This window comes from Neofelis nebulosa, chromosome 14 (assembly GCF_028018385.1).
Source record: "Neofelis nebulosa isolate mNeoNeb1 chromosome 14, mNeoNeb1.pri, whole genome shotgun sequence".
In the NCBI taxonomy this organism is placed as follows: domain Eukaryota; kingdom Metazoa; phylum Chordata; class Mammalia; order Carnivora; family Felidae; genus Neofelis; species Neofelis nebulosa.
The window spans coordinates 66,608,142-66,752,320 of NC_080795.1; the positions used below are offsets into that span (position 1 = coordinate 66,608,142).

The 144,179-nt window shown below is 39.7% G+C and overlaps 2 protein-coding genes and 1 pseudogene across 5 annotated transcripts; 1 reads left to right on the forward strand and 2 right to left on the reverse strand.

Annotated features, from left to right (window-relative positions):
- Nucleotides 1-681: 681 nt before the first annotated feature.
- On the reverse strand, nt 682-69,865 carry ATAD2 (ATPase family AAA domain containing 2). Of its 3 annotated transcripts, XM_058698993.1 has the most exons (29): nt 69,348-69,865; nt 58,613-58,761; nt 53,808-53,857; nt 52,248-52,413; nt 51,807-51,909; nt 51,386-51,473; nt 49,561-49,731; nt 48,826-48,943; nt 42,960-43,067; nt 39,713-39,821; nt 39,374-39,489; nt 30,959-31,133; nt 30,029-30,117; nt 23,899-24,058; nt 23,063-23,153; nt 22,060-22,374; nt 21,546-21,678; nt 21,014-21,200; nt 19,619-19,804; nt 12,621-12,756; nt 11,173-11,369; nt 10,467-10,626; nt 7,689-7,811; nt 7,420-7,563; nt 4,765-5,160; nt 3,038-3,171; nt 2,063-2,191; nt 1,275-1,326; nt 682-832 (listed from the first exon to the last, which is right to left on the reverse strand). In XM_058698993.1, the coding sequence occupies exons 1-28, from the start codon at nt 69,513-69,515 to the stop codon at nt 1,282-1,284; spliced, it is 4,146 nt and encodes a 1,381-aa protein (XP_058554976.1). In that variant the 5' UTR covers nt 69,516-69,865; the 3' UTR covers nt 682-832; nt 1,275-1,281. The 3 variants fall into 3 exon arrangements, with proteins under 3 accessions (XP_058554976.1, XP_058554975.1, XP_058554977.1); XM_058698992.1 differs by having other exon boundaries at nt 682-1,326; XM_058698994.1 differs by lacking the exon at nt 69,348-69,865 and adding an exon at nt 66,066-66,177 and having other exon boundaries at nt 682-1,326.
- LOC131494573 (phosphatidylinositol N-acetylglucosaminyltransferase subunit P-like) lies at nt 31,397-37,799 on the reverse strand (annotated as a pseudogene).
- A 10,553-nt stretch (nt 69,866-80,418) lies between the features above and the next one.
- NTAQ1 (N-terminal glutamine amidase 1) lies at nt 80,419-99,395 on the forward strand. Of its 2 annotated transcripts, XM_058698997.1 has the most exons (8): nt 80,489-80,627; nt 82,138-82,209; nt 83,383-83,456; nt 85,765-85,864; nt 86,938-86,988; nt 92,922-93,070; nt 93,714-93,838; nt 98,441-99,395. In XM_058698997.1, the coding sequence occupies exons 3-8, from the start codon at nt 83,383-83,385 to the stop codon at nt 98,548-98,550; spliced, it is 609 nt and encodes a 202-aa protein (XP_058554980.1). In that variant the 5' UTR covers nt 80,489-80,627; nt 82,138-82,209; the 3' UTR covers nt 98,551-99,395. The 2 variants fall into 2 exon arrangements, with proteins under 2 accessions (XP_058554979.1, XP_058554980.1); XM_058698996.1 differs by lacking the exons at nt 82,138-82,209; nt 83,383-83,456 and having other exon boundaries at nt 80,419-80,627.
- Nucleotides 99,396-144,179: the final 44,784 nt, after the last annotated feature.

Sequence of the window (144,179 nt, forward strand, 5' to 3'; positions counted from 1 at the left end):
TGACCTGAGCCAAAGTCGGACGCTTAACTGACTGAGCCACCCAGGCACCACCGACCCCCCTTTTAAAAAATGTTTATTTTGAGAGAAAGAGAGCAAGAATATGTGTGTGCGTGTGTGGGCACGCGTGCAAGCTGAGGGAGGGAGAGAGAAAGAGAGAGAGAAAGAGGGAGGGAGGAGGGTCTGCAATATCCCAAGCACGGTCTGCACTGAAAGGGCAGAACCTGACGTGAGGCTTGATCTCACAAACCATGAGATCATAACCTGAGCCAAAATCAAGAGTCGAACGCTGAACCAACTGAACCACCCAGGTGCCCCTGAAACTGTTTTAGAATTCAGAATCTCTCATAGGAGATCATTATCTCCTATTCCCCTCTAAAGAAGTTTCCAACTATTTTTACAAACTAGAATGTCTCTTTAAAAGAACAAAACAAAAGAATATGCACGGTAGTGAATAGTTTTATTGCTTTAAGGAAGAAATTTATTTTTGGTATCATTAATACAAAATTTATAATATTTATCTTTATATAATTGTATATAAAAGCTATCTATAGAACACAACCTAAACACAAACTTAGAAGGATATAAAGAGTTTTCAAATATAAAACTTTTGTTCTATTAAAAAGATATTCAACAAAGTAATTATTAATACATTTGTGTGTATAATCATAAAAATAAACCAAAAATATTTAAAATCTTTATTAACCCAAATTAGAATTATAAAAATGTTTATCTAAAAAGCATCAATTTTGACATTCATGTACAGAAGTTGTTCAAGGACCTTCCCACAAATCATGACTTGAATCCTGGCTTTTAAGTAACTGGGCAAAGAAAGCTAAAGGAAAACGAGAGATGGGAATTAAAAAAAAAAAAAGAATGGCAAAGACACAATGATTAAGTTTCTAGTCTGATACAAGAAACTATTTTTAGGAAGGAAAAAACTTAAAAGTGCTCAAAAGAAAAAATATCAATGTCACTAATTACTCTTAAGTGCCATAAAACATTAGTTATCAAAATTACTTTTATTAAGAGTTGGCCACACTTCATATGCTACAGAATTACTATTACTACAGTGCCTTTTTCAATCAAACTTTCAATATTTATCAGTTATCTCTGTAATTTATCTTACACATGTACATAAATACCAATAAAGCTTAAATATTTTTATTTACTATTTTAATCTTTTCCTTAAAGATGCAGGATTTCATCTCGCACCAGTTATACGGACACAACAAAGGTGAATTAAATAGGAACTGAATATAAAGAATATTTGATACCAAGACATCATGATCTGGAACAACTGAAGTTTTCTACCTCTTGCTCCATTTTCTAGATAAAGAGTAAGAAGGAAAAATAGTAACTTTCAACATGAAAAAAGCTAAAGAAACATTACATCTATTTTGTCAACAACCTCAAGAATATTATTAACCCATATATGATAGTGAAAATAGAAATTTAGTTCAGTATTTAGGACTATCACACAAACTGATATCACCAATGGGACTTCATTTAAATCCCTTTGAAATGAGTCTGAGATGCATTCGTCTTATGTTAAGTTCAAATAGTTATAATCAAGGCACTAGTGTATTTCTAGGTATTAATATTTCATATTTTGTAGGTACTAACGTTACATACATATTATGCTATTTAGGTACCATGTTATACTTAGTAGATATACTAATTACTAAGTATATTATATACTAGTAGCTATACTAGTAGGTACCAGTAGTGTGTATAGTATACTATATTATCATCCAATATCTATTTTTAAAAATTAGTACCAATGCTCACTATAAAGAGTAGGTAAAGACACAGATTGATCCATCTTAAGTCTTATCTTTAAAAGAGCTTTATATCTTCATCAATACACACACAAAATAGAGATTTTTCATAGTCTTCTAATACAATAATTGCAATGATTTTTGAAGAAACACAAACTAGTGAAGTGCTAGATTTCAAAAAGCACAGAACTTGGCTGTGTCTAGAAACAGTCCATAATCCACATATTAAAAAATGGTCTTTAAAATTCTTATCATCTTATAATTCCTTATATAGATTGGTTTACCTGAATAAGTGCCGTTTTGTCATAGTCCATGCGATGCTGATAAATACATTGGCTGATTACTGCATATAGATTCTCCAACTGAAAAATATTGTATTCTCGACTTTTTTTAACAACAGTCTTCAAAAGATTCTAAAAGAAAACACGAGTGTTTATATATATGAGAGACAAATTCCATGAGACAAGATACTGTATTTTTGAAGATGTGGGGAATTTTTAGCATGTAAGCCAGAGTGAGGGCAGACCTAACTATCTGGTGAGACGTGGTGACACTGCTAGTGGCTCTGACCGTTAGCAACAGTTAACTCAGCATCATCGTTCTGCAATCCTGGCCTCTGCCCTGGGGAACTCCCATCCTAAAAACTGTAGCTGAGGAGGTGTCCAATTGCAACTTTAGCTAGAAATCTCTACGGACAAACTAAAATATGTCAAAGAAGTCTCAAAGGTTAATAAGCAAAAAAGCAACATTTTTGCAGGGTATTTTATGGCACTGTAGGTACCTTATAAAGTGAAACAAAAAGAGCACATAAACGGTGAACTACCTCACTACTTCAGTTTTTTTTCTTATAAAAAGGCTTTTTCATATTTGCTCAATGTTTTTTCTTATGACTGGAATAGACTCACTGGGTATCTGTGATGCTTCAAGTCTGGCCCTACAAGAATATGCCATGACCCCTCAGTTAACCAAAAAAATGCCAGTAGAGTTAAGTAAAAACCGACTAAAATGCTCACTGGTGATGGCCATAAAAACAATGTATAGGATCAATAATGTAGACAAGTATGTTAAGAACTACAATTATCAATACACTAGCCATCTCTAACTACTGCTTTTATGAAAGTTATTCCATACCAAGTTCATCCTTTCATAAAAGGTCATTACTTATTGCCAAATTGATAAAATATACTATTACAAGTCATTTTTGGTGGGTTATGTTACTAATCTGCACAATGAAAGCATTACGATTTCAATTTGCATACTTTTAATCGCTCCTGGTCCACAACAAGTGAGGGTGTAGGCTGGGAAAGAATTGCCAAAGCCTTTTCAACACTGATGAGTTGCTGTTGCTCTACTTGGGAACGTCTAGCTCGAGTCATTCGCAGAATGCACATTTCTAGGATGAAAAATGAACTATTATTTGGTTCACAGACATTATAATGCTTAACATAAATATTAGGCAGATTACCTAGCAGGACATATTTACTAAATACAGACACTGATTCTGGTTGATTCGCTTTACTGTAAAATTAAGATGCTGCCACTTACACACTCAAAAAAAAAAAAAAAAAAAAAGGAGAGAGAAGTACTTCTCAAATTGAGTTTTTCAAAGCATCCTCAACAGGTTGAACTATTCTATACTTAGATACAAGATTCATAGACTTTAAGAGCTGGAAGGGACCCCAGCAATCTAAGAATTGCAAACTACCACCCATAGGCCTAATCTGCCCTACGGCTATAAATAAAATCTTATTAGAACTTATTAGAACACAACCATGCCCATTTTACATATGTATGTCAATGTTACTCTTCTAACAGAGTGGACTAGTTGTGACAGAGGCTGTATGGCTATTTAGTATCTATCTGTCTCTTTATAGAAAAAGTTTGCCTATCTCCAACCTAGAATAACCTACTCACTGATAGATAGGAAAAATGAGGTCAAGAGAGGTGAAGAGACTTTTCTAAGGTCAACATACCTAATTGTCGTTAAGAGCTAGGACAAGAACCCAAATCTGCTGATATGTAAACAAGTACCTGTACCCCATTAAATAGTATCCTTTTTAAAAAGATGATAAAAGAAAAACAAAACTCTGAATCCACATAAAACATACTGCCTCATATAGCCAGAGGACTAACACCTAAAATATCCACACTGGAAAGGCTATATCCTAGTCCATTATGCTATGGTTACTCAAACACACTAGAACTCATTTCAAGGAATTGCTTGATAAAAGGTTTCCCTACAGCCTATAAGCCACTGGGGGAAAAAAGTCTCATTAACATTCTCAATACTTGTTTTTGACCAAAATAAATTTTGACTCTGTTACCCCTCTTTTTGCTTTTTAAGACTAAATAACGTTTGGCTTTTCCAAAACCCAAACAAATCTACTGCTAAAGATCCAAGAAGATTCAGACAGAAGACAATTCTAAATGAATAACTTTGGGAGCAGGATCATTACAATAAATAGAAATAATCTTGGACTTAACCTTTAAGAGAAGCAGAGGAATGATGGGGGTGAGTGATGTTCTACACCACTCAGCTAGGATCACAGAAAACTGCTTCTCTTGCTTAAAAAGAAGAGGGTATCCTGCCAGTTTTTAAAAACTGTGTAGCCAAGTACTTTGCTACATGCTTTAGATGAATTCTTTTATTCAAGTCTCAAAGTATTTCATTACCTGACTACCATCCACCCCAATTTTGCCGATGAGAAAACTGAGACTGATAGGTCAAGACCTTGCCCAAGGTCACAAGCTACTAAGTAGTGGACTAGGGGATCAATTCCAGGTCTATATGATGCCACACTATAGTTTTAGCAGTAATTTACAAGCTAAATAGCAAGTAAAGTTAATGCTAATTTGTTTCTAATTAACACCTGCATTCTGAAAGAAAAGGAAAAGGAATAAACTGAAATGGTAATCAGTCATTTAAGAACTTTGAGTGAAACATCTTTTAAAATTATAATTAGTAAGTTGCTTGAGAAAGCCTTACCTTTAGCTTCATTTTCATCAGAAATATCTATTATCTGAGAGCCAGAAGCATCTCCGTTGCAAACAATTTTATCTTTCCTCAGTTCTGTGCATGCTGTAGTTTTCCCAGATTCTTCAAGTTCATGCTCAATATCACAAATACTTGAGTTATTATTCCCCAATTCTATTTTGCTTTCAGAGGCATTTTGCTGTTTCTCATTTTCTTCCACTGAGGACTCTCCTGTGTTTCCAGTCTCATTGTGGTCTACACTTGTGTCTTGATTTTCCTCTGTATCACTCTCAATTTTGTCATCTGTGACATTTTGGCTCTCATCTTTCACCTGTGAAATCCTCCTTCGTTTTGTTATGGTGCCTAAGTACCACTTTGACTTTTTGCGGATTTTCCTCTTCAACTGAGCTTCAAAGAATTTAAAGAAAAGAATAGAAGAACATTCAGCAATTTTCTAAAGTCCAAGTAAGTGGGGAAAAAATACCTCCTGATATATAAGAGGGTAGAGAGCTTGAGAAGCCACTACAGTCTTGTATGATTGGAACACAGAAACAAAGGTAGAGAGCACTGTAAGAAGAAGGCCAAAAGAGGGCAATCACCTGTCACTCTAAGGAGCTTGGATTTTACCCTGAATAATTTTTTAAAAATCTTGAATAATTTTAAGAAGGGCAATTATATGAATTGTCCAATGACTGTATTACAAAAATCATTGTGGGAGGAGTATGAAGAGTGAAGTGGAGGAAGGGAGGGCAAGACTAAAAACAGCCTATACTTATAGTGCCTACCATATAGTGGGAACTCTTCCAAGCTTTTTTTTTTTTTTTTTTTTAATTTAAATCCAAGTTAGTTAACACATAGTATAGTAATGGTTTCAGGAGCAGAATTTAAGGATTCATCACTTATCTAGAACACCCAGTGCTCATCCCAACAAGGGCCCTCCTTAATGCCCATTGCCCATTTAACCCATCCCCCTACCAACACCCCTCCAGCAACCCTCAGTTTGTTCTCTGTATTTAAGAGTCTTTTATGGTTTGCCTCCCTCCCTGTTTTTATCTTATTTTTCCTTCTCTTCCCCTGTGTTCATCTGTTTGGTTTCTTAAATTCCACATATGAGTGAAATCATAAGATTATTTGTCTTTCTCGAACTTATTTCGCTTAGCATAATACCCTCCAGTTCCATCCATGTTGTTGCAAATGGCAAGATTTCATTCTTTTTGATTGCTGAGTAATACCTTCCAAGCTCTTTATGTGTGTACTGACTCACCGAAATTCCACTTTAACCTGATCAGGTTTGCGACCATTATCAACATCACTTTACAGCTGAAGAAACTAAAGATATACAGAGATTAAACATTCTGTTTGGGCTAGAGGCAGGATACCTACACTGAAATATTATTATGCTTGGGAGATGCAGCCATACTGTGGCACACACTTCCAAGTTTAGTCATTCTCACTGTTGTACAATAATTCATATTTCCCATTCTATTGTGGCTTTTTTAGTATTTATTTTTTATATATATTTTAAATGTTTATTTATTTTGAAAGAGAGTGCAAGCGGGGAAGGGGCAGAGAGAGAGGAGAGAGAGAGAGCCCAAGCAGGCTCCACATTGTCAGCACAGAGCCCAATGTGGGGCTCCAACCCACAAACCAAAAGATCATGACCTGAGCTGAAATCAAGAGTCAGCCAGGCCGCTCAAAGGACTGAGCCACCCAGGCACACCCCCATTCTATTGTTGATGGACATCTGGATTGCTCCCAGTGTTGGACTATTATGAATACTAGTTCCATGAACATTCTTATACATGTCTTTTGGTGAACATAATGTATGCATTCCTGATGGGTATATAGCTAGGAATGGGTTGTTTTAAAGAAGACATTTTCCACGTCCTCAATTTCCACACACACACACACACACACTCAAAACTCATTTGACCAAGAGCATTCTGGTAGGTCACCTTTCTTGCTGGTTTGCCTTTCTCATCCTCTTTTTCCCAGCTGCCTCCTCACATTTTTACAAAAGAAGGGGTTACTCTATCTCAAATCACTTACCCCAGGATAGGCTAACCGGCAATACAGTAAGGGAACATCCCAACCCCTGCAAAACACACACACACACACACACACACACACACACACACACACACACACACACACACACAGAGTTTTAAAAATTTTGTTTAAAAGCATCTGAGATCTAACAAGGCACTGAGGAATTATGGCACCGGAATCTGGGAGAACAAACGAATAACTGAGAATCTAAGATCTGAGGAGAGTCAGACATTCATGGGGCTCAAAGAACAAAAATTAGAATTAATAAGAGCCTTCCAAGGAAGGGAGGCCCTGGGAAAACCCATAGGCTTTGGATTAGTGCCTGGTGGAGTTATACCCTAAGAATAAGGAGGAAAGGGACACAAACTGGAATTTACAGAAATGAAACTCAATTTCAAATCAGTCAATCCTGCAATTAGATGAAGGTGAACTGGGACTACAAGCGGTATATCACTATAAACCTGGATGTATTTCAACAATGCAAAGTTGCCTTAATACTAACAAAATCAAGGTAATTCACCACATTAATATAAATAGAGAAAACTAAAGAGAAAGTAAATGGCATCAGTAGAGAATAAAGGCTAGTTTCATAAGTAAAAATTATCCAAGTGCACTTACCAGGAGTACTGCAAGCCACAGGAGTACTGGGTGTCTTTAGTTTATCATTCTGCTCTGATTCTGATCTTTTATCACCAACAGAAGTGGAATTTTGCTTTGGCATCACATGATAGTAAGATGGGGCATATTTGGAGGAGCTACAACCTTGTAAGTAGACATGGAATATCAAGTCAAATGTCCAGATCTCAAAATTACACGAAGGATTAATTAAAAGAACTCAATACACTAAATGAGAAGCATCTTTTTCTGATGCCAAATCATTTTCCTACCTCTCTTCTTTCTAGATTCCTGAATTTCTTCACAAAGCTGCTCAAAGTCTTCATCAAGTTCTTCTTTAATTATTGCATAGGCAGTATCTCTTAAAGCACAGGCTCTATGCCTAATTAGACGATCTGAGAAATGAACAAAGAATATAATTTTAAAATTTCTTTTTAATAATTTTCCAAAAATAAACTCAACATGTTGGGCTAAAATTGTGGGGGGGGGGGGAAGAAAAAGAAAAGAAAATCAAAATTCCTTTTTTACTTTTACCAGGAAGACTAAAAGTTACTGGAATTGTATTGTTCTGTTTTTGCTGTTAATCTAATGTTCTGGATGTCAGATTTAATTCAGCAGACTAACCCCAAACAATTTTATTGCTCTGTCCTATCTAGCTCCCTGTGAAATATCAGAAAAAAATAGAAGAATCAATCAACAGGAAGACTATATAACAACAGGACAACAACAAAAACAGCAAGGAAGGCTGTATCATTAGTGAGCCAGGGATGTAAAAGAACTTTAGAAGCTATAGAGACGATGTTACTGCATTGACAGTGAAACTAAACAGAAAGACAATTAAATAGCAACCCTATACAGGAAACGCTGGAAAAGCCCCCTAAACTCAGAGTCCAAGCACTAAAAACTGGAATATGCTTTGAGGCAGACGGCAGGTAATAACTGAATGTAAAATTGCTTGAACACCTGGATCAATTCCCTCATAAGGCAATAGGCAATATTCACACCCAGGTTAAGAGTTGACAGCAATAGCTATAATATCAGAAAGATTCCTCAGGGGATTTCTAATTCGGGCAGAGGCAAAAGTCTAAGCACTGATTCCCCAACTATGGTAGCATGAGCATCACTTGGAACCTTGTCAGAAATGTAAATTCTCAGGCCCTACCCTACATCTACAGAATCAGAAACCATGGAGATGGGGCCCTACAAGCTGCATCTTAACAAGTCCTCTAGGAGACACTGATTGCCTGCTAAAGTTTCAACCACTGGTCTCAAGTAATTTTAGATTGTCAAGATGGACAGAAGCAGCAGCAGCAGTATGACTGCAATGAAACAGAAAAAGTCTTCAGCCTTCATTGTAAATGCTTCCTTCTTTCGACAATTAAGAGGTCTTCTCAGGTTGGTAACCTGTTTCCCAGGGTTTACCTATAGAATTCTGAATTACAGGGAAATGCCTAGGGAAGATGAGGGTAAGGACTGGGAGGGGAAGAACAGAGAGCTTTTCAATTGTTGAACAAACTCTCAGTAGGTCCCTGTGCTAATCAGGCCAATTTATAAACACTTCCAATTAGAAAACAGAAAGCCAATGTACTGGGGAGAGAGTTAACAGGACTATTAAAAGAAAAACCAAAACTATCCACTGAGGGTAAAGGACACTAGCCACAAAAGAAAAATAGGAAGCTAAGAAAAAGAAGCACCTAAGAATATTTTTGGATATGAGTAAGTTTATATCAGATATATAGATAGATATATTACATAGATGAACAAGTGTCATTAAAAATTCCCTTATTTTATAAATTTTATTTATTTTTTAAAGACTTTGTTTTTAAGTAATCTCTGCACCCAATGTGAGACTCAAACCCACAATCCCCAGATCAAGAGTCACATGCTCTACCGACTAAGCCAGCCAGGTGCCCTTACAAATTTTATTTTTTAATTGCCTGTGTAGGTGAGGACAGAATGGGTATATGTATAGAAAAGATCTAAAAAAGTTATCCCCAAACTTAATAGTGTCCACCTTTGGAGAGAGAAAATGGGCGACTTATTTTTTATTGAAGTGTAGTTAACTTAGAATATTATATTAGTTTCAAGTGTACAACACAGTAACTCAATATTTATATACATTATGAAGTGATCACCATAATAAATCTAGGAGGCTTGGTTTTAAAAATATAGAGGCACCTGGGTGGCTCAGTTGGTTAAGCATCCGACTTCGGCTCAGGTCATGATCTCGTGGTTCGTGAGTTCAAGCCTCACATTGGGCTCTGTGCTGACAGCTCGGAGCCTGGAGCCTGTTTCAGATTCTGTGTCTCCCTCTCTCTCTCTGACCCTCCCCGATTCATGCTGTTTCTGTCTCAAAAATAAATAAACGTTAGGGGCGCCTGGGTGGTTTGGTCGGTTAGGCGTCCGACTTCGGCTCAGGTCATGATCTCACGGTCCGTGAGTTCGAGCCCCGCATCAGGCTCTGTGCTGACTGCTCACAGCCTGGAGCCTGTTTCAGATCCTGTGTCTCCCTCTCTCTCTGCCCTTCCCCTGTTCATGCTCTGTCTCTGTCTCAAAAATAAATAAACGTAAAAATAAATAAACATAAAAAAATTTAAAAAAATTATTAGCAAGTATTATATATTACCTTTGTAATAAAAACTGCAATGGTCTAAACTAAGAAAATTCTTTTGAACCTTTTTTATTACAGGGTGTTTATTTTCTACTTCGAGACAGAACACTGATAAACAAATGAAAGAAGTGAGGTTGTTAGTGATTCTGTGTCTCATTAGAGGATACATCACGCAACAGTTAATAAATACAGGCATTTTGGCATCAAAGAAACATGCATTCAAATTTTGCCTCTGTCACTTCCTGGCAGTATGACCTGAATAAGTTTTCTAACCTAACTTCATTTTCCTCAACTGTAAAATGAGAATAATGCTGTATTCAATGGCATTGTGAATGTAAAATGTTTATAGTATATTACCTGGCATACAGTCAACCCTCACTAAATGTTAGCAGCCCCTGTTCCTGCCCCCTCCCTGGGGAAAAAACCCACTAATGCTTACCTCCAGGATCCCTATCCGGATTGTATTCTAAAGCATTACTACAGATCAGATCAATATCACTCAAATAGTCTTTCACAGTCAGATACTTGTGGAGATCAATTTTACTGATTACAGATGAAAGGTCCATTGGTTGCTTTATCACAGTGACATAATCAGGAACCTAAAATTCAAGCAAATCACTAAATGAACTCTGAACATAAAAACACTGGAGTCTAGTTGCTCTGCCAGGCAATACAGGGGTGAGAGAATAAATCTATAAGAAGTAACGATAATATATTAATATTAAACGTTTGACTCTCTTTAAAGCTGGTTTTATTTTGTATTTACTCTTGTTCTTGGGCACCCATATCTCCAGTAATATCTTATACCTCTTTCCTTGTCCAAACGCCACCCATCCTTCAATGTCAACTTAAGATTTCACTTATTCAGCTTATTATTATTTCAGCTCATTCTAAACCGTGTAGGTTACAATAATATCATGTAGCATTAAGTCATTCTTAAATCACAAAGTTCATTGGCTACTCTCTGGAGGAAAGAAAAATGTGTTACATAGTTCTTAAGTCTCCATGTGCTTAGGACACTACTCCATATATTCCACATAAGGAAAGAAGTTCAGAGTGTAGACAGGGAACCACATAAACTATTCAAATATTCTCTAATAATATTATAGTTTAGAACACATTTGATCCAAAGATTAAATCAATACCTCATCAGGGTCAACAGGTTTAGTAAATACTCTGAATCGCTTGTCAATAGCAAGCCTATGTGTAACATTTCTCAAGAAAATCCTCAGTTCTCTAAATGTATCTTCTTCTTGTTCTTCTAGTCGTTTCACTTCTTCTGCTGTCAGAGGTCTTGGCTCAGGTGGTGGTGCCACAGGGAGAACCTCCAAGGCCTGCAAAACTTCACATGAATGGAAGATTTTAGTTACTACTCTCTCATCATATCAAGGGCGACAAATAATTTGGTGCACACAGTAGCCAGGCTTTCAGGGGTTATCCTCCTTATACACCCCAGGAATAGAGGATTTGAAACACTAAAGTGCTACCATAATCTCTATCCCTACATCCCTTCCTACAATAATTGGTAACTTGTAATTTGGAATGCGAATTCCTAAGTCATTACCTCTTTTTCCATTTTAAGATCACTTATGAGGCTATTAAAACTTTGAAAATGCATTATTTTCAGAACAAGAATATTCTACTAAAAAAAACTTTTTACTAGTTAATTTAAAAAAAAATTTTTTTTTTCAACGTTTTTTATTTATTTTTGGGGCAGAGAGAGACAGAGCATGAACGGGGGAGGGGCAGAGAGAGAGAGGGAGACACAGAATCGGAAATAGGCTCCAGGCTCCGAGCCATCGGCGCAGAGCCCGACCCGGGGCTCGAACTCACGGACCGCGAGATCGTGACCTGGCTGAAGTCGGACGCTTAACCGACTGCGCCACCCAGGCACCCCTAGTTAATTTTTAAAGTAATAAAAAATTGTGTTATGTTTCAAATGTAACAAGTTTAATTTTGTTTAAACAGATATGTACAAGTACTCAGGATTAAAAAAGGAGTATGAGAGTGCTGCCCTAATAAACTGGCAATCTACTAAAGGAGTAACAGATAATTATCACATCTCTGTAATGTGATATTAGTAGTATGAAAAAAGTACAGTGGGTCATAATGATAGAAAATTAATTTTGCCTAGATATGTTAAGGAGTGAAAAATGAGTTACAGTAGTAGGACAAATGGGTCCTCAGGCAGAGATAGGCAAATGGGGATAGAAGCATTACTGAAAGGGAGCGAAAGAATGAATGGAATTAGAAAAGGCAGGAATATGTTGCATGTGGTGTAAAGTTAGAGTGCTTTGCAAAGAAGGAGGTGGGAGAAGGAGGGGAGAACGAAAGTGCCGAAAATGGGCTGGGGCTTTACTATGAATTCCAGCTGCAATTCTACATGGAATGGGAGTATACTAGGAAAGAAAGGCCTTGTATGCTTTAAGATCTTCAGTCTACTTTAATGGGAAGCACAGGGATTTATAAGCAGTAGAGGTATCAACCTAATGACTGAGGTTTTGAGTTTGTGTTAGAAGATGACGATGCTATTAATATTTTATTCCCACTGTCTCGGAATTATTATATATTAAACTTTGACAGAGAAACTAACCTGCTTTCTTTTTTGATACAGGAGGCTTAGCAGCTTGCTTTAGAATTAAATCTTCAAAAAATTTTGTCCGTTCTTCTTTACCAGGTAACTGGACATTAAAAATTTCTCCATAATCACGGATAAATAATTCTTGCACCTTAAAAGAGAAAATACATGCACTATATATGTGAATACACAATACTGTGTATGTATTAATCAATGCAACAGTAGGTTATTATACACATATTTTTAATAACCTGAACTATGCAATAAAGAGATGTTTTTAAAACACAGATCTTTTACGTATGCTGGAGTTACATATAAATCGTGTATGCACAGATTAGCAACTAAAAAATATGGGATCTTCTTTAAAACTCAAGACTCCGAAGTTCACATGGTAACTGACATGGCAATGTTTTATTTCCAGGGTTTTGTTGAGATCAATTAATTCACTTTCACAACCCAAAGTGAGATAGGAGAAGGAGTGGTTGTTCAGTAAAAATAAAGGCTATAACTTTGCATAGGGTATCTGGGTGGCTCAGTCAGTTCAGTGTCATGTGGACTCTTGATTTTGGCTCAGGTCACGATCTCAGTTTGTGAATTTGAGTCCCATGTCGGGTTCTGTGCTAACAGCACGGAACCTGTTTGGTATTCTCTCTCTCCCCCTCTTCCTCTGTGCATGTGTGCTCTTTCTCTCTCTCAAAAGAAATGAATTTTTTAAAAAATTGAAAAAAAAAAAGGCTAGTGGCACCTGGCTGGCTCAGTCAGTGGAGTATGCAACTCTTGACCTTGGGGTTGTGAGTTCGAGCCCCACGTTGGGTGTAGAGAGTACTTACAAATAATAATAAAAAATAATAATAAAGGCTAGAAATTAACAAGTGCTAGTAAGGATGTGGAGAAATTAGAACCTCTGTGCTGGTATGAATGTTAAAATAGTGCAGCCATTGTGGAAAACACGGAGTTACCACGTAATCCAGTACAGAAGAACTGGGGGTAAAAAAACCACCACGCAACCTGATACTTGTATACCAATAATCACAGCAGGATTATTCATAGTAGGCAAAAAGTAGAGACAATCCAAATGTTCATCATCAGATGAATGGATAAAAATGTGATACATAAATACAATGGCATATTACTCAGCCTTAAAAAGGAGTGAAATTTAAAAAATCTCTTTTAACGTTTATTTATTTTTGAGAGACAGAGTATGAGCAGGAGAGGGGCAGAGAGAGAGGAAGACACAGAATCTGAAGCAGGCTCCAGGCTCTAAGCTGTCAGGAGAGAGCCCGATGCAAGGCTTGAACCCACGAACCAAGAGATCATGACTCGGGCCAAAGTAGGACACAACTGGCTGAGCCACCCAGGTGCCCCAAAAGGGAGTGAAATTTTAACGCATGCTACAACATGGACAAAATCTGAAAACATGCTAAGTGAAATAAGCCAGTCACAAAAGGACAAATACCATATTATTCCACTTACACAGATATGTAGAATAGGTAAATTCATAGAGACAGAAAGTTATTATAACAGAAGTTACTGGGGGGGGGGTTGGGAAAGGAGGATATGGGGAGTAACTGCTTACTGGGTATAGAGCTTCTGTTTGGGATGATGAAAACGTTCTGGAAATGGATATTGGTGATGGCTGTACAACACTGTGAATGTACTTAATGCAATGTACTTTGTCACTGAACTGTACATTTCAAAGGCATTAGTGTACAGTTCAGTGACAAAATACACTGCATATTTTACTGCCAAAAAAAGGGCAAAAGAGATCCCCAAAGGATGTTTCTAGCCAACCTCTCAACCCTTTCCAGTATTATTAGAGAATAATATTTATTCCTTGTGCGATGATTATGCACCTTGTTTTGTGTATCTTTGACATCTAGAAGTTTACATTCATAGCTTTTGCATAACCTGATTTGCAGGGTCTTCCACGCTCCCATATTTATGAAAATGTTCCTAGTATGTTATATGAAACTTTCCTCCTGTTGTCCCAATGTCATTTATGAAATGTCTTTATTTTTGTTAATTCATTTACTAAATTACTATGTAAACAAGAGTCTACCAGTGGACTATGTTACATTAATTTGTCCATGCTGGCCTGAATTCCACAGTTCTAATTCTTAATTTTGTGGTATGCTTTAATATTTGATGGTCTTAGAACCTCCTCATTGGTTTTTCAACATTTTCTTGGAAATTCAAGCACTTATTCCTTCTCTATTGAATTTTAGAATCCACCTATTTTGTTGGAATTTGTACCCTCCCTTTCCCCCTCTCTCATGGCTTGTAAGTTATATGCTGTATTTCAATTTTTTATTGTTAGAACTGTTAACAGAAATACCTAAGTTTCTTTTTTCTAGCAAACTGTAAGGTTAATCAATATCTAGATATCAGACAAAAATCTGTGCTTTTATTTCCTTATTCTCCATTGCTATATCCTTCTTGCCATTATCAAGTTCAGACTAAGACCAACTTAGATTTAGTTCACATTCCTTAAAAAATTTTTTCTATCACAATTTTGTGACAATAAGTTTTACTGTTTTCTTTGTTCACTGCTTCTTATATGCCACTTCTACAAAATAAAAATCCAAGAGAAATAATCCTTTAATAATTCTTTCAATCAAGGGTTTGAGTCATTGGTTATAGTTTCTTAGGCACTGCATATTCAAAAATATCTTTGTTTTGCTCTCTCATTCAAATGCTAACTTTGTTGGGAAGGAAATTAAGGTTTACAATTATTTTCTTTCAAAACTTTGAAACTATAGCTCAGTTGTCTCCTTAGTAGCTAGTGTTACCAATGAGAAGGTAGAAACAATTTGATTTTTAGTCCTTTCTAGTAGTATTTTTTCTCTCAGAAGATTTAAAAATTTTCCTCTGTACTTACATTTTCTCTTCTACATTTACTTTCCCTTCCCTATCATAAAGCCCATTAAACAGGTGTTAGACCTGAATTGATCTCCTGTATTCTAACTTTTTTTCCTGATTTTTCAAATCTTTGTCCTTTTTTTTTTTTTTTTTTTTAAATTTTTTTTTTTCAACGTTTTTTATTTATTTTTGGGACAGAGAGAGACAGAGCATGAACGGGGGAGGGGCAGAGAGAGAGGGAGACACAGAATCGGAAACAGGCTCCAGGCTCCGAGCCATCAGCCCAGAGCCTGACGCGGGGCTCGAACTCACGGACCGCGAGATCGTGACCTGGCTGAAGTGGGCGCTTAACCGACTGCGCCACCCAGGCGCCCCAAATCTTTGTCCTTTTGTATCAGATAGGGTAAGAATTCCCGGTGTCACGATCTCCCATCTTGCTAATTCACTCTTTATCTGTGTCTGCTCTTTTTCAAAAGCCTCACAGAGTTTTTTACTTGGGGGTGTGGGGAGTTACTTCATTTATAACATCTCCATTTGGTTCTTTTCTACAACAGTCTGTTGGTGATACATGGATATGATTATTCATTGAGCTGTCCTTCTCAAATGCTTATTTATAAGCTCCTCTTTGCCTGCCTTTGAATTCTTGACTGTCCATAGCTGTCAAGCTATTCTAGCTTCTACTCCCAGTGATTATATGAAGAAGCTAGCCTATACTAGAAATAAAATTTACCTGTAATTTGCTTTCTGAGCACAGGGTTTTCCCATTCCTCCTGATCTTGACAGCCACAGATAGTCACTGTTCTGACACAGTAGTCTTTGGGGCCAACCTCACTGCTCTAGCTGAGAATGAACAGCTTTGCTGACTTCTGCCTGGTATGGCCAGAAGTGAAGAAAACTAATTAACTAAAAGTTGTCCAAGGGCTCTTTCAATTCCTTTCCAGCATTGCCTCAGCGCTAGAAACCATTCCCATCTTGGAAAGCAGTCCTCTCATGCACATGCTTTGAACTGTGGTAACCCTCATCAATCTAATCCCCACTGCTCTTTCATGGGTTCATGAAAGTTGCTAATCTATTCAGAACATTCTTTCTCATTTTTCCCATGTTGCTAAATTGTTAAGGGTTCACTAGTGCTCATGGATATAGGTACTCTGACTACAATTCTGAGATGGACAAGCTCCAATGTAGCTAAAAATGGTACACACAGTGTTCTCATTTATTATATAGCCCAATACTATACAGACAGTATCAATGAACCACTAAAAACTATATAAGGCTCAAAGTGGACTTGCTTATAAATTACATTATTCATTTTTTAAAATAAGCAATCCATGGTCCTATGCCCACTCCACCCTACCATGCAGTGTGATACTGGGATGCTTTACTCAGTTTACAATTATGTGCTTAAGAAACATTACCCCCCAAAAACAGAGAAACTATTCTTCAAAGAAAGATCTTTAAATGCAGAATTCCCACATTCTTGACAAAGTTATCTCAGATTAAACGGACTGCAGATTTTCAACCTCCCTACATCCATATTAAGAATGCTCAGCTATTTTGTCTTGTTATCAAGAGTATAAAATTATCTTTCAAATTTCAAAATGATTAACAATGTTTTAACTGACAGTGAGTACAATAAGCCAATGGTATAATGTGGCTACTAAATAGTAATTCTTCTTTACTTTGTTAAGCAGAACACTGCTAGAGTACTTAATTCATTCTGGGTACAGCTTTTCAAAGGGAATATAAAGACATTCAGGAGAGTGACAGAATTCTGAAGAAACTAAAAATATGTGATGTGTGGCAGAGCCTATTATCAGGCCCATGTCCTCTTCTTCTTAGGCACACTGCTCTGTCATACTTCCTAGTCTCCCTTGCTGTTAGGTACAGCCATGTGAGGTTCAGCCAATGGAATGGGAGAGAAAATGATACATATCTTTCGGATTAGGCACATAAATGGGCCACTCCTTTCAGTGGGGTGGAGTAAAAGCAGGCTGCAAAGTCACGTGATGAAACTGAGAAAGTTCTCTCAGCCTGAATGTCTGGAATGACTACATGGGAGGAGGCTAAGACCTGAACGTAGTCACCTGCATAGTATAGTTAAGTGAGTGAGAAATAAACTTCTACTATATTAACAACCCTAAGGAATATACTGTTATCACAGAAGAAATGTTTAGTGTGAAGAAGTTTGAGTCAGAGTGGGGAGATGCAAATAAACATAATAGAGCATTCGAATATACAAAGAGTTGTCATGATGCAAACAGACTTGACAGGTTCTAGATAGCACTCAGAAAACAGATGAAGAAATGGAAGCCTCTCAAAATAAGTTGATTTTTTAGGAATCAGAGCTAATGAACTGAATAGTGAAGAAAGTGTTTCACCAAAAGTGGAATATCCACATAAAAGATCAAGTATAAAGGAAGAGTCCAGAACTAAATTAACTAAACTAGAAGCCATTAAGAGTCTATAACATACACTTAATATCTGTTTCCCAGCTTGCTCAAATTCCAGCTGAATACCTCACAATTAACTATTAAAACAGGGCCACCAGGGACATCATTCTTGTCCTCGGATAACTCAATCTCATTTCCTTCTACTCTGCTCTCTACTCACTTGGCTCTAGCCACCCTGGTCTTCTTAAGCTATTTTTCTAACACATCAAACACACTTTTGCCTCAGGGTCTTTGCACTTGCTTTTCTTCTGCCAAGAACCTTTGTCCCTCAGATACCCCAAATGGGTTACTATTTTACCTTTTTCAGGTCTTTGCTCAAAAGTCATCTTCTTAGGCCTTACTTAAGACTATTTATTTAACACTGTGACCCTACCACACTCTCTTGGCATTGCTTAGCTAAATTTTTCTCCATAGCAATAGGTTAATATTATACATTTTATCTATTTATTTTTACTTTCTCAACTAAGGTGTGTGTGAGCCCTAGGAAGATAGAGAAATTTTTGTATTTTTCAACGCTATACTCCATTACCCAGAACTATGCCTGACACAGAGTAAGCACTCAATAATATCTCTTTAATAAAATATTTGAATTTATCTTCCTACTCACGTTCTAAAATATGCAAACCAATTTTGTCAAAGATATGGAAAACTCATTAAATTCAGTCATTAAAAACAAAACAAGCCACAGAGAAGCCTACAATATACTTATTATGTACTCTGAGAATTGAAAGGTGGAGAAAAAAGTCTCTTCATGTATTTTACATTTCACTAGGAGACAGAGAGGCAAACATAAATATTTAATGGCAAGCAGTGATAAAATACAGTAAGGGAAAAGAGAGTGATGGGCAGAGGAGCTAATCACTATAATTGAGAAACTGATCAGGGAAGGCCACCCTGAGGTGACACCTGGGCAGAGACCTGACAAAAATAAAGGATCACAACAGGCAAATATCTAGAAGAGTATTTCAGGCAGAAAAAGCATGAACTTTTGTCCATGGTAGCTGTCTAAACAGGCACTAACTTGAAAATACAGTAATTTGGTACAAACAAAAATTCTAAATGTGCATACTCTTCAACTAAGCTACAGTTATTCCACTTTTAGGAATGGATGCTAGAAAAATCCACATAGTAATGCTCATACAAAATGAGCTCAGGGGCACCTGGGTGGCTTAGTCATTTAAGTGTCTGACTCTTGACTTTGGCTCAGGTCATGATCTCATGGTTCATGAGATCAAGACTTGTCCCTGCTTGGGATTCTCTCTCTCCGTCTCTCTCTGATCCTCCCCTGCTTATACTCTCTCTCAAAATAAACATTTAAAAAAAAAAAAAAAAAAAAAAAAAAAAGCCCAAGGATGCTCACTCTAACAGTTCAATAGAAACAAAAACTAAAAAACAACCAAAATACCTATGAACAAGAATCTAGATAAATTTGGGTACATCAAGACAATGGAAAAAGCCATGCTGCTTTTAAAAGGAATGAGACTGTGTATTAAAAAAAAAAAAAAGTGTGTGTGTATACACACACACACACACACACACATATATATGGCAAGTTGCAGAATAGCATGCATTATATAACCCCGTTTTTGGAAGAGAAAAAGATTTATAATGCAGCCTTACTATACACACATATAAATACACCCACCATCCTTCCCAACAAGCCCATATATCATATGTACGGTGACTTTCCCCTCTACAAATTACCTCTTCTGGCAGAGCAGAATGGGGTTTGTCAGAAGTTGCAAGTAGTAAAACTGGAGCAAATGAAGGAATATTCTGTAACAATGTAATAAACGTGGCTTTCATTGTTGGTCCAACTATTTCCCACCACAAGTGGATATGAGGAACATATACTATACTTGGTGCTGTTCTCTTAGCTTCACGAATCATCTAGTAGAGAGGGAAAAAAATTATATTCAGTTAAAGAGTTAGTATGTTAGTAATGCTTGCTTTTTATTGGTCTGGAACAATGTTTAACTTCCCAGAATTATTATATAAAACCCTCAAGATTTTAAAATGCTTTCCCGTTTCGGTCTTATTTTTAAATGTTTTGTAAAAGTCTTGTAAAGTTCTAGTAAGAGGCAAAAGATTTATGCGATATGAAGAGAAATCAGAGTATTAAAAGTCTTATTTTTAGGAAAACATAATTGCTTTAAGCAATTAGGAAGAAAACAGCTTAATACATCTAGAAGACTTCTGTTAAATGCAAAAATAGAAAACTTACATTTGAAAAATTTTAATATAAAGATAGCAAAAACAGAAGCAGCAGAATATCTGAGTGCTTACCATGCAGCAGTCACTGTTTTATTTTTTATTTTTTTTAAATGTTTATTTCTGAGACAGAGAGAGACAGAGTGTGAGTCAGGGAGGGGCAGAGAGAGAGGGAGACACATAATCCAAAGCAGGCTCCAGGCTCCAAGCTGTCAGCACAGAGCCAGACGCGGGGCTCGAACTCACAAACTGTGAGATCATGGCCTAAGCTGAAGTCGGTCGCTCAACCAACTGAGCCACCCAGGCGTCCCAACAGTCACTGTTTTATTTTTTTTATTATTATTATTTTTTTCAACGTTTTTAATTTATTTTTGGGACAGAGAGAGACAGAGCATGAACGGGGGAGGGGCAGAGAGAGAGAGGGAGACACAGAATCGGAAACAGGCTCCAGGCTCCGAGCCATCGGCCCAGAGCCTGACGCGGGGCTCGAACTCACGGACCGCGAGATCGTGACCTGGCTGAAGTCGGACGCTTAACCGACTGCGCCACCCAGGCGCCCCAACAGTCACTGTTTTAAATACTCTACCCACTTAATCCTCACAGCAGCCATACAAGGTAAATACTATTATTATCTCCATTTTCCAAATGGGGGAAACAAGGCAGAGATCTAATAACTTTCCTAGGTCACACAGATATTAAATGGTGGAAATGTGATTTAAACCCATACTCTTTAATGACTAAGCAATTACATATAGTTCTATTTCATAAACCTGGAGGTAGAAATCAGAAAGATAAAAAAAAAAGTTCAAAACAGATAAGCAGTTCTAGACTGTGTCTCTGGAAGACTGCTTCTCTTACAGCTTACTTGTCTGGGCAATAATGAATTACCTGGGCACACGTTTCTTCAGGAGATGTAGCGCTGACTCCAAAAAGAACAGGAATGTCTAAGGTATATACTGCAAATTTTTCCAAAGCGTGGATGACAGCTGGTGCCAAATGAGAACCTTGCCCAAATCCTGGCTCTCCCACTATCAATATTCTTGGTCGAAAAGACATAGGTTGATAACATGCATTTCTGAAAGAAATTAGCTGTATTTTAGAAAAAGCAAAAGTTAAAATTTTCCTCCTAAATTACTAATTTTTAACTTTCTTAAGGCAAAATTTTTGACTATATGGCTGGTCAATCCATAACAGTATGGTTCAAGTGGTCTTTGGAAAATATCAACCTCCACAGATTTTAGGACTACTTTATATAGTGTAATTTCTATTATGGTGACAACTGTAATACCAAAAAATTTTTGATATTTTAACTTAAAAAAAGAAGATCAGTTAGCATTCTTATATTTTCAACCACCATCTTTTAGTTTTTAGGAATTTACACACAAGAAATTATATATATTCATTTGCAAGGGAAATATACCTATTCAAATGAAGAAAATTAAAATTTTCTTTTGCCTTATTAAAGGCTTTTTGAGAAAGCCCATTTTCATATACGGATGGAACATCATCATCACTGTATGCCAAGTCACTTTCTAGCAGAGGACAAGAAATATCTACAAAACAAAAAAATTGTACATTAGTAACTTTTCTGGATTGCAAAAAGCAAACGTTTATGTAATGCATTAGTTAGCAAATCAATGTCCATGAAATGTACAACAAAATTTAAGAATCAAAAACATTTGTGTAGATATGAATAACAAATATAAATGCACTTCAAATTCAAACAGATCTAATTAAGGGCAATCTTTGAAGTAAGTTTCCTTCAAACATCCAGGCAAGGCAGGACTAAATTCCTTTCAAGAGGCTGTTTTCTAAAAACAAAACAAAACAAAACAAAACAAAACCCCACACAAAAAAACCAACCACAAAACATTTCTGGGATGTATAAAACATTTAGTTTTCCTGATTATTAAATGGCCGATCAAGTATCATACCTGAGTCTAAAGCTTTATTTGTTCTGATTTCTGCATGTGGAAATACTCTCTGCAGGGCTTCTAAGATCTGGTGAACAGTACTTTGTAGGAGTGGTTTCACGACAGTGGACAATGCCTGCCCAGGTGATGTCACAGCTCTTTGGGCAGCTGGTGTCATCTTTTGCATGGCTACCTCAAAATCCTTAGCTGAGATGGTAACTGAAGAGAGATCCAACTGTAGTTTCTCACTAGTGGTATAAATTTGTGGGTAGCGTCGACGCAGAGCACATAAAGCGGCCTCAGAGCATATTGACTTAATATCTGCACCACAGTATCCTATCCAAGGCAACCAAAAAAAATGTTTTAAAGTAAATCATCATCCTATGAGCATGACTATGGTTAAAAGAAAATTAAAACTCAACATAGAAATATAGTAAAATATTCAGAGTAAGGATAAAATCTCTCATCCACTCAGTAAACTTGTAACGGTTAATAACCATCAACAAATCAATCAACTTTTGCAAGTGAAATGTACAAACACTAAATGTAGCACAGCGGTCAAGAACAAGAGTTTTAAAAGGACAGACTAAGTTCAAACTCCAGTTTTTCATTTACTGCACATATGATCTTTGGAGAATCATTTATGCTCTTTGTTAAGAGCATCTATGTTAAATTCCTACATTAACATTTCTACATCTGTAAATTGGGGATAATGCTACCTTCAGGACTGATGTGAGAATTTCTCGAAATAACATATATAAAATACTTAACAGAATGACTAGAAAATGTAAACAGCAAAAGACAGCTGTTATTATTATTGTCTAACATTGCTCTCAAATTCCCCAATAGCCAATTCATCAAATATCTCTATTTAATATCCAGGATTTTTAAAGAAAATATGCCACAGATAAGAGACCAGAAACAAACAAAATCTGTATTTCTTTAAACATAACCTTGCCCAAGACTACAACTTAATTTCTGAAATGCATGCATTTTATCTTTTAATGCCTAAAGCAATGTTTACCAACACAGTTTTCTGCTAGTTCTTCTAGAAATATGTCCAGTGGTTTAGGATTCCAATCTCTCGTATGAATCTTAAGAATTTCTTTTCGAGCCTGTAAATAAGAACAATTTTAATTTTTTTATAATAAGGCGCTATTCAGATTTGAATAATTTCAATTTAAAATAGTTTTACCTAAAAATCATAAAGAAATCAATACCTACTATAACAAAAAACAGTAAAAGTAAAAAGAAAAAGATGCACTTGTAAGCATTTAAGGAATTTATGTTAAAGAAGATTCGTATTTCTAGTGCTTAAGTTCTAGGCATCATAAATGTGAATGAGAAAAATTAATAATGATGGAACTATTGTTCATTCTGGTCTATATTAAGAATTGTTTAAGAGTACTGACAGCACTACTCATGTTTTCCTCCTTGGTTCTCAAGAGATTAAGTGGCTTTAAAACAACTAGGTAGGATTGTATGGTAGTGTCCATGCAAAAGTCAAGGCTAATAAATTGACTAAGGATTAACTGTTCATTATTAGGCTACATGCTCTGAAGCAAAATAAAGTCATATGGTAACATTCAAAGGCTATGCTCAAATTGACAAAAATGTAAAAGTACATTTAGGGGGGCATTATTTTAATTAGGAAAAAAAAGAATTAAAAAAATCCATATTCTTTTCTTTAAATAAAATAAAACCTCCCTAAGAATACATACATTACCTCTTTGGATGTTAATCACATTTGACTTTGCTTTAGAACATACAAAACTCAAACTTCAAATTTTCACTGTGCCAAGATTTCCTATGATAAGAGCAACATAGTCTGTCAAATTCTGAATAATGTTAAATTCCTACATCTTTGTCAGGTAGGCTGAAAAGGAATTCTCTGTCAAAGCGACCAGGCCTTCGCAAAGCAGGATCGATAGAATCCAGTCTGTTGGTAGCACCAATGACCACAATTTCTCCTCTGCTGTCCAATCCATCCATAAGAGCTAGCAAGGTGGAAACAATGGAACTAAATGTAAAAATAAACGACAAGAGATTAAACATATGATGCTGAATATATTATTCCTTCTTGTGCTAAGACTTAATATATTAAACATGTGAACACATACTCTCAGAGCATGCCATTACTTCCCACAGATTTAAAAACCTTGTAAAATAACATACTAAATGGCATGTAGAGGTTAAAATCAATGAAAAACATAAATGGTTTTTAGAATGCCACTAATGGAAGACATTTCATAAAGCGTAACTTCACATAGAACTTAAGAGTTCCTCAAAAAGGATACTTCAAAAAAAAAAAATACTAGATAAACTGTATCTAAAAAGTGGTCCATTGTATACACATTATCAACAAAGAATGCCCAAATAAAATAGAATATACATAAAGCATTGAAAGAAAAATAACTTTAATTACATTTTAATTATGGAGAGAGAATAGTAAAACAATCTCCACATCTTCATCACCCCTTTTTAATAATTATTAATGTCCTTTCAGGGCGCCTGGGTGGCTCAGTTGGTTAAACGTCCAAGTTCGGCTCAGGTCATGATCTTACGGCTTGTGGGTTTGAGCCCGGCATCAGGCTCTGTACTGACAGCTCAGAGCCTGGGGCCTGCCTCGGATTCTGCGTCTCCCTCTCTCTCTGCCCCTCCCCTGCTCACAATTTTTCTCTTTCAAAAATAAATAAGAATTTAAAAAAAGTTATCAGTGTCGCTTTTTTATGACTTCACCCAATTGTGTTTTTCTCCATCCAACAGATTTTAAAGAAAACCCCCAAAACTTTCCACAGATCATTTAATCCATAAATATTTCACATTAAATACTTCATGTATTTATTTCTAAGATAAGGACTTTTAAAAACTCCCACAGTACCAGGACACCAATGGAAATGACAATAATTCCTTAACATCACCTAATATTTAATTTTCCTAATTGTTTCAAAATATCTTTTCTACATTTGATGTTTTTAAGCCAAGATCCACACACCTTGGGGTCAAATGTCCCTCAATTCCTTAACAGTCCCCATTGAACCTTCTTTTTTTGCCTTCATGCCTTTTATTTGTTGGAAGAAACTGGGTCTTTGCCTTGTAAAATTTCCTTCCCACATTCTGGATTAGGCTAACTTGTTTCCTGATAGGGTCATTAACTTGTCCTATATCGTTCATATTTCCTACAAACTGGCAGTTAGATCTAGAAGCTTAATAGATGCAGGTTAAACTACTTAGGATAGCATATATGATAGGAGTATTCCATGTACTTCCTATTGTATACTCAGCAGGTACATAATATCAGTTTCTCATTTAACATCAGGGGATTGGGTTTACAAGAGGGGTTATCAGCTTACTACATTCATCCTAAACTTCGCCATCAACCTTTTTACTTTACTGTTTTTGTAGCCACTTACAATTATTGCTTAGATCAAGGTTTCTCAATCTTGGCACAAATGGCATTTGGGTCAGGTAATTATCTGTTGTACAGAGCTGTCCTCGGCACTGTAGAATGTTTAACAACATCTGTAGTTTTCACCCACTAGATGCCAGTGATACATCACTCGCCTCCAATTTGTCACAATCAAAAATGTCTCCAGACATTTGTCCCATGGGGGGCAAAATCTACTCTCAGTTGAAAACCACATGGCTAGATCTACTATGTCATAAGGGGTTGCAAAATGGTGATTTTTCTATTTCATAATTTCCTCTGTATTTATTACCTATGATTTCCCTATAAAGAACAACGTTACTTCATCAATTACTCTCAATCATGGCATGAATCAGTTACAGGACAGGAAAAAGAAATGCCTGATTCATTTTGTTTATCAATTTTCAGAGTAATGAGTCACTGTTTTAGCACCCTTTGGAGTGACCAATTAAGTTTTTATTTTTTAAAAAACGATCATTAAAAACTGACAGTTTTATGTATTTGATGCTTTTCACTCTATTATAATCATTATTATTTTTTAAAAAAATTTCTTTTGATGTTTTTATTTATTTTTAAGACAGAGCATGAGCAGGGGAGGGGCAGAGAGAGAGGGAGACACAGAATCCAAAGCAGGCTCCAGGCTCTGAGCGGTCAGTACAGAGCCTGACGTGGGGCTTGAACTCACAGACTGTGAGATCATGACCTGAGCCGAAGTCAGACACTTAACCGACTGAGCCACCCAGGCGCCCCTATAGTCATTATTATTTTTGATCCTCTAATTATCCCATCTTGGCCAACTGAAACTTTCAAAACTATGGGGCGCCTGGGTGGCGCAGTCGGTTAAGCGTCCGACTTCAGCCAGGTCACGATCTCGCGGCCCGTGAGTTCGAGCCCCGCGTCGGGCTCTGGGCCGATGGCTCGGAGCCTGGAGCCTGTTTCCGATTCTGTGTCTCCCTCTCTCTCTGCCCCTCCCCCGTTCATGCTCTGTCTCTCTCTGTCCCAAAAATAAATTAAAAAAACGTTGAAAAAAAAAAAAAAAAAAAAAATTCAAAACTGACTATGTCATTCTGTTATGACCCTAGTAGTTTTCAATTGCTTCTTTGCTTCCAGGCATCACAAGATATTCCAGGCTAATCTGTTTATTTCCAAACTCATTTCTATTATCCACCATCTCTCCTCTAAGTGCTAGTACCACATTTTGGGTGCCAGGGGTGTGAACTGCTACTGGGTTGTAGTAACTCCTAGGCATTTTTAAGTGTCCAGAGCTACAAACTATTTTTTCTTAAAAAAATTCATCCTGAGAGGCACCTGGGCGGCTCAGTCAGTTAAGCGTCTGACTTTGGCTCAGAACATGATCTCGTGGTTCATGAGTTCAAGCTGACAGTGCAGAGCCTGCTTGGGATTCTCTCTCTTTCCCCCTCTCTCTGCCCCCTCCTACTCTTACTCACTCTCAAAATAAATAAAGTTAAAAGTAAAAAAAAAAAAAAAAAAAAAAAATCAATCATCATGAATTCATATTGATACTCCCAATTCAAAGTAAAGATTTTGGGGTTTTAATTTATTTTATATTTATATCCTTTCTTAAGCTAAAAATCGTATTTTCTACGGCATTCACATACTTGTATTCTCTTTCAATATTATTACTAACATAAAAATTACAGTTTAATAATGTTCAATGTGCTAACTTTTAAAAATGCTTAATTTAACACAAATGTTTATGCTCAGATATTTTAAATCTTTGGTTAAAAAATTGCACATTAAGTTTCTCATATCAATATATAAGCCACCCAGTTTCCCAACACCATTTACTGAAGAAATTGTCTATATTCTTGTGTACAATATCCCCACTGCATATTCCTGCTTTTATCAGAGATTAATTGATCATATATAAGTGTCGGTTTATTTATGGGCTCTCTATCCTATTCTCTTGATCTATTTTTGTGCCAGTGCTATACTGTTCTAATTACCATAGTTTTGTAGCATATCTTGAAATCCAGGATTGTGATACCTCCACCTTTGCTCTTCCTTAGGATTGCTTTGGCAATCTTTGAAACTGGACCAGTTTCTCACACAATTCACAAAAACAAACTCAAAATGGATTAAAGACCTACATGTGAGACCAAAAACCATAAAACTTCTTAAAGAAAACATAGGGAATAATCTCTTGGACATTGGCCTTATTAGCAACAGTTTTCTAGATGTGTCTTCTTAAACAAAGGAAACAAAAGCAAAGTTAAACTATTGGGACTGTATCAAAATAAAAACCTTTTGCAAAGCAAAGGAAGGTATCAACAAAACAAAAAGGCAACCTACTGAAAGGGAGAAGACCTCTACAAATGATGTATCCAATAAGGCATTAATATCCAAAATATATAAGAACTTACACAACTCAAAACCAAAAAAAAAAAAAAAAATTACCAAATAATCTATTTAAAAAATGGGCAGAGCACATTCTTTGAAAGAGCAAACACTTTTCTAAAGAAGACATACAGATAACCGAAAGACATGTGAAAAGATATTCAACTAGCCATCAGGGAAATGAAAATCAAAACCACAATAAGGTATCATCTTATATCTGTCAGAATGGTAACATCAAAAGACAAGAAATAACAAGTGTTGGTAAAGATGTGGAGAAAAGAAGACCCTCATGCACTGTTGCTGGGAATGTAAATTGTTACAGCCACTATAGAAAATAGGATGGTGGTTCTTCAATAAGTTAAAAATAAAAATACCATATAATCCACTACTGTTTATTACCCCCCCCCCAAAACAAAAACGCTACCTGGAAAAGATACATGTACTTCTATGTTATTGCAGCATTATTTACAATAGCCAAGGTATGAAAGCAACCTAACTGTCCATCAATAGATGATAGATGGGTAAAGACGATGTGCTATATATGTATACAATGGAATATCAGCCATAAAAAAGAATGGGATCTTGCCATCTGAGGCAACCTAGAGGATATTACACTAAATGAAATAAGTCATTCAAAGACAAATAACAAATTATTTCAGTTATATGTGGAATCTAAAAACAAAACAAATAAACACCACAGAAACAGAACCATAAATATAGAACAAACTGGTAACTGCCAGAGGAAGGGAGATTGGGGGTGTGGGCAGAATGGGTGAAGATTAAGAGGTACAAACTTACAGTTATAAAGTAAGTCATGAGAATGAAAAGCGTAGCATTGGGAATATAGTGAATATTGTAATAATGCTGTATGGTGACAGATGACAACCACACTTATCTTGTATGAGCATAGCTTAATATATAGAATTGCTGAATCATTATGTTTTACACCTTAAACTAGTAACACTGTAGGTCAACTATCCTTCAATTAAATACATGTATGTACTTGAGAAGGCATGTGCTTCCCAAATTATAATTTTTGTTGCTAAAATTTCTAATTCCTTTTAGAACTATTCCAAAACATAGTACTCAATTATTTGGTTGCAAAGTAATGGTAGTATTGTTAAATATGTTTGATCCTACCAATACAATGAATACAATATGGCTGCTGATGAAATCTGTCATATATAAAAAGTCTGTATGATTACTGTAAGTTATTGCAGACACAACTATTTTTACCATAGCACTTAACATTTTGATTTACTAAGAGCAACAAATGAAATAGTATATAGTATCAAGTCAAAGACCACCAGACTACAGTAAATATTGTTAGCTGTTAAGAAAATAAAAACCTACTTCTCACATTATTATGTCTTATTCCTCTTCATATTATTTATAATAAAAAACAATACTGGCATATATGAAGACATGTAAACATTTGCTTTAAAGTATCCAAAATTAATTAAGCAATTACAGATAATACTTGAGACAATTTGAAAAGAGGGTTCTGAAAAACTGAAGATGAACTAGGATTAAAATTTAGATTCAAGTGGAGGCAGTGTCACTAAGGACAAGTGCCCCCACCTTGGCAGTCAGTTTATCATAGAGGAGATGCAATTCTCTCATTCTGAAAATTAAAAAGTTGGGCTAATAACTGAATCTCAAACTAGTAGTCATGCACTAAGACATATTTTGTTTGGCCAAAGCAGTATCTTAAAAAGATCTGAATTAGTTGGCAACATTTAAAAGATATTTAACACAAAAATTTGAATGTAACATTTAAGAAAGTGCAAATTTATTTTTCAAGTCTGAGTCAACTTCTGCACTTCAATAATAGGTTTGGGCTAAAAACAACTGGCTATGCTCTTATGATTAGATGCTCAGCCACACTCCAAACCATAGTCCCACTCTTACTACTGGCTTGCCTCACTCATTTCATTTGCCTTACACCTCACTAGCCAGTGGACATTTAAGTTTGTATCATGAATTAAACCTGTAACCAAGATTTTAATACTGTGCTTGTGAATACCTTGCCATGCAGAACAGGTTCATTTTTCTTTTTGTACTATATATTGGGGTTCTACCAAGAAGAGGAAACTGCTGGTTTGTGAAGTATCTTTCACTATTTTAATATTCTATCCCTTATGCAGTATCAGTACAGCTCAGAAAGCAGGAAGAAAGACAGAAGTGCTATTAAACAAATTTTACCTGTGAATCTGATCTTGCCTGCTTGATCGTACAGGAGCCAGACCATCAATTTCATCAAAAAAAATAATGGATGGGCGCATCTGATAAGCCTAGAAAGCAGGTCCAGTGGTTGCATGTTAATATGAAAAACTTCAAATATATACACTTAATATGAACCATTTTAATCTGTTTTCATTCTAACTTGCTTAGGAGAATTAATTTCTAATTTGTAAATCTAAACATAAATCTAAGAACTATATTTTAAGAACTTACATATCCAAAAATATAATGCAAAAATTTAATTTTTTTGCATTCTCCATTGGAATTATTCAAAATACATACTCCACTGGTCATATACCTTGGATTTCATATAGCTATAGTTATTGGGACACACAAAATATATATTTAAAATCAACTGCTAAAACAAGACAAAGAACAGAAGACAATGACATAGCCTTCCTCCATGTCAGGATGGGAAAACACTTAGCAAGATGCCATATTTTTTTTTTTTTTTAAAGTCTATTTCAGTTAAGTTAAAGAAACTCAGTGTGTTCTATAAAGAGATTTAAAAGCATCTGCAGCAATATGCCTTAGTAGATCAGAATGTATTATCTTACAATGTGCTGTCAATACAATCTGGGATATGAAATTGAAAGCTACTCTAGGGCAGAACTAATCTTCAACTCACATACTGAGACATAACTCACTACTGTTAAGTATGAGACTACCAGCCTCTCTCTGGATATGAGACATAAGACTCCAAAGAACTTAGATCTTATTATTCCTTTCTCTTCTTCCTATAAAACTGTCTATCATAAGTCAGTATTATCTTAATAAAGAATATTTGGTCTAATTTTTCTGAAAAGTGATTAAATGCCACACCTATCTAATCCTTACATACTTACACCCACATTGATTACAGATCTATATAGCGAAATTTTAATATCATACCTGATCAAATAGCAATCGTAGCTGTCTTTCAGACTCTCCTACCCATTTACTCAGACAATCAGCACCTTTCCTCATGAAGAATGCTACTCTTTTATCCCCTTGACTGCACTCATTGGCAAGTGCTCTAGCAACCATAGTTTTTCCGGTTCCAGGTGGGCCATAAAACAAACAACCTCTATAGAAGAATAAGTGTTATTTTAGTACTACATTAAAAAGTAGACTATTTAAACTAAATTAGAAACCAATTTCATGAATACAAATTAGTGAATAAAGTAAGACAACTATTGTTTCAATCCACAAAGCACAACTTAAAACCTGAAAATTAATACTGATACTACAAAATTAATATTGAAACTAAATAAAACCCTTTATTTTAAACATTTTCTTTTTTAAAAATTTATTTATTTATTTATTTTAAGAGAGCACGTGCACGTGTGTGAGCAGGGGAGGAGCAAAGGGACAGAATCCCAAACCAGCTCCATGCTCAGCACAGAGCCCCACATGGGGCTCAATTATGACCAAAGCTAATATCAAGAGTCAGTACTTAACTGAGCCATCCAGGTGCCCCAAAATAAATTTTCTTTTAGTCATTCATCATGCCCATCATATTACTTTACCTTGCATAGAAGTCAAGCTTAAAAAGACTTGATAGTTTACTTTTGTGACATACCAAGGGAAAGAATACATTTCATCTACAACCTTTGGTCTCAGTGTCAGTAACACAACACCAAAAGTTGTGCAAGAAAACATGTTGGGAATGAACAGAAGAGAAAGTAAAGTAAAAAAGAGAGAGCTTTAAGAAATAATTGTGGTGTTTAGGTGGTAGAGATTAGGACAATGTAAATAATTTGACATCATTCTTGGTGACATCACTGTCATGGGGTAATCTATAATTTTTCATTTATTTCTAAAGTTATTCATTGCTCTTAGAATAGAATTCTTTAAAAAAATGGGCTATATCCATAACTCTTTTTTCAAGACTTATTTTTAGTATTTATTTTTGAGAGAAAGAGACAGAGCGTAGTGGGGGAGGGGCAGAAAGAGAGGGAGACAAAGAATCTGAAGCAGGCTCCAGGCTCTGAGCTGTCAGCACAGAGCCTGATATGGGGCCCAAACTTGTGAACTGCGGGATCATGATCTGAGCTGAAGTTGGATGCTTAAATGACTGAGCCACCCAGGCACCCCTATACTCATAATTCTTGCTAGAAATGTAAAAAGTATATAGAAATAGAACATGTCATGGATTAAGTGCTACCAAAGTAACATGAAATAATCAATTTCAGATCACCATATAACTGCTCTTGAAAAGAAACACTAAGGATAAAAGCCATATATGAACGACCCAATGCTAATATCATCCTCAATGGGGAAAAACTGACAGCTTTCCCCCTAAGGTCAGGAACAAGACTGGGATGTCCGCTCTTGCCACTGTTATTCAACATAGTATTGGAAGTCTTAGCCTCTGCACTCAGACAACCCAGAGAAATAAAAGGCATCCAAATCAGCCAGGAGGAGGTCAAACTTTCACTCTTTGCAGATGACATGATACTCTATATGGAAAACCCAAAATATTCCACAAAAAAACTGCTAGAATTGATTCATGAATTCAGCAAAGTTGCAGGATATAAAATCAACGCACAGAAATCGGTTGCATTCCTAATACACCAACAATGAAGCGACAGAAAGAGAAATCAAGGAATCGATCCCATTTGTAATTATACCAAAACCCATAAAATACCTAGAAATAAATCTAACCAAAGAGGTGAAAAATCTATACACTGAAAACTACAGAAAGCTTATGAAAGAAATTGAAGACACAAAAAAATGAAAAAAGATTTCCATACTCCTGGATAGGAAGAACAAATATTGTTAAAATGTCGATACTACCCAAAGCAATCTACGTATTCAATGCAATCCCTATCAAAATAACACCAGCGTTCTTCACAGAGCTAGAACAAATAATCCTAAAATTTGTATGGAATCAGAAAAGACCCCGAATAGCCAAAGGAATCTTAAAAAAGAAAACCAAAGCAGGAGGCATCACAATTCCAGACTTCAAGCTATACTACAAAGCTGTAATCATCAAGACAGTATGGTACTGGCACAAGAACAGACACTCAGATCAATGGAACAGAAAGAGAACCCAGAAACGGACCCACAAACATAAGGCCAACTAATCTTTGATAAAGCAGGAAAGAATATCCAATGGAATAAAGACAGTCTCTTTAGCAAATGGTGCTGGGAAAACTGGACAGCGACATGCAGAAGAATGAACCTGGACCACTTTCTTATACCACACACAAAAATAAACTCAAAATGGATGAAAGACCTCAATGTAAGACAAGAAGCCATCAAAATCCTCGCGGAGAAAAGCAGGCAAAAATCTCTTCGATCTTGACCGCAGCAACTTCTTATTGAACGTCTCCAGAGGCAAGGGAAACAAAAGCAAAAATGAACTACTGGGACCTCATCAAAATAAAAAGCTTCTGCACAGCAAAGGAAACAATCAGCAAAACTAAAAGGCAACCGACAAAATGGGAGAAGATATTTGCAAATGACATATCAAATAAAGGGTTAGTATCCAAAATCTATAGAGAACTTCTCAAACTCAACACCCAAAAAACAAAGATTCCAGTGAAGAAATGGGCAAAAGACATGAATAGACACTTCTCCAAAGAAGACATCCAGATGGCCAACCGACACATGAAAAAATGCTCACCATCACTCATCATCAGGGAAATACAAATCAAAACCACAATGAGATACCACCTTACACCTGTCAGAATGGCTAACATTAACAACTCAGACAACATATGTTGGCGAGGATGCGGAGAAAGAGAATCTCTTTTGCATTGTTGGTGGCAATGCAAGCTGGTGCAGCCACTCTGGAAAACAAGATGGAGGTTCCTCAAAAAATTAAAAATAGAACTACCCTACAACCCAGCAATTGCACTAGTAGGTATTTATCCAAGGGATATAGGTGTGCTGTTTCGAAGGACATATGCACCCCCATGATTATAGCAGCACTATCAACAATAACCAAAGTATGGAAAGAGCCCAAATGCCCATCGATGGATGAATGGATAAAGAAGATGTAGTATATATATATATATAATGGGAGTATTACTCGGCAATCAAAAAGAACGAAATCTTGCCATTTGCAACTACGTGGATGGAATTGGAGGGTATTGTGCTAAGAGAAATTAGTCAGAGAAAGACAAAAATCATAGGACTTCACTCACATGAGGACCTTAAGAAACAAAACAGATGAACACAAGGGAAGGGAAAAATAATATAAAAACAGGGAGGGGGACAAAACAGAAGAGACTCATAAATATGGAGAACAAACTGAGGGTTATGGGAGGGGTTGTGGGAGGGGGGATGGGCTAAATGGGTAAAGGGCACTAAGGAATCTACTCCTAAAATCATCGTTGCACTATATGCTAATTTGGATGTAAATTTAAAAAAATACAAAACAAAAGTTAAAAAAAAAAATACATAAATTAAAAAAAGAAAGAAAAGAAACATTAAGATTCCAGAAAAGCAGAAATGGTGGGAAAAATTTCACATGTGATGGATGAAATCTATTAGAAGTTAAGAATAAAATACAAAAGAGGGGTGCCTGGGTGGCTCAGTTGGTTCAGCATCTATTGACATTGGCTCAGGTTGTGAACTCGTGGTCGTGAGATCAAATCTCCCACTGGGCTTCGAGCTGAGCGTGGAGCCTGCTTGAGATTCTCTCTCCCTCTCTTTCTGCCTCTCTACCCCTTGTGAGCATGTGCACACATGCACTCTGTCTCAAAAATAAATAGTAAAAAAGAATAAAATATAAAAAATAGTAAGAAATTGACATGATCAAATGCAGAGAGAAAAAAAGCAAAGCAACTGTTTAACCACCAAACAAATTGAATAAATAAATGAAAATTTCAACATACAAAAACGAAGGCAGGAAAAGAATTTAAGAATGTGTGTACTGAGCTAACAATGCTATTTGTGAGGCTGTATCTTAAGAGGTAATTGAGGATTCATACAAAGAGGAAGCAATGAGATATTCATATTAACATTTGTGACAATAATAAAAAAATCTACATAGTCAGCAATAGCAGAATTGATTTAAAAAAATGATACATCCACATTATGGTATATTTTTCAGCTATTAAAACAGAAAGAGAACCACATGAAAACAGCAGGTTAATACAATTATAAATTTATTATAAGGGGAAATGTTTGTTGTAAGGAAGGAGAAATGAGAAAACATCGGGAGAGTTGTTTTTTTCATATTTACTAAATTACTTTTTTTTTTACAGTAATACAGTATTTTATTCCATTAATAACTAATATTTGAGGGCATTTATATTAATGGAACTTAATCTAAGAGAAGTTCGACTTACTTTTTTTTTTTAAAGTTTATTTATTTTGAGAGACAGAGAAAGAGAATGGAAGGGGCAGAGAGACAGGGAGAGAGAGAGAAAATCCCAAGCAGACTCCGCGATGTCAGCACATGATGTGGGATCTGAACCCCCGAAGTGAGGGATCATGACCTATGGACTTACTTTTTAAGGTTTATTTATTTATTTTGAGAGGGAGGGAGAGCAGGGGAGGAGCAGAAAGAGAGGGAGAGAGAGAATCCCAGGCTTTGCCAGCACAAAGCCTGATGTGGGGCTCAAACACATGAAACTGTGAGATTATGACCTAAGCTGAAATCAAGAGTCAGATGCTCAACAAACTGAGCAACCCAGGTGCCCCTTGACTTACTTTTTTTTTTACATTTCAATATCAGGTATCAGTAAGAGGAAAAATATGATCAAAATTACTATGTCAAAAACTTACAATAAATGCTTGATGTTAGTCTAAATACAATTCAGTTTTTGGCATAAAGTTCTTTGGCTGCAAGGAGAACATTTGGTTTACTTCTCTAATAGGAATATCCGCATTTAATGCTGGGATAGCTTCTTCTTGGTATTTGTTCTGCTGTTGATTTTTAGCACAGTTATTTATAATTGTATGAATGGAGTGGAGAGAGGTACTCATGATATCATGAGGTACTCTAAGTAAGAGTATATAAACTATAGTAATGAGGAGGCAGACAGGCAATGCGACTGCCCTGTATTTTTCAGGCCAACAGGTTAAACCTAAGGAGTTTATTCGATATTCAGGAATAAAAGCCCACACAAAATATAGTATGAAGCCAAATTGGGAGCTTAAGAAAAGAAAAAAGCCATAAATCACTCTCTGTGGCAATGGCAATGATGAATTTTCCACCATTTTCACTGTGACTTCAGACAATCTTGGGTCCCTGAAATGACCACTCAGGCCCCTCCTGACAGCTTGGCCACCTCAATGGTGAGTCCCCTGTCCAAGCACCAACAAGGAAGCTGCAGAAGGGGTTAAAGAGGGAAAACTGAGGAACAAGCTAAGTCACAATGGCACCCCTCTTCCCACTTACTAAATTACTCTAGGTGCTTCCAATGCTTCTTCTAGAAAGCAAATGCTATTATTTAATATCAGTATCTTTCTAGTTAAAAAAATTGTTTTTAATTCACCAATGTTTAACTGTGATTGATGTATGCTACATAACTTTTATAATGGAAAAGCAACAAAGCTTACCAATCTAAAAAAGTGTACTTAAATTAACATTTCTATACAGGTGATTCAGGAAAAGTTGCACAAGGAAAAAGGAATCAAGGACTAGGGTTTATAAAAGGGTGGGGGAATGTGGGTAAACAGGTGATGGGCATTAAGAAGGGCACTTTTTGAGATGAACACTGGGTGTCTTATGTAAGAGACGAATCACTGGGTTCTACTCCTGAAGCCAAGACTACATTGTATGTTAACTTTAAATTTTAAAAAATGGGTTAATAAGTGAGATATAAACACTAGAAAGAAAAGGACCAAAATTGGGGCCCTGGGTGCCTCAGTCCGTTAAGCATCTGACTCTTGATTTTGGCTCAGGTCATGATATCATGGTTCATGAGATCAAGCCCCAAGTTGGGCTCCACACTAACAGCGTGATGCCTGTTTGGGATTCACGGTCTCCCTCTCTCTCTGCCCCTCCCTCACGCGCTCCCTCAAAACAAATAAACTAAAAACAAACAAAAAATCACTGAGACCACCCTGATCCCTTTTACTACTCCACACAGGCAACTTGCTTGGATAGTTTACTTTCTGGTATTACACAAGATGAGATGCTGCAGAAATTAAGTTAAAAACTCCATACTGAAGAGGAGACTACTAACCTTTGCTCAGGCCTACTGCTAAAATTCTGGCAGCCAAGTTCATAAGCTTCCAAGAGAAAACTGGAGGATTTGTCTCTGGGGGGAAAAAAGGCCCGACTAGATACTGACTTTGAGGACTTCTGGTAAAAGAATCAGCATCCATGGGGGCGCCTGGATGGCTCAGTGGGTTAAGCCTCCAACTTCAACTCAGGTCATGATATCATAGCTCATGGGTTCCAGCTGTGCTGACAGCTCAAAGCCTGGAGCCTGCTTTTGTCTCCCTCTCCCCCGCTCACACTCTGTCTCTCTCAAAAATAAATAAAAAGTTAAAAAAAAAAATCACCATCCACCAATCACCCTAAGGTGAGGCCTACAAATTAACAAGCCCTACTAGTGAGCTTTTAAAAATAAATTAAATATTAACAGAAAGCCAAGGATCACTAGACACAGAAAGCCCCTAAGATCAAGAGGGATGAAAACAAGAAAGAAAAAGAAAAGTACATTAATCTAGAAAGTCCAACAATCAACTGACATGAATTGAGGGAAAAGGAAAAATGGAGCAGAAAATTATTGAAGAAGTGATACAAAAAAACCTTCCCACAAACCAGACATTTTTCCAGAAGTATATAATATATACTTTTTCCAGAAGTATATAATAGCACAATGAAAGCAGGAGGGGAAAAAGATGCATCAGCAGAGTGTGGTTACATGACCATCCTCAGAAAGAAAATAAAAATAACCTCTTGTGCACTCTTTTTTCTTAAGATATTCCCAGATTGTACTCCATCAAAACACAGCTGTAAAAAAAGGTCATAGGGCACCTGGTTGGCTCAGTTGGTGGAGCATGAAACTCTTGATCTTGAGTTTGTGGTTTTGAGCCCCATGTTGGGTATGTAAATTAAAAATAATTTTTTAAAAATCTTAAAAATAATACTAATACTAAAAAAGGGGTCTTAGTTGAATCCAGGAACTAAGGAAATCTCATTGATGGTGATGAGAAGTCCCAAAGTTTAGTTGTGCTACAAGACTAAGAATAACCCGTATGGATGGAAGCAAGAGAACAAAAGCTCCAACAAGATGTGTCTAGAAAAATAAGGAGTCAATAAATTATTTGATATGTTTAACTATACTGAAGAGTTTTCTCTTTAGCAAACTCTGTGGATGAACTGATAAGCACATATAAAATTATTTTAAAAACTCTATAAAGAGCAAAAAAAAACCCCTCACCCACAGGCAAAGAGTATTAACGCTGAGGGGAAAGAGCAAGGTTGTAAAAAAGAGAATAGTCATGATATACTATATATGGCTCAGCTGTAAAAAAAAAAACATTTACATAATCATAAAGCACACACTGAAAATTGATTCAACACTTATATTTGTGCATAAAGAAGCTACTGGGAGCATATGAGGACAGGAAAAAAATGTGTATATATGGAGAGTGGAGAAAGCAAAAGAACCAAATAGTCACTATTCATGTTAGAAGCCTACAGAATTCTGTCTAAAACAGAAAAAAACAAAAATTACAGTATAAGCATATTATTTAAATCTATATAGGTAAATACCTAACAGCTAAAGGAGTTGAAAACAGTTGGCTTTGGAAAGTGGGAATTGAACTGGAGGAGGAAGAGTAGAGGGAGGACTACTGCCACTACCATTTCTTTGTTTGTAAGACTTACAGTACTTATATGACTTAAAATTATGTATGGGGTGCCTGGGTGGCTCAGTCGGTTAAGTATCCGACTCTTGATCTGGGTTCTGGTCATGATCTCATGGTTCATGAGATTGGGCTCTATGCCGCCAGCACGGATCCTGCTTGGGATTCTCTCTCTCTCTCCATCCCTCCCCTGATTGCGCGCTCTCTCTTAAAATAAACAAAACTTTAAAAAGTATTAAAAGTATGTACATATATTACTTTGATACAGACCTGAAACATAATTGTAAAAGTGAAAGAAAAAACTAAAAAGTATAGGAGAAATTTCAGTAAATATATGAAAAGCATTGGAAATTATTTTTCTTTTCGTGGAGGATCAATTTTGAAACCATTTTTCAAGTTAAATATTAGAAAAGTAAAAATATTCGAAGTACCCGGAAAAGCACAATAAATTACTGTAGACCTAAAACATTTCAATGGAGAAATGTTATCTTTCTGGACAACAGTAGCACAGCCCACATTTTGGCTAAAATAAAATTATTAAATTACCTTGGAGGTTGAATTTTGAATTTTTCAAAGACTTCTGGATAAAGTAATGGAAACACCACCATCTCTTTTAGAGCTGCAATATGATTAGACAGGCCACCAATGCTATCAAATCGTACCTGATAATGGAAGGGAAACATGGACATTCTCAGATTTTGAATCAAAATTAAAATATCACTCCATTTCTATACTAGGCTCAACCTATACACAGCCAACTGAGTAACGGCATTTTAGTTGTAGCCTGAAAAAGTCTGTAAAGTTTCGGATTTAAAGAAAAATTGGTTAAACTTTAAAACTAAATTAAAACAGTATGTAAGTTCAAGCATACAAGATCGTACTCACTGAAGAATCTAGTTGCATTGGATCAACATCTGCAAGACTTGCTCCAATCTTCATTCTATCTTTATAAATTCCTTTTAATTCATCTTTCCGAAAATTTAGTGGGAGGCACCTATTTTTAAAAAATTAAAAAGAAACACCCATTAGGGTGTTGGGTAGCTCGGTTGAGCATTCAACTTTTTTTGTTTGTTTATTTTTGAGAGAAAGAGAGAGAGACAGAGGGTGAACAGGGGAGGGACAGAGAGAGAGAAAGGGAGACACAGAAACCAAAACAGGCTCCAGGCTGCTCCAGGCTGATGTGGGGCTTGAACCCACAAACTGTAAGATCATGACCTAAGCTGAAGTCTGGCGCTTAAACGACTGAGCCACCCAGGCACCCCAAGCATCCAACTCTTGATTTTGGTTCAGGTCATGACCTCAAGGTTGTGGGATCAAGCCCACTTTGGGCTCCATTCTGGGTATGGAGCCCACTTAAGATTCTATCTCCCTCTACCACTCATGCTCTCTTTCTCTCTTAAAAAAAAAAAAAAAAAAAAAAAAAGACATAAATAAAATAAAAATAAAACACCTATCAGTTCACTTTCTCCCCCAAATTCTATGTCAGAATATGGACATTTTTCCTAAAAATTTAAAAACAAGTTGGGGTACTTGGGTGGCACAGTCAGCTAAGCATCTGACTCTTGGTTTCAGCTCAGGTCATGAACTTATGGTTTGTGAGTTTCAGCCCCCGCATCAGGCTCCATGTTGGCAACGTGGGGCCTGCTTGGGATTCTCTCTCCCTCTCTCTGCCTCTTCCCTGTTTGTTTTCTCTGTCTCTCAAAATAAATCAATGAACATTATAAAAAATAATTTAAAAATTTTAAAAAGTTAAATTTCAATCAGCAACTGTGAAATTATGTATTTCAACTTCATTTTCTTTATAGGTTGAGAACTTTAATGTTAGAAATATTTATACCTGAAGTTTTATTATTAGAGATATACAGTCAAACGAAGTACCAGTGTTCAAGATGCCACAGCATCGTAAAGTAATTCATGGTTAGCAATTCAGACTGTATCAATATACTTTATAATGATTGTGCTTAACATATACAGAGTATTTACCACTTGTCAGGCTGTTTTAGGTGCTTTATATGTAATAGTCCATGAAATCCTCAAAACAGTCATTTATTGAGTAGCTATTATTTCTCCTATTTTAAAAGAAAACTGATGGGGTGCCTGGGTGGCTCTGACTCTTGGTTTTGGCTCAGGGCACCATCTCGCAGTTCATGAGTTTGAGCCCCGCATGCTGACAGCATGGAGCCTGCTTGGGATTCTCTTTGCCCCTCCTCTGCTTATGCTCTCTCTCTCAAAATAAATAAATAAACCTTAACAAAAACCTGAGGCACAAAAAGATTAACTGAAATGCACAAAGTCACAACTGGTTAAGTGTCAGTTCCTGGACTCAAACCAAAGCAGTGTCTCCAGACCTGCAATAACTCTGCTACAGTACCTCTCAGCAAAATATTCATAGTCCACCAAGCATCTTGGATCCACATCAACCATCTCAAGCAAGAATGAATCACTACTTTCCTAACTACTTTCAAAAACAGTTACAGTAGATTATAAAAAATACACCTAGAAGTACCTGCTTGTTTTATAGATGGAGAGTGGAAACTGCTTATGTTAGAGGTTAAGACACGTTGGAATGCCTAAGAAAAGAAATACAACTGAACACAAGTAAAAGCACACCAAACTCACCCCAAGTGACAAGTCTTGGTATCTCCAGACTCCACAAGGAATTTATACTGTGAAATCTAAGATGAACACGTTTTCAATTGTGGCTTTTTAAAAGGTATTTCTCAAATAACTCATTTATTTATTTATTTATTTATTTATTTACATTTATTTATTTATTTTCGGCAGAGCATGAGTGGGGGAGGGGCAGAGAGAGGGAGACAAAGAATGTGAAGGAGGCTCCAGGCTCTGAGCTGTCAGTGCAGAGCCCGGTACAGGGCTTGAACCCACAAACCGTGAAATCATGACATGAGCTGAAGTTGGACGCTAACTGACTAAGTTATAGTTCTTAGTAGAAATATAACTGCATGATATAGAAACTACAGGATTAGATGTACATTTCTATGAATGAAGGCAAAGAAACATCAGTCTAAGTAATACAGGTTTTCGATGATCTAACTCACTGCTGCCAACAGAAATGAAATGCAAGTCAAAGATGTAATTTAAAATTTTCTATTAGATACACTAAACAAAGAAAAAGTAATAATATATTTCACTTACCCAACTTATCTAAAACATACCATCTCAATATGCAAAATAAATATTTAAAAAACTGAGATATTTTACATTCTTTCTTATACTAAGTTTTTGAAATCCAAGAGTGTGTTTTTTTTTTTTTTTTACAAAATTTTACAATATTTCTCAATTCAGATTAGGTACATTTCAAGTGCTTAATAGCCACACGTAACTAGTGGCTACCATACTAGGGTAGAGCTAATGTGGTAAAAGAATAGAGCTTAGGATACAAAGAATGGTCGGTTTGCACGTCCCTTCAATTATTATGTTTCTAATTGCTTCACCATGCAGTTTTTACTCTATGAGAATATTACTTTATTAGGATACAAGCCCTGCATTTTTTTCACTCCCCTGACCACATCTGTAAAATGGGTATGATCCTTGCTATAAACTTATATATGAACTTACACGAACTTATATTACAAAAAGTTATGAAATAAGTAAACCCATTTTCCTAAAGAGTTCTATAAGAATGTATTATTATAATTATTATAAACAGAAAAAAATGTATTTGAAGTGAAAAAATTTCAAGTTTCCTCAAGTCCATGTTCTTCAAGCACCATTTGAGGTATACAATGGCTGTAAAAGAAAATGTTCTAATGTATTTTAAGTTTCAAATATAGATGTTTCAAACAAGATGGCATTCTAATTTATACATTAACTTTTTGTAAAAATTTGTACATGTTTATTTATTTGGGGGGGGGGCAGAGAGAGAGGGAGAGAGAGCATCCCAAGCAGGCTCTGTGCTGTCAGTGTCGACCTGACGTGGGGCTCGATCCCACGAACTGTGAGATCATGACCTGAGCCGAAATCAAGAGCTGGATGCTTAACTGACTGAGCCACCCAGGTATCCCAAAATTTTAAATTTGGTCAAGCTGTATCTGCTCCCAAATTATTCAGCCTTCTCACCACTTACAAAAAAATAGCTTATAGTATTAAAAAGCATCAGTAGAAGACTTACCTGCTGATAGCTCTATTGCGGCTCCTTTTTCTCCGTCTCTCAAAGTGCTGTTCATCTTCAGAAGAGGAAGACGAAGTAGAGTCACTACTGTGGATTGCATGCCTTCGCCTAAAGTAAAGAGGAAAACTGAAATCATGACGAAGGAGGGCAGGAAAAACAGAGGCATAAGATGCAAACATCAGAATTACCTAAGGATCCAAAAAGATTTATCAAAAAATTAATACATTTGCTGAAGCAATGAAGTAGGCTTTGATGGTTCAATCTTTTGGAGGGAATAAAATACATGGATAACTGAGAGGAAGGGAAAGAGATAGGTGGCTGTGATAGAGCTGACAATCAAATGTTCGTTATGATAGAATATGGTCCAAGCAGAATGACTTCTTAGTCTTGATGTAAATCAGTTACCCTCAAAGAGAAAGGTGGGAAAAAGAGGATATTAAACTCTTTGGGACTATAACTTCAGAAAGCATTTTCAATATTATACCACATATAGCTTCACATTTGTAATATTATACTATATATAATTTCACCTTTTGAAATGTCAATCTTAAAAGGAGAACAGGAGAATTTTTATGCAAACCAAAAAGGATCAAGAAGAGTTTAAAAAATACTAGGAATACAGTGAGAAATAAGATGACCTTTTATCTACAGTACCATCACCTGTAAATTTACAACTGTCATTTACTGCTGTGTCAATATGGATGTATTACTTAACCCATATAAGCCTTAATTTTCTCACAAAAAGGAGGTAAGGATATAATCAAATTCTTAGGCTGGTTGGTAGTACTAAATAAGACACCAAGTGCTACAAATACTGAAAAAAATTTTCAATCACTTCTACCTTTGCATTTGTTGCAAAACACCCATAGGAAAAACAAAGAATCTAGCTGGGAAAACCTTTAATCATTGGCTCAGGGTCTAGAGCTTTTCCTGAGTCAGAGTGCAATCACAGTAAGTAGATATTTCCAAAAATATTAAAGGTTCACAGTCTATTATTTCCATAACATAGGTGCAGAATCTTATACTCTGAGAATAAGTTTTTCCACTATTCACTTACCAGGATCTGAAATGTCATAAAGATGGGGGGGAGGGGAAAATGGGTGATGGGCATTGAGGAGGGCACTTGTTGGGATGAGCACTGGGTGTTGTATGTAAGCCAATTTGACAATAAATTATATTCATTAAAAAAAATGAAATGTTGTAAAGGAAATTCAGTCTCTATTTGTCCCACTTACTATGATTATTCATATGTTCTGCTATTACACATTTGACTAGGCAGTGCTGGCCCAGACACTCCTAGAGATGTTAATGTTATACATTACCTTTGTAATTCCCCCTTCACCCCAGTCTGAATTATGAAACACAAATGGCCCCACAGGTTTTGGATAAGGGGTTTCTTACAGATATTTAAATGAGAAAATAATCCTCCAATGTCCACCTCCCCAAACATGCCCAAGACTATTCTTATGATTGGCTTGAAACTAAAACTATCTAGTACAAGTCTGCAATTTTATATGAAAGACTAATTTATTTAATATTACCATTAATATTACAAAACAACTCTAACCTGGAGGCACATAATTCACATAACTGTAAGTGAATTCCGTACGTATTCACATAATGAAGACTAACTTCACAATAAAAAGGACTAACATTTATTAAATGCTTCTTGTACCAGATAGTAGATATATTATCCCACTGAATCTTAATTAAAGCTCTGGACAAGTACATATCAGCAGGCTCACTTTAGAGTTGCAGCCAATGTGACTGGCTCGTAGTTTAAATAACTTGCTTAAAATATTAGAATTAGGCAACGATGGTGTCAGAACTCAAACCTTTGTCTATTCAAAAAACCCACTTTCTATATACACTGGTAATTTCCAGTTGTTTATTTCACAAACCAAAAGAATTATAAGCAAACAACAAAACCTGTGGACTGAAATAAATTTTCCAATGTTTGAAAAGGAATTAAAAGAAAATTTTTTTAATGTTTATTTTTGAGACAGAGTGTGAGCAGGAGTGGGGGATGGGGGGAGGGCGGTGCAGAGAGAGACGGAAATACAGAATCCGAAGCAGGCTCTAGGCCCTGAGCTGTCAGCACAGAGCCCGACATGGGGCCTGAACTCATGAACTGCGAGATCATGACCTGAGCTGAAGTCGGACGCCTAACCGACTGAGCCACCCAGGCGCCCCTGAAAAGTAGGGTTTTTAAGCATTGTAGTTATAACAAAGACATAGAGCACTCAATACATGCCAAATAGTAGTTTAAATGCTTTTTGTGTATTAACTCATCTAATTCTCACATTACTGTGAGACAGCTAATATCATTCTCATTCTATGGGTCAAAAAACTGAAATGAGAGGTTAAGTAACTTGCTAAAGGTCATTAATAAGTGGTAGGGCTAGGCCTGAAACCTAGCAGTCCTAGTCATGGGTCCAGGGTTTTCACAATTACTCTATACTGCAGAAAGGCCATTTTTTCAGTTTTAAAGAGATTCTAAACACCCACACCCACACTCACTCTTTATTTTTCATTTTACTAAAAATGTTTGAAATTCTGGCATAGACAAGTGCTGGACCAGCACTGTGAACTTAATCAGTGTTTAGAGTTGCCAGTTCTAGCACCTTGACACCAGGTAAGGGGCACTCTGGAATACTGGTGAAGCAACGGTACTAGGTTACCTTCAGGTTCAAAGGGATTGGGCTTGTTCCAGAAATTGCAGACTGAAACTAAAGAATAAACCTTAGATGAGTAGAGGTGAGTAATCATAAGAAAGAAAATCCTGCTTAAAGGCAGCGTTCCTGAACCTCTGTTATGGTAATCACGCCAAAAAACCCTTGGAAGATCCTGCACTGTGGCTGCAAGGTTTTTCGGCCATTTGCCATGGGTACCAAGAGCAATGCCCAAATGATTCTCTGGATGTGTGCTCTGGTCCCATGCCTAAGTAGGTGAAGTAGGACATGAATATAAACAGAAGCTGGTCTCTTTAAGAAAAAGTAAAAAGGCTGAGCAAAATGACCATTACGGTGTTAAAGGGGAAGAGATGTTCATATCACCTTGCTAAGAGTGTTAGGGGGGAAAAAAAAAGGTTTAAAGGGCTACATTCAAAAGGTCAGATAATATTAACAGTTGAGATGTGGAGAAATTGGAACATGCATACATTGCTTGTGGGAAAGTAAAATAAAGCAGCCATTCTGGAAAATAATTTAGCAATTCCCTGAAACAGTAAATATAGTTAGCATTTGATCTAGCAATTCCATTAACACGTAAGTCCATACAAAAAGTTGTTCACAAATGGTCATGGTAGCATGATTCACAAAAAGTAGAAACAACCGCCAAAATATGGTATATTTATACAATGGAATCTTATTTGGCAATAAAAAGGAAGGAAGTACCGATACATGCTAAACGTGGATGAACCTTAAAAATGTACCAAGTGAAAGAAGTCACTCACAAAAGAGTCCACGTATATGAAATACTCAGAATAGGCAAATCTACAGAGACAGATAAAAGATTAGTGGCTGCTCAGGGCTGTGGGGGATGGAGGGACTGGAGATAACTAAAGAGTACAGGGTTTCTTTCTGAGGTAAGAAAAATGTTCTAAAATCGTTTGTGGCTATAGCTGCACAACTGTGAAAACCCCTTGAACTGTACATTTTAAACAGGTAAACTATATGGCATGTGAATTGCATCTCAATAAATCTGTTATCAAAAAGAAAAAAATTTTTACAAAGCTACCAAAACCAAAATCAGTCATTAAGTCAAATAATGTGACTCAGGGTACAATTTAAATATCTTAGTTCATACTTTAATTTAAATGTGTCAGAATGAATAAACAAACAAAAAGCAGAATCAGACCAATAAGTACAGAGAATAAGCTTGATGGTCGTCAGACGGGCGGTGGGGGGGTGGGGGTGGTAAGGGGGGATGGGCAAAATGGGTGACCAGGAGTGGAACATACAAGGCTTCCAGTAATGGAATGAGTAAGTCACAAGAGCAAAGGTACAGCATAGGGAATATATCGTCAGTACTATTTTAATACCGCTGTTACGGTGACAGATGGTAGCTACACTTGTGGTGACCAAAGCATAACATATACAGTTGCTGAATAACTATGTTGTAAAATTGAAACTAATGTAACATCATGTGTCAACTACATGCAAATAAAAAATAAATAAATACATAATAAAATAACAAATAAATGTGTCAAATCTTCCACTAGTCTATGAGATCTGAGGGCAGGAATCCTGACTTAAGTCATTTTTATATCCATAGTGCTTAGTACATGGTAGTACTCAAACATTTGTTAATTGGAGAAAAAAAAAGTCCTGCACCCAAAGAAGTATGAGACACTTTACATAAATAAACGGTAGACTCTGTGAACCAAATATGGGAACCTGAGCACCAAAGGAGCAAAAAAAAAAATTCCTACCTGCTGCAAGATCCATTATAGGTGGCGACTACAGAGGCAGTCATTAAATACATTACTTCCAGAAACATATACCCATTAAAAATGGAAGAAGAAATTTAATCTCAAAGGAACTGCTGGCCTTTTTCACTTCTGTTGGATCTAGTAGAGGTTTATCCTTTAAGTCAGGCAACCAAGACAGCTGCCCTGGGCCTTATGCTTGGTGGGGATTCCAGGGAACGTTACACTTTACCCCCCTTTTCTGCAGATCATTAGATTTCACTATCAAAATACTGGTCTTTAACAATATTCCAAAGGGGCCTATGAAAAGTAATGATAGTGTGGCCTCCTTTCAGGTGCAGTTTATCTTGGGCAGCTCTGACAGTTGCCCTCCTGACCCTCCATCCTTCTGGGCTCTGGTTTTATGGAAAGGGATGATGAAACAGGAAATCTAGGATGTACGCTTATGATTTTGACACTCTGAAAATGAAATTAGAAGACCTAGGGACACAAGCAGTATTTCATATTTTTCCTAGAAGAATGTCAGTATTTACAAAAGTGTTGCTTTCAGTTATTAGTCTGCTTCTATGAGGAGACTTCCAAGAGCTGTTCAAATAGTTGAAGTCTCATAGGATTTCAGTCTCACCTCTGAGGAAATTAATATTAGAAAAAAGTACCATTTCCACACAAATGTCATTTTTTCCCCTGTCTCTTTAATCTTCACCACGAGCTCTCTCATTCATGAACTACTATAATGTTATTATTACCCAGAAAGTTTTAATGAATCAGAAAGCCTTTTTTAACTTGGGAAAATGAGGAAATAACAAGAACTACCTCTTTGGACTTAAATATGACAGACAACCAGCAAGTGTTATGATGTAGAAGGAAAAGAAACCCACAAATAATTTTAATAGTCAAAGAAAATTAATGTTTCTTACTATATGAGAAAAAAATTTTTTTAAAGTGGAAATAAAACCTCAGGGAAAAAACCAGATCCAGAAGAGGATGGTTAGCATCGTGAAAAGTCTAGAAAGCTATGTAACTTAGAATGTTTGTCACAGTAAGAAAATATGTCTGTGATACTATGTGAAATAGTAGACTTAACCTACACTCTAACTTAATGTGAAGATTAAATAAAACAGTCTATGTGAGATGCTTATTAACACCAAGCCAGGAATACAGTAAACACTGAAGCAAAGGTAGCTCTCTATTAGTAAAGTGTGGAACAACGAAATAAACTACCTTACCATGGTAGTTACTAACTACCTAGTAATGGAAGCAAAAGCAAAAACTAGTCAGTGGTAGCAGGGATAAGAGCACTATAGGCATAGAGAGAACTCTCCAAGATACAGGATTCTAGAATTCTATCTGGATACAGCCAGTCCTAAAATTCTAGAATCCTACCTATCACAGCCACAATTACGTTGTTATAAATCAATCAGTACTTCAGAACCAAACCTGTTCATTCGTTTACAATAAGGACTTCTTGGTCCCGCAGAAGATAATCTGTATCTTGGTCTTGCAGGAGAAGCTGGGCCAGTGTAAAATATGTTGGGCTTTCTCTGGTGACGAGGTTCTAAAAAGAAGAAATTATAGGTATGTGACATATTAAGTAGTTATGAAGATAATTTTGTTCTTCATCTAAATACTTACAAAGGTGCTGCCTTCCATGAAAATACTAGTACATATCTACCACAGACTATTTTACTGTTCACGTTTAAAGTTATTTATGTCTGCAGGGTTGCTATTGAAAATTATATAAAGCACAGACACCCACCCAACCAAAACACACACTGGCCATAAACAACCATTATGATTATACTGATGCATAAGAGCTGGCTATCAGCCCTGCATATATATGCTCATTAGGACTGAAACACAACTGTAACACAAATCAAAAGCAGTCTTATTTACACAAAGTGAAAAAATAAACTAAGTTGAAAGCTATAAAATCTAAAGTAAGTACAGACAGACATGAAATTTCAAAACGGCCCAATTATTTGCTTTGGTCAAGGCTAACATCTAACTTTCTTGAAGTAATGACTTCTTGCACATTTAGGATAATTTAAGAAAGACAACAGCCATGGATATTCTACAAAATGAAAACATGAAAAATAAGAACAGAGGAAAAGCAGTAAAGATAAAAGTAATACAATTACATCTTCTCCTAGGACAAATATATGTAACACTTACTTTCCAATGGAGCCTGGTAATAAACGGTAGCTTTTCTCTGTCTAAGATAATATCGTTTCTGATTATCTTCCTCCCCATCTTCTTCATCTTCATCGTCATCATCTTCATCATCTTCGTCATCATCTTCACCGTCATCTTCATCTTCTTGGTCTTCACCCTCTTCAGATGATTCTACAGTTAAGAAACATTTACTTTCAGAATACTTACCAAAATGTTAACAATTTTTAATAAAGGGGAATTGAAAGAGAAAGAAAGAGGCCCTCCTTTAACAATTTACTTCTAGATTGCTCATAGAAATGATTCTTTCGCAGCATTAAATGAAGATTTTAAAACATGAAGTAAATTATAGAATTAAAAATAACTAGAAGAAGGAAGAAAGGAAATAGGGAAAGATGTTTAAAGGCTACTGTCAGTAGTACCAAACTAAAGTTTATGGTATTGCTGCTGATTTCATTAATATAAGTGACTATGCTTAAGTTTCCAAGTTAATTTAACATGTTGACAAATTAAAGTATCTCCTCACTTAGCTTTTTCCTTTAATTTTTTCATTTTTACTTATTTTAATTTTAATTTTTTAAGTAGGCTTCACGCCCAGTGCAGAGCCCAACACAAGGGCCCGAACTCATGACCCTGAGGTCAAGACCTAAGCTGAGATCAAGAGTTGGATGCCCAACTGACTGAGCTATCCAGGCACCCCAACTTTTGCCTTTTAAACTTAAGTTTTAAACTCCATCCAGCCCTTCTGGCTGTCACTAAGCTACACAGAGCATAACTCAAATATCTACTTACAAAAATGTAAAACACCTCACCAAATATTTAAAATCCATTTCAGAAAACCGGTTTTCACTCAAGAAAAGTTCTAATAAATTACAGTTGTAATTCCTAACAGAAGAGCAAAACTTAATTTTAATCACCTTTCAACTAAAATTGGTAGAGATGTGTTGTCTATAATGCATTATATAAGCAAACCAGGTTTATTTGCTTTAGATTTGTAGATTTCAAGTACTTTCCCAAACAAAACACACTATCCTTTTAAGCTTTCCCCTGCCCTCACTTTTATTTCATTTTATTTTTTCATTTTTTTTTTTTTATTTATTTTTATAAAATTTTTTTTTTCAACGTTTTTTATTTATTTTTGGGACAGAGAGAGACAAAGCATGAACGGGGGAGGGGCAGAGAGAGAGGGAGACACAGAATCCGAAACAGGCTCCAGGCTCCAAGCTGTCAGCACAGAGCCCGACGCGGGGCTCGAACTCACGGACCGCGAGATCGTGACCTGGCTGAAGTCGGCCGCTTAACCGACTGCGCCACCCAGGCGCCCCTCATTTTTTTTTTTAATTTGAGAGAGAGAGAATCTTAAGCAGGCACCATGCTCAGCACGTGACCTGAACCGAAATTAAAAGTTAGACGCTCGGGGCGCCTGGGTGGCTCAGTCAGTTAACTGTCTGACTTCGGCTCAGGTCATGATATCGCGGTCTGGGAGTTTGAGCCCTGCGTCGGGCTCTGTGCTGACAGCTCAGAGCCTGGAGCCTGTTTCAGATTCTGTGTCTCCCTCTCTCTCTGACCCTCCCCCATTCATGCTCTGTCTCTCTCTGTCTCAAAAATAAATAAACGTTAAAAAAAAAAATTAAAAAAGAAAAAAGACGCTCAACCAACTGAGACACCCAAGCGCCCCTCCCCTGTTCTCACTTTTAAATTATGACCAATCCTTTGATCTCTCGCAAAATACCAATAATGTCACAGCTTCTGAATAGAAGAGCTGAGCTATATTCTACTAAATAAAAAGTGCTGAAATTCAAACCCAGAAGTAAAACAAAAGACTAACCCACACTGCCTTCTTGATTGTCAGTTGTTTCCTCATCAGTTCTTTGAATACCTTTTTGTTTTCCTCTTGTGTACATATTAAGATTCTCCTAAAAGTGTTTAAACAGAAGCCATTAACATTTAGCATATTTATTTAAAAAATTCAGTAGGACCTTCCTATCTTGCTTAATAAAATGAAGATATTTATAGCTATAAACTGTTAAAACTCCAGCAGTATCTAGTAACTGATCAAACAAATGCTGAACAGTTTAAAGATGTTGAAAACAATGAATAATTTACCAAAAATGGATAGGTACTATAGAAAAAAGGTTAAATTGGAGATCACTAAATCAGCCGTGAAACAGGGAGATATTCTTTTTTACTGAAGTGTAGCTGACACACAATGTTGCATTAGTCTCCAGAGTGAGGAAGGAAATATTTACTTCTTCTGTTTCATTAAACACTCCCAAGTCTTCAAGTTCCCTCATTCGCTGTCTACGCATCTTCTTCATGTCATCCATTTTTTGAAGTACAGCTTCAGCAGTGCTTTAAGAAAATTGACATAAATATAAGCTAAAACTGTAAAAGAGTGGTACAGTTTTAAAAGCTTGATTTTTCTCCCATTATATTTTTTAATTGCTGGGATTTTAAATATCTCTATACAAGGCACTGATTTACCTGTGTAAAAATATTCTATAATTTTTTTCCAAGAATTTAAAGATCTATATAGAATCATTCAAAGTCCTCTAATAATCTTTCTCCCTTTTGCTTTACACAGCTGAATGCACTCAGGCTAAACACTCAGGCTAGTTGAAATTTATGATCCTTCCCCAACAACAAATTATGCCACCTAAATCATCTTGATGTAAATAATTTTTACTTACTTTGTTATAAGTTTGTCAAACAGCACAGATTGGTTCACACTACTGTAACGACTTCGAATCCTACAACTTCGGCGAACTTCAACATCACCATTCTCTTCATGCAAGCGTTCTTTAGTTTGAACAATGTTTCTAGTCCTCAACGACCGAGTAACCGGAACCACTTTGTCTTCAAGATGTGTAAATGGTTGAAAAAAAAAAAAAATTAAAAAAAAAAAAAGATGTGTAAATGAAAATAAATGGAAAGATTTTAAATAATGGCATTTATAAAACAGTTCTAAAATGAACAACTGAATAGCTACACTTTCATGTAACAAGATCATAATATCTTGAACTGACCTATCTTAAAAATATTAGGAAACAAAAATAAAGTTACAGCATACACCTACCGATACGATCCAGCCATTCCACTCCCCAGAGAAAAGGAAAGATATATAGTACAAAGATTTGTGTTCAAGGCAGGTTTTTGATAGCCCCAAACTGGAAACAACCAATGTCCACCAAAAGATGAATAAACAAATTGTGGGAAATCATCTAAGTGTCCATCAATGGATAAATGGATAAAGAAGATTGTAAAAATATACACACATAAAAGAATACTATTCAGCCATGAGAAAGAAGAATACCCTGTTGTTTGGATATTCTTCCAAATACCCAAGGTCCATGGATGGACCTTGAGGGCATTATGCTAAGTGAAAGAAATCAGTGAAAGACAAATACTGTGTAATATCACTTAAATGTGGAATCTAAAAAAAAGCCAAAATCGTAGAAACAGATTAGGATGTTGGTTACCAAGGCCTGGGAGGTGAGAGAAAAGAGGCAATGTTGGTCAGAATACAAATTTCCAGCTATAAAATAAATAAGCTCTGAGGATTTAATGTACAGTATAGAGATTATAATTAATATATATTGTATTATATACTTCAAAGTTGCTGAGAGTAGATCTTAAATGTTCTCACCACAAAAAAGAAATAGTAATTATATGACATGATGTTGGTGTTAGGTAAAACTATGACAGTAATCATTGTGCAATATATAAATGTACCAAATTAACATTTGCTGTACACTTTAAACGTACACAATGCTATACGTCAATTATATCACAATAAAGCTGGGGGAAATACACAAATTATGGTATATTCATATAACAGAATACTCAGCAAGAAAATGCAACAACATGGATGATATTCAAAAGTAATTATACTAAAAGAAAGCCAGACAAAAAAGAGTGCATACTGCATAATTTCATTTACATAAAACTCTAGAAGATGCAAACTAAACTATAGTGATAGGAAGCAGACTGGTGATTGATCAGGAATCTTGGGGTGTGGAAAGCCTGGAGAGGAGCTGGGGGTATGATTATAAAGAGGCCTGAGGAAGTTTTTGGCAGTGATAGTTATCTTTACCATCTAATTGTGGTGTGGTTTTACAGCATACATTTGTGTCAAACCAAACAAACTGTATACTTTAAATATGTACAGTTTACTGTATGTATCTCAATACATTTGTACACAAAATATGAACTACAGGTTTTAAATCTGAAATGACTTTAACATTATTTACCTTCTTTGCACTCTTCTTTTTTCTTATCAGCCTGCTGTTTGGCCAATTGCCTATATAAAAAAACATATTAAAAATTTTTAAATAATTGACATAATTTTAAATCCCATATTTTATGATAACTAAAAAATAGGGTAAAATGTTAAATCAGCTTAGAGAATACTAAGGTACGTAAAAGGCTAAAAAACACTGAAAAATAAAAATCTTTAGAATATCTATGCTCATGTATGTTTAGTTATGGCTAAACAAACTCTGAGAAGCCTGTTGTGAAATGCAATGATACATGCATGAACTCTTAAACAGAATTAATCCAAGTATCTTAGTTAAAACAAGAAATTATATCATTAACCTAAGTATTTGGGTATAACTGAACTGTAAGTATTGAGCAAAAACAAGACAATGTGTTTTATATCATAGGAATATAATTATTGCACATCCTTGAAATATTTGTAACTATAAACAGAACTAATGTCCCTTAGTGATATGTTAATTTCCTTCTAAAAACATTTGCTGGCTACTAACTTTATGACCTGCATTATCATTCACCTGCAGAAACAGTCCCATTTATGAATCAGATGTCCCACTTACAAACTGGCAGACAGAATCTACTGAGTTGGAAATTAAACACTTTCAAAGGCTTAAAAAAAACAAGTACCCTCCCCTAATATTTTTTCCAAAATCCACTGAACAAACAAAACAGTTTATCTCATTAACTTATTTTTAGGGACACAATTTTCCATACCTAGATAGCTACATCTATTAATCAACCTATATGTCAAGCTATTTGCAAGTGGGCTGGTTACACACATGGGATTTCAAATGTGACATTTTAAAATAAAGTGGAACCATCTTATCCAAAAGTTAAATCGTGTGTCCTCACAATAATGTAAGTCATCATGAACTCATTATCTCTTTTGGTAAGAACCAAGAACAAAATAAAAACGTTTGAGCAATCCATCAACAGGTCAGGGCTAGCTTGTTCACAGGCTCATAGACATTTCTCATAAAAGAACCCCTCCCTCCATACCATGCAGGTCTGCACTTCCTATTAGTCCCTATTAAATGCTAGAACACAATGATAAAATGATGTTCTGTCCCCCTCCTCTCCTCTCCCTCCCCTTTCTCACCTCCCTTCCTCCTTCCCTCTCTTTTTTCTCTGCCTGTTGGGGAATGGGAGCACCTCTCCCCTTGCAGGGGTTGATAAACTTTTTCTTAAACAGTTAGAAAGTAAATATTTTAGGCTTGTGAGTCATAGTCTCTGTCACAACTACTCACAAAAACAATTCTAACAATGAAGCAGGAAAGCAGCCATAGAATGAATGGGCATGGCTGTGTTCCAATGAAACTATTTACAAAATCAGGTGTCTGGACTTTTCTCAACTCCTGCGAATCTGATAAAAGCTACAGATCTTTTCTACCTAGAAAACTGCATACACATACAAGTTTTTATCTTCTTTCAGAGGTTTCATATGCCCCCTGAAAACTATGATTATTGGACCATAATTAAGAACTACAGGACCAAAGAAATAAAGATCCTGCCCTCAAGGTACAGTTACTCAAATCTTTCTATATTAGTCTAACAGTCTTAGTCCCCTGGTCTCTGAGCCTCAGAGAGAAAACAAAAGAGATGGAGGGACATAGAAAGAAGTAAAGAGATTACTACACTCAGGCAAACTAGCAACACAAAAAGGGTCACCCTGGTAAGAAACAGGAAACTACATAAAACAAAATTCAACAATACTGTAGGCCACTTTATCTAAGTCTTATAGAAACAGATCCTGATGTTATCACTATGTAAGTCTTTGTAATAATGATCTTAATTCAGAGATTATATAAGATAGAAATTGTTCCCCTCAGAAGGCATATAAATGGCCAATAAGTACATGAAAAGATATTCAATGTTATTAACCATCAAGGAAATGTAAATCAGAACCACAATGAGATACTTTCACACCCACTAAAACAGCTAAAACCAAAAAAAGATGGACTATGACAAGTGTTGACAAGGATGTGGAAAAACTGGAACCCTGATACACTGTTGGTGGGAATGTAAAACGGTACAGCTGCTTTAGCCAACTGTTCAGCAGTTCCCCAATGTCCCAGCAATTCACTCCTAGGTATATACCCCAAATAATCAAAACCCTATGTCCACACAAACTGAACACGAATGTTCACAGTATCATTCATAACAGCCACAAAGTAGAAACAATCCAAATGTCCATCGTGCAACAGAATCTTATTCAGGAATAAAAAGAATGGAGTGCTGATGGGTACACAATAAAATGAACCTTCAAAACATACCAAGTGAAAGAAGCCAGACACATAAGGCCATAAATACGATTCCATTTACATAAAATGTCCAGAATAGGCAAATCCATGGAGATGGAAAGTAGATTAATGGTTCCTAATAGGAACCATAATAGGTCAGTGGGGAGGGAGAAGGAGGTGGGAGATAATATAACAGGATTTCTTTCTGGGGTGGTGAAAAAGTTCTGAAATTGGACAGTAAGCGATGGTGACACAATATTGTGAATTTTCTAAAACCACTGAACTATATATTTTAAAATTGTGAATTTTATGGTATGTGAATTATATCTCCATAAAGTTATTATTTAAAAACAATCTGATGGGGCGCCTGGGTGGCTCAGTCGGTTGGGCGGCCGACTTCGGCTCAGGTCATGATCTCGCGGTCCGTGAGTTCGAGCCCCGCGTCGGGCTCTGTGCTGACAGCTCAGAGCCTGGAGCCTGTTTCAGATTCTGTGTCTCCCTCTCTCTGACCCTCCCCCATTCATGCTCTGTCTCTCTCTGTCTCAAAAATAAATAAACGTTAAAAAAAAAAAATTAAAAAAAAAAAAAAACATTTAAAAAAAAATAATAAAAAAAATAAAAACAATCTGAAAAGACAGGAATTCAATATATTTTAGAAGAAATCAAATTTAAAAATACCAAGTCACTCATCTTTAATTCTAGATTAAAAAAGTACCTATTTTAAAACATTCCTTTATACATTTTGAACATAAGGTCCAGCACAACTTGAATAAGGTACAGATTTTTTATTCATGTTTCACAACTTGAATAAGGTACAGATTTTTTTAAAAGATAAAGACTTTAAGGACTTCCAACATTAAATTTTTTTGACTATGTACAAGCCAAACGAGACATAGATTTATTTACATTTTATACAAATAAAACTATGAAACTGAACACTAACAAAAATATTAACATGAGGTTTTGCTGAAATAAAATAGCCATTTGCTGTGTGAATATGGTACAGACTGCTATCAGTTTCTCTTAAATTTGGTTTGTTGTATGTCATGGCTCAATTCATCCACTTCTCTTTTTGAAGTATTCCAAACCTTCATTTCAACAGCAGGTTATGACATCACATCCATGGCTTTCTCTTCAAAGCATCATTTATATATTATGGTCAGACTCAGTTTTTATCTCATGAGCCTGAGATAATTCAAGCAGTACTAGTTACTGCCAACTAGTTGTAAGCACAAATGCAGGGCCTGAAATTTTATGACTATTCTCTGCAAGGTAGCAATTTAGATGATCCAGAATGTCAACTTTTACTTCAGATCATGAAATAAATTTTAAAATTCTCACACAGAATCCAAGGGCCACTCCCCACACCCCAAGAAGACTTGAAGTTTCAGAAATACTGGCGTAGTTTAAATTGTATTTCAATCCTGTCTAAGTTGTACATTTCTCCCCCGACTTTAGCATCTCTGAAATTAGGGATGTGTCTTAAAATTGATGGAATGTCATAGTTTAACTTTCGGTGTTTTTTTTCTCTTTTACTGTCTCATGAAATAATGAGTGTTTAAATTGCTGCTGTCTTGGATCCCATGAAATACAGTAGTAAACATGCCATAAATAATGGATGAAAAAATGGATGCAAATTTTAAAATGTGTAATGAAAGACTATTTAAACAACAGTAGCAAAAAAATAGTAACAAAAACAAATTTAAAAGGGCATGATGTCGTTTATCTGGAAAATCTGCTACATAAAATAATCAAAATAAACTTAAGAGGAGGGTTCTAGTCCTATAAGTCATTATGAGAAATTTATGAGAAGAATTAATATATAAAACAATTATTTCATCAAAAGAAATTTATTCTAATTAGCACTTTCCCGCTCATTTATGTTAGGCGCACCAAAGTGGGAGGAAAAGTAAAAGTTTTTAGCGAATTAAATTTAAATCTGCCCCTAACCAAACAAATCCAAGTTCCCTGAATCACCTATCTAAATTCACTAAAACTAATTCCTTGAGTATTAAAATGGAATTCATGCCACCTACCTCAGGGTTCTTGAGAAATGAAATTTAAGTATGTATAAAGCATCTAGTCCCCTTAGACAAGTAAAAAAAAAAAAAAAAAAAAAAATCATGTTCTGTCTCCTATGTGACTGCTCTAGAAGCATACTAACACAAATTCATAAATAACTCAGAATTGATTTGCTTGATAGCAAGCAAACAGAAATATAATTCCTATTTTGAATAAAGGCTTTGTATAATTATGAACAAAACCACATATCATAAACAAGTTAAAATGAAAAAGTCACAAATATACTCAAATAGTTTCAAGCAACTTTGTCAGCTGCACTCACACATATCACAAATACTCTCTGTGAACAAGAAAATAAAAACAAACCTGGTACATATTAAAATTTTAATTCAATGATATTCATTTGTGGTAATTTCATTTCATCTTGATGATTGGTCAAGAATACACTTAAAAATTAAATGCAAATCCTAAGTTACTTTAAAACTATTTTGAATTGGAATTCAACCATCTTGTATTACCTTGTAAAATGCCTTCCATTAGCACGTTTCTCTGTTATTTCCATATTCTTATCAAAACTAGAATCTGAAGAATTCTGTGCATTTTTTCTCAAAGACCTTAAGGCACGCGTCCGGTGGTAGGTTTCAACTTCCTTAACTGAAGACCCATCCTTTAAGAAAAATTAAGAAAGCCATCTAAGTTTTTCTTCAAACTCTCTAGTTAAACTCCTAAGAGTTTTCTTTGATTACAAGTTTTTAACAACTGCTTTTCGTGCAGAATCATTCTGCATCTCCCCAAGAAACTACAATAGTATCTAAACAATCATTTCATGATAAACAAATACCAGCAAATTTCATGATAAACAAATACCAATATCTATGAAATAGCTAATATAAAGTTTATTGATGGTTTGTGGCTCTGTTTCATAGCAAGTCCTCCAGGGAATAAAGTATATAGTTTATAACAAATGTTCCTTTTAGGCTATGGAAATCAGAAAGACCCACACACAAACCATTGCCTGTCATGCAACCACTGGCAGCAACTTTAAGGTAACTGGACCATCAGAACTATAATTTGGGCTTGGATGACAAAAGGAGTTATTACCATCTCTTTCACAGTTTCACCCAGATGATGCAACACTTGAATTAAAAAATTGTTTATGTATGTTAATCTGTTATAAAAACCATAGTGCTCTACGTAACTTTATTATTGCTCAATAGACTAGAGTTTCTCTTCGTGAGCTGCTTTATGAGCTACAGAGCTTGTCATGAAGTATTCAAAAGTTCATACATATCTCTCTGAAATCATATAAAGGCTACTTTCACATAAAAATGAAAGGCCAAAGTACCTAACAAGTCTCTAATTACATGCCATACTACTCTGAAGATTGGTAATTCTAGAAACACAGGCAGTATTTTTAAAAATCTGCAACATTAGTGTACCCCCAACCCCTTAGGCTGGCTTTACCCAGTCATTTCATTTTGTTTTATCAAGACATTTGATCATTTAATTTTGCTTTGAGCACTGGTTCACAGGTAAAATAAGGATATGTAAACCACAAGGATTTGTGTTAAGAATTAGGCGGGTTCTTCATAAAACGTTAAGTGATATGAATGGTTTGATACCACTTTTATCAGTGTACCTACATGTAAGGATGGTTGAAAAAGGAATACCTTACACTTTTAAGTAGGTGTCTTATTTTTAAAATGAACAGCTACATCTTAGATGGGTATAGTATAATAAGACTTTCTAAGAAAAATTTTATGGGAATCTATTTCCAGATTCTCAACTTCCATATGTACTTACAAAAAAAAACCCAAACAAAACTGATTTGCGTGAAGGCATCCTCTTCCATTTACCTTTCTCTCATTTTACAAAAGAAAGTCATGTCTCTCACCCATTCTCCATCTTACCATTGTGGACTGCCTCAAGGCCTTAAAAACCTTCCTAAAGCCAAAGAAAAACACTAGTGCAGGTGTTAAGAAAGTGAATGACAAAGCAAGGCAACAAATCCTTTGTTAGGTAAGGTAGTTTCTAATTTTCTGCTTTCAACAAAACTGAAAGGAGACCTAATCAAGATAAGAGACCATGAAAAAAATGTTTGGGCTAGTGTTTTTCGGCATACAAGCCAGAAAAACCGAGTGGCACTGCTAAACTCCTTTCATTACTGTCTACTTACTTATGTGAACAATGTTTCTCATTTCTCAGTGCTTGCATTTATAAAAACAATGAAACTAATGACAAACATGATCTTCAGCAGTAAGATTCTTCCACAGATATATGGGTGGGGGGACTTCAACCACATGAAATCCTAATGAAATCTTACTTTCTATGTTTAATCATTTTTAATCAAAACAGGTATGTTTTTGCTGTTTGAATCAATTGAATATTAATAGATTGTATTTCTTATAGCCTTGTGATCACAAAAAAGTGTAAAACACTTCGAATTTTTACAAGTACAAAAGGACACTTAAATTACTTTTAAGTACAAAAGTCTATCAAGATAAAATGCTGTGGGTTAAGTGAATTGAGAATACAGATTAAAAGAGAGGAAAAAAAAGAATTAAGATAAAATTTCTGGCTGTTAAAGGAATGTGTTTGTGTATTTTTTTAACGTCCAAGACAAATATTAAATAACTACGGTTTTTAGATTCCAGTGGATAAAAAGACCGATGTAGTAGTTTTATTTTTTTAATGTCAGCACTGTAGGATGACAGAAATGATCCCCTTCCTAACTACTTAAACCAATCAGGATGGGATAAACCTTAGATAGCAAAACCATTTTAAGGGAAACCTTTAAAAGTACAAGAGAATACAGAGAAACTCTTAGAATAAAACATGGGCAAAAACTTTCATAACATTGGATTTGACAATGATTTCTTAGATATGACACTGAAAATACAGATAACTAAAGAAAAAGATCTGGAATTAATCAAAATTACAAACTTTTGTGCCAAGGATACTATCCACAGAGTGAATGGAAACCCATGGAGCAGGGGAACATATTTACAAATCCAATTAACTGACAAAGGATTGATATCCATAATATATAAAGAACTCCTATATTTTAACGACAAAAAACAATAAAAGAAATGGGAAGAAGACTTGAATAGATATTTCTCTAAAGAATATATACAAACGGCCAATAAACACAAAAAGATACCAAACTAGTCACAGAGAAACACAAAGCCAACCTACAAATGAGATGTCACTTCACACTTGCTAGGATGGCTATTATAAAAAAGAGAAAATAAGTATTGGTAAGTATGTGGAGAAATTGGAACCCCTGTACATTGGTGGTAGGGATGCAAAATGGTACAGCCACTGTGGAAAATGATATGGCAATTCCTCAAAAAATTAAACACAGAATTACCATATGATCTAGCAATCCTGCTTCTGGGTATTTACTCAAAAGAAGTGAAAGCAGCCATTTGTATACTCATATTCACTGCAGCATTATTTACAACAGCCAAAAGTAGATGCAATCCAACTGTTCAATGATGAATGGATTAAAAAACTGTGGTACTTACAGTAGAATATTATCCAGCCTTTAAAAAGGAAGTAAATTTCAATATACTGCTATAATCTGGATGAACCTGAAGACATTAGGCTAAGTAAGATAAGTCACAAAAGGACAAATATTGTATGTTTCCTCTTATGTGAGGCTCCTAGGGTAGTCAAATTCATAGGGACAGAAAAGAATGGTAGTTCCTAGGTGCTGGGAGGAGGGAAGAATGGGGAGTTACTGTTTAATGGGTACAGAGTCTCAGTTTTAGAAGATAAAAGATTCTAGAAATGGATGGTGATGATGGTTGCAGAACAAAATGTACTTTAAGGCTACAAAACTGTACACTTAAAAATGGTCAAAATAATATTATGTTATCAATGTTTTATTACAATAAAAAAAGAAAGTAGTATCATCATACTCCTGAAGATAATAAAAAAGGTTTGTTTCCATAGGAAAAAGGCAGGGAGGTGCTAACTACTGGGAAAAAAGATTCCCTGAAAAACTTGGAAGACTTAATTTTGTAAGTGGTATAAGTCAATCTTTGATTTGCATAGTGAGTAGCTTCGTTCATACTCCCTAAATAAGTGCTAGGCATCAAGAAAAGCTTTCCTTAACTGTTTGAAGAAAAAACAAAACAGATTCTTGGGGAATCACCTACATAGAGGTACATAATGGGGAGTTTTAAAATATCAGTTTTCAAAAATGTTTCTTACAAAAACAATATAAAAATAAAAGCAATACATGCTCATTATAATTGGAAAATGAAGAAATGCACAAAGATGAAAACATCACCTTTAATTCCAGCTACCCAGGATAAATGTCAACCTTCTGGTGTATTAACTATTCTTTTCCTATGCAAACATATTCACACAATATTTAAATTGGACTATTATTTATGTTTTGTAACTTTTTTCTAGTAACACAAAACATTTCCCATCCCCTGAAATACTATTCTAAAAATCTTCTAAAATGAATGACTAGTATTCCAGCCATTACATGAATCAATTTAATAAACTGCTTAATGAATTATATTTAAATTATCTGCAATTTTTCGTGTTATAAATACTTCCAGATGGATTATCTTATAAACATCTGATTTCCTAAGGAAACTAGCACAGTTATTAAATCAAAGTCACAGTTTAGTATAGCTTATCAAAATAATTCTCAAGGGGTGAGTTAAATGCCAACTGTGCATTAACATTTGATGATAGAAATGAGTACTTTCACTTTCTATTTTTTAAATTTTTACAACATGTATTACTAGAAAAAAATTTTCTAAGAAGTAAAAAGCCAAGAGAAAATGTGCTGAATCTGAAAACTAAACCTGGAGATGTAGTGTCCTCATTTATTTATTTATTTTTAATCTACTTAAATAATGAGAGCACTGATAGTTCTTTAAAGTAGAGTTTTAAAAGAGGAAAAAAATATTTTGTTAAGATTTTTTCAGTCTCTTATAATCTTGCAGAATCAGTAAGTTAGTTCAGGGAAGAAGCAACAACAGAACAAAAGCTTTTCCCCAAAGTAGATACAACTGCGTAATAGAAATATTCTAATATGTTTTCCCACAAAAGACCAAGCTCATCCAACCTTTAAATTCCTAACAAAAAATATGTATGTGGGTCAGTTGGTTGAGTCAATTCAAGTCTCAATCCAACCACTGAAGTGTAAACAGGATTTTTAAAATCACAGTAAAAATACTGACGTAAAATGTATTCATCTAGACATAGGACCCCTTGAAAGCTTGATCAGCATATTCTAATACACAATGGTATACATGTTATACCTAGTATAGCAGTGATATCCCTCCTAAGCTTCATCTTTTTTTTTAATGTTTATTTTTGAGAGAAAGAGGGAGGGAGGGAGAGAGGGGGAGAGGTGGAGAGAGGGGGAGAGGTGGAGAGAGGGGGAGAGGTGGAGAGAGGGGGAGAGGTGGAGAGAGGGGGAGAGGGGGAGAGGTGGAGAGAGGGGGAGAGGTGGAGAGAGGGGGAGAGGTGGAGAGGTGGAGAGAGGTGGAGAGGTGGAGAGAGGGAGAGAGGTGGAGAGGTGGAGAGAGGTGGAGAGGTGGAGAGAGGGGGAGAGGTGGAGAGAGGGGGAGAGGTGGAGAGAGGGGGAGAGGTGGAGAGAGGGGGAGAGGTGGAGAGAGGGGGAGAGGTGGGGAGGGAGGGAGGGAGGGAGGGAGGGAGGGAGAGGGAGAGAGAGAGAATATATGTGTGCACACTAGCAGGAAATGGGCACCGAGAGTGGGAGACAGAGAACCCAAAGCAGGCTCTGTGCACCATCAGCACAGAACCCAATGTGGGACTTAAACCCAAGAACCGTGAGATCATGACCCAGGGAAAAGTTGGACGCTCAACGAACTGCGCCACCCAGGCACCCCTCTCCTTAGCTTCATCTTTAAATAAAGGTGTGTGGGGTCCAGTCTTCATCATGAATCTATTCCACAAGCTCCAGCAATTTGATTTCTACCTCTTCAGCTCTTAAAATAGACCTAAAACTATCTCCCAATAGCTAAATCCAATGGACTCCGCTCTACTCCACTGACTTCTATGGAGTTGATCACTCCCTTCTTTAAGTGCTTTGATCCTTTGGTTCACATGATACTTAAAAAAAAACAAAACACCATAATTCATTCCCTTCTCATCCTTAAAATATAGCCATTACTGCGAATCTTCTTAAATATATTTGTGTTTTGCTATGTCTTCTATTCAGCTTCAAGAATTCAACTATCACTTCTATACAGGTTGACTACCAAAGATATATAGTTCTAACTTCTCCCCAAACTCTAGCATACTCCCAAGGGTCTACTGCACACCTCTTTCGCTAGAAACACTGCCTTCCCTCTCTATCCGAATAACTCTCAGATTTCTTGCAGTATAATTTGGCATTTTTCTCTCTGTTCCTTCTAGTATCACTTTAACTTAGCCTCTAGTTTTCTCTGCTTTGGTTTATTGTGTTAATAGTGTACCAATTAGGAGCCCAAACTCTTTTTTTAAGTAGGCTTCACGCCCAGCAGAGAGCCCACTGCAGGCCTTGAACACATGACTCTGAGATCAAGACCTGAGCTGAGATCAAGAGTCAGATGCTTAAGCAACTGAGCCACCCAGGCGCCCCAAGAGCCCAAACTCTTAAAGACAGACTGTCTAGGATTGATTCTTGGCATGTCACTTAGAGCTGTACAATTTTGTCCAAGTTACATAAGGTCTTTGTGCCTTGGTTTCCATATCTGCAACGAGGATAATAATAGTTACTTGATAAGGCAAATGTATGTGTGTATATTACATACCATGTCTGGCACGTAGCAAGTGCTATGTGTAACTGGTAGCTATTAATATTATAATATTTTAACTGGTCTTCCAAACTCCAGATTTGTTGACTATAATCCATCTTTTTTTTTTTTTAAGTTTATTTATATATTTTGAGACAGACAGACCATGAGCAGGGGAGGGACAGAGAGAGGAGAAAGAGAATCCCAGGTAGGCTCCACACTGACAGTGCAAGACTTGAACTCACAAACTGTGTGATCATGACTTGAGCTGAAATCAAGGGTCAGATGCTTAACCACTGAGCTACCTAGGCACCCCAATTATAATCCATCTTAAACACTATTTTATCAGATTCCTGTTCCAAAAGTTGCAACTTCTAAGCATAAAATCAAGGGCCAGTCTTTAACAGGAACTAACAAAAATGGACTACCTACTGTTCCTTCAAAACAAGTATACTCTCTTGAATTCAGAGCAGCCATGTCATTCAACTTCAGGGTGCAACATTCATTGCAACATGTCAAAATATCCCTATTCATGCTTTGGGATACTTCACTAAGCTGTACACTTTCCATTTTTCTGTGTTGTGTTATACTTCAAGTTTTAAAAACTCTTCCATATGTTGTACATCAGTGTCATTTGCAGTACTTTTCAAACTTTTAAATACACAGACTTTAAAAGTACCTTCTACATACCACAGCACGTTTTATTTTACCTAACATATAGAACAAAAATGTAAACACAAGCTAAAAGTAATGTATAATCATCTACCTGCTACTATCTATGAGATACTATCCCCTACTATTAGCAAGAAACAACCCTAAATTTAGTGAATCAAAGAGCCTCGGAACTGTGAAAGCACAGAAATAGGCAATGGCTAGTCTGACTCTGGGGGAAAACGAAACCACAAAAAGGGCATCTGAATGGGTGAAAATGCTAGATCTTGTGATCCAAATACGATGAAAATAAAAGCTTAAAAAACAAAAAAAAATTTAAACAAAACTTCAGAGAACACATACAAGTCAGGAGAAAAAAACCCCAGCTGAGTGAGATAATATTCAAAATGTGAATATAGAATGTGGTTTTAAATAGGTGACTATTAAGTATCTTCAGAAACCGAAAATAAGGTCAGCTTCTGAGATGAGATGAAAATACAAGTTAACAAATTAATATGAATAAATTTAATCATCTTTAAAAGTAACTTACCCTAAGAAATGATCTGTCAATAAATATGTGGCTGAAAAGACAAGAATACCTAAATACTCAGAGTGATCAAGAAGTTAAGTTTCTGAAATGCACGACTGATGTCAAAAGCAACCTGTAATAGAACCAAATATATTGAATGTAAGCCCCCAAATTAGAAAATATTCCAATCACAAAGGTATGTTTCATTTTTGGTATTGGTGGGCTTTGTGAGGATGAATACATTAGCCCTTAGGACTACCCTTTTTTTTTTTTTTTTTTGAGCCAATCCCATGCTAAGTAACCCTCAGAATATAATATGGTCTATGGAGAATTTATAGAAGACAGGAATACTATGGCTCAAAAAGGCATAATCCCTACTAGAAATCCTGGCCTGGGGAAAAAAGTCCTTTTCATTCTACCAAATCCATCTGAGTGCTAATTATTCAACCACCACATACCACTGATATGGCAATTATGGCATATAGTTCTGTACATTGATGTGTTAGGTGTCCTCTGCTAGACTAAGTTCCTTCAAAGCAAGGACAGTCAACAATAAATATTTATTATGTATCTAATACACTCTAGGTTCTATTCTAGGTCCTGGGAAAACAATGCTGAACAAAAGGTCAAAACCCTGAACTGTACAGAGTTACATTCTGATTTAGCAAGACACAAAATGTTTTAAAAGTAGAAAATTAATAGAATATGTCAGAAAGTGATAAGGAAACATAAATCAGAGTAAAGAGAGAGATGAGAGTGATCTGTAATTTTATTATTTTGTGTGTGTGTTTTTAAGTAGGCTCCATGCCCAATGTGGAGCTTGAAAGCATGACCCTGAGATCAAGAGTTATATGTTCCACTGACAGAGCCAGCCAAGTACCCCAAGAGTGGCTTGTAATTTTAATAAGGTGGTTAGAGTAAGCATCACTGAAAAGGTGAAATTTTAGCAAAGACTTGAAAGAGACAGGTTCTCCTGTGTAGAACCTGGAGTGACATCGCTTATCATAAAGGTGAATTTGAGCAAGTTATTTTAGTCTCTCTGCCTCAGTTCTCTCATCTGAAAAACAAAGATTATCATATCAACCTCATAAGAGGATTGAGTTAACAGTTGTGAAATTCTTGGAACACGTTAAGTACTATAATTTCTGAGATTCTTTTTATTAAAAAAAATGTAAAAGGTAAAGCAATGGGTCATGCAGATATTCAGGGGAAGAGTACGCCCAACAGACGGTAGAGAAAGTATAAAGGCCCGGGTATTCAAGGAGCAGGTTGAGCAGTGTAACTGGAATACATTAGGTTTTGCAAAAAGGAAAATGGGAGAAGACGTCATCATAAAGAGAAAGGGGCACCCAAACTTTTAAAACTTTTAGAGATTTTTGAGCAGAGAAGTGATCAACTGCTTCTGACTTTTACAAAGATCACTCTGGAAGCTATACTGAGAACTGATGATTGTGGAAGAGGATCATTATACACTAACTAGGGCGGAAAACCAGGAGGCCAGTCAAGAATCTATTTTAACAACCCAGGGAAGAGATAATGGCTTGGGGCTACTATGGTGACAATGGAAGAGCTGAGAAGTGGTCAGATGCTGATTGTATTTTGAAAGTAGAGCCAACAGAATTTACCAATTTGAAATGAGGAGTCAGGAGTCTCAGGTTTTTGGCCTGAAGAACCGGAAAGATGGAGTGAGCATTAAAATGGACTGTGGTCTTAATTGCTGACAGTAACTGAGTCCTAACTATATGCCAAGTGTTCAAGTTATCTCCTTACATGCATGATCACACTTAGTCCTCACTACCCATGTGGTGAGTATCACCTCTTAACAAGTTTATAAACCTGATTATTACTAAGCTGAGATTCAAAACTAACAGTTGTCTTAAGCACCTGTATTACTTATGTTCAATACGTCATTACAACCACAGGATCTAGCATTTTCAGAAGACAATAAATATTCAGTAAGTATTTATTGAAATAATTAGATTTTCTGAACACAGGTTAATAAGTGACCCAAGTTCAGCGCAGAAGTGTCTGGCCTCCTCAGATCTCAAGCTCTGTCTGTGATTGAGAAACAGATCCTGAAAGTCAGGAAAAAAAAATTTTTTTTTCAATTCAGAATCACACCTTCAGAGATTAAACAGACTTTTTCACTCCCTTCCGTAGAGGAACAACTAGTACAGGGTGCCTACAAAAGATACGGATAACCAATCTCATACCGTGATCACTCCCTTAACTATGTTTTGTCACTCTCTCCCCCTTGGCCTCTGACTTTCCAGTTCCTAACCCTCTCTCTGGTGCTATTTTTCTCGGCCCTATGTCTACCCTCCCTCAAACAGAACTAGACTACTTCCTGCTGCCTTAAGTTTTCTAGTGTTGCTTCCTTAACTTCTCCACCCTTTTGTTAACGCTGTCTCCTCCACCTGCGCCTCCTCCAGAGGCTGCTGCAGGGGGGTGGAGGGACCCTCTCTCCTGGCCTTAAATCTACACATCGAAAATCCTATCGTACTCCAGATCTCGAAGGAGAAGCAATTCTTTCAAGACGACTTTATTGCTCCGCCCCCTTGGAAACTTCCCCTATAGACATCGTTTATAACTGCAGCATGATAGAACAGAAAGGGAAAGAAAGGTTTTGGAGGCAGAGGATCCAAGTTCCAATTTTAGATCTACCACTTACTGGCTACCTTCTAAAGTCCATTTTTTTCGTCTGTAGGATAGATAGGCATAACTACCCATTTTCATGGAGCTGTTACGAGGCTTAAGTGAAGAAGGTGTACGTGAAATGCTGGTCTCCGTCCCTCCACATTATGCAACCCGGTGTTATTCGCTGTGCTATTACCGAACCTCTCTGGATCGCAAATGAAGGTCAGGGAACCTGAATGACCATCCTTCTACTCCTGTGGCCCCTAAAACATCTATTGTGCATCCAGTAGGGCGTCCGTAAACGCGTGCGAACCTAGGGCAGGCGCCTGGGCGACAGGTTAGGGAGATGGGTGAGATGGGGGTGGGGGCAGCCCGACAAATCAAGGTTCCAGAGGGCTTCGGTTTCCTCGTTCGCGAAATGAGGTAGTGTCGAACTGCTCAGCCCTCTTCTACACGGCCCAATCTCCTGCCCCGACCCACACCCACCGGGGCTCCGATCTTAGGAAGCCTTCCATTTTACTTGTCCTCCGCAACATTCCTCCCACCCCCCACCCCCCACCAACTGTCACCCGGACCGCGCCGCCCACCCCCAAGCCCCACCCGGACAACCGGCCGCGGGCAGTCCCGCAGGCCCGGCCCCAGGGGCCCGCCCCGGCCGCTACTCACACCCGCCGCGGTAGCGGTGACGGCGGACTGCTCAGCGGCGCGGGCCGAGCGGAGCCGCCTCCGGCCGATCTGCTCCAGGCTGAGGAACTCGTTGGACAGGTCCAAGGGGTCGGTGGCCGAGGAGGCGGAGTGGCTGTGCAGCTCTAGGCTGCTGCGGAGGACCACCATCTTCCCTCTCTCCTCGCCGGGCGTTCGCGGCGGGAGACGGGGTCCAGTCGGTCCGGCAGCCGCACAGGCTCTTCCGCGCTACGAATTCTGGCGCCACAAGCTCCGCGCCAGCGGCCGCAGCGCGCGCACCCGGAATCCCTCCGCCTCCTGTCCCGCCCACGCCGCCTCACTAAAACGGCGGACTCGAAACTTTCCGCCGATCCGCTGGGCGAAAGACTTCGGGCCGAAGTTGAGGAGGACCTGCACCGACAGTGACCTGGACATGAGCGGACGGTGGCGGGAGAATGCTGACTTCTTTTTTTATATAGTTCCGGCTCCCTGAACTCAGCGGAGGGAGACGGCCGGTAGCGGCACGAGGTCCCGTTTGGAATTTTGGCGCGTGGATGTCAAGTGGGGGGGGGGGGGTTAGGGAGGCTCCTCCGGTTCTGATTGGCTGGCAGGGGTCTGGCGGCTCCTCCCAGCCCCGCCGGTCACCTGCCTTCAGCTTCCCGCCACGCAGGATTCAAATGCAAAATGCTGAGTCCTTGACTGGAGCGGGATAAAGCCCTTGGCTTAAACAGGTTTTGACTTTGATCCTTAAGAGGTTTTTACCGATAGCTTAACCAAAACAATTTACCTAGCAAAAGAAAACAGAAAGGGACCTAAAAGCTAGCCTGCAGAGTGCTATAGTTGAGGCCAAATATTCTCTACCCAGTGCTGCCGCATTCCAACTATGCGCTCTTGAGTAAATTATTCCTTTGTGGGTCTTAATTTTCTCATCTGTAAATTAACTGTAATAGTAATAATAGTAATAAGAATAATAATACCTGTGGATTTAAGATATTCTACTTTAGAACCGTGTTTGCACATAGGAAGAGCTCAATAAATGTTTGCTACTATTAAACAATTACAGAAAATGGCTTCTCTAAGATACAGCAGTTACTTGACTACTTTGAAATAGATAACATGCTGAATGATCAGAATGTGAGAGAGGAGTTCTGGTGAAACTGAGAAAAGCTTTATTGATTTGGATAACTACGTTTCCTTAATTCGACACTTATTAAATATTTATTGACAATCTATTTTGTGCCAGGCAGTATTCTAAACACCGGGGATGCAGCAATGAATAAAAAGAACAAAATGCCCTCGTGGAACTTAAATTCTGGTGGAAGGAAAAAGACAAGAAACTAAGTAAATGTTTGTTACTATAAGTGTTGAAAAGAAATATAAAGTAGGGAAGGGCAAGGGGAGAGGGAAGCGTACAATTTTAAACAGGATGATTAAGGAGGGTGTCATGGATAAATGTAAGCAAAGACCTGAAGAAAAGGAGAAGGGAGAGGAGAGGGAGTTAGACACCAAAGAAGAAAGAGCCTTTATGAATAGATCCTGAAGGGCTGTGGGCCTCAGCTTTAAGATTTTCTTTTTATTACAAGTGACATGTAAAGACATTACAGCATTTTGAATAGAGGGGTGACCTTTTCTGACTTCTTCAAAGAATCCCTCTGGCTGCTACATGGAAAATGCAATCTTTGGGTTTATTTAGGCTAAAAAAAAATGTTTATCTGAACTTCCGATTTTAACGGCTGTCCTGTATTTTTATTTGCTATATTGGGCAGCCCTCCTTAGGAGGCCACTGCAGTTGTTCAGGCAAGAGATGATGGTGACACAGACCAGTGTTAGAGCAGTGGAGGTAATTAGTTGAATTCTGGGTGTATTTGAAGTCAAGAGACAAGTGAATTTGCTGATTAATTGGATTTAGGCGTGAGAGAAAGCGAGGCATCAAGGATGACTGTTTTTATTTTTTGCTTGACCTAATGGAAAGAGGACGCTGCACTTAACTGGGATGGAGAAGCAAATTTGGAGGGAATGTCAGGAATTCCTTTTGATGCACGCTTAAGATAGACAAATTATTATATATTATCTATGTTCTGTACTTAAAATTTGGCCTTTGAAAAAGTTTTCACACATATATGCATTATGTTTGCCACAGCATTATTTGTAATGTCGAAAAACTGAAAACGGAAAGGTCCCTCAGTGAAGCCTCACTTAAGAAGGATGCTATACAGGGCCATGTGGGTGGCTCAGTTGGTTAAGCCTCCGGCTGACTGGTGGTTTTGGCTCAGGTCATGATCTCACAGTTCATGAGATGGAACCCCACATAGGGCGCTGTGCTGACAGCAAGGAGCCTGCTTGGGATTCTCTCTCTCCCTCTCTCTCTCTGCCTGTCTCCTGCTTGTGCTGTCTCTATCTGTCTGAAAAATAAGTAAACACACACACACACAAAAGGATGCTATGCAGTCATTAAAATTATGTAACTCTGTTATTTTAATTCTATAAAAAGGTGGGCACAGTGCATTATAGCTTGCTAAGAAACTACAAAGAAGCATCATACGGTTCCATCTTTGTTTTAAGAAAGTATGTGCGTGGGGGTGCCTGGCTGGTTCAGTCGGAACATGCAACTCTTTTTTTTTTTTTTTAATGTTTATTTATTTTTGAGAGAGAGAGAAAGAGACAGAGCATGAGTGGGGGAGGAGCAGAGAGAGAGGGAGACACAGAATCCAAAACAGGCTCCAGACTCTGCGCTGTCAGCACAGAGCCTGACTCAAGGCTCGAACTCACAAACCACGAGATCATGACCTGAGCCGAAGCCAGATGCTCAACCGACTGAGCCACCTGGAACATGCAACTCTTGACCTTCGGGCCCCATGTTGGGTATGGAGATTACGTAAAAATAAAATCTTAAAATGTGTGTGTGTGTCTGTGTATTCACATTGGAATAAAAACCAGAATAAACTATAACAAAATGTTAATGGTTAATTTCTGGATGGTAATACTACGGTTGTGTAGTTTGCACTTTTCTCAATTTTTCTGATTTTGCAGTAAATATGTGTCACTTTTATAATAGAAAAAACGTTTTAAGGTGATTGTTTACCCAATATAAATGGAAGAGAAAAGAATATTTAGAGTAGCATAGTCTACCCTTATGTGCACTTTTCTTTATGCTTGTTATACCTCAATAAAAATTTATAAAAAGAACTTCCACCCAAAAGGCATATATGCATCTGTGATTGTGTTAGATATCATCAGATTGACCTCCACAGAAATTATAGCCGTCATTTTAGTTCTTTTAAAATAAGTAAAGGGGCACTTGGGTGGGTCAGTCCATTAAGTGTCTGACTCTTGATTTCAATTCAGGACATGATCTCACAGTTTGTGAGTTTGGGCCTCTCATTGGGCTCTCTGTGCTGACAGTGCAAAGCCTGCTTGAGATTCTGTTTCCCTCTTTCTCTGCCCCTCCCCTGCTCTCTCTCAAAAATAAATAAACATTTAAAAGATTTATAATAAAATAAGGCATAGAAATTTAGAACACCAAGAGATAGAGACAGCTAAAGGTTTTTCTCTGTTCCTTTATTCTCTCTCCAACAATATTAAGAATAACCACACTTGCTTCAGCCTTTGTCTGGTGTAGTCAGTTGAACCGTGTACCCCAAAAGGAGATGTCCAAGCCCTAAACTTCAACACCTGTAAATGTGACCTTATATGGAAGTAAGGTCTTTGCAGATGTAATTAAGGACTTTGAAATGAGATCATCCTGGTTTATGGTAGACCCTAAACACAGTGACTGGTATCCATTGTGAGAGAAAGGAGAGGGGTGTTTGACACATAAACACACACATAGAAGAAGAGAATGTGAAGATAGAGATAGAAATTGGAATGATGCATCTCTAAGCCAATGAATGCTAAAGATTTCCAGCAACCACCAGAAGCTAGGAGAGTGATACAGAACAGATTCTCCCCCAGAGCCTCCAGAAGGAACCAACCTTTCTGACACCTTGATAGGCTTCTGGCCTCCTGAGAATTAATTTCTGGGTTTTCTTTTTTTTTTTCTTTTTTTAAATGTTTTACTTATTTTTGAGAGAGAGACAGAGAGACAGAGTATGAGTTGGGGAGGGGCAGAGAGAGGGAAATACACAATCCGAAGCAGAGCTCTAGGCTCTAAGCTGTCAATACAGAGCCCAGTGCAGGTCTCGAACTCATGAACTGCAAGGTCATGCCCTGAGCTGAGGTCAGACACTTAACTAACTGAGCCACCCAGGTGCCCCTCTTTCCTCTTTCCTTTTTCTTTTTTTTTTTTTTTTTCAACATTTTTAATTTATTTTTGGGACAGAGAGAGACAGAGCATGAACGGGGGAGGGGCAGAGAGAGAGGGAGACACAGAATCGGAAACAGGCTCCAGGCTCCGAGCCATCGGCCCAGAGCCTGACGCGGGGCTCGAACTCACAGACCGCGAGATCGTGACCTGGCTGAAGTCGGACGCTTAACCGACTGCGCCACCCAGGCGCCCCGATTTCCTTTTTCTTTTTAAAGCCACTTAGTTTGTAGTAATTTGTTACAGCAGCCTTAGAAAACTTATGGGTTGGTCTGGAATTGGTCTTTGGCAGGTGATATTTCTTTCCTTTTAATTTTAGCTATTGTAGAAAGGAATTACTTGATTTAGGAAAAAAGGGGCAGTGGAAACATGTTCTTTCCCACAGCCCCAGACTGCTTACAGAGGATCAAGTGTTTTTACCTCACATGTGAAAGAAAAGAGGACTGAGGTAAGAGCTAAGCATAATTCCATTACCTCATTTTCAAATGAGGTTATAGGTGGGTCCCTTTCTGTTCTTTGGTAACAAAGTTACAAAGTAAACACCAACTTGGACAGGGATTTCTTTCAGTAATGTTGTAAATGTGACCTTACCCAATTCAATAGCTAATCTCATTGATTTCTATTAAAAGAAAAAAAAACATTAATCACATAGAAGCGTGTGGGGGGGTCATAGTTGCCATTTGCCATTTTTTAACTACTCTGAATTTAAACAGACACATCCACATCTATTTCAGAGATTTTGAGTGGGTCTGGGTTAGTTAGGGTTCCACCTCCTCTTATGGAAATCCTACGGGGACAGATACTTCATTTCCCTGTTAACCTGGCAACTAGGACTCAGGCATGTGACCTCAGCTCAGTCAATGGACGGCTCCCACCTCAAACATTCATTGCCTCTTGAAGGAGTGACCCAAAGATGCAAGAGATTATTCATGCAGCAGCAGATGGTACAGAGACAGTGGCATTAATGGTGGCATCCTAACCAGCCGATTCTTGGAATTTTGGAGAATTAGATCAGCGTGACCTGACTGTGCTTCCTCTCCTCCAAGCCCTGCCCAACCTCCCTCTTTCCTATCCTTCCAGTAAATTTGATTTCTTGTTTCAGTTAGCTAGAGATGATTTCTGTCATTTGCAAACAAGAACTCCGTCTGGTATAGAGGCTTTGAGTCAGAAGGTAAAATTTTACCTGTGGTTTCCTACAATGGACACTGACGAAAAGAATATCGGGAGGCCATGTGAGACACCCTTTCAGATCTGGGGGATAGAGGGTTGGGAGAGCGGGTATGCAGGCACAGGAAGTGAGCTGGGAAGATATCTCATAATTTTGTGATGTGGTTTTCAGACTTTTTCTCTTTATCAGCGTCCCCTGAATATACTTAAACTTCTCAGTTTTCCCACCTAAGGTGTGGTACACAGCCCTGAGTCTAACATCACAGGCACGGGCTGGGCCTTGCAGAGGGCCCTGGGATTACTGCCTCCTTCCCACCCCATTCTAAGTAAGATGAGTGAGTAAATAGTAGTATTGAATTCCAACCCAGCCCAGCTCCTCACCCCTAATGGTGAGGTGCCCCCCCTTTCCAGCTCCCCCTGTATATTGCCACCTTAGTTAGCACTTTATATTGAAATGGTCCCTTTAACACAGGAAAGTAGTAATCAGAAAAAATAACAATGGGAACTCCAGGGGTGGGTTTTTCTGCCTATTTCTTTTTTAAGTTTATTTATTTACTTTGAGAGACAGCGCAAGCAGGGGAGGAGCAGAGAGAAGGAGAGACAGAATCCTAAGCAGGCTCCGTGCCATCAGTGCATAGCCTGATGCGGGCTCAAACTCATGAACCGTGAGATCATGACCTGGGCCAAGATCAGGAGTCGGATGCTTAATCGATTGTGCCACCCAGGGGCCTTTTTATTTTATTTTATTTTATTTTATTTTATTTTATTTTATTTTATTTTTTTCAGGGGACTTTTTAAAAAAATAATAATGTAAAAAATGTGATATTTAAGTATAGGTGTATTTCTTTCTCTTAGTAAAAAAAAATTTTAATGTTTATTTATTTTTGAGAGAAAGAGAGAGCATGAGCAGGGAGGGGCAGAGAGAGAGAGGGAGACCCAGAAACTGAAGCAGGCTCCAGGCTCCAAGCTGTCAGCACAGAGCCCTACACAGGACTCCAGCTCAGGAACTGCAAGTTATGACCTGAGTCAAAGTCAGATGCTCAACTGCCTAAGCCATCCAGGCGCCCCTAGGCCTATTTCTTAAAACCAAAACAGCAACATAGGGGCACCTGGGTGGCTCAGTCAAGCGTCTTTTTTTTTTTTTTTTTAAGTTTATTTACTTATTTTGAGAGAGAGCACAAGTGGGGTAAGTGCAGAGGGAAAGAATCCCAAGCAGACTGCCAGCACAGAGCCTGACATGGGGCTTGAACCCATGAACCCTGAGATCATGACTTGGCTTAGCCAACTGAGCCACCCAGGTGCTCCATCTCTTGATTTGGGCTCAGGTGATGATCTTACAGTTCATGAGATTGAGTCTTCCATCAGGCTCTGCGCTGACAGCAGGGAGCCTTCTTAGGATTTTCTCTCTCCCTCTCATTCTGCCTCTCCCCACTTTGTGGGTTGGGTGTGCATTCTTTCTCTCTCTCTCTAAATAAACAAACATTGAAAAAAATAAAAGCAATATAGTGACATGCATCAAGACCTGGAAAATATTTAAAGCCATTGGCCCAGGAATACCACTTCTAAGACTCCATCCTAATGTTATCCGAGGCATATACCAAGATTTATGTACAAAAATGATAAGTGCAGCTTTATTTACAATAGGATCTGAAAACTAAATATACAAAAGTAGGGGAAAAGTTAAATGAACCATAGTCTGTCCATGCAGCTCTTTGTGTTGAAAAATTTGACTTTTAAGACTTTATTTATTGACTTAAATTTTTTAGAGAGAAAAAAATGGAAGGGGGGCGAGGAAGAGACTCTTAAGCAGGCTCCATGCTAAGTGTGGAGCCCAATATGGGCCTCGATCCCGTGATGTTGGGATCATGAACTGAGCTGAAATCAAGAGTCGGTTGCTCAACTGACTGAGCCACCCAGGCACCCCAAGACTTTATTTAAAAAAAATTGTTATTACAAAGTAATACAGTTGGACAACATGGGGCTTAGGGGCACCAACCCCAGTGCAGTAAAAAATCTGCATATAACTTTTGACTCCTACAAAACATAACTACTAATTGTCTTCTGTTGACCAGAAGACTTATTGATAATATAAACAGTCAGTTAACACTTATTTTGTTTATTATAGTACTATATACTGTATTCTTATGATAAAGTAAGAGAAAAGAAAATGTTAATTAAGAAAACCGTAAGAGAAAATACATTTGCGGTACTGTAAATACTGCGTACAAGTGGACCCACGCAGTTCAAACGTATGTTGTTCAAGGGTCAACTGCACATGTAAAAACGTCGAAGAGCACAGAAATGTAAAAAATAAAGGTACAAGTTGCTCTGTGTGATTGCTATGAGGAAAAGGGAGTTTTCTCTTTCCACTGGGGTTGCCAAGCCTGGAAAATACGAATATGGGGCTGCCAGTGGCCGTCCTCCCCACAGCAGGAAGTGAAGTCACCTCAGGATGGAGCCAAGCACTGAGAAGCACACTGTGAGGAAAGAAGACCTGGGGAAGTGGATTCTGCTTCTGGTCCCTTGAGACCCTGGTTTCTGCAGCTCATCTTTTGACTCTGAGAGCCACTTCAGTGTCCTTCCCATTAAACAAGCTAATAAACAGCCTTTCTGCCTTGACTCCTATCTGAATGAGCCATGACTGATACTGGGCCAGCTGCTTTGTTAGAATCAAATTATATGGTTTATGCTATAATTCTAGTCTAATGATCAATTAATTCTTTCAACAGCATGCGATGAGGTCCATTTGGCATGAAATGGGCTTGGTGAACCACTAAAGGCCCCTAAATTATCACCTCTTCTTCATGGTCACAATTCATCCTGGGAATAGGCATCAAGTTCACAGAGTATAGCATCTGGAAAACATATTTTTCCTTTTTATGAAACTCAAGACAGCAAGTATTCATATTTAGTCTTATGTCATCTCCTCCAACATATTTTCTCCAAGATCCATAATAAAGGCTTTGGGGTCCTAATCTAGAGTGCTTTCAGTATGCTGGGATGTATCTCATCTGGGTCCAAAGATTTGTAACCCTGAAGAGTTGTAACCCTTGTAAGGCAAATTGGTGCTTTCTGTCACTGCACCGATCTTTAATTTCCTCTCACCACTGTTTCCCTTATTCTTTACAGCCTGAGGGTCATTTTCTTTGATAAAGAAGAGAGAAAACACAATCAAAATAGACTGTTGGTTTTCTTTCACTTACATGGTCCCTTATCACAAGGTCCCAGGTGATAGTATTATCTTTCTTTTTCTTTTCTTCTAGCTCTTAATATTGAGGATTAAAAATACCTCCTCCCCCAATTTAAAAAACTCTTTTTGTGGTTAAACCTCAATGTATCATGTGCTGCCTGCTTCTTGATCTCCCCTTTCACATCTGTGGCCCTCTTACACTTTCCTTTGTTCTGTGTCCTTTTCTGTAAAACGCAGCCCTTTGGTATCCTTATTTCATTGGGTTTTGGGTTCTTTGAGTGCACTCTTATTTCTTCCTCATCTAGATCATTGGAGTTTACAGGTCAGAATCTAGTTCTAAGCATTAGAACCTTATTCCTCTGAAACCATATTGCTTTTTGATAGTCTCTACTATGAAATCACATGAATTTTAAAAATGATCTATATTTTTAATCAAAAAGTTCTTACTTATAAGAGAAAGCTTGAAGCATATAGAAGCATAAAGAAAGCACATTGTAGCAGAGACTCTTGGCTCTTCTTTACCCCCTTCTCTATTGTTTGCCCAGCTACTCAGACTTCTCTGCTCTCTGGTAGGCAACCCAAGCCTTCTCCAACCGGGTGCATACCCCTTTCAAATTTATCTTTCTTGAGTACTTGTCCTCAGCCCTAGGTACCATAGTTTCCTTATGTCTTTTGGTTTCACTTTTATCAGTTAATTCTTGAAATTCAACTTCCTTTAAGTAGAGAAGAGGGTAGAGGGAGCAATCACCAACCAGTGGTGTAGGGATACCTTAGTACTCTGGGAGCCAGCTGGGGTAGAAGGATCTCAGAGTGCATAGGGGGAATGGAAGGGTTGTTGTCTTGAGTTTCATAAAAAGGGAGGCTTGGTGAAGGACTGATTGCTCAGCATGTGACCGACCGTACTAGCCACAGGTAACTGTGCATAGGCCATGAAGGGCTTCTCTAAGAAGTATGGGCAAGTGGCTGCCTGCAGGCCTCACAGGGGAGGGGTCTGGTTTCTGTGTGAAGAGGGCTGCAGGAAGGTTATTGCCAAACTAAAGCTGTAAGGTCACAGAGGCCTGAGCCCAAGGCTGGGGCAGACTCCACTGGATGTTCTTAGGACCACACTCCACAAACTCTTCTACCCTCCCAGAAACTGCAGAAAGCTTCTTCCTCCAGCACACTTTACTGAGAAGGCTTACCTTGGTGCCTACTTTAAAGGAGAAATGCTTAAAGGAATTCTGTTATTTATCATAGAGCCTATATTGAAGGGTGTATTCAGAGCAGAGAGGCAATAAATTGATGACTTACCAAGGACTTACGCTCAAAGTCTTTAGGATTTATGTATGGGCTTTTGAACTCATGAGACTGGAAAAACCTGACTGCACATGGCCTATAAACCAACTAAGAATTTCAGTTTTCATAATGGGAAGTACCCTGATCAGTTACATATGTTCATTACAAATATAAGACCATTCAGAAGGCTATTAAGTATAAAGTGATAAACTCATCATAAACACTGTTTTAATAATGTGGTGCCTTTCCTTCCAGATTGCCAGCAAACATGATTAACACAAAATGAATGCCATAGGAATTCTTTTTAAATTTTTAAAAACTTACTCTATTAAGGGATCAACGTATCTTCTGAGTCAATACGCATAGTTCTATTAAAATCAAATGTTACAACACGGTGAGATTTGGGGGTGCTATTCCTCTCTAAAACCGTCCGATGCGGACATATTTGGAATTAACTCCCCCTCCTTCCCCCGGCTTTCGCGGCTTCTAGGATAAAACTGCTAAAGGTTCGTTTTTCACATACACGGTTCTCTCATTTCACTTGCTTTTCCGCATCTCCTCTGGTTCCTCCACAGCCGGCAACCTCAACCCTGGGGTGGAAGAGAGTTTCACACGCCTCCGGGACACTGTTGAAGCCGAGTTCAGGATAGGGCGATTTGCAAACTCCACGCCCTCCCCGGACTCCAGCAAGACACCCGCAGGCGACCTCTGTCCTCCCCAGCTGACTGGATCCTCAGGGTTACCGGCCCCCAGAGCTCGCCCGGCTCCGCCCCTATGGACCCGAGCACCCCCAAGGCCGCTCGCCCTTGGTCCACCCACCTGCTCTGGCCCCGCCTACCCGGAATTACACAATCCTCCGGGTCCCGGCATCCGCCCACTGGATATCCACGCCTTTCACCAGCCCCCCGCCCCCGGGATCCTCCCACTTCGCTCTAGCTCCACCCCCCCGGAAGAGCTCGGCGTTTCCCGCCCGGGCTCCGCCTACCTGTATCTGCAAAACCCGCGTAGCCTCGGGCTCCATCCACCCGGAACTTGCACCTCCCTCCTCAGCACTGCGCGCCCGGAACCTGCGTCGCTCGCTCCGCCCAGACTCCGCCTACCCAACCTTGGCTCCACCACCCGGGAACTGCACCAGCTGCCCCGGGCTCCGCCCCGAAAACCCTCGCGGCCTGGCCTGCGCCGGCTCCTCCCCCGAATCCTGCACAAGGGGCTGGTCCAGTGGGTCCGCCTCTGGCCTGTCCCCTGGCCGAAGCCAGCCTGCCATGGAGGGGGATGTCCCCGCTGCTGCAGCCGCCTGCTACCAGCCGGCCAGCCCCCCGCGGGACGCCTGTGTCTACAACAGCTGCTACTGGTGAGGGGGCGCGGGTGCAGCCCCCGGCGTCTCCCTGGCTCTCTGGGTCTTGGCGTCGCAGCCAGGCCCCGCCTCCTCCCGGCTCCTCCCCGGGGGCTCTGGGCCTCGACTGGCGGGTTTTCTGGCTTGGGGGATGAAGGGAGAGGGAATGGCAGCTCTCGTCTCTTGAGTGGAGTGTAGACTTTGGATGGTGGGGGTGGGGTGGGCGGAATTCCCAGGAATGGTAGGGTCGGTGGTGCATTACTAATGCCGGCGCTTTTCGCTTGGCCGTTTCTCAGCAGATCTCAGGGTTTGGGGGCCTGGAAGGGGAGGTGGAGGCGGAGGGTGGAGCGTAGAGAATCTTTGCAAATTACTCCGCTCAAGCCTTTGTGGTTTCACACTGATGGGAAAGTCATTTTAATTTTGGAAGAGAGTGGAAGAACGGAGATTTTGTAATAACTTTCCCAAGGTCGTTAGCTAATAGCATCCAGGAATCCAGTTCAGGCCTTCTTGTAACCAGAAACCATGAGCTTAACCACCATGTTGTCGTTATCACACCCGTTACGTTTACATAGCATTTGCTACATGCCAAAACATTGTTTTGTTTATGTAAACCAATTCATTTGAGTCCCACAATTATCCTAGGAGGTAGCTACTATTGTTACCCTATTTTAAAGATGAGAACACCCAGGCACAGAGGGGCGCAACTAATTTGCCTAAGGCCACATATCTTGTGAGTGAAGGAATGGGGGTTTACCTGCAGGGTTTGGCTCTGGAGTCCACACACTATACCCCTATTCTAGGCCACCTGTGTGGCTGAATCACCACTCCTACCTTTGTCTTTTCCACTCCCACACCTATCCTTACCTTCCCTGAGTAATGACTTCTTCCCCAACTTCCAGTCTCTGCAAAAGAAACCTTAGGGCCATCTAAAATTACCTTTCCCTCCTTTAGCTGGTCATCAAACTGCCATCACCAAGAGTTTAGCGTTCATTCAGCTCTGACTGCATGTCAGGGCCAATGCTAAATGTTTCCCTCCATGGCTAGGAGATAGGTTTTATCATTTACCTCATTTTACTAATGAAAAGACTGAGCCACAGAGAGGCTGTGTCCAAGATCATACATCTAGCAAGAGACAGTGCTGAAACTGGAACTTCTGTAATAGAGGAGTCCATGCTTCTTCCATATATATATATATATATATATATATATATATATATATATATATGTTTATTTTTGAGAAAATGCACATGCAAGCAGGGTAGGGGCAGAGAGAGAGGGAGACAGAGAATCCGAAGCAGGCTTGAAGCTGTCAGCACAGAGCCCAATGCAGGGCTTGAACCCACGAACAGTGATCTCATGACCTGAGCTAAAGTCAGACACTTATCCAACTGAGCCACTCAGGAACCCCCAGGAGTCCATGCTTCTTAGTTACTGCACTTTGTTTCTGTCTTACCTCTCACCTGAATCCTGTTCTTGTCCCTAATGCCCACTCATTGTTTTATGTATTCAGTCAGTAAATGTTTTTTAGGCAATTGGATCGTGTGATGCACCATTTTAGGCCCTTGGAATACAGCAATGAACAGAGTAGACAAATTCCCTAGTAAGATCTCATGGTTCTTCTGTTTTGGTTCAGGGAAAGCAAGCAAAGCCAAGTAAACTATATTTGGGTGGTGTTAAGTGTTACTAGAAAAATAAAGCTAGGTAAGAGACAATGATTCACTATTTCATAATGGATATTTAAGGAAAGCATTATTGATAAAGAGGTATTTGAGCAGAGATCTGAAGGAAAAAAGGGTGGGGGCTTTGTGCATTTGGAAGAAAATCATGGCAGGCGGGGGAGCAGTTGGTGCAAAGGCTCTGGGAAGAAAGTGTGCAGGAGTATTCTAGGAACAAGATGTCTGGCACAATTGGAGTGAAGCCATCTGGTGGAAGAATGGTAGGGGGTGGGCTTCTCTTCAGTAGATTTCTCCTTTAAGTTCCTTTAGCCATTGGCCCCGGGCCCTCCTTGGCTATCAGGGGCCTGTTCAGGTCCTTCCTTACAGGCCTCTGCCCAGATCTCTCCTATCCCCTCAGGTCCTGAAACTTAGCGGGCTTCACACTGCTGAAAGCCTTTCTAAATTCAGATGAGCCCTAGATCGCCTAGGAGCTTGTAAAGCATGCACATCATAGGGCTCCACTCTAGAGAGTCTGGATGTGTGAACTCTACAGTGGAGGAGTCTTAACGCTGGATCGTTGATCCCATTTCGAGGAATACAGGCATAGACGATTTTGTCTCCTGAGCATTGCAAGTCCTTTAAGATCTGGTCACCATGTGTTTCTCCAAACCCATTTTGAACCTGCCTACTGGGCTCTACCCCAGGGTTTCTCAGCCAGGGCTTTGTCGACATTTTGAGCTTGCTAATGTTGTGAGGGGGCTGTCCTGTGTATTGGAGAGTGTATAGCAGCATCCCTGGCCTCCGCCCACTAGATGCCTGTAGCACCCTCCCGCAATTTGTGACAACCAAAAATGTCTCCAGATAGTGCCACATGTTCCCCTGGGAGCAAAACTGCCGCTGGTTGAGAACCAGTGTTCTACCCTGTCAGAACCTTTCAGGTAGGTTCTGCCGTGAAACCTTGAAATAAATGCCTCTTCTCTGCTTCAGTTAGCTTCTGTCAATTGTTACTGATCTGTTAAGACTCAGCTTAATGCTGATAGTGGTAACCAATATTTGTATGGTACTAGGTTCTTTACAGAGCACATCTGATTCTGTTGTGATTGTTTTGTATTCTTCAGATGTTGGCTGAGTGCCTGCTGTGCCCCAGGGGTCCTTTCCTTCTGCCTGCTTCTCTGATCTCAGCCCATCACCGGTAACCCTTGCAGAATCTTATTTTAATGCTGCTCTGTTAGACTTTCTGCTACCAAAATAATCATCCAGTAGGTTGGAACATTATTATCACCATCCCCCCTCTGCCCGTTTTTAAAACCAGTCAAATGGATGCTAGGGCTCACACCCAGTCTGCGCTCTTCCTGTTCCAACAGCAACTCCCAGCATTTCCAAGTATAAGGCCCTCCTTTTTTATTTTCATTTATTTAATTAAAAAAATTTTTTTTACTGTTTGTTTATTTTTGAAAGGGAGAGTGCGAGCAGGGGAGGAGCAGAGAGAGAGAGAGAGAGAGACAGAATCCGAAGCAGGCTCCAGGCTCTGAGCTGTCAGCACAGAGCCTGATGCGGAGCTTGAACCCCGAACCGAGAGATCATGACCTGAGCTGAAGTCGGATACTCCACCGACCGACCCACCCAGGCGCCCCAAGGCCCTCCTTTTTTAAACATCGGATGTTTCTTGAGATCCTCCTACATGATATTAATTGTACTTTTGAAAAAAAAATTGATGATAAAAAAGGACTATAGGTTCAATAACTCTTAACATTTAATTTTTTTCCTCCGTGTAACATTTACACATATTTGAAAAATAAAAGACAGAGTATGTCCAGCCGTATACGTATTCAGCCTGCCAACAGTTCTTGGGGTATACATGGATTCTCGAAGTCTTTGTGTTAATTCTTTGCCCATCCTTGGGACTGGGAGTGGGGGAACAAACAAGGAGAAACCACTGACCTATACCTCCCCAATCTTCCTGTGTGCCTCAAAATTAATGACTCCCTCTTCTATGCATCTTTTATGGCCATCTATGATGCTTGCTTATTTATGGATCTGTATGTCTCCTCTCACTGTCTGTGAGCTCTAATTTATCATTATATCCTCCAAGCACTTAGCACAGTGCTTTTTACATCACAGGCTCTTGAAGATGTTTGTGAGCAACTCCAGAATTTCTGCAGGCTGGACAAACAAATGTCATCTGAAAACTTGGTCTTAGAACATCCAGGTTTAAGAAAATTTAGTTAATACATGGTTTATGTCATATCGAAACAGTACATTTTTGCTACTCCATACTACATATCCTATGGAAGTAGTGAGTGGCAATCTCCTGTTTTTACCTCTATCACTACTTTTTCTGTGAGATTTCTTAGGTATTTTAGAGAAAAAATCATAGGAAAAAAAACACACTCAGCTTTAGTACTTCACATGGAGTTGTATGGAGCGTTGAGACAGGTAGACAAGGTCAAAACTGTGAATTGAAAGTTTGTATTGCCGTAAAATGGTGGCATTCATCAGTGCCATTCATGCCTGCCTTCATTTTCAGGTAGCATGGTGTAGGTGTTTGGAAATTAGGCTTTGACAGATTGAGTCACAAGTATGAGCTGAGTACTGAGGTAGCTCATTTTGAACAAAGGTGCTGTGTGGCTCATTAGGAAAAGATAGCAATCCTGAGGCTGAGCTATGAATACTGACAACAATGACTGTTTTTGTCTGTGTGGGCGTGTGCCTGTGGCCGTCAGGATGGCTTGGTTTCATGCACGGGGCATTGATTTACTTAGGTGGTTCTGACTACTGCTTTAAATATCTGAAGACCTGTCACGTAGAAAAGAGATTCACCTGGGGCAGAAGTATAAGAAGATGGGGTTCAGCACAGTATGAGAAAGAACTTTGTAAAAGTCAGGGCCTGACTTGTACCAGAGGGCCGCAGGGAATACCGCTCACAGTCTCCCTCCGAAAGAATTCCTAAGCATATCACATAGCTGCTCCTGGTCTTTTCTAGCCGGAAGCCCCCCCTACCCAGAACACTCATCCTGCCCCATTCCTAAGGGGAGCAGTGAACCAGTGTTAACTAAGATTTGTCAAGTGTTTATAATGTGATGTGATTATCCCCATTTTACAGATGAGAAAAGCAGATACTCAGGTGAAGATATCTAAAGTTTCTTACCTCGTAAGTGGCAGAAAATTCCATAAGTGGAATCCACTTGTATCTCAAGTCCCTGGACCCAAAACTTGTGGAGTATTGATGCAGCATTTTATCAGTTGTAAAATGCCTCCATGTGCAGAGCAGTGCTGGGGCAGGTAATGAGCACTGTGTTAGCAGAGAGGTCAGCACACAGTTAGGTAACACCTTGTTGAGGGTGTTTCAGAGGAGGCTCAAACATCAGCCCTTTGCTGGATGAAATCGTGTTTAAAATCTCTTCCAACTGTTTTATGTCCTCGTCAGTCTTCTGTTCAAATTTGAATGACACGGAGCGTTATTGTTTAATTATATTGATCAAACTATTATTTTGTTTCAGTGAAGAAAATATTTGGAAGCTTTGTGAATACATCAAAAACCATGACCAGTATCCTTTAGAAGAGTGCTACGCTGTCTTCATATCTAATGAGAGGAAGATGGTAAGTTGGTGAGTGATTGCAGAAAGAGAACAAGAGATTTAGAATGACAGTAGAAAGTCAATATAGTATGGGGTTAGCACCGTCCTAAAATCTGCTCTATAAAATACAGCAACATTTTAAAGTTTGTTTTTGGAGAGAAAGAGACAGTGCTAGCTGGGGAGAGGAGCAGGAGAGGGAGACAGAATCTTAAGCAGGTTCTGTGCTGAGCATGGGCTTTGATCTCATGAGCATGAGATCATGACTGAGCTGAAATAGTTGGAACCTTAACCAGCTCAGCCACCCATCTGCCCCTAAATTTATTTTTGAATGAGATATTTTTTCCTTTCAGAGCACAGTTGAATTGGAAAAGTTTAATCACTTATTTGTAGGTCAAGAAATAGATGATGGTATATTTACATAGATTAAATCCCTTTAGGTATTAGGTTAGAGCTTTTAAAATTGCTGAGACTAGAACCACATACTGTCAGGTTTGTCTCTGGAGTGTAAATAAACTAATGGTAAACTTACATGAGGTATTAAAAAAGCAAGCCTTTAAAAAAATAAAGGAAGCCCTTAATATTTTGTGAAATACTTTTTTTTTTTTTAAGATCTGATTTTTTAAGTAATCCCTGTACCCAGTGTGGGGCTCGAACTCACAACCCCAAGATCAAGAGTCATACGTACTACCATTTGAGCCAGCCAGGAGCTCCATAAAGCACTTCTGTAAGCATCATTTCATTTGATGCTAATGGAAACATGGTGAAGTAGGCAGGGTTCAGATAGTTGGCTCCATTTTATAGATGAGGAAATAGAGACCCATGGAGGTCCCCTGAATAATGATGGGAAAGCAAGACTTGAATCTGCCGGCCTTCTGATTCCCAGTTGAGGCCTCTTTCTGCTTTCCAAAGAACATCAGATAATTAATTTTTTGCGTTTTCATTGTTAAAGACACTTGGAAGGATTTAGATTTCTTCTTCATTCTTTTACCTTGATTGTTTGTTGCTTGGAAATATTTTTAATTTATGTATTGCTTTAAAGAATTCAGTAGTGGTTTAACTGCAGTTGTGGCTTATGAAATTGATTGTATTTTATAGATACCTATCTGGAAACAACAAGCAAGACCTGGAGATGGACCTGTGATCTGGGTAAGATGGTCAATGCAGAAGCCTCTGGTGCGTTAGTACTTGTAATCCCTGAGGGGTTTGGTAAAGCAGAAGTGACAGGGCGTTAGAGACTGGCTCTGATAATTATTAATAATTGACCTTTTGGGAATAGATGTTATTTTGTCTAAGGTAGTACCTATAGACATGTTTTCATTTAATTTTATTATTATAGGAAAGATTTTATTTACGTATTTTTTTAAGTTTATTTATTTATTTTGAGAGAGACAGAGAGAGAGAGAGAGAGAGAGAGGGAGGGAAGGAGGAAGGGGCAAAGAGAGGGGGAAAGAGAGAATCCCAGGCAAGCTCCACACTTTCAGCAGGAGCTCTGTGTATCGCTTGAACTTATGAACCATGTGATCATGACCTCAGCTGAAATCCAGAGCCAGATGCTTAATCAACTGAGCCACCCAGGCGCCCCTATAGGCAGATATATTTGTGGTCTCCTAGACTCTTATTCATTATACTGGAAGGAACTTTAGCAATATCTAGTTCAGCTGCACTTTAGAATTATCTGGATATTGTGTTAAAACTGTAGGTTTCTGGGGGCGCCTGGGTGGCTCAGTCGGTTAAGTGTCCGACTTCAGCTCAGGGCATGATTTCTTGGCTCATGGGTTCGAGCCCCACATTGGGCTCTGTGCTGACAGCTCATCCTGGAGCCTGCTTCATATTCTGTCTCTGTCTCTCTCTGCCCCTCCCCTGCTTGTGCTATCTCTCTCTGTCTCTCTCAAATATAAATAAACAAAATTTTTAAAAATGTGCGTTTCTGATTTAGTTGATCTAGATAGAGAAGGGTTCAGGAGTTAGTGTTCTTAGCAGACTCCTAAGTGACCATGCATGACTAGCATTTGAAAAACCCAGATCTACTCCAGCCGTTTCATTTTTCAGGTGAAGAAATGAGCCCAGAGGCCAAAGTGAGAAGCTCAAGGTTATCTAGCTGATCAGTGGCAGGACTAGGTCTTAGGCCCAGGCCCTTTATAGTACACATCTATGTGTTACATTAACCTATCCCCTGAAGAATTGATGGGGCTAGTAACATGAAGATAAAATAAAAGAAAAGCTTGTTTCTGATACTTATTTAAAATAAGATATCGTTCGAATTGGCATCATTTTCCTTTATTTAACTTGTATTTACTGAGTGCCTGTTATATGCCAGGCACAAGATAGGCCAAAATCCCTGGCCTCACAGAGCTCACATTCTTGCCTCCTTCACCAGCGGGTGGTTTGCTGCTCTAACATTAAAGCCAAAATCCAGTTTTGGCCCAGTTAATCCAGTTAAGGCCCAACTGGGGTTGACTCCCAGTACTGCCACTGGTGGCTGTGTGAGCTGGACATGTTACTTGCCTTCCTTGTGCAGCGTCCTCCTCTGGTTAGTGGGGTAGGGAGTCTTTTAAGTGAGATAATGCGTGTAAAGCATTATCCTGGCACGGGGTATGGTGTCTGGTTCTGGTGCTCGAGAAGTGTTAGCTTCCCTCGTTAGCAACGATGGCTACAGGACCCCTGTTGTACACTGTCCATCGGCCCTAGAGGTCGTCTCCATCGCTGAACCACTCAGCTGATTTTAAGTCACGGTCTTCTCCTTTTAGACAAACTTGAAGAGAAAGGGCCTATGGTCATGTCCCCCTAACCCAGCATCTCACGGCAGCCCAGGGTGGCGACTCCTCTTGCAAGAAGTACGCCCCCCCCCCAACATCCTCTGGCAGATGTATCTTTGCTGCAAGGCTGTCTTGTTGTAGGAAGTGGGTAGGCGGCCCTGAGTGGGTGGAGACACCCAGTCCCAAGAAGCGGATCACCTTCTCTGTGGGCTTCCCTCCCCGAGCCCAGCTTGGTCTTTTCCGGGCATCTGGGCAAGCGCTGAACCCAACTCGGAGAGTGAGGCTGCTCCCGCTTGATCTGTGTTCCTTGACTCCACATCTGTGCTTATAAAGGCGACTTGGAGTTGAGGCCTACTTTCCTTCTCAAGTTCATCAGCCATCTGGGATGTAGGAATGTGGACCCAAACTAAGTGAGAGATTGTGGGTATTCATTGCTTATATGTTTCCACAAGCTGTACTTTGTTGCTGGAACACTGTCCCCTCAGGCAGGACTCAACAGTGGCAGCCTTTCCTCAGTGAAACTCTTCCTTGGCTGTTGGGCCCCCCTCCCCTCTGTTTCTTGGTTGGCTTTTATAAATTTTTTTTTTTTTTTAAATTTGAGAGAGAGAGAGAGCTGGGGAGGGGGGCAGAGGGAGAGAGAGAGAGAATCTTAAGCAGGCTGCATGCTCAGCATAGAGCCTGACATGGGGCTCAGTCCCATGACCGTGGGATCGTGACCTGAGCCAAAACCAAGAGTCAGACACTCAACCGACTGAGCCACCCAGATGCCCCCATCTTGGTTAGCTTTTAAAAAGTTTTTACTTACATAATCTCCTTAATTGTCTCAGCAACACTGAGGTGGACAGTGCACTTAGCTCCATTTTATAAAAGAGGAAGGGGAGGGGCCAAAGTTGACCAGAATGTCTTCGCCTGCAAGGCTCCCTGCTGTCTGCCATCATCACACTGTCCCTCCGGTAGCACTTGGCTGTTTCACACTCTGCTGTGGGGACTCCTCGGGGTCAGGACTTCCCTTTCTCATCTTTGCATCTTTGATATTTCAGTAGCACTGTTAACTACAAGTAAAAGGGAGTATGCACTCTTCAAAACTCCTGTAATATGAGGTAGAAGATGTCAAGAGAGAAACAGATCTGGGACAAGGCCAGAGACTGCTTCTGGCAGGAAGTAGGAGACTCATGGGAAGTGAGCATGTGAGCGGGCACTCGAGGGATGGATATGGGGAGAGAGGTGGAAAAGTTTGCTGCAGAAGGATGGGAATAACACATACACAGCCAGGTGTGGGCTGGAAGGTGGGTTGCTCCTACTTTATTTCTCTGGAGGGCAGGATGCATTAAGGGGCGTGCAGGGCAGAAGCGTCCATTTCTGATGCTATTTCTGCTTTATGAAGATAGCATTGGAGCCAAAGGAAGCTCTTAGGCTTTGATGGCACAGCATCTCCAGTCTTAATTAATCACCCCCTCCCCTCCATAGGGTCGATAAAACAACGTTTGAGAAAGTGCTCTTTAAGCTCCGAAGTACTAAAAATATAAGGTGGTGTTACTTATGTGGTACTAATGTGATTGAGCTTTTTATCTCCCAGTGCTGTTCTCTGTGAGAGCACTTTTCTTTCAAGGGACTCAGAGCATCAGACTGCCCTCCTGCCCCTCGATAACTTCCCTGACATCCCTTCTAGCCATTAACTGGTGTTGGACAGTGCCTGCCGTCTGGGAGTGAGGGATATACCGTGGCTGAGCCACAAAGGAGGAGCTGTCTTCATCTTTCCCCTAAATGGCTACAGATTAGGGCTTGGCTGATTTAACAACATCGTATAGTCCTTCTTTCCCATTCTAGGCTAGCCCAAGCCATCCCCTTTGTTAAGTTTGGAGGATATCCTGGCATACTTTTTCCTCAATGCGTATACATGCATGTGTACGTCAGAATGTACATGTGTATATATACACAGCTTTTTATTTTATTAAAATCCAAGTTAACATATAGTATAGTAATGATTTCAGGAGTAGAATTTAGTGATTTATCTCTTACGTGTAACACTGCTGCTCATCCCAAGTGTCCTCCTTAATGTCCATCCCCCTACCAACCTTCCTTCCAGGAACCCTGTTCTCTGTACTTAAGAGTCTCTTATGGTTTGCCTCCCTCTGTTTTTATCTCATTTTTCTTTCCCTTCTCCTATGTTCATCTGTTTTGTTTCTTAAGTTCTACATAAGAATGAGATCATGTATTTATCTTTCTCTAACTTATTTCCCTTAGCATAATACCCTCTAGTTCTGTCTACATTGTTGCAGATGGCAAGATTTCGTTCTTTTTGATCACCAAGTAATACTCCATTGTATATGTATACCATATCTTCTTTATGCATTCCTCAGTCGATGGACATTTGGGTTCTTCCCATACTTTGGCTGTTATTGATAGTGCTGCTATAAACATGGGAGTACATGTGCCTCTTCAAATCAGCATTTTCTATATCCTTTGGGTAAATTCCTAGTAGTACAATTGCTGGGTCATAGAGTAACCCTATTTTTAATATTTTGAGGAACATCCATACTGTTTTCCAGAGTGACTGTACCAGTTTGGATTGCCACCAGCAGTGCAAAAGGGTTCCCCTTTCTCTGCATCCTTGCCAACATCCGCTGTTTCCTGAGTTGTTAATTTTAGCCATTCTGACAGGTGTGAGGTGGTATCTCATTATGGTTTTGATTTCTGTTTCCCTGATGGTGAGTGATGTTGAGCATCTGCATTCTTTCACGTATCTGTTAGCCATCTGGATGTGTTCTTTGGAAAAGTGTCTATTCATGTCTTTCGCCCATTTCTTCAGTGGATTATTTGTTTTTTGGGTGTTGAGCTGGATAAGTTCTTTATAGATTTTGGATACTAACCCTTCATCCGATATGTCATTTACAAATATCTTCTCCCATTCCACTGGTTGCCTTTTAGTTTTATTGATTGTTTCCTTCACTGTGCAGAAGCTTTTTATTTTGATGAGGTCCCAATAGTTCATTTTTGCTTTTGTCTGCCTTGCCCCCAGAGACATGTCTAGTAAAAAGAAGAACCTTGCTCATCTGAGGTCAAAGAGGTTGTTGCCTGTTTTTTTTCTCCTCTAGGATTTTGATGGTTTCCTGTCTTATACTTAGGTCTTTCATCCATTTTGAATTTATTTTTGTATACACATAGCTTTTAAAAAATAATATGTAGTACATATTTGCAGTTTATTTTTCCTATCCAACTATGTAACATACCCTTTTTTCCATTTTCTTTTTTTTTTTTTTTAATTTTTTTTAACGTTTGTTTATTTTTGAGATAGAGAGAGACAGAGCATGAATGGGGGAGGGTCAGAGAGAGAGGGATACACAGAATCTGAAACAGGGTCCAGGCTCTGAGCTGTCAGCACAGAGCCCGACGTGGGGCTCGAACTCACGGATCGTGAGATCATGACCTGAGCCAAAGCCGGATGCTCAACCGACTGAGCCACCCAGGCGCCACCCCCCCCCCTTTTTCAAAATTATTTTAATTTTATTTTTGAGAGACAAGAGAGCATGAGTGGGGGAGGGGCAGAGAGAGAAGGAGACACAGAATCCAAAGCAGGCTCCAGGCTCTGAGCTGTCAGCACAGAGCATGACATGGGGATTGAACTCAAACTGTGAGATCATGACCCAAGCTGAAGTCGGACACTCAACTGACTGAGCCACCCAGGTGCCCCCACTTTTTTTCCATTTTCTACATAAATTTACCTAAATCTTTTTAGTAGCTGTGTTGTGGTTTATTTCTCTCTAGTGGACTTTTGACTGTTTCTGAATTTTCACTATTATAAACAGTGCTGCAGAGATTTTCTTTGCATATATACCTTTACATGCATATGGCCATTTTATCTGTTGGATGGATTCCTAGAGGTAAACTTGCTAGGTCAAAGGGTATACATTTAATATATATGAACATTTTCAGTACTTATTGAAGTGTTCCCTATCACCGGATGTTTAATCTTTTTTTAGGGATTAGCATTTGCTTTATTTTGCTACTATAAGAAGAACTGTGTTAGTTTTGTATTTTTAATGGTTATATATATACATATATATATAATGCATTTTATGTTTTATATATATTTGTATATAATATATCTTATATGTATATATTTTATATGTACCATTTTAATGGTTTTATATATATGTATATATATAAAAATATATGTATATATATGAAACCATTAAATGCTATATATAAAATATATATAAATATATTACATATAAAACATAAAATCCATCATTACTGTAACCTATAACACTGTATTCACGATGGTGAAGTAACTTGGTTAACTTCAGCAACTTTTATTTCTAGGATTACCATGTTGTCCTGCTTCATGTCTCAAGTGGTGGACAGAGCTTCATTTATGATCTTGACACTGTCCTGCCATTTCCCTGTCCTTTTGACACTTATGTGGAAGATGCATTTAAGTCTGATGAGGACATCCATCCACAGTTTAGAAGGTGAGGAGATTTAGGATGGATTTACCTACTTTCTGAAGTTAAACCTTGACAGTTGTATGGAGTGTGTGTGTGAGATTTTGTGGGTTTTTTTTGGCATTTGTTTCGCAAAGATCACTTGTTTTGGCATCACTATTGAGTTGATACTTGAAAATGATGTGCTACACAGAAGATTCAAAGTGTTTTGAAGTTTTAAAGGTTGTCCAACATATAAAGGTTGACATCTTTTAAAAATGTGTGTGATGAGATCCAAGGTGTCTTCTGAAAGCCAGTTTGGGGATTTCTCTCGTGTGTGTGTGTTTGTGGGTATGTGTGGGTGTGTGGGGTGTGGCCTTAATGATGACACAATTGAGAGGTCTGTGATGGTGGTGCCTAAAGGTTATGTCCTTTGTCCCTGGCATACAATCGAGTAAATAAAGACAACTGGATGTATTTCTGTGCCTGTGTAGTTTTTTTATTTCAGCTGATCCTTTCTTGTGGCTTCTTTAACAGGTTATAAAGCTGCATCTATATTTGTGTATTACTGGTAGTACAAAAATGCCTGGGTACTTTCGTGTATGTCATTGAAAATGAGTCTGTATAAAAATTGAGTTAGAATTTCACTGGGAAACCTTGCTAATGTAAATGAATGTTGCTTTATTTGCAGGAAATTTCGAGTGATCCGTGCAGATTCGTATTTGAAGAACTTTGCTTCTGACCGATCTCACATGAAAGATTCCAGTGGGAACTGGAGAGAACCTCCTCCATCATATCCCTGCATCGAAACTGGAGGTGAGCCAAAGGTGCCTCCTCAGAGAGGTTTCCGGTCACCATGCACATCAGCATCGCCCCTTAACCAAGGACAAAAATTGTGTGTTGGTATTTGTATGAAACTCCCTGAGTCGTAAGAAGATGAGAGGGAGCATAGATGTGCGTATCTGTTAGCTTCAGGAATCGAAGCCCAGAGAACGGGACTGGAAGGCACAAGACCTCACGGCAGAGGGGAGGTGTGCAGGAGCAGAACCATGATACTTGCACACCGCCAGAGTGCAGGTTGGTCTGCTGCCAGGACGCTGGGCTTCAGGAGGTCTGTGGGCTTGTCCTTCAACACTGGAGCTAGTAGCACCTTGCCTTGGTGGGGTTTTCTGTTAAGGTGACAGCAGCCCCTAGGGCATCCTTGCGGTATGTGAGATGTCATTTCCCTGGCTCTCTGATAAGACCTGCAGTAGAAGGAAGGGAGAGCCAGCAGATTTTCTTGTACCACTCATCTCCTTTATGTGCTTTTAGGCATCAGTCCAGTTAATAATTTTCTGAGATTTAAGGAGATAAAGAGTTCTTCACCCTGTTCCTGTTGTTTGGCGTTGGCACGAGCTTGAAACATTGTAAGTAATTCGCACTGTCGCCATTTCTTGCGGAGGCCATCCCGTCCCGTGGATGAGCCTTCTGTGTGAAATGCTCTTGTCAGCTGTGCAGCGTGCCAGAAAAATAGGGCAGTAGCATTCGGAGCTCAGCAAGGAAGAAAGTAAATATAGTTGGTGTATCTTAACACCAAAAGAGGATTCGACTGATGTTTGAGGCCCTCTGTGAAAGGCTGTTACGATTTAAAAAATTTATCTCAGAGCTGCTTTTTGGTCCGCCAGCCTGCTTCCTAGTCTGGGCGTCAGAAATAGGATCGCTCCTGGGTTGGGAGAGGGCATCACAGGTCTTCCTTCTAGTCTCGGACAGCCTGTCGTATAGGCTGTGGTCTGGGACAGTGTGCCTTCAGCCACCCCCCGTTTCTCTTCCAGACGTGAGCACCGATGCAGAGCCAGCCCATGGCAGCACTCAGTAAACACCAGCCCGCCAGCCGGAGCCTCTTCCGGTCATTCCTTTCGGTTTCGATGACTGCTGCCCAGTAGATGCTATTTTGTGCTGGCCGCTTTACGTATTAGCTTAGTTTTTACCACAACGCAGGCCAACTTTAATTTCCTCACTTGATAGATGCATGCATTTAAGTGCATTAAGGTTAAAGTGAGCCCTTTGCCTCCGATGCACAGCTGGGGAGGATGAGGAGGGGGATGGTGGTGTCTCTTTCTGCCTTGTGTGTAGTTAGTTCATCAGGGACCTCCTGAACTTGGGGTGGAAACAAAAGAATCTGCTCTGAAGTGTGGGGTAAACTGACTGGTTTTTCATGTCATAATTTAACCACACCGTGATGTTCTGTCAGGTGGTAAATTAATTACTTCAAATCCTGTGTTTATCAAAGGAATGTATTTGAAGTTAGGATAAGTGAGATTTACGTGTAGCTAATTGGTAGTGTTTTATAAAAAATCAGGATAAAAAATGGTTCAAGAAAATATCCAACTTTGGAGTGTTTATGTGGCTCAGTTAAGCATCTGACTGCGGCTCAGGTCATAATCTCTCGGTTTGTGGGTTCGAGCCCCACATGGGGCTCTGGTGACAGCTCGGAGCCTGGAGCCCACTTCAGATTCTGTGTCTCCCTCTCTCATGTGTGTGCACACACTCTCTCTCTCTCTCTCTCAGAAAAAAATTAACGTTAAAAAAAATGTTTTTTTAAAGAAAGTGCCAAATTTTAATGCATGTTTTAGGTACTTTAATATATATCAGCTTCACTCAGAACCCTGAGTTTAGTTGTGGAATTAACTCTTATGACTTAAAGTTTAGTACATTTGATATGTAGAATATTGGGATAATATGTTTAATAATTTCGGTGGCCATGTGTCTGCAAGATCGCTGTTTTCTTTTCTTTTAAAAAAAATTTTTTTTAATGTTTGTTTATTTTTTAGAGAGAGATAGAGAGAGCGTGAGCAGGGGAGGGGGCAGAGAGAGAGGGAGACACAGAATCCGAATCAGGCTCCAGGCTCTGAACTGTCAGCACAGAACCCAGCCCGATGTGGGGCTCGAACTCACGAGCCATGGGATCATGACCTGAGCCGAAGTTGGATGCTTAACCAACTGAACCACCAGATGCCCTGTCTTTTTTTTTTTTTTTTTTAAGTTTATTTATTTTGAGACAGAGTACATGGGGGGAGGAGCAGAGAAAGGAGGAGAGAGAAAATCCCAAGTAGGCTTTGCACTGTCAGTGCAGAGTGCAGGGCTCGAACCCAGGAACTGTGAGATGACCTGAGCTGAAATCAAGAGTTGAGTGGTTAACTGACTGAGCCACCCACACACCCCAAGACCGCTGTTTTCAACTCAGCGTTTAATGTGTTTTAAAGAAAAGATCTCTTTTTTTTTTTCTGATGAGAAGGAAACTGAAATTCACGGTCATATAGCCTTGCCCTGAAGAGTCAGTTCCAGCACTAGCCACTGATGTCTCAGTTTTAAAAGACATTTTCTTAGGCTGAACTATAGAGTACACCAAATTTCCCCCTCTCTTTCTAAGTCCTTTCCTGCCTCTGGTCCACATACACTTCTCATCCTCCCGCTTCCAAATGTATGGTAACACTGGCTACTTTGAGCCAAGCTGGAGGACCGGTGTTAAGTAAACAAACAGAAATGTTGTAGTGCCTCGTGGGGAGATTAGAGGCAGACGTTTATTTGTTTTGCCTTGATCTTTAAAAAATTTTTATTTTTGGGGCGCCTGGGTGGCCCAGTCGGTTAAGCGGCCGACTTTGGCTCAGGTCCGTGAGTTCAAGCCCCGCGTCGGGCACTGTGCTGACAGCTCAGAGCCTGGAGCCTGTTTCAGATTCTGTGTCTCCCTCTCTCTGACCCTCCCCCGTTCATGCTCTGTCTCTCTCTGTCTCAAAAATAAATAAACGTTAAAAAAATTAAAAAAAAAATTTTTTTTAATTTTGTTTTTATACATTGATCTTGTACACAATGAATGGTTGCAGATAGTAGTCATTTTTTCTCTGATGACATTAAAAAGTCTTAGAAAACAAAACAAAAAAAGGGAGGGAGGGGAAAAACTCTTAGAAAACAAATACAGATTTTTTTAAAAGTAGTTTGTTAAAAAAGTTCGCAGACTTACTGGGCTCTAATGGAGTTTGACACCTACCCAGGTCAGCAAGAACTTCCGCCCCATCTCACCTGACAGATGCCTGTCTTACCTTTATTTCCCGTTGCGTTCCTAGCTGTCTGAGGACTTCAACAAAAGTTGTTTATTTAGCTTTTTTATTATAAGGGTGTTAGCGAATCTGTTTCTAGTTTTCTATATCCTAAGTGCTTGCTTTCATTTTTAAAGATACAGTGTTGGGTAACGTATACTAGATTTACATGTTTTTCTTCTGTCAGTTCTTTAAAGACGTCTCTCTTGTTTTCTGCATGCACAGGCTCTGATCTCTTATTCATTACTCTGAATGTAGTGTGTCTTTTTTTCTCTGAATATTTTTTAAGGTTTTTCTCTTTATCACTGGTTTTTAGCAATTTGATTATGATGGACTAGTGTAGTCTCCTTTAGGCTTATTCCACTTGAGTTTTTTGTTTTTTTTTAAGATCTTTAGATTGATGGATTTATAGTTTTCATCAAATTTGAGAACATTTGGCCATTATTTCCTCACATTTTTTCTGACCCCCTTTTAAGTTCGTGTCCTTCAGCTACACATTGGTTAGATGGCTTGGTATTATTCTCAGAGGTCAGTAGGTCTGGTTGTTTTTTTCATACATTTTATGTATGTGCTTCATTTTGAATAATTCTTTTATTTTGTTGCAAATTCATTGTTCTTTTTTTTTTTTAATTTTTAAGTTTGTTTATTTAGAGAGAGACAGCATGGGTGGGAGAGGGGCAGAGGGAGAGGGAGAGAGAATCCCAAACAGGCTCCGCACCATCAACACAGAGCCTGATACAGGACTTAAACTCATGAAACCATGAGATCGTGACCCAAGCCAAAACCGAGAGTCAGATGCTTAACCGACTGAGCCATCCAGGCATCCTGCTCTTATCTTCTGCATTAACTACTTTGTTGTTAACTTCATCCAGCACATTCTTTTCATTTTACATATTTTATTTTTTTTATCTCTAGACATTCCATTTTGGACTGATTTAATACCTTTCATTTCTCTCTCTCTTCATTATGCTCCTGTTTTTCTCCAGCCTTTTGAACATAACCCAGGATATTACATTTAGTTGTCCCATCTCCTCAGTCCCCTTCAATCCCTGGCAATTTCTTTGTTTTGTTTTGTTTTGTTTTGTTTTGTTTCTTTCCTTTTACAACTTTTACACTTTTGAAGAGTCAGTTATTTGTAGAGTGTCCCTCACTTTGGGTTTCTGTGATGTTTTGTCATAATTAGATTGAGGTTATGCATTTGAGACAAGAATACCACAGAAGTGATGTTGAACCCTTCTCCATCTGGATAATTTTCCCTTTTTTTGGTCTTCTGGGTTGTTGTATTGCTGTTAAGCCAATAAACCAATTGTGTTTTCAGTGAACATTTCTTTCATGTATTTTTTAGATTCCAAAATGAACCTGAATGATTTTATCAGCATGGATCCTGAGGTAGGATGGGGAGCTGTCTACTCCCTGTCTGAATTTGTACATCGGTTTGGCAGTCAGAACTACTGAAAGGGACATCTGGATGTAAACTATGGAGAAATTCTAGGACATGAACAGTCCAGTCCATCTCTTCATTTGGGACAGCAAACACTATGGTACATTTGACTTGGAATTATATTTTCTTCTTTTAATTCAGTTGAGTTGAAACATGAGTGAACAAAAAAATTAATAAAAATAATTTTTTTGAGGGGTGCCTGGGTGGCTCAGTTGGTTAAGCTTCCGACTTTGGCTTAGGTCGTGATCTCATGGTTCGTGAGTTTGAGCCCCGCGTCGGGCTCTGTGCTGACAGCTCAGACCCTGGAGCCTGCTTTGGATTCTGTGTCTCCTCTCTCTCTCTGCCTCCCCTCCCCCACTCATGCTTTCTCTCTCTCTCACTCTTTCTCTCTCTCTCTCTCAAAAATAAATAAACATTAAAAAAACTTTTAAAAATAATAATTTTTTTGATATGTCAGATTGAAACTTGATGCAGTGTCTATTTGCTAAGAAATTCCAATGCTCATTTGTTAAAACATGTGACGACTCATGCCAGTCATTCCTTCTGTTATGATATAGATGCGTGTATTTCATGTCTATTTCGGATGTTTCCTTCCTCTCCCATTGCCCTGTCAGCTCCTTGAGGGCAGGGCGGTGTCTCATTGCTCTATGAACCTCTAATGCCCCCAGCAGGTGCCCATAAAATGTTTGCTGGTGATTGTGCTGCTGCTTGAAGAGGGCTGATACTGTGAGCTGAATCAGCAATAAGTATTAGTCTTTTTGGACTACGATGTTCTTCAGAAAAGACTGCAGCCCTCTCAGGCTTGAGTGTTACTTGGCCTATTTATACATGTTTTTAAATAAAATTGATTTAAAAGTAATTTTGTTTTGAAGATTTTGTGTTGATGATCTGAGATAACCAAGAGTGTCTCACTTGTAGATGGGGACCATTGCTTTAAAATACATGCATCAATCTCCCTTCTTGAAGATGTTTTGGAAATTTGGCTTTCATCGTATAATTCCACATAAAAGATGTTTGGCATTAAACTGGCATGGCATATAGCACCAACTTGCATGCGTGTCTTTATGATTCTACTATAACAATGAGCGATTTCTTAAAGCAAGGATGTCTAGGTTTTTGGTCTTAGACGAGTTTGCTGCTTATTGAGAAACTTTCATTTAATGTAGATCTTCTGCCTTGTGCTGTGGAGGGACAGCTCAGTTGTCACGAATCAGTCAGAGGAAATGTCATGTATCTGTTTGGTACAGCTGACCAGGAGGATTCTGGGAGAAAGTGAATGAACCTTTGGTAAGAGGAATGCAAACACAACCTCTTAAGTTATTTTATAATTTAGAACCAATTATAGACCTCGCACTTACATATCTTTATTTGACTTTTCGATGGTCACTTAAAAAGCATGTGGCTAAAATGATGGAACTACTTTGTCTTGAGCAGAGAATTTCAGAGGGACCAAAGATTGTAATCGGATTTACAAATTGCATTTTTGGAGCGTTTTGTTTTGTTTTGTTTTGTTTAGTTTTGTTTGCCAATTTATGAGCAGGTTTCCAATCTGGTATTCATAGTTGTGTCTAGTACAGACCAATCAGACAATGTGTGTGTGTAAGTTTAAACTTCCCAGCCACCTTTGTCTTGAAATTGAAAACCCCTTCTAGCCAGTGTTGGGAGCAAGGCTTACAGTTTTAAGCCTGTTAAAATGTCCAGTGGTCATAATTTTGAGTTGTTAGAAGGAATAGAGAACGTTTGTTGTCTTTTCTACTTATCACTCCTCACTTCTACAGCTCCCTTTGGGGAATTCATCTTTGTACATTTCATGTCCTTGTGGCCTGTAAATGCAGGTATATAGCTTAAGCTGGGCCAGGCTTGGAGCCCACTCTGGACAAGTCTAATGACCTGTCACAGTGGTCTCTGGATTTGCTGTATTGATGTCCAGAGAGAGAAAAAAATCTCTCCCTGAGGAGTGCTAAACTAGGGGCCTGGGAGCTTAGGGCATCCTGACTGCCTCCGAAGGGCCCAACTGCAGAATGCAGCCCAGCAGAGCTGAGAGCAGAGCAGGAGCCCTGAGGGCATTTCGGAGCGCCTGGATCTTTCTGTGCTTCAAGTCGGCCACAACTTTTGAACTTCCCAGTTACATAAACTAGTGGATTCCTTTTTCTCTTCAGCTTGTGTGAGTTGGATGGCCATTAGTTTTAACTGAAAGGTGAGTTCCCTTTCAAGACTTTTCTTGAAATCTGTCAGGAACTGTATTTTTGTCTTTCTATGCTTAATGTTTCTCTGAGGTCAGATTAGCTTTTCATTACACTCAACATGTGAGAGAGAACTAAATAAAATACTGATAAATCCTGTCTGTTTGGAAAGAGGAACTTTCAAGAACAGGGGAATTTGTAAGTTGACTATGAAAATAAGAGAAATAAGGCATCTCTGAGAATCTGACATGGGATGGAGCAGGGAAGCACCATAGAAAATGGCTCCTAGGTCAGTAGAACTGACTATCTGATTGGAGATAGTCTTTTAAGCAAGACTATATCTTTCAGGAGAGGGGTTGTGGTTTGCAATGGAAGTAAAAACCTGTTTTGTGTATGTGGTTTTCTCAGTTTAATTTTTATTTAAAAAAATAGGTGGTACATGCACATTGTACAAATTCAAAATACATAAAAGCGTATAGTAAAAAGTCCTCTGTGCTTCAATCTTCTGATTTCTCTATCCAGAAACAGCTCATTTTCAGTTTCTTTTGTATTCTTTCAGGAATTTTTATGCCCATGTATGCATGTAGGTATTATATATTAAGTTCTGGTTTTTTTCCTCCCCACAAGTGGCACCAGTCTAAAAATTTTTCTGCATTTTACTTTTTAAAGTTAATACACTTGGATATTTTCTAATCAGTACATGTTGAACTTCCTCATTCTTTTTAAAGGTTGCATTGTATTGTGTGGTATGCACGGCCCATTATTTCCCAGTCCTTTTAAAGTTGTTTTTAGTCTTTGGTATGACAAAACTGCTTGACAGAATATTTTTTGTCTATGTGTCTTTCTAACAGTTGTCGAGATAAGTTTTGAAAGTGTAGACTGCTAGTTGTCCCATAGTATGCATGCTCCTTTTTTTTTCCTAAAGAAGGGAATAGTAAATAATATCTATAAAGGGCCAAATAGTAAATACTTTAGACTTTGCATGCCATAAGGTCTTTGCCATAACTGCTCAACTCTGCCTTTGTAACTGGAAAGCAGCCATAGACAGTATGTAAACGAATGGATATGTTTGGCTGTGCTTCAGTAAAACTCTGTTTATAAAGCCAGGGGGGACTCAAGGATTTGACCGTTGGGCTATAATTTGCTGTCCCTTGTTCTAGAGTAAGCATTGTAGCTGGTGTGTGGCTGCTTTGCCAGGGACTGCAGTTCCCAGTCTCCTTTGCAGCTAGCTGTGGCCACGTGATCAGGTTCTCACCATTGGATTGTAAGAGGCTGACTTGTGAAACACTGCCTACCCAGTCCGTCACACCTTTCCCCCCTACTGATGAATGGTTGAGGACTAGAATGATCTCAGAAGCTGTCCATTGAGGATAGCAGAGCACCATCAGACTGGATTCCTGAATGCCCTATGAAGCTGAGCCTCATGCCTACTTGAAAAGTATATTGTGGAACTGATCCACAGAGACAAACTTGGGTGTTTCTTTAAGTCACAGAATTATTGGCGAGTCTTGACTTAGCAGTTTAGCTCTCCCTAAATAATACAGTGCCCATTTAGGCATTTGTAACAGGGTATTTTTTGACTGGGTCAGAAATTGTGATATTCTGTGTGGAGTCAGATCTTCTGTGTGCTTGTGCAAGCCACCCTCTAAGTGTCCTACAGTGTGTGTGGAATTATTGCCCTTCACAGAATGTTCAGGAACACTGAAAACAGATGTCCATTAGTACCTCTTGTTTTGCGTGTGGTTCGGAGCCTTGTGGGAAAGAAGCCAAATGAGCTCTGTTCTCGTATATGGTTCAGACATGTTCGGGACCGTCTGATAGCCTAGGAGCTCTGAAAGCAATCCTTGCTAGATGAGAGACAAACAGGTTCCTGAGAATAACACCTGAGTGGGGGAGACGTGGCCAAGTGGCTCCGACTGGATGATGAGGACTGGAGGTTGGAGGGATCTCAGGTGGCAGTTGAAAATGTGAGGCATGCCTCCCCATTGCTCCCCCTTCGCCGTGCACTCTGGCCCTCCCTCCGCCATCCTCTTGAAAGCCCTGTCTTTGGGGAATGAAAACAAGGAACTGTCCATCGGGGCCCAGCATGGCTCCATGGGAACCTTGGAGGGAGCTGGCCTTGGGCAGAAGGAGATCAGCAGTCTGACAAAGGTTGGAGTTTTGGTGGTTCAATGGTTGGCTCAGAGCATCGGAGCAGCAGTGTGATGTAGCCTGAGGCTGTGGCTCTGCTTCTCTGAACCCCTGTTTCACCATGACTTTGAAGTAGAAAATGACCTTACATGGGACTCACAAGCTAGTGGGGGCTTGAGTACATGCCACTTGTAATGGTGAGCACCCCTGGTGGGTCGCAGAAATTCCTAGTGGAGAATGCTTTTCTAAAAAGCCGGATTTAGTGAAGATGTGTTGAATTCGTCAAGGTTTGGGATTACTATAAATGTAATGGGTTTGTACTTGTGGTTGGAAGCCTGGGACGTACCAGACACATCCCATTAAGGGAAGGAGTCATACTCATTTGTCTTCAATAAGTTTTGGAGAACAGAGTTAGAAGTTACAAGGAGGTAGTTTCCCTTCCTCTGTCCCTGCCTCCTTCTCTCCATCTTCCCTCCATCCATCCATCCATCCGTCCATCCGTCCATCCGTCCGTCCGCCCATTTACTCCAGGTCTATTGCATGCCTACCACTTGCAAACTTGGGCCGTGACAAACGGGACGGAACTGTCTAAAAGAAGACTGATGCAGAGTGCTCATGTTAAGGGACAGAGGGCTGCCACACCCCTCTCATTAGCAAGTAAGCGGAGAGCCAGCCTTTGTGGAGCCTGTTCCACAGAAATCTTTTGGTAAAGACTTGGCACTTAGAAGATTGCACTTGAACAAATATGTAAGCCAAACTGAAGAACTGTCCTGTAATTACTTAAAAGGGCCTTAAGGAAGGAAGTGTCTGTTGTAGCACAGGTGGTATAGAACCAGAAAATTTGGAAATATATGAAGACCCTAGGATCAGAAAGAAAAGTTGAGCCTGGACCACAATTATTCACTTAGTAACCCCTGGTTAGGGGTTATCGTCAGTTCTCTAGCGAGGACTTGCTGAAGACTCATATTAGCACCTGCTGCTTCTTCCGTGTGGTTGGATGTAGGTGTACGTGTTGAGTATATAGTACTCATTCTGGAAGTTAACGACGGTCTTTGCAAGCAAGTCCTGTCACCATAGAACACTTGAGATAAAGAAGCTCTCCAGTTGTAACTGCAGTGAGTATCCTGGTTGAGTACTGGAGCTATTACAGTCCAGTGTCCCATGCTCACAGGGGACAAGGCGGGCTAAGTAGTCCCCCGTATGAAATTCTCTTGCCGTGTGAGGCACGTGGTGGATGCTCAATAAACATTTCCTGAAGGAACAAATGTATGTTTCTGAGGCTCTCTACATGTGTTTCTGTTAGCAGTGTTCATTATAAAGTCAATGAAATGGTATGTAGTTGTGTACCCAAAACATTGTAGCCAGTTGATTAGATTGAATTTGGTGTGGGACACACAACTTTATCACCTGAGTCATTTTCTCTTGATGAAGAAATGACAAGAGTGCTCTGTGGGTATTCTTTTGCCCTTTGTCCCTCTGTGCTCCCCCACCCGTCTTGTTTACACATTGTCTATGCCATTTCTGAGAGCATTCAGAAGTATTCCCAACTAATTAGAATATTCTGTCAAGAGATCTCTTTCCCTGTGTGCCACTGCCGAAGAACTTAGAGAGAAGGGATGATATTCTTGTATTTCATACTGGTTGAAACCACAGGGTAAATTTAGCCTGTTGTAATATAGCAAGGGTGCTGTAGTCTGAATGTTTGTGTCCCTCTCCCTCCCCCCAAATCCATATTCCCCCCCCCCCATGTTCATGAATTTTATTTATTTATATTTATTTTTTTATTTCAGTAATAGAATTTAGTGATTTATCACTTAACATGTAACACCTAATGCTCATCCCAACAAGTGTCCTCCTTAATGCCCATCGTCCATTTAGCCCATCCCGCCCCCGCACCCAGCAACCCTCAGTTTTCTGTAGTTAAGGGTCTCGTATGGTTTGTCTCCCTCTCTGTTTTCATTTTATTTTTCCTTCTCTTCCCCTGTGTTCATCTGTTTTGTTTCTTAAATTCCACATAGGAGTGAAATCATACATTTGTCTTTCTCTGACTGACTTATTTCACTTAGCATAACATACTGTAGTTCCATCCATGTTGTTACAAATGGCAAGATTTCATTCTTTTTGCTCTCCAATACTCCATTGTGTGTGTGTGTGTATAAATATATATATAAATATACAAAAATATAAACATTTATATTTATATATATTTATATAAATATAATATGTATATTATATATAACATATATAATATGTATATTATATATATTTTATATTTATATTATATATAATATATATAATTATATTATATATAATTATATTTTATATATAATTATATATAATATATAATTATATATAATATAATTATATATAATACATATTATAAAATATTTTATATTTATATTTATATAAATATATATATATATATATATATATATATACACACACCACATCTTCTTTATCCATTCATCAGTCGATGGACATTTGGGCTGTTTCCATACTTTGGCTACTTATTGTTGATAGTGCTGCTATAAACATTTGGGGTGCATGTGTCCCTTCGAATCAGCATTTTTCTATCCTTTGGTAAATACCTACTCGTGCAATTGCTGGGTCCTAGGGTAGTTCTATTTTTAATTTTTGAGGAACCTCCATACTATTTTCCAGAGTATTGAAACTGGCTGCACCAGTTTGGATTCCCAGCATCAGGGCAAAGGGTTCTCCTTTCTCCGAATCCTCACCAACATCTGCTGTTTCCTGAGTTGTTAATTTTAGCTATTCTGACATGTGTAAAGGTGGTATCTCATTGTGATTTTGATTTGATTTGTATTGTGGATTTGATTTGATCACCACTGATGATGAGTGATATTGAGTATCTTTTCATGTGTCTGTTAGCCATCTGGATGTCTTCTGTGGAAAAGTGTCTGTTCATGTCTTCTGCCTAAATGGTAAAATCCTAACCCACAAAGGTGATGGTATTAGGAGGTGGGGGCCTTTGGGAGATGATTGGTTCATGAGGGTGGAGCTCTCATGATCTCAGTTATTAGCACTTCCATGAAAGAGATCCCATAAGTGTCCCTGGCCCCTTCTCATATGAGGACACGATAAGTGTGCAACCTATAACCTCTACCTGGCCATCTAGGCACCCTGATTGGACTTCTAGTATCTAGAACTGTGAGCAGTAAGTCCTTGTTATTTTTAAGCTGCTCAGTCTGTAGTATTTTGTTCCTGAAATGATTAAGCCTGAAATGATTAAGACCAATAATTCCTAACCTGGAGTCCCAGCACACGTCGTGTGTGGTTATATGAGCACATTTTTCTGGAGAGAGGACCAATAGCTTCTATTGCCTATTTATTCATTTAAAAATATTCATTAGTATTTTTACTTACTGAGAGGTCACTCTCTGCCAGGCTCCAGGTTAGATGCTGGTAACCAAAACCAGAATAGCACCTACTTTCCTGTAGGCTACTGGCTGATGGTGGAGACTGACGTCAATCAAAGAATTATGTAAATGACCAGTTACAACGTGCAACGTGATGTCAAGGAGAGGCATTAGTTTCGTGTGGACATATAATGGGAGAAATAGCCTGTTAAAAGGGGGTGGGGAGCCTTCCTGGAGGAAATGCTTCATCCGTTCAACAGATAGCTCCTACTCTGTGCCAGGCACTGTTCCTGCCCCTGTGATTCAGCAGTGAAGAACACAAAGCTCCTGTGCTCATAGAGCTGACATTCTGGTGGAGAAGACAGACAGAGAACATATACTATGTGTGGAAGGATGGATGCTATTTATTGAGTTTGGGAGCAGTTTGGGGGAGGGAGATCCGGGGTTTCATTGTGGACATGTTAAATTTGAGATGCCAGTTGGATGTCTAAGGAGAGGTCAAATAGGAGTTGGATAAAGGAGTCTGGGGTTCAGGGGAGAGGTTCAGGCTGAGAATATACAATTGGGAGACATCAGATGGCATTTAAAGGCACAGGGCTCTATGAGATCATGGAGTCACTGAGTATAGATGGGGAAGAGGTCTGGGGACTTAGCCCTGGGGGCTTTTACATTTAGACATCAGGAGACAAGGAGGCACCAGAAAGGGGACAGAAAGGATGGGTTGGGGGAGGAGGAGAAAGCAAGGAAAATCCAGAGGAGATGTGATTCCAGAGGAAGAGAGGAATCAGTGACGTTGGATGTTACCAATCAGTCGAGTAAGCTGAGGACTGAGGGGACCGTAGACTTTGGCAACATGGAGGTCTTCAGAGCACTTTCAGTGGCATGATGGGGATGGAAGGAATTGAATGGAATCAGGAGAGAACAGGAGGAAGGAGGCAGAGTACTGTGGGAAAGGGAGCAGAGAAATGGGGCAGTGCTGAGCTGGGATGGGGGTCAAGGGAGAGACTGCTGTGTCCCTGGCCCTTGTGCAATTCTTCTTTTATGAACAGAGGAAACATTTCTACCCCTCCAAAGAGAGCTCTGCTGACGTCAGAGACCTGTGCTTCAGGTCTGTTTCCTCTCCCGCAGGGCTAACACGACTCAGCTTTCGATCTGGGGGTTATTCCCTTTGACTAGATCTGTCCCTTGGCTCATACAATCTTTCTTGGGCATTGACATGGAGGAAAGAATGCTGGAGGGCCTGTGGGGGTATTTCATCCAGGTCAGGGAGAAGCCTTGGGCACTAGCCCTAATAAGACCCCCTGTTTTTTTATCTTGTCTCCCTCCCACCTTGTAATACATTCTCCACAAAGCAGCCAGAGTGGTGTTTTAAGAATATAAACCAGAGGGGGCGCCTGGGTGGCTCAGTCGGTTAAGCATCCAACTTCGGCTCAGGTCATGCATGATCTCACAGTTTGTGCGTTCAAGCCCCACATCGGGCTCTGAGCCTGGAACCTGCTTTGGAATCTGTGACTCACACGCTCTCTGCCCCTCTTCGACTCACGCTCTGTCTCTGAAGAAATAAATACATGTTAAAAAAAAAAAAAAAGAAGAATATAAACCACAGCATCTCACTCCCAGGCTTTAAAACAACAAGCAACCACCACCACTACTCTCCAATGGCTTCAACATGAACTTAAGATAAAATCCACTGCCCTTTCTGAGGCCCTCAAGGCCATGTGTGGTCTGGACTGTGGCTGCCTCTGTGATTGCAGCTCCATGACTCCCTGGTCCATTCCCCATCCTGCTGCCCCAAGAGGTTTCTGTTGCAGAGCGTGCTGAGCTCATTCCTTCCAGAAGGTCCTTACGTTCTGTTTGCCCAGACTTGCCCCTTCTTTCCAGTACCTTCTCTGGGCTGACTGCTCCCTGTCATCTAGGTCCTAGCTCCAAGTCTGCTAATTCAAGTTGCTCGACCCATCAAGGTCACGTTGCTTCATTACTTCTTTCCTTCATAGCAGTTGTCACTAATGCAAATGACCATGTGTGTATATTTATTTAAAAGCCAGTTTCCTATCTCCTTCCACCAGACTGTGAGCTCTAGTTCACACTCCCATGTCTGACCCTGCAGGTACTCAGCAAGTATTCTTCAACTGTTTCAAGAAGGAGCAATTCCTGGGGCGCCTGGGTGGCGCAGTCGGTTAAGCGTCCGACTTCAGCCAGGTCACGATCTCGCGGTCCGTGAGTTCGAGCCCCGCGTCAGGCTCTGGGCTGCTGGCTCGGAGCCTGGAGCCTGTTTCCGATTCTGTGTCTCCCTCTCTCTCTGCCCCTCCCCCGTTCATGCTCTGTCTCTCTCTGTCCCAAAAATAAATAAAAAATGTTGAAAAAAAAAAAAAAAAAAAAAAAAAAAAAAGAAGGAGCAATTCCTGTTATCAATGGAGTCAGGAACGTCAAGCCCCCCAACCACCGGGTCTCTACATAATGTCAGAAAAATGCTGCTAAATTCTGGCTGTTTGGATTCCTCGCTCTGACTACGTTCTGTTCCCTTTTTATTTTTTTTATTTTTTTTAATTTATTTTGGGGACAGAGAGAGACAGAGCATGAATGGGGGAGGGGCAGAGAGAGAGGGAGACACAGAATCGGAAACAGGCTCCAGGCTCCGAGCCATCAGCCCAGAGCCCGACGCGGGGCTCGAACTCATGGACCGAGAGATCGTGACCTGGCTGAAGTCGGACGCTTAACCGACTGCGCCACCCAGGCGCCCCTGTTCCCTTTTTAGATGATGCTGTCCTTTTCCACGTGGCTTTCTTTCCCAGACTCTCAGCCCTGGCCTTCCTCTTTCACTTCTTGGTCTGGACGGTGCATCACCAATGAGTTCTGCAGGTGGCCAGGACCGTCGTGAGGTGATTTATTAGCGTCAGCCACATTCTCAGTGGGCTTGTCACTCCAGCCTATTACAAATGTACGTGGAAAACACCTTGTCTTGTGTCTGACCGTGACAGTGGGGTTCAGGTGATGTTGTTCCCCTTTCTTCCGAGCTGACCACACAGTCTGACACCAGAATGGACCATCTCATTCACCCTCTCAGCCAAGAAGAATGGGACTTTGGCTGTGAGCTATGGCAGGCGTCTGTTGGGGCCAGGCTTTTAATAACATCCATTTGTTATCAAGGGAGCAGTTGTAGCTGAATTTCACTTAGAGTCAACAGGCAGTCTTTCCTGAGGTTTCCATGGGGACCTGGTGTTTTAGAGCAATTTCTGGGAAGAACATTGGAAAAAAATTGAGGGACAAAATGTTAGTACACTCACACTGTTCTGGCACACACTGTTTCTAGAACCATGGGCGATAGAGAAGTCACTTCCCACTCGAGGCCCACAGGGTGCACAGCTGTGTGTGGTCTCTTTAAGGCCAGGTGTAGAGGATGCGTAGTTCTTGCCCTCAGAGTATAAGAAAAATCAGGTTTCACTTCGTAGTCCCCAGTACAGCTGTGCTTTTTGTTCCTCACTTGCTGTGTTACCTTGGGGAAGCCACTTAACATCTCTGGGACTTGGATGCTGCACTTAAGAAGGTTACTTTCTGAGATTATGTGTGTGTGTGACAGAGACAGAGATACAAAGAATGTTTCATACTCTGAAAGGTAAAGTGTTTTAAATTGTTAACTAACACGTTGCATGGCTAGTATGTGCAGTATATATTTTTTCTTAATGTCATTTTCTTTTTCTTTTTTCTTTTTTTTTTTTTTTTAATTTTTTTAACGTTTATTTATTTTTGAGACAGAGAGAGACAGAACATGAACGGGGGAGGGTCACAGAGAGAGGGAGACACAGAATCTGAAACAGGCTCCAGGCTCTGAGCTGTCAGCACAGAGCCCGACGCGGGGCTCAAACCCACGGACCGTAAGATCATGATCTGAGCCGAAGTCGGACACTTAACCGACCGAGCCACCCAGGCGCCCTCTTAATGTCATTTTAAAATGATTCTTTTACTTTCCCATTCTCTTAGCTCTGTCACTTAAATGACTTTGCCATCTATTGGACTTCTGTGCGTCATGGAAGCTTAAATCAATTTGGTTCAACCTCTATGGAGGGTAATCTGGATGGATATATATTTATTTATTTAATTTATTTTTTAAATTTACATCCAAGTTAGTTCGCATGTAGTGCAACAATGATTTCAGGGGTAGATTTTTTAATGCCCCTTCCCCATTTAGCCCATTCCCCCCCCTCCCACAACCCCTCCAGTAACCCTCTGTTTGTTCTCCATATTTAAGAGTCTCATGTTTTGTCCCCCTCCCTGTTTTTATATCATGTTTGCTTCCCTTCCCTTACGTTCATCTGTTTTGTATCTTAAAGTCCTCATATGAGTGAAGTCATATGATATTTGTCTTTTCTCTGATTGACTAATTTCACTTAGCATAATAACCTCTAGTTCCACCCATGTAGTTGCAAATGGCAAGATTTCATTCTTTTTGATTGCCAAGTAATACTCCATTGTATATATCTATACCACATCTTCTTTATCCATTCATCCATCGATGGGCATTTGGGCTCTTTCCATACTTTGGCTATTGTTGATAGTGCTGATATAAACATTGGGGTGCATGTGTCCCTTTGAAACAGCACACCTCTATCCCTTGGATAAATACCTAGTAGTGCAATTGCTGGGTCGTAGGGTAGTTCTATTTTTAATTTTTTGAGGAACCTCCACACTGTTTCCCAGAGTGGCTGCACACATTTGCATACCCACCAGCCATGCAAAAGTGCATCCTCTCCAACATCTGTTGTTGCCTGAGTTGTTCATTTTGGCCATCCTGACAGGTGTGAGGTGGTATCTCAGTGTGGTTTTGATTTGTATTTCCCTGATGATGAGAGATGTTGAGCATTTTTTCATGTGTCCGTTGGTCATCTGGATGTCTTCTTTGGAGAAGTGTCTATTCATGTCTTTTGCCCATTTCTTCACTGGAATCTGTTTTTTGGGTGTTGAGTTTGAGAAGTTCTCTATAGATTTTGGATAATAACCCTTTATCTGATATGTCGTTGCAAATATCTTCTCCCATTCCGTTGGTTGCCTTTTAGTTTTGCTGATTGTTTCTTTCGCTGTGCAGAAGCTTTTTATTTTGATGAGGTCCCAATAGTTCATTTTTGCTATTGTTTCCCTTGCCTCCAGAGATGTGTTGAGTAAGAAGTTGCTGTGGCCAAGGTCAGAGAGGTTTTTGCCTACTTTCACCTCTAGGATTTTGATGGCTTCCTGTACATTTAGGTCTTTCATCCGTTTTGAGTGTATTTTTGTGTATGGTGTGAGAAAATGGTTCAGGTTCATTTTTCTACATGTTGCTGTCCAGTTTCTCAGCACCACTTGCTGAAGAGACTGTCTTTATTCCATTGAATATTCTTTCCTGCTTTGTTAAAGATTAGTTGTCCATATGTTTGTGGGTCCCTTACTGGGTTCTCTGTTTTGTTCCTTTTATCTGAGTGTCTGTTCTTGTGCCAGTACCATACTGTCTTGATGATTACAGCTTTGTAATACAGCTTTAAGTCTGGGATTGTGATGCCTCCTGTTTGGTTTTCGTTTTCAAGATTGCTTTGGCTATTCGGGGTCTTTTCTTTCTTTTTTTTTTTTTAATTTTTTTTTACATTTATTTATTTTTGAGAGACAGAGTGAGACAAAGTGAGAGTGGGGGAGGAGCAGAGAGGGAGGGAGACACAGGATCGGAAGCAGGCTCCAGGCTCTGAGCTGTCAGCACAGAGCCCGACGTGGGGCTTGAACCCACAGACTGTGAGATCATGACCTGAGCCGAAGTCGGACGCTCAGCCGACTGAGCCACCCAGGCGTCCCGGGGTCTTTTCTGAGTCCATACAAATTTTAGGATTGTTTGTTCCTGCTCTGTGAAGAATGCTGGTGTTATTTTGATAGGGATTGCATTGAATATGTGGATTGTTTTGGGTAGTATGGACATTTTAATGATATTTGTTCTTCCTATCCAGGAGCATGGAATATTTTTCCCTTTTTTTGTCTTCTTCAGTTTCTTTCATAAGCTTTCTATATTTTTCGGTGTATAGATTTTTCACCTCTTTGGTTAGATTTATTTCTAGGTATTTTATGGGTTTTGGTGCAATTGTAAATGGGATTGATTCCTTGATTTCCCTTTCTGTTGCTTCATTATTGGTGTATAGGAATGCAATCGATTTCTGTGCATTGATTTTATATCCTGCAACTTTGCTGAATTCATGAATCAATTCTAGCAGTTTTTTTTGTGGAATCTTTTGGGTTTTCCATATAGAGTATCATGTCATCTGCGAAGAGTGAAAGTATGACCTCCTCCTGGCTGATTTGGATGCCTTTTATTTCTCTGTGTTGTCTGAGTGCAGAGGCTAAGACTTCCAATACTGTGTTGAATAACAGTAGTGAGAGTGGACATCCCAGTCTTGTTCCTGACCTTAGGAGGAAAGCTGTCAGTTTTTCCTCATTGAGGATGATATTAGCGTTGGGTCTTTCATATATGGATTTTATGATCTTGAGGTATGATCATTCTATCCCTACTTTCTTAAGGGTTTTTATCAAGAAAGGATGCTGTATTTTGTCAAATGCTTTCTCTGCATCTATTGAGAAGATCTTGTGGTTCTTATCGTTTCTTTTATTGATTTGATGTATCAGAATGATTATTTTGTGGATATTGAACCAGCCTTGCATCCCAGGTATAAATCCCACTTGGTTGTGGTGAATAATTTTTTTTAACATATTGTTGGATCTTGTTGGCTAATATTTTGTTGAGGATTTTTGCCTCCATGTTCATCAGGGAAATTCGTCTATAGTTCTCCTTTTTAGTGGGGTCTTTGTCTGGTTTTGGAATCAAGGTAATGCTGTCTTCATAGAAAGAGTTTGGAAGTTTTCCTTCCATTTCTATTTTTGGGACAGCTTCAAGAGAATACGTATTAACTCTTCCTTAAATGTTTGGTAGAATTCCCCTGGAATTCTGTCCCTGGACTCTTGTGTTTTGGGAGATTTTTGATTACTAATTTGATTTCTTGACCAGTTATGGGTCTGTTCAAATTTTCTATTTCTTCCTGTTTCAGTTTTGGTAGTTTATATGTTTCTAGGAATTTGTTCATTTCTTCCAGATTGCCCATTTTATTGGTGTATAATTGCTCATAATATTCTCTTATTATTGTTTTTATTTCTGCTCTGTTGGTTGTGATCTCTCCTCTTTCATTCTTGATTTTATTTATTTGGGTCCTTTCCTTTTTCTTTTTGATCAAACTGACTAGTGGTTTATGAATTTGTTAATTCTTTCAAAGAACCAGATTCTGGTTTTATTGATCTGTTCTATTGTTTTTTGTTTTTGTTTTTTGTTCCTGGTTTTGATAGCATTGATTTCTGCTCTATTCTTTATTATTTCCTGTCTTCTGATGGTTTTGGGTTTTATTTGTTGTTCTTTTTCCAGCCTTTTAAGGTGTAAGGTTAGGTTTTGTATCTGAGACCTTTATTCCTTCTTTTGGAAGGCCTGGATTGCTATATACTTCCCTCTTATGACCACCTTTACTGTGTCCCAGAGGTTTTGGGCTGTGCTGTTATCATTTTCATTGGCTTCCATGTACTTTTTAATTTCCTCTTTAACTTCTTGGTTGGCCCATTCATTCTTTAGTAGGATGTTCTTTAGTCTCCAAGTATTTGTTATCTTTCCAAATTTTTTCTTGTGGTTGATTTCAAGTTTCATAGCGTTGTGGTCTGAAAATATGAATGGTATGATCTCAATCTTTTTGTACTTGTTGAGGGCTGATTTGTGTCCCAGTATGTGATCTATTCTGGAGAATGTTCCATGTGTACTGGAGAAGAATGTGTATTCCGCTGCTTTAGGATGAAATGTTCTGAGTATATCTGTTGAGTCCACCTGGTCCAGTGTGTCATTCAAAGCCATTGTTTCCTTGTTGGTTTTCTGTTTCGATGATCTGTCCATTGTTGTAAGTGGGGTGTTGAAGTCTTCTAGTATGATATTATTATTAATGAATTTCTTTATGTTTGTGCTTAATTGATTTATATATTTGGGTGCTCACACATTTGGAGCATAAATGTTTACAATTGTTAGGTCTTGGTGGATAGACCCCTTAATTATGATATAATTCCCTTTTTCATCTCTTGTTACAGTCTTTATTTTAAAGTCTGGATTGTCTGGTATAGGTATGGCTACTCTGGCTTTCTTTGTTGACCATTAGCATGATAGATGGTTCTCCATCCCCTTACTTTCAATCTGAAGGTGTCTTTAGGTCTAAAGCAGGTCTCTTGTAAACAACATTTAGATGGATCTTGTTTTTTTAATCCATTCTGTTACCCTATGTCTTTTGATTGGAGCATTTAGTCCATTGATGTGTAGCGTGAGTACTGAAAGATATGAATTTATTGCCATTATGTTTCTTGTAGAGTTGGAGTTTCTGGTGGTGTTCTCTGGTCCTTTCTAGTCTTTGTTGCTTTTGGGTTTTTTTGGTTTTTTGTTTGTTCTTTTGTCTTTTCTCTCCTCAGAGAGTCCCCCTTAAAATTTCTTGCAGGGCTGGTTTTGTGGTCACAAACTCCTTTAATTTGTCTGGGAAACTTTTGATCTCTCCTTCTATTTTGAATGATAGCCTTGATGGATAAAGAATTCTTGGCTGCATATTTTTCTCATTCGGCACATTGAATATATCCTGCCACTCCTTTCTGGCTTGCCAAGTGTCTGGGGATAGGTCTGCTGCAAACCTGATCTGTCTTCCCTTGTAGGTTAAGGACTTTTTTTTCCCTTGCTGCTTTCATGATTCTTTCCTTGCTTGAGTATTTTGTGAATTTGACTATGATAATGCCTTGCTGATGGTCGGTTTTTGTTGAATCTTATTGGAGTCCTCTGTGCTTCCTGGATTTTGATATCTGTGTCTTTCTCCAGGTTAGGAAAGTTTTCAGCTATGATTTGCTCATATAACCCTTCTACCCCTTTTTCTCTCTCTTCATCTTCTAGGACCGCTATGATTCTGATGTTCCTTTTTAACGAGTCACTCATTTCTCTAATTCTTAAATTGTGCTCTTTTGCCTTAGTCTCCCTCATTTTTTTGTGCTTCATTAGTCTCCTTAAATTTCTCCTCTATATTGCTGATTTACTGTTCTGCCTTACCCATCCTTGCCACCATGGCATCCGTTCAAGATTGCAGCTCAGTTATAGCATTTTTTATTTCATCCCCACTAGGTTTTACTTCTTTTATCTCCACATAAAGGATTCTAATCTATTTTTGACCCAAGCTAGTGTTCTTATTATCGTGGTTCTAAATTCTAGTTCAGACACCTTGCTTGTATCTGTGTTGATTAAGTCCCTGGCTGTTGTTTCTTCCTGCTCTTTCTTTTGAAATGAATTCCTTCATTTCATCAATTAGAAGGAAGAAAAGGAATTAATAAGATAAAAATACAGATAAAAAAATTAAAATTAGAAAATTAAAAACAACACACACACACAGAAATCAGTTACACGATCCTAGATCCTATGAGTGTTTTGGTCTCGTTATTGAAAGGAGCTTGATAGATGAGAGAAAAAAGGGCGGGGGGGGGGGGGGAGGAAAAATAAAGAAAAACTAGAAAAAGAAAAAAAAGGAAAATGTTTGAAAATTTGAATGAATACATTGAAAATGATACAATGAAATAGAATGAAATGATGGAAGTGAAATAAAATTTGAAAAATTTACAAAAAAATTAAAAATATAGTAGAAAAAAATAAAAATATTTTTATTTATTTTTTTTTTAATTTTTTTTTCAACGTTTTTTATTTTTATTTTTGAGACAGAGAGAGACAGAGCATGAACGGGGGAGGGGCAGAGAGAGAGGGAGACACAGAATCGGAAACAGGCTCCAGGCTCCGAGCCATCAGCCCAGAGCCTGACGCGGGGCTCGAACTCACGGACTGGACCGCGAGATCGTGACCTGGCCGAAGTCGGACGCCCAACCGACTGCGCCACCCAGGCACCCCAATAAAAATATTTTTAATAAAAATTGAAAATAAAAATAAATTTTTTCTATTTCTGTATTCAAGAAAAAGAAATGAAAAAGGAAAAATGAAGGAATATTGAATAGATGGACCAGCGAACAGACTGAAATATGATAGAAATTACATCATTTTCCCCTGGAAGTCTGTGAAGCGCGTTATAGTCCATAAACTAAGCAGGGGAGATTTGTGGTGTTCCTGAAAAGCGAGATTGGCCCAGTTGGGCAGGCCTTAGCGTAACGGCTCTGTTCTCCACTAGATGGCTCTGCTTAGTTTACTGGGGTAGATTGTTCTGGCGCTTGTAGGTGTGTATGCACATGCGTGGGAGGGGTGAAAATGGCGTCAGTCTCTAGTATTGGAACTCTCCCTGACCAGCAATCGCACACCCATCCTTCTTCCCTGGCTTCCATCCATTCCCCGCTTTTACACCGTCTGTGACCAAGCCGTCAGGTTGCCAGGCAGCACCTCCCTCCTGAGTTTTATTTCAGACGCGGCTGTGTTTCCCGACGCCTCACTTCTGAGGGACCGCGGCTTTGACCCCGCTCAGATCCTCTGCGGGAGGGTCTCACCAGCACCGGCTGGATGCCGGCCGCACCCAGGAACGTTCGCGGGACTGTGCCGCTGCCGATGCCCAGAGACTGCGGCCGGGTGCCAGCCCGCCCCAGAAAACGTTCACACGATCGTGTAGCGGCAGCGTTTCAGGGATTATGGAAAATCACAACACGCATCTGGCACCGGGCTTCACCCTTAATGACTTTGTTCCAGCACCAGCGAATGTGGTTCTCGGGTCTGCTGGTACCGGGTGGCTGCACAGCCTCTACTAAATGTCTTTCCAGCAGTGGAACTGCTTGTCCCCATGTGGCCCAAGGACCTCCCGGACCCCACTCTGCTCCTGGGGATTCACCCTTCCCACCAGAGCACCACCAGGTATCGAGCCGAAGAGTTTCAAATTCTGCCTTCTCCCTGTTTATAGAGTCTTAATGGAATTTACACCCTCTCTTTTCTCCTTTCTCCTTTCTCCCTTTTTAGTTCAGTCCCTGTGGCTGTTTCCACTTTTCCACTTTCTCTCCCGCTGCTTTTGGGGGGGGGGTGCTTTTCCCATATCCTCCCTCCCCCCCCCTTCATCCTCTCTCCGCAGGCAAAAACAGCTCCCTGCCCTCTGCGGCTTCTCTCTCCCCAGTTCACCTCTCTGCGCTGAGTACCTGCTGAGTTCTGTGGTTCAGGTTGTGCAGATTGTTGTGTTAATCCTAAAATCAGTTTTCTAGGTGTGCAGGATGGTTTAGTGTTGATCTGGCTGTATTTCATGGATGCGAGTTGCAAAAAAAAACTTCCATACTGTTCTGCCATCTTTGGATATACATATGTATGTGTATATGTGTGTGTGTATATATATATATATATATATATATATATATATATATATATGTATATATATATATATATATATTATTGTTTATTTAGTTTGAGAGAGAAAGAGTGTGTGGGGGAGGGAGGGGCACAGAGAGAGGGAGACAGAGAATCCCAAGCAGCCTCCATACTGTCAGCCCAGAGCCTGATGCGGGACTCGATCTCACAAAATGTGAGATCGTGACTTGAGCTGATACCAACCAACTGAGCCACCCAGGTGCCCCCGGATATTTATCTTTAAAAATGACCCATGAATATACTCTTTGACTTAGGTAATTATCAGGTGGGAATTTATCTTCCAGGTATACTGCACTTATGTAAGAGACGGATAAACAAAGTTATTCATTGTGGCATGTGGATAACAATGCAAGATTGGAAACCACCTGTAGGCTTGTTCATTTGCTGGGGACTGATGGAATGAATTATAATGCTGCTGCAGAGGAAAATATTATGAAGCTGGGAGAATCAATGAGGAACTTGTTCTTTAAGCTGAGTGGTGATGTTTTTATTTATTTATTTATTTTGAGAGAGAGAGAGCACAAGTGGGGGAGGAACAGAGAGAGAGGGAGAGAGTGAGAATCCCAGGTAGGCTCTGCACTGTCAGTGCATAGCCCGATATGGGGCTTGAACCCACGAACTGTGAGATCATGCCCCTGTGCTGAAGTTGCACGCTCAACCAACTAAGACACTCGGGTGCCCCATATTATTTTATATGAACTTATATTCTTTGCAGTAGTTATTTAGTAAAGTCAAGTTTAAAAAGCAGAGGAAACGATGTGTATTAAAAGAGAAAAATACATATGTATTTGCTAGTATTTGTACAGATTATCTACAAGAATATCCAGTGTCCAAAAGAAACTGGTAATATTGGTTGCCTGTGGAGAGGACAACCAGGTGGCTGGGGTCACACAGTGAGGGAAACTTCATCGTGTACCCTTTTCTGTTTTTAAGAGTTGTTATATCTCTGAATATATTGCTTGTTAGAAATAGATTTAAAATTAAAAAAAAAAAAAGTGGTGCCTGGGTGGCTCAGTTGGTTAAGCATCGACTTTGGCTCTGGTCATGATCTCGCGGTTTATGGGTTCAAGCCCCACATCGGGCTCTGTGCTGACAGCTCAGAGCCTGCAGCCTGCTTCGGATTCTGTGTCTCCCTCTCTCTCTGCCCCTCCTCCCACTCATGCTCTGTTTCTCTCTGTCTCTCAAAAATAAATAAACATTAAAAATCCCACACAACTTTCCCCTCACACGTTTACCCACGTAACTTTTGTTTTGTCTTGTTAAACAAACATAACTTTTAACAGGTAGCAGCTTCAGGTACTCTCTGTAGTGAAAGTTGCTTTAACCAATAGCTGGAAAAATCAGGATGTGTGGTGCATACTTACAGAGCTCGAAGGTAGTGTTTGCACGAGGAGAGCCTGAGGAATGAGGAAACAAGCCCCAAGTGTTCTTCCGTTATACAGCTCTTAGCCTCCTGGTCTACAGCTCTAACCTTTGATTTTGCCGCCTCAAGTGCAGGTGAGGTCGCTAAGCAGCTAAGGAGCTGTTTGGATGCTGGTAAGGCATGTGTTTCTGGGCCGTATGTGGCTTTGAGCTGCACTTTGGGTACAGAAAGGCTCAGGAGGCCCATGAGCTCACGCAAAGAGAAAAAAATTTCAGTAGTTTTCTCATTTTAAGAATCTTGACACCTAGAGGAAAGCCATAATGATAGCTAACATTTACTGGGCACTCATTTTGTACCCGGCATTGCTCAAAGCTACCTATAGTGCATAAAGTTATTATCTTTACAACACGCCTATGAAGTAGGAATTGTTATTATCCCCATTTTTCAGATGAGGCAACAGACATGGGAAACTTGCCCAAAGTAGCACAGTTAATATGTGGAAGAATGTGATTGGACTCAGGGTCTGACTCCAGAATTATACCTCATAAAATGAATGCAGGTACATTAGAAGAAATCCAAAGGCAAAATTAGGGCACTGTTCTTGGAGAAGTGGGGTGAATTCTAGAATTGAGAACCTGAGGAAGTAATGGCGTGGCCTATCTTGGGCACGTGCGGTGCCTTGACTACTAGAGAGCCTCGAACCACAAGATGAGCTTTAGGGTTTAATCCTGTTGAAGAAAAGAGGCTGTGGTGGCAAGCTCTTGAGCAGGAAAAGGCTGTGGGAAAACCAGCGTTTTGCGCAAGTGTCCTTTGACTGTAGTTGGCAGGTTGGGGTTGGCAGAGGAGGGAGAGGGGAGCCGGGGCGGGGGGAGAGACTTCTGCAGACAAACTAATGGCGTCAGGACTAGGGACGGTGCTGTGGACGTGGGAGGATGGATCTGGGCAGTTTCTTCCTGAGGATTTGGTAGGGTTTGTACTAGTGGAAGGTTGAAAAGGAAGCAAGGAGAGAATAACACGGTTAGCATGTTCTCATGCAGGGATGGGTCATCGAGGAGGTCCTTTATCCCTATTTTTACATTCTGGTTCATTCAATGCTTCTGCCAGGATCTCTGCTCAGGGCTTTCGTGGTCTATCACTTGTCTGCCTGAACAGTTCTTCTGGAAGGCACGGCAGACGTGGCCAATCCCCACCTCGCCTATAGTACCCAGCTCCCCCTTAGTCTTCTTTACTAAGGGAGGCACGTAAGCCTCCACAAGAGGCTTTCCCTGGTGCTACCAGGCTTGGCCGGAAGTGTGGAGGAGTTCATATGCCCCGGAGTAGGCTGTAGCAGCTGATGTGCGGGAGTTGGTGGAGGAATGCTTTGACTTTCTCGTTCCTCAGAGGCTACCATTCTTGCGTGAGGTGCTGCGGGTCTCTTGGGGTCCCCAGCAGAGTTGGTCTCCAGCTGCCCATGTGGCATACCTGCTTGGCACCTGCTCAGAAACCTGCTTCCTTGCCTCTCCTGACTCACCTCCCCACTCCTTGCTGGTGCTTCCCAGGATCCCCTCTCAGATAAACCACTTACACCCTAATCCCTGGCTCAAGGTCTACTTTGGGGGAACCCAACCTAAGGCAGTTTACAGATGACACTATCTAGGCCCAGAGAAGTGATTTCACTTGTTCAAGTTCACACATCAAATCTGTAGCAAATCTAGGGTTTTAATCCAGGTCTCCTGAGCCCAGCGGGTTCCTGATCTTATTGTCTGCTAGACCATGTTTACTATTTGCTATAATGCCTCCCTGTTTTTGCTTTGTTTTGTTTTTTAACATAGCTGGCTTTGCTACTACAGTCTGGCCTAGTAGACTCTAGTATACACTCATAAAAGGCAGGAGCTATGGTCTTGGTAATTTTGTACCCAAGACCAGCCAGAACTGTGTCTTTCAGAGACTAGATGCTCCATGAGGATTTGTTGAAGAGATAGAGGAAGAGATAGAGGGCAGAAGAAAGAAGAGTAGGCAATTGAGTGCATGACCTTGGGGAACAAAAAAGAGATTCTCCTGGCATCTTGACATGGCACATGAGAGTAACTTACCTTGGAGGGAGACCCTGATTGGATTGTCAGAAGCAGAAGACGGAGAGGAGGCATAATGGTGAGCAGAAAAATTGGTGGAGAATTCAACATGTCCATTTTCTTAAATATCACTTATGAGGAAATGTAACTGGTGAAATAGTTCTTTTCAGTGCATGTATCCCTGAAAAGGAGTTTTTTAAGTTTTTAAAACTTTTTAATTATTTTTAAAAATCTAATACTTTATTTTTCATAATTTACATCCAAGTTAGTTAACACATGGTGCAACAATGATTTCGGGAGTAGATTCCTGAAGCCCCTTACCCATTTTGCCCATCCCCCCTCCACAACCCCTCCAGCAACCCTCAGTTTTTCATATTCAAGAATCTCTTCTGTTTTGTCCCCCTCCCTGTTTTTATATTATTTTTGCTTCCCTCGTCTTATGTTCATCTGTTTCGTATCTTAAAGTCCTCATATGAGTGAAGTCATATTTGTCTTTTTCTGACTGACTAATTTTACTTAGCATAACACCCTCTAGTTCCATCCATGTAGTTGCAAATGGCAAGATTTCATTCTTTTCGATTGCCAAGTAATACTCCATTGTATATATCTATACCACATCTTCTTTATCCATTCATCCATCGATGGGCGTTTGGGCTCTTTCCATACTTTGGCTATTGTTGATAGTGCTGATATAAACATTGGGGTGCATGTGTCCCTTTGAAACAGCATACCTGTATCCCTTGGATAAATACCTACTAGTGCAATTGCTGGGTCGTAGGGTAGTTCTATTTTTAATTTTTGAGGAACCTCCATACTATTTTCCAGAGTGGCTGCACACGTTTGCATTCCCACCAGCAGTGCAAAAGAGATCCTCTTTCTCCGCATCCTCGCCAACATCTGTTGTTGCCTGAGTTGTTAATGTTAGCCATTCTGACAGGTGTGAGGTGGTATCTCATTGTGGTTTTGATTTGTATTTCCCTGATGATGAGAGATGTTGAGCATGTTTTCCATGTGTCGGTTGGTCATCTGGATGTCTTCTTTGGAGAAGTGTCTATTCATGTCTTTTGCCCATTTCTTCACTGGAATCTTTGTTTTTTGGATGTTGAGTTTGAGAAGTTTCTCTATAGATTTTGGATACTAACGCTTTATCTGATATGTCATTGCAAATATCTTCTCCCATTCCGTCGGTTGCTTTTTAGTTTTGCTAATTGTTTCCTTCGCTGTGCAGAAGCTTTTTATTTTGATGAGGTCCCAAGAGTTCATTTTTGCTTTTGTTTCCCTTGCCTCCAGAGATGTGTTAAGTACGAAGTTGCTGTGGCCGAGGTCAAAGAGGTTTTTGCCTGCTCTCTTCTCTAGGATTTTGATGGCTTCCTGTACATTTAGGTCTTTCATCCATTTTGAGTGTATTTTTGAGTATGGTGTAAGAAGTGGTCCAGGTTCATTTTTCTGCATGTTGCTGTCCAGTTTTCTCAGCACCATTTGCTGAAGAGACTGTCTTTATTTCACTGGATATTCTTTCCTGCTTTGTCAGCGATTAGTTGGCCATACGTTTGTGGGCCCCTTTCTGGGTTCTGTATTCTGTTCCATTGACCTGAGTCTCTGTTTTTGTGCCAAGGAGTTTTTTTTTCTTATTTATTTTTTGCTTTCAACTTTCCAGTTAGTAAGCATAGTTTTGTAAGAAAAACGTCAGATGGTTTCTTACCAAAGATTAAAGGCTACAGGTCAGGGCAGTATTTTTCAAACTATGCTCTACAAGGCAGTAGGACTTCCAAGAAACTCTCTCTTAGAAGCCTCCTCAAGAAGAGGTTAATAGGTCATAGTAATTGATTAATACTTACTGGACTCTAATTCTTAAGGGGTGGGCCATGCCCTAGGCTATTCTTGCTCTGCATTATCTCATTTAATTCTCCCAGTTACTCTTTGATAATAAGTGCTGTTATTATCCCTTCTTCTGAAGCTGATGCTCAAAGAGGTCACACAGCTAGTAAGTGGACAAAGTGGGATTCATTCTCAGGGCTATTTGACTCTAGAGCCCATGCCCTACACAGGCAAGACTACAGTTACCCTCCTCCCCACCTATGTCCAGACAATGCCTTTCCACCACCAGACCTGAAAGTCCGATTTTGACACCATGGAGAGCGAACTGGGGGATGGGAACTACACTATTGGTTGCATATTGGGAGAAAGCACATCAAAACGTGCCACCCTGTGATTGCCTTCTGTAAAAGTCTTGGAGTCTTGCTTTCCCACTGGGCAGAGGAGGTTTAAGTGCATTTTGATGAATGCCTTCTGCTCTCTTGTTGTACACAAGGGGGAGCATTTAGCACAGAAATGGGAATAAGATCACTGCAGGGAGTGAGTATTCTTGCTCTTTGCAGGAAAAGAGTTCTCCCTCTCTGTTGATCACAATTGTTTGATGAACCACTTGAAAGCAAGTTGTAGACATCAGGAGACTTCAGCTATAAATACCACAGCAGGATTTCCTAAGAACAAAGTCACTTTGCTACATAATAAAGATATTATTTTCATGTGCAGGAAATTTAACATTGATGCAGTGATATTATTTAATACACATTCAATGTTCAAATTTCTCCAAATATTCCCAGGATGCCCTTTAGTGCTTTTCCCCCACCCCCCAGTCCAGAATCAACATTTATTCTCATCATATCATGGTCATTTTCCCAAGATACTTTGCTGCAAAATGTTTATAACTTTTACTGGCTATTTAATATTCCATGGAGTGGATTTGCCATGATTTATTAATAAATTTCTCTTTGGCTATTCCTATTACAAGTGTAACATGATGTTAAGTGGGGCTTTTCCTCCTTCATGTTTGACTCAGGCACCAATTCAATATCAGATTCCAAAGTGAGGGTGAGGCTGAATTCACCAAGTTACCCTTTGATAATAAGTGCTGTGGTCATCCCTTCTTCTGAAGCTGATGCTCAAAGAGGTCATGCAGCTAGTAAGTGGACAAAGTAGGATTTCACCAAGAGTCAAAGGTCAGGTTCCCCAGGAGGCTCTGTGATGGAGATCTGTGTACAGGTTCACTGGGAAGTGCTTGGGGATCAACACCTGTGGGGGAATAAAGGAAGAGGCTGGTCAGAGGGAATAGTCACACTTTGATGCAGTCACTGCAAATGTCTCAGCCCCTCCACCAGCTCTGAAGCTGAGATGGTCTTGCAGAGGGTCCTCTATTGAGGCAAGGAGGCCAGGTCTTTATGCCTCTATGTGGACCAGTCATTGGGTGCAGATTGCCCCTGGGAAGGGGATGTGTCCTTGGAACTTTCTTCAACTGAGAGCAGTTTTCAGAGAGATTCGAGTGGGAGTGAAGGCTGTAGTCCTGAGGGGAGGTCTGGCCAGACACCAGAGCATCCACTACACCAGGGGAATGCTCACGAGCCTGTTGGCTAAGTCCTTGACCTCTGCAGCCAGACTGAATACACAAGCAGTCAGTGCATCGCATGCTGTGACTCTTCCCTTCCCCCCCCCCCCCCCCCCCCCCCGCCCAGAGGAAAGGCCTTCTTGGAAAGTGTATGATGGGGGTTTCCTTAGAGCCACATATGCGTTTGAAATATATTTTCTACAGTTGGGGGCAAAGAGAACTGGCTGAAGTGGCCTGTGGCAGCAGGGTGGGGTTTGGTCCTGCCCTCCCAGGCTCTGTTGGGGCAAAGGATGAGAGAATGTTTCCTGGGGCTCAAAGGTGGGCCCCCTGCGCCAGAGCCATTTTAAAAAACTTAAAAAAATTGTTTAAGACTCAAAACAAGTTGCAAAAATAGGGAGTTTCCATGTGCCCTTTGCCAGTGATCGCTTTCTCCAGTGATAGCATCTTATTTAACCATAGTACATTTTCTAAACTAGGGAATTGACATTGACATTGGCATCATACTATGAACTAAGTTATAGACTTTACTTGGGCTTCATCAGTGTTTACGTGTACTTGTGTGTGTGTTACTATGCAGTTTTATCACATGTACAGATTTGTGGATTTATGTAATCACCACCACAATCAGGGTATGTAATTGCTCCGTTACTATGAAGAAACTCCCGAATACTACACCTACCCCTGCAACCCCTGTAACTTAGTATCTGTTAACCTAGTGGTCAATATAACCTAGTGGTCTATTGTTCTCCATCACTGTAATCTTATCATCTCAAGAGTGCTATGTAATGACATCAAGCAATATGTAACTTTTTGAGATGGGCTTTTTCCACTTGGCATAACATCCTTGAGTTCCATCCGTGTTGTTGCATGTATCAAGTTGTATAACTTAGTAGCATGCAATTGTATACCCACACACTGTTTATCCATTCCCAAGAGGGCCAAGAGGACCCTCTGGGAAGGTGAGAGGAACGTCAGGGATGAAGTCGGATCAGGGATGAAGTCTGAGTGGAGAGGAGTACTAGGGACCAGGGCACAGGAGCAGTGGCAGCTGGGATAGACTGCTTCTCGCTTGTCCTGAGAACTCAAACTAGAGAGGTCCCCAGAGATGGTGATCTCCCAAGATCCCATGTGGAATGCCCCAAACAAGAGTTGGAAAGCCCAGTGAGCATGAAGTCAGCTTGCAGCACTACCCATCACAAGCCAGTGAGAGTATTTCCAGACGTAACCACTTACCTCTTTGCCTTCCATCCATTTTGACGTGGTCTTCAAGACAGCAGCCAGTGAGTGACAGAGGGAATGTGAAGGGGGGTGGGAGAGAGAAGTTGACTGCATATGAGCCTCCGCCCCTTTCCCTTGTGGCTCTCGCTGATCTGCTGGCTGTAGCTCAGAAGTGGGAGAAATCTTTGGAATGAAACCTGAATTGTTGGCTAATATAATGAATGTCACAACACGTTGAATTACTACTCTATTAAGACCAAGTCTATGACTTGATGTGCCCATCAGACTGTCATTACTTGAAAGTGACCAGAGCAGACAGGGTCCTGTGACAGTTGGCATCTAGAATCAAGGACAACCTCCTTTCTCCTTCCTAGTGTCCCCACAAACTGAATACATTTTAATGGGATGGTGGGAGAAAAATGACAAAGTGTGCTTTGAGAATGTCCACGCAGCAGTACAGAAATAACTTGGAAATAAATGTCTATGCATAAGCCTTTTTTTTCCTTTCATATTGTAATTTCCTTAGAGCAAATTCCTGGGAATGGGGTTAATAGGTCCAAGGGCATGGATATTTTTATGGTTTTCAAAACAAATTGCTAAATTGATTTTCTAAAGATTTCTACCAATTTATATTCCCACCAGATACCGTATGAAAGTTTCATCACATATTCAGTGGTACAGGATAGTATCATAAGATTGTTTGTTAATGTAATGAGTTTTAAACGCTATTTGATGTTTGGGGCACCTGGGTGGCTCAGTCGGTTAAGCATCAGACTCTTGATTTTGGCTCAGGTCATGATCTCACAGTTGGTGGGATTGAGCCCCACACTGGGGCTGTCAGGCTCCATTGGGTGGAGCCTACTTGGGGTTCTCTCTCTCCCTCTCTCTGCCCCTCCCCTGCACATATGCTCTCTCAAAGTAAGTAAACTTAAATAAAAATGCTATCTGGGGGCACCTGGGTCTGACTTTGGCTCAGATCATGATCTCGCAGTTCATGAGTTCAAGCCCCGCATTGGGCTCTGTGCTGACAGCTCAGAGCCTGGAGCCTGCTTCAGATTCTGTGTCTCCCCCTCTCTCTCTGCCCCTCCCCTCCTTGTGTGCACTCTCTCTCTCATCAATAAATATTAAAAATTTTTTTAAATGCTATTTGATGTTTGGAATAATTTTTAAAATGCTTTTTGTTATATGAAAATTTTTTGCATTAGATGTTTTATCAATCTCTTTAAACTTGGCATTGATATCTTGAGTATAGAATATTGCTAAAGGTCTGATTTTATAAATTAATCACTGGATATTCATATGCAGCTTTGTCGAGGGGCTTTCCTGGAGCACTTAGAAAAACAGCAAATTCTGTAGGATTTGTGAGCAAGGAAGAAAGGGAGAGGTGAAGGCCAGAGGATCAGTGAATGAAAACAAGAGACAGGTTTAAGAGCTGTAAGCGAGAGGTAACAGATGAAATCAAGGGACCAAGAACAAGGAGGTGGCCATGAGGTCAGGAAGTGAGTTGAGAAAGGAGCTTGAGAGACAAAGATTGTGGAATAGCCTCCAAGTAAGGTAGTAGGGTAGGGAATATGCCTTTCCCCCGCCAAGTATCAATGGATTAAAAATTCATGTATGTGTATGTTTTATATAACACAAAATTTATTATCTTAACGAGTTTTACGTGTACAGTTCCATGGTGTTAAGTATATTCACATTGATTTGAAACAGATATGCAGAACCTTTTTATCTTGCCATGGGAAGTTGTTTACCTGTTGAAGAACAATACCACTTACCTCCCTCCCCTGGCCTCTCGTGGACACCATTTTACTAATTGTTTCTGAGTCTGAACTACTTTAGATAACCTGATATAAATGGAAGTGTGTAGTATTTGTCCTTTGGTAACTGGTTTATTTCATGTAGCATAATGTCTTTGAGTTCATCCAGGTGGTGTAGCACTTGCCATAATTTCTTTGTTTTTAAGGCCGAATAACATTCCATTGTGTGTATATACCACATTTTGATTATTCGTTCATCTATTGATGGATATTTGGGTTGCTTCCATTTCTTGGCTATTGTGAATAGTGCTGCTATGAATATGGGTGTGCAAATAACTCTTTGAGACCCTAATTTTAATTCTTTTGTGTATATATTCAGAAGTGGGATTTCTGGTTACAAGGTATTTCTATTTTAAATTTTTCAGGAAACTTCATACCGTTTTTCACAGTGGTTAAGCCATTTTACAGTCCCACCAACAGTGCACAAGAGCTCTAATTTTTATTGTTATTTTCTGTTTTTTTGTTTTGTTTTTGAATATTAGCCATCCTAATGGATGTGAGGTGATATCTAATTGTGGTTTTCACTTGCATTTCCCTGATGATTCATGATGTTGAGCACCTTTTCATATGCTCATTGCTATTTGTATATCACCTTTGAAGAAATATCTAAGTCCTTGTCCATTTTAAAATCAGGTTATTTGATTTTTTTGTTGTTGAGTTGTTAGAGTTCTTTATATATTCTGGATATTAACGCCTTATCAGATACATATTTTCTTCTGTTCCACAGGTTGAATTTCACTCTGTCGATTGTGTCTTTTGATGCACACGAATTTTTAAGTTTGATGTAGTCCCATTTGTCTGTTTTTGCTTTTGTGGCCTGTGCTTTTATTCTCGTATCTAAGAAATCGTTGCTAAGTCCAATGCCATGAAGTTTTTCTCCTGTGTTTTCTTCTAGGAGTTTTACAGTATTAGGTCTTATGTTTAGGTCTTTATTCTATTTCGAGTTATTTTTTGTACATGGTGTAAGATAAGGGCCCAATTTCATTCTTTTCCTTATAGATATCTGGCATCAACACTAACACCATTAAAAAAAATTTTTTTAACGCTTATTCATTTTTGAAAGACAGAGACAGAGCACAAGCAGGGGTAGGGCAGAGAGAGAGGGGGCCACAGAATCCGAAGCAGGCTCCAGGCTCCAAGCTGCCAGCACAGAGCCCAACACGGGGCTCGAACTCACCAACCACGAGATCATGACCCGAGCCTAAGTCGGATGCTCAACCGACTGAGCCACCAGGCGCCCCAAACGAACACCATTTTTAAAAAAATTTTTTAAATGTTTGTTTATTTTTGAGAGAGAGAGAGAGAGACAGACAAAGTGTGAGTGAGGGAGGGGTAGAGAGAGAGAGAGGGAGACACAGAATCCGAAGCAGGCTGCAGGCTCTGAGCTGTCAGCACAGAGCCCGACGCGGGCTTGAACTCACGAACCACGAGATCATGACCTGAGCCTAAGTTGGACGCTCAACCGACTGAGCCACCCAGGTGCCCCAAACTAACACCATTTTTAAAGAGATGGTTCTTTTCCCATTAAGTGGTATTGACAACCTTGTCAAAGATCATCAAATATAATTTTTTATTGATGGAAACATGATAAAGTCACAGACTTATTCTTTGTAAGGCAGATTTGGGAGTATATAATGAGTTTTTGAGTGAGGTAGAAAGGCCAAAATAAAAATACAAAAATGTGAATAAAACCATGAAACTATTGGATGGGGACTTAGTAACTAACACCTTTTCTTAAGATGTCATCAATGCCAAGGAGTAGGTGTTGATTGACTAATTAGTTCACCACATAAGTGATTATTGAGTGCCTACTATAGAGGCACTAACCAGGCCAAAAGAATACAGGTGTGTATGAGAGACAAGTCCCTGCTGGGGTACTTGGGTGACTCAGTCGGTTGAGCATCCAACTCTTGGTTTCGGCTCAGGTCATGATCTAATGGCTTCATGGATTCAAGCCCCGCATCAGGCTCTGTGCTGACAGCACAGAGCTTGATTGGGATTCTCTCTCCCTCTCTTTCTGCCCTTCCCCCAGTCATGCTGTCTCTGTCTCTCTCAACATAAATAAGTAAACTTAAAAAAAAAAAAAAGAGACAGGTTCCTGCTATGTGTGTTTCTGTGTAGAATCCTATTTTCTGTTAGCAGCATCAACAAAAATATGTATTTCTGCCCTTCCTCTGCTAGGAGTTTGGAGAGGCATAAAGGATGTGAGATGCTTTCCATGTCCTCAAGGACCCATGTGTGCTATTTCTTACCATGGCCCCAGAGACCCTTTGTGTCCTCCGTTCTTTGCTAAGGGCTAATACCTGATGAGATGGACACTTCATAGCTTAGAGAATGAAAGGGATGAGGCCTTAAAGACTGAGGGTTATGTCTGGTACCTGAAGGAGTCAGTGTTCCCTCTGAAGCTGCTCTCTGTAGGACTGTTCCTCAGTGCCTCCCCAAGGGCATTCCACTTTGGTTGAAACCAAAGGTTTTGTCCTTTCAGTAACCTGAGTGCTCCATTCAAGAAGCACAGAAAATAGGGTATAAAGAGATACTGTTTTTGCAAGCCACTGAGATACTCAATAGCACCTTCATTTGGGCTGAACAATGGCGATTGTGTAGGAGTGCAGGTAATGCTTTGTTTTGCTATGACTTACCTGGGTGTTTTACTTCTGCCTGATGGAGTGGGCACACATGTGTGACTGGAGTATCTTTTGCATTGACTGTTCTCTCAGTACTTTCCCAGCTCTGTTTGAAGGCTTTTTAATTATCATTGGCAAGGCTTATCGAATTTATAGAAGAATCCCAGCTTGTAATATTTATTGTTGTAAACAAATTATTTATGCTTACTCAACTGTTCCTTGACCTGCATATAGTTCTCACTTCATGATGTAGGTCTAATCATTTTTTAAAATAAGCTTTTTCCTTTTGTGATATTTTGGATTTGCAGAATAGTTGTAGAGTTCCCATATATCTCTTACCCACTTTCAATTTCCCTTGCTGTTAACATCTTATATCATCACAGGACTTTTGTCAAAACCAAGAAACCAACATTGGTACATTACCATTAACTAGGTGCCCCTGAAGAGGATTTTAATGAAGGGCCTATATATCCAGGTGGGACAGTGTTTTAGATTGAGCTACTCTAAAAAAATACCACAGATGGTGGTCTGGGTGGCTCAGTTGGTTAAGCGGCCGACACTTGATTTCAGCTCAGATCATGATCCCAGCGTTGTGGGTTCGAGCCTTGCATTGAGCTCTGTGCTGACAGTATGGAGCCTGCTTGGGATTCATTCTCTCTCTCTCTCTCTCTCTCTCTCCCTCCCTCCCTCTCTCTCTCTCTTTTTCTCTGTTCCTCCCCTGCTTGTGCTGTCTCTCTTTCTCAAAATAAATAAAAAAAGATTTAAAAAAATGTTTTAAATGAAAAAATATGCACAGATTCAGTGGTGTAAACAATAGACATTTATTTCTCACAGTTCTGGAGGCTGGTAAGTCCAAGATCAAGGTGTTGGCCAACTGGTTCTTGATGAGGGCTTTCTTCCTGGCTTGTAGATGGCTGTCTTCTCTCTTTGTCCTCAAATGGAGAGAGATAACTCTAGTCTCTCTTCTTCTTTTTTTAATGATTAAAAAAATGTTTATTTATTTTTGAGAGAGAGAGAGAGAGCGAGCACAAGTGGGAGAGGAGCAAAGAGAGAGGGGAGACACAGAATCAGAAGCAGGCTCTAGGCTCCGAGCTGTCAGCACAGCCCGATGCGGGGCTTGAACTCATGGACCACGAGATCATGATGTGAGTTGAAGTTGGATGATCAAACGACTGAGTCACCCAGGTTTTCCTAGTCTCTCTTTTTCTTAAATGGGCACTCATTCCATCATGAGGACCTCACCCTCATGACCTTATCTACACCTGTTTACCTCCCAAGTGCTCCACCTCCAAATACTGTCACATTGTGAGTTAGAGCTTCAAAATATGAATTTTGGGGCGATAAAAACATGTATTCCATAGTACGCAGGGATAGAGGGAACCAAAAGGGATGTTGAGGCTCTCAGGGACTGGCAGCAGAGGGAAATTCTTTTACCCCAAGGAATGAAGGAACAAGGGGAAGAAGTTGTGTCATGGAGCTCAGAGAGAGCTAAAGATATGAGGTGACGGTGGGCAGGGGTGCCCAATGGGAGCTGTAGTAGTAGAGAGATGGAGACATTGCCAGAACACCGAGACAGGGAGAGAGCAAGAAATCTCCAACTTTATGCCTTCTATACTCAAATTCCCAGTTGTTGTCTCTCACTGGCCAAACCCAACCAGAAGCTAAGGACAAGGGAGCCTGGATACTGCAGTCCTTGGGAATCAGCCCTGCAGGCCACAGAGAAGGTAGAAAATGGAGGAGGGTATGTGTAAATAGAGAACAGCCATGGGGGACACTTACAGGTCTACTTACGCTGACTGTATCCACTTATATCGTAATGCAAACTTTTGGAGGACAGGGACACCACCTCTTAAAACTTAGCCTTACTAAAGCAATTATATATATTTCCTCGGGCTGCAAAACAAAGTCCACAAACTGGGTCAAAACAACAAAATGTATTCTCATGGTTATGGAACTACAAGTCTGAAATCAAGGTCTCATCAGGGCCATGCTCCCTCTGGTACTGGTGGGAGAGAATCTTCTTGTGTCTTTTCTAGCTTCTGGTGGTTACATTCCTTGGCTTCTAGATATATCACTCCAGTCTCTGTCTCCATGGTCATGTCATTGTCGTCGCCTTGTGTTCTGCCTCTTCTTCGTATAAGGACACCTGCCATTGGGTTAAGGGCCCACCCTACTCCACCATGATCCTGTCTTAAATTAACCATATCTTCAGTGACCCTATTTCCAAATAAGGTCACATTCTGAAGTACCTTCAACCTATTAGGACTTCAGCCTATCTTTAAGGGACTCATGCCCAGAGAACATTTTTTAGCTGATGATAGAAGGATCAATTCTATCCTTCTGTATTTACTACTGTATTTACTGTATTTACTACTCAGTAGTGTTATTATTTGATAGGGGTCTTTTCCCACTCTCACTCCTGAAATGCATAACAGGGGCTGTTTTCCAGAATTTTAGAGTTCCTGGTAGTTGGGCAGTGACTCAGAGCACTTGTGGGTAGGGACAAGGCAGGAAGTGTGCCAACTAGGGCTAAAATATCCAAAGCTAAGAAACAGTGTAATCAAACCTGACCTACCTTCTCCTTCCTCTCGACTAAAGCAGAGCCATGATGTGGCTGAAAGATGATTAATTGCCCTCTGCTAGTCCCTTTACATACATTGTCTCCTGTATTGTTTACTCTGAGTTTCCTAGAGCTGCCAAAATAAATGATCACAAACTCGGTGGCTTAAAACAACAGAAAGTTATTCTCTCACAGTTCTGGAAGCTACAAGTCTGAAATCAAGGTGTCAGCAAGGCCATACTTCCTCTGAAGGCTCTAGGGAAAAATCCTTCTTTGCCTCTTCCTAGCTTTTGGTGACTTCTGGTGGTGCTGTTTGTCTGTCTGTCCTCTCCTCCCCCTCTCCCCCTCCCCCTCCTCCTCCCCCTCCTTTTTCTTTTTTTAAGTTTATTTATTTATTTTGAGAGAGAGAGAGCACAAGCTCAGAGAGGGTCAGAGAAAAGGAGAGACAGAATGCCAAGCAGGATCTGCACCATCAGCAGAGAGCCCAATGTGGGGCTTGAACTCAGTAACTGTGAGATCATGACCTGAGATGAAGAATTGGAGCCTTAACCGACCGTGTCACCCAGGTGCCCCTGTCCTCTCTTCTTATAAGGACACCAGTCATAGGAGTTAGGGCCCAGTATAATCCAGTCTGACCTTATCATAATTTATTTACATCTGCAAAAACCCTATTTCCAAAAAAGGTTACATTCTGAAGTGGTGGGTGGACATGACTTTGGGGGTACACTATTCATTTCCACTACACTTATTTAAACTCATTTTGTTCAGTTGAGGAGAACAAGTCAGAGAAAATAAGCCGCCAGCTCAGTTAGAAATGTGCAGAGCTGAGGGTACGTGCATATTCTTAATTACTAATTAGCCAAATGTCTTTCTTCCCATCTGCCTGCCCCCTTGCTGTCACCATTACTTTCATTACTTATTTGTGTTTTCATTACTTACTTGCTCATTCAGGGATACTTTGGGTATTGGTTTATCTTTTTCTTTTTAAGTTTATTTCTTTATTTTTGAGAGAGAGAGAGAGTGCAACTCGTGTGCAAGTGGCTGGGGAGGGGCAGAGAGAGAGGGGGAGAGAGGGAGAGAGAGAATCCTAAGCAGGCTCCACACTCAGCGCAGAGCCTGATGTGGGGCTCGATCTCACCAACTGTGAGATCGTGACCTGACCCGAAATCAAGAGTCGGATGCTCAACTGACTGAGCCACCCAGGCACCCCTGGTATTTTAGTGGAAAAAATGATTGGGATTGTTAGCTGCTGGGCGTGGGGGATGGGAAGACATTACTGTGAGGTTTGCTTATTGGGGATTTTCTCTATCCATAATGCCTTCTGCATTTATTAATTATAATTTCTCTGTAAGGAAGAGTTGTTCCTCCTCACTCATTTATATTTTATATTAGGATAGGCTTATGCATATTTATTTTATTTTATGGGTTACAGTCTCATACTATTATTATTTATTTTGTTGCTCAAGTTGTCCCAGCTTTGCCATTAGGAGCTTAATTAGTTTGGTCCTGTATCCTTTCAACATGCTCCATCCTTTGTTAGTACCTTATTACTTTTTGGCACTTCCTTTTTGTTTTTTCTAGGCTCACCTTGTATTTTCCTTGTCCCAACCCTGGTATCAAACTTTTTCCAAAAAGTATTAGTTACTTTTATCAGAGTATTGGTTTTTAAAAAAATTTTTTTCTTTAATGTTTATTATTTTTTATTTAAAAAAATTTTTTTAATGTTTATTTATTTTTGAGACAGAGAGAGACAGATCATGAACGGGGGAGGGTCAGAGAGAGAGGGAGACACAGAATCTGAAGCAGGCTCCAGGCTCTGAGCTGTCAGCACAGAGCCCGACGCGGGGCTCAAACCCATGAACCGCGAGATTATGACCTGAGCCGAAGTCGGACGCTTAACCGACTGAGCCACCCAGGCGCCCCAATGTTTATTTATTTTTGAGAGAGATAGAGACAGACTGAGTGCAAGCAAGGGAGAGGCAGAGAGAGAGGGAGACACAGAATCTGAAGCAGGCTCCAGGCTCCGAGCTGTCAGCACAGAGCCTGACACGGGGCTCGAACTCACGAATTGTGAGATCATGACCTGAGTCGAAGACAGACGCTCAACCGACTGAGCCACCCAGGTGCCCCCAGAGTATAGGTTTTTGTTGTTGTTGTTGTTGTTGTTATTGTTGTTTTGTTTTAGTTTATTAATCTTGAGAGAGCGAGCAAGCAGGGGAGGGGAGAGAGAGAGAGAGAGAAAAAGAGCGAGAGAGAGAAGAGAATCCCAAGCAGGCTCTGCACTGTCAGCAAGGAGCCCAATGCAGGGCTTGAACTCATGACTGTGAGATCATGACCTGAGCTGAAATCAAGAGTCGGACAGTCAGCTGACTGAGCCACTCAGGTACCCCATTACAGGAGTTAAAAAAAATGTGTTTTCCAGAAAAATTATATGTTCAAAACAAAATATTTGTCAGACAACTTTATGGAAGGGGAAGATATAAGAAGAAAAAGTAAACATGTCAAATCCATATGGATTTTCTATTGCACGAATTTATTTGGGGGTAAATGTTGGTCTGTGCAATAACCTGAAAAAAAGAATTTTTTTTAATGTTTATTTATTTTTGAGAGAGAGAGAGAGAGAGAGAGAGAGACAGACAGACAGACAGACAGACTGAGTGCAAGCAAGGGAGGGGCAGAGAGAGAGGGAGACACAGAATCTGAAGCAGGCTCCAGGCTCCGAGCTGTCAGCATAGAGCCCGATGTGGGGCTCAAACTCACAAACCGTGAAATCATGACCTGAGCTGAAGTCAGATACTTAACTGAGCCACCCAGCGCCCCTAACCTGAAAACTTTTAAGTAAGTGTGACCACATTCCTCATTAAGAGAAACTGCCATAAGTTAGCCTTCAAATGGCTTTTAAAACCTACAGGGAAAAATTGCATTCACTTTATTGAGGGGCAAGTATATTCTTTAGGGAAAAAAAGGTGTTCTCTACTCCTGCCATTGAAATGCAGCTTTACAGGATTTAGGGAAAAGCTAACAACAAAGACAGAGTCCTGTTCCAAAGTAGTCATTTTGTGGATGAAGGTAAAACCTACAATCTTTCCTCCACCACAGGATTTCATATTTAAACCTTCTATTTTTAACATGATGGTGGGATTCATGGCTAATGCTTATGAGATCTGTGTCTAGACAGTTGAGAAAAACAGGAAATGAGTTACATTGTCGTAGCTTAAGAGAATTTAACCTTTTGTCTTCTAGCTCCAAGCTGTCCTGCTTTAAAAAAACATCCCTTCTCTCCTGAGAATTTCAGGCCATTCAAGGGACTATAATCATCCAGGGCCTCTTCAGGGAGCAGAGGTAGCTATTTTGGTGGAAAAGGAAATGAGAACATGGGTTTACTGTGCTCACACCGTAAAACGAATACAGCCATTTAGAGGAACATGCTTACTGTCTGCTTTTGAATTCTAAGTATGTGCTCACAGCTGTCTCTGACTGTGTGCTCCCGAAGGGCAGGAGCTCAGCCCGGATCACTCATTCTCCCACTGTGCATGCTGCATAGTTAGATGCTGCTAGCCATAACATGTCCTGCAGAAGAGCAAGTTAAGAAGAAGCATCTGGCATTTATGGAACGCTTTCAATGTGCCAGGCACTGAGCTAAGCACATCACACACACTGTATCTCATTTAATCCTCTCAACAACCTTAAGATGTGACTACTATTATCCCCATTTCACCCATGAAGAAATGGAAGCAGAGATGTTAAGGAAATTTGCAAGGTAGCAGAACTGTCATTTGAACCCACATCAATGTGATTCTAGAACCTATGTTCTTTGTTGGTATGCTATACCATTGTGGGTTGTTGTGAGGATTAATGAGATGATGTGTGTAACAGACTTATCACAATTCCTGGCCCCAAATAAGCATCATAATGAATTCCTGATAGTATTTACATGTATAAGTAACATAATGCTGTATTAGGCAGGTGATGTTCTTATCTCTGCTATGTAAGACCCACCATGCCTAGTGTTCTAGGTAGCTATTGAATTGAAATGAATAGTGGTGGCAAGGATTTCTACTCAATGTATATAATGCGAGTGGTGTTGTAGTGAGAGGGTTTGTAATCAAGTAAAGGGAACTCTGCAGCAAAGTCTGCAATCTTGGCCTGATTAGCCATTGCCTCTTAGAGAGTCTAAAAAATGACCGTATACCACATACAACAGATATGATATTAAGAGCCTGCTTTGTGAGATTCAACAGCTCTAGGGATACGATATTTGACAACATATAATCCTTGTGCTCAGGGAATTTGTAATCTAGTAGGGAATATATTTACACCCAAAGAAACAAATGAAATCGTTACAAATTGTAAGAATAAGTGCCACCAAGAAAATAATCAAAGGATTGAGACAGAGGAGAATGGAATTGGGACAAGGTAGGGGAGGTCAGATCTGACTTTGCATGGGGTAGGAAAGAAAGGCTTCCTTGAGTGGGTGGCATTTAAAACCCAATGATACGAAGAGCCTAGGAAGGGGGAACAATCCAGACAAAGGTTTTGAGGTAGGAAAGAGCTTGAAAAGGTAAAGGGGCTCAAAGAGGATGGGGTATAGTGGGGTGAGATGGGACCAGAAGGATGGGCAGGAGCAGACTCTGATGGCCTCATCCATTCTCAGTAAGAAATTGGGTTTTATTTGAAGTATAATGGAAACCCACCAACAGGTCCTAAATAGATGAGTGACGTGATCGGATTTGCTGCTGTGGACCAGACAGGATCAAAATTCTGCTGGGGTGGGCTGGACCAAAGTCCGTGGCGGCTGAGACCAAGCAGCCCTATTAAGAGGGAGGGCGGATGGTCAGAGACGGAAAAGGAGATAGGGTGATGGAAGCAGAAGTCAGAGCAGTGTGGGGTCAAGAGCCAAGGAACACAGGCAACCTCTAGACACTGGAAAAGGCAAAGAAATGGATTCCCACCTAAGGCCTCCAGAAGGAATGTACCCCTGCCAACCCATTTTTAACTCCTGACCTGCAAAACTATACTGTAATAAATTTGTTGCTTTAAGCCACTAGGTTGGTGGTAGTTAGTTAAAGCAGCAATAGGAAAACTTGATTCCTAAGCCTAAAGGAATAAGGGGGGGGGGGGGAGGCGTGACCAGATGTAGGGAGAAAGCTACTGGAGAGAGTCACCTGACAGCCCTGTGGCCTTCAGGAGGGGGAGGCAGCTAGCCCATGGCCTGGCGAGGAGGGGCCAGAGAGAATAAGTACTCTGCTTTCACCCTGCCCCACCCCCCAGATCTTTCTGTCTTTCTTTCACTGGGCTTATCTAACCAGAGCTGCAGGCAGGGGACCCACAGATGCAGTTCACATGGGTCAGCCTCTCAGGTGACAAAGAGGATGGAGAAGGGTAGATCTGGAGCAGCAAATGGAAAATACCCAGACTGGTGTGGTTTGAGTGGTTTGCCCCTTATCTGGAGCTTATAACAAAGTGGGAAGTTTGGAGTGGTTCCCTCGCTTACCTGGGCCTCCGCTTTCACGAGTTCTCTCTAACATAGCCTTCTAACTTCTATGGGTTTTCCTCATATTTTTATAGTGCAGATAAGTGATGTCAGTGCACCTGTTTCTAATAATCTAATTCACCCCTCAGTGTGATGCAGCAAGTTCTCGAAGTAAATTATACATTAAAGTTAGTCCATCATTTACTGTAAATACAAGACCAAAACACAGTACTGATATCACAGTATCATGAATGAATTGACCTAAACTTTTTTGTATTTTTCCTTAAAATAGAGGTCCCCCAACTTCTCTCCTGGGACTGATTACATCAGCATTCCCAGGGATGTTTTAAGATTTTATGGATTTGGGGATTCTATCCTTGGAAATTCTCATTTAGTATGCCTGGGTGAGAACACTGATCTGTTTTCTTTAAAAAAAAATTTTTAATGTTTATTTATTATTGAGAGACAGAGACAGAGCATGAGCATGGGAGTGACAGAGAGAGGGGGAGACACAGAATCTGAAGCAGGGTCCAGGCTCTGAGCTGTCAGCACAGAGCCTGACGTGGGGTTGAACTCACAAACCACAAGATCGTGACCTGAGCCAAAGTTGGCCGCTTAACTAGCTGAGCCACCCAGGTGCCCCATCTGTTTTCTTTTTAAAATGTGCTCCCAGGAGCACAAGGTACCTTCGAGTTAGAATATTTTTTAGGGCAAGATGACTAAAGACTTAGTTATAAATTGTGTAAAAGCAAATTTTTTTTAGTTTAACTTGTTTCATTTTTAATTTTTAAAAATTTACATCCAAATTAGTTAGCATATAAGTGCAACAATGATTTCAGGAGTAGATTCCTTAGTGCCCCTTACCCATCTAGTCCAGTCCCCCTCCCACGATCCCTCCCGTGACCCTCAGTTTGTTCTCCATATTTATGAGTCTCTTCTAAACTTTTTCTAGTTTCAAATTACCTTCTTCAAAGCTTGCTCAGTTCTACGTCCAGTCATCTGGATTGTGACTGGAATTAAATTCACCAAGCAGTTTTGTGAATAGGAAGTCCGTTTCATTCGTTTTAGTCACACTGTATGTATATAAAATGAACCACCAAGATGTGGCAGCCACTGAATTAGACACTATGGATACAAAAACAAATGAATTATAATATGGATTTTCAAGGCTTTAATCTGTTTGGAAGGATAGCTCTGCGGACAAATAATTATAATACAGCAAGATCAGTGTTATGATGGAACCATGAGCATAGTGTCTCAGGAATTGTGTGTATGGGGGGGTGGTGATGCTCAACGAAATCTTTACAGAAGAGGTAGCATTTGAGCTGGGCTTTGTAGGGAGAGTAGGAGTTTACAAGGCAGGGAATGGCATTCTAGAGAGCAGGAACAGTGCATGCAACAGAGGCATGAGGCTGGTGGCTAGTTCCGGGAACCGCATGGGGTTTGGAGGAACTGGAGCAAAGGATGGTTGCCTAAGGCTTTTGATGAGGCTTTGGGGAGGCTTTGTGCTGGCCATGACAGTGAGCTTGAGTGTTAGGCCAGTATTAAAGAGATGCCTTGGGGCACCTGCGTGGCTCCATCAGTTAAGCATCCGACTCTTCGTTTTGGCTCACGTCATGATCTCACAAATCATGAGTTTGAGCCTCTCATCAGGCTCTGCACTGACAGCGTGGAGCCTCCTTGGGATTCTCTTTATCTCCGTCTGTCTCTGCCCCTTCCCTGCTCATTCTCTCTCTCTCTCTCTCTCTCTCTCTCTCTCTCTCTCTCTCTCTCTCTCAAAATAAAGAAACTTAAAAAAAAAAGAGATGCCTTGAAGTGATTTGAAAAATTGTTATAAAAATGACAAAGGTAACTCTTGCCAAACTTACAAACAACCCAGATTATTTTACAGTTGAAGGGTGAGAGTCCCCAGAGAAAGACAACTATCCTATGATTTCACTCATATGTGGAATTTAAGAAACAAAACAGATGAACATAAGGGAAAGGAAAGAAAAATAAGATCAAAGCAGAGAGAGAGGCAAACCATAAGAGACTCTTAAATACAGAGAACAAACTGAGGGTTGCTGGAGGGGAGGTGGGTGGGGGATGGGCTAAATGGGGGATGGGCATTAAGGAGGGCACTTGCTGGGATGAGCACTGGGTGTTACATGTAAGGGATGAATCACTAAATTCTACTCCTGAAACCATTATTACACTATATGTTAACTGATTTGGATTTAAGTAAAATTAAAAAAAATAAATAAAAATAAAAATAAATAAATAAATAAATAAATAAAAATAAAAAATAGAATTTATTTTCAAAAATAAAATTTTAACTAATGAATGAAAGAAACCAAAACCAGACAGACAAAACGGATGAAAGTCCCCTTTCATGGCTCTCTTCTATGTCCATCCAAATCAGCCTCCCCACGCCCCCAACACAGAGTTTGCTTTTGTTAATAGACTGGGGCATCCTCACTGTCGTGTTACAAGTTTTATTATGTATATTTTCAAACCTACTGCTGTGGACTGAATTGTGTCCCCCTGCAGTTCGTATGTCGAAGCCTTAACCCCTCCAGTGCAACCGTATTTGGAGACAGGAGGAAATTCAGATTAAATGAGGTCAGGTGTCTGCCACGTGAGGCCGTGGTGAGAAGACCGCTGTCTGCAAGTCCGGAAGAGAGCTCTCACCAGAAACCAGACACTGCCAGACCTTGATCTTGGACTTTCCAGCCGCCAGACCTGTGGAAAAACGAATTTCTATTGTTTAAGGTCTCAGTCTAGGGTATCGTGTTATGGCAGCCCGAGACCAAGACACCTGCCCAAAATAGAAGAAATAGTGAAAAGGGTCTTCATTTATCTATCACCCAGATTCAACAATTAAGTAGGATTAGATATGCGTTATAGAAGCAGCAAGATAAATGCGTTGAAGGGGTTCAGGCTGGAGATGGGGAAACAGGTTAAGTACCTCTTGCAGATTTCCAGGCAAGCGATGCTGACAGCTCTAGTGAGGGGAGGCAGTGGAGAAGGAGGGGGGCCATCAGGGAGAGATTGAAGAGTAGAATTGATGGGGTACGTGAGGTCCAATCATGAGTCTGTGCTTCATTGACTCTAAGATGCCATGGGTTATATGATGTAGCTTGAATTCAAAGATACTAAGAATGAAAAGGGCGTTCATCTTAGAATTGATGAAATGCCGTAGAATTAAAAGCTGAGACCACCAACTCCGCACGGGAACACCGAACACCAGCTCACAATTTATTAGTGTGTAAAAGAGAAGCAAGATTTTGATATCTGGAATCTTGATACATGGTATGGATTAATGAGCATGTCTTATGCTTCTCAAGTTGAACTCTTGCTGTTCTCGATTAAGGAACAGGTTTAGGGGGAATTTATGGGATTGGGAACTTAAAGGAGCTTTCAATTTAACAAAATACTACCCAGATGTGGTGATGTCATTTGCAAGGCCACAGTCACGCTCAGTTTAGAAGCAGCCAGATTCTGTTTATTTAATAAAAATGGATGTTTTGAATGGCGGTGCTAGGGGATCTGGCCTCCTGTGTCCTTTTCCAGGAGCTTTCTTGGGCTTCTAGAGAGAATTTAGATTCTACAGGCAGATGGAGCTATTATCCCTGTTTTTCTCTCCCCAGCGACAGGATACCCGCCTGTAATTATAGAGTATCAGCATCCCTTGTTTTGGAGCTGCGATGGTTAGATAAACACAAAGAGCAGGCATTGCTTGCCCAGGCTATACTTCGAGGGCCTGAAATTCCCCTTTGGAGGGCCTGGCATCCACATCAATCAGGGCACCTGGCAGAGGGGCAGGATGTAGCTTTCTGCAGGGTTGAAGGATCAACATGCCAGGGTGGGCCCAGTCATACTGGCTGGGGAGCTTGCACCTGCATGCCCGGGACCCCAGAATGAATTATTGCCTTTTGTAACTTGAAACAGGATTGAAGAATCCATGCAAATGGTGTTCTGTTTTTTTTTTGTTTTTTTTTTAAGTTCAGGCAGATCCACAGACTTCTTTGCTGCAAGTTATTTTAGGACTGTGTTTTATCGGTCACTGTTTTGGAAAAACTACTTTAGCCTTTCCGTTCCCGGAAGTACCCAACAAAACTGGCCACCCTAAACCCCTGAGCTACATGGTGAGTGCAGGCCCTGGATGTGGACAGCCTAAGTTTGAATCCCAGCTCTACTGTGTGTCCTCGGGCAACCTGCTTATCCTTCCTGTACCTCAGTTCTGTCTTCTGTAAAATGGGAATAATAAATAGCACCTATTTCATAAGAATTGTTGGGATTATCAAGCATTTAGGGGGCTTGGAACCGTGCCTCGCCTTTCAACATAAAATAACAGTAATAACTACGATATTGGACACTAACATGTGTTCGGTTTACTGTGCCAGCTGCTGTTCTACCTACAATAGCTCATTTAATCCACAATCCAACCAACCATCCTATGAGGTAGGTGCTATTGTTATTCCCATTTTATGGATGAGGACATTGAGACATAGAAAAGTCTATTTGATATAAGTATTATTGTGTGTCTGCTGAACCCCATGTATACCTGATCGTAGAATACTAAAATTATTGGTTCATACATCTCAGTCTCCCCCATAAACATGTGGGCTCCTGGAACAGGATGACTCCAGATGTCTTTTCTGACTTGATAGACCTAGGACCAGGCACACAGTAGGTAAATAATATTGAGTAAATTGGAACTGGCTTCACGGAGGTCTCATTTGAGGGTATCACCATGAAAAGATTTTTTTTTTTCAATATTGGCTCCCAACCTCTTCCTGAGGCTTCATGGGAATGTCTCCCTTGGTGACCTTCAAGCCAAGTCCTGCAGCTTTCCAGCTCCTGCTGGTTATTAGCAGTCTCATGCCAGTGTGTGAGCCTCAGTCTGGTTAACTGTATAGTGTCTCTCCCAGATGTGAGTTCTCTTGTCTACCCCGCTAGGGCAGAAGAAGGTGGTGGCTGCCGTGGCTGCTGGTTTCCTCGTGGCTGTCCCTCTTCCTGGAGCTTAGGTGTGGTGGGGGGGGGGGAGGTGGGCGTGGGAGGGTGGGAATGGGGAGGGGGCGGAGGCTCTTCCTTACAGAGTCCAAGAAGAGGTATCCACCCTCTCCCCATGGGTTGCTGCTTTTCTAGCTAACCAGTTTGTGGTCAGTTCCCTCGGGGACAGGTTCTCAAGCCAGCTCTCCTGTGGGCTGTGGGAGCAAGTCTTTCCAAGACTCCCTTGGAGACTCTCCCCACACACTTCCCTGCATGGAGACCTGGCTGCAGCAAAACCTCTTCCCCCGACTTTGCTTTGGTCCTCACCCCCTTCAGTGGCTACTGGGGCCACTTACCTGAGGGGCACGCTCTTAATGAGATGCAGGAAAAGTGGCTCGAACCTAGTTACCTTCTTAGTGTCCAGTCCACCCAAGGAAAACTTGCACACCCTGGCATGCCCCTGGGTATAGTGCAAGCTGCCTTGATGCCCCTCTGTCTCACAGACCAGTGTCCTCTCCTGGGCTCCTTTCCTTAGCCCCAGGCAACATTTGCAAGCCTGTTGCCCAAGCAGCCATCCATAGGGAATGAAATGCCAGTATTCCACATGGCTGGAACTCCTGGGCTTTATGAGTGATTCTCTTAGAGTCCCTGCTGTGACTCCCAGGAGGAGACAGGCTCTTTCCATGAACGGTCCTCCCTTCCTGCCCGAACTCCTCCCTCTTACTCCTTGTTTTATATTGATTCAGGGGATGGAGGGTAGATTCTGGCCTTTCCATAAGCCCTGCAGGGAGGTAGCTGGCTCCCACTGTTGGACTTAGAATGTCAGGATACTCAGTGCCACTTCTCCTCTGCATTGGGTTTTATCCAAAGTTCTGGGACGTCATTGCAGCATTGTTCACAGTAGTCAAGACGTGGAAGCAAACTGAACATGCACTGGTGGATGAATGGATACAGTAGATGTGTGTGTGTGTATGTGTGTGTATGTACATATATATAATGTGGTGTATATATACATGTGATTGAATGTTATTCAGACATGAAAAAGGAGGTCCTGTCATTGGTGACAACATGGTTGAAACTTGAGGGCATTATGCCG

Bases quoted from the DNA above. Each gene is read 5' to 3' on its own strand.
- ATAD2 (XM_058698993.1), bottom strand. From the start codon at position 69,515: ATGGTGGTCCTCCGCAGCAGCCTAGAGCTGCACAGCCACTCCGCCTCC. The intron at 58,762-69,347 runs GTGAGTAGCGGC...TTTTTCTTAAAG, and splicing joins TCACCGCTACCGCGGCGGGT to GATGGGTCTTCAGTTAAGGA. The intron at 1,327-2,062 runs GTAAACCAATCT...CTCTTTATCTAG, and splicing joins ACAAAACGGCACTTATTCAG to AAAATGGAGCAAGAGGTAGA.
- NTAQ1 (XM_058698996.1), top strand. From the start codon at position 80,539: ATGGAGGGGGATGTCCCCGCTGCTGCAGCCGCCTGCTACCAGCCGGCC. The intron at 80,628-85,764 runs GTGAGGGGGCGC...ATTTTGTTTCAG, and splicing joins GTCTACAACAGCTGCTACTG to TGAAGAAAATATTTGGAAGC. The intron at 86,989-92,921 runs GTAAGATGGTCA...TTTTATTTCTAG, and splicing joins GAGATGGACCTGTGATCTGG to GATTACCATGTTGTCCTGCT.